The sequence below is a fragment of the Neolamprologus multifasciatus genome, chromosome 11, assembly GCF_963576455.1.
Source record: "Neolamprologus multifasciatus chromosome 11, fNeoMul1.2, whole genome shotgun sequence".
NCBI classification, from domain to species: domain Eukaryota; kingdom Metazoa; phylum Chordata; class Actinopteri; order Cichliformes; family Cichlidae; genus Neolamprologus; species Neolamprologus multifasciatus.
In genome coordinates this window covers 14,948,504-15,056,628 of record NC_140449.1, presented here as the reverse complement: position 1 = coordinate 15,056,628, position 108,125 = coordinate 14,948,504, and the positions used below count along the sequence as shown (strand labels likewise).

The 108,125-nt window shown below is 40.2% G+C and overlaps 3 protein-coding genes and 1 long non-coding RNA gene across 5 annotated transcripts; 2 read left to right on the top strand and 2 right to left on the bottom strand.

Moving 5' to 3' along the window:
* Positions 1 to 17,201: 17,201 nt before the first annotated feature.
* On the bottom strand, positions 17,202 to 23,657 carry tpbg (trophoblast glycoprotein). The gene has a single exon (XM_085177774.1). It carries the CDS (start codon positions 23,111 to 23,113, stop codon positions 21,980 to 21,982), a length of 1,134 nt encoding a protein of 377 aa, XP_085033900.1. The 5' UTR covers positions 23,114 to 23,657; the 3' UTR covers positions 17,202 to 21,979.
* Positions 23,658 to 26,257: 2,600 nt separating this feature from the next.
* On the top strand, positions 26,258 to 47,875 carry ibtk (inhibitor of Bruton agammaglobulinemia tyrosine kinase). 2 transcript variants are annotated; one of them, XM_085177570.1, is made up of 30 exons: positions 26,258 to 26,445; positions 27,039 to 27,141; positions 27,533 to 27,911; positions 28,068 to 28,164; positions 29,503 to 29,627; positions 31,047 to 31,157; positions 32,627 to 32,797; positions 32,971 to 33,088; positions 33,478 to 33,658; positions 34,747 to 34,870; positions 35,193 to 35,370; positions 35,585 to 35,738; positions 36,883 to 37,267; positions 37,459 to 37,715; positions 37,804 to 37,890; positions 37,995 to 38,077; positions 38,637 to 38,674; positions 38,805 to 38,901; positions 39,043 to 39,144; positions 39,387 to 39,504; positions 39,675 to 39,735; positions 40,337 to 40,464; positions 40,617 to 40,729; positions 40,820 to 40,965; positions 41,129 to 41,247; positions 41,519 to 41,617; positions 41,827 to 41,982; positions 42,812 to 43,012; positions 46,148 to 46,280; positions 46,722 to 47,875. In XM_085177570.1, the coding sequence occupies exons 3-30, from the start codon at positions 27,588 to 27,590 to the stop codon at positions 46,845 to 46,847; spliced, it is 4,032 nt and encodes a 1,343-aa protein (XP_085033696.1). In that variant the 5' UTR covers positions 26,258 to 26,445; positions 27,039 to 27,141; positions 27,533 to 27,587; the 3' UTR covers positions 46,848 to 47,875. The 2 variants fall into 2 exon arrangements, with proteins under 2 accessions (XP_085033696.1, XP_085033695.1); XM_085177569.1 differs by having other exon boundaries at positions 27,039 to 27,911.
* Positions 47,153 to 59,893, bottom strand: LOC146507991 (uncharacterized). Its single transcript, XR_014876876.1, has 2 exons — positions 58,532 to 59,893; positions 47,153 to 47,902 (listed from the first exon to the last, which is right to left on the bottom strand). It is a non-coding gene; the product is annotated as an uncharacterized LOC146507991 (long non-coding RNA).
* Positions 59,894 to 59,978: 85 nt separating this feature from the next.
* tent5aa (terminal nucleotidyltransferase 5Aa) lies at positions 59,979 to 64,221 on the top strand. Its single transcript, XM_085177571.1, has 2 exons — positions 59,979 to 61,148; positions 61,601 to 64,221. The coding sequence occupies exons 1-2, from the start codon at positions 60,723 to 60,725 to the stop codon at positions 62,378 to 62,380; spliced, it is 1,206 nt and encodes a 401-aa protein (XP_085033697.1). The 5' UTR covers positions 59,979 to 60,722; the 3' UTR covers positions 62,381 to 64,221.
* The last annotated feature ends 43,904 nt before the right edge of the window (positions 64,222 to 108,125 follow it).

The following is a 108,125-nucleotide window of genomic DNA, read 5'->3' as shown; positions in this document are numbered from 1 at the left end:
TGGTTGTTTCTAAAAGTGGTCAGTAAATGTCCTAAAAGTGGCACCTGAGTTTCCGAGCATTTTTATCCTGAGGTTATAGCAGTGGGCATTGACAAAACAACATACAAAACTAGAAATGAAACAGAACTAACTTACCTCTCATGAGAAATCCAACAGAAAATACAGGCCTCTTACCTGTGTCCCTAACCTAAACAGGAGAAAAAATGTTTTGAAAGAAAAAGGCTTCCCACCCCTACAGCAACCAGATCAATCAACAACGGTCTAGTTACACTATTTACAATATATACAAAAACAACCATCTTGTTCTAGCCACAGAAGCATAATCACACACAGACACACACAGCTAAACACAAACTACAGGGCTAAATGCACAGCTTGTTTCGAAGCAGGCGACAAACTCTGTCATAAGTTTCCTTATTTCCTAAATAGCCAGATAGAGGGTCATCATGGGCAAGGCCTAAAACTTGTAGTTGGTAATCTTTTGGCATCGCAGCCTTAGTGACCACATCACACTCTCTTCCAGACACCGGAGACCACTTACGTAGCAATGCACCGTGGTCAAATAGTACAACACAGGTTGGGTTACATGTGCTTGTTGCCTGGCAGCAGACAGGGACCCAGACAAAGTAGCATCAGACTGCTGAGTTTTAATGAACTGCTCTCTGTCTATCGCCAAACACAAGTCATTTGGTAGCACATAAAATTATCTAGATTTATTTATTTTTTATCCCAGGAGAAAGCTTAACAGCAGTTTTAAACTTCAAGAACGTATTGGAAATGTCCACCACATCACCAAGGTGACAGCCTGGTCACGAGTAGGGATGGGTATCGTTTAGGTTTTATCCGATACCGGTGCCAAACCGGTACTTTTGAAACGGTGCCGGTGCTTAAACGGTGCCCAAACCGGTGCTTAAAGAATGGAAAACACAAAATTGGTCCAAAAACCTCTCATGTTCAGCTGTTTTTTTTGTAAAAAGATAACAATGTTAGTCTTTTCTGCAGGTATAGGGCATATATGGTATCACTCTGGGCTGGAAGCAGTGCTTAAACAATGGAAAAAACACAAACTTTGTCCAAAAACCTCTCATGTTTAGCTGTTTTCCACTTTTTCTTCGGTCATTTTAGCCTTTTTGGCCAGGGTGAAGGGAGTATCTGCCATCAAACAAGAAGACAGCCGCATGTAGCTATGATGGTGTTTGCTAGTTCACGTTACATGCATTAATTTAATAACGCGGTTAGCTTACTCAACGTAAATTACACACGAACAACATTAAGCTACTCACGCAGAGAAGAACGGCTGCTGCTGCCGTCATCATTTCTGCTACATTGGCAGGGCTAGGTTCATCGGATTTAAAGTGTGACCTCCTTTGACAGTATCACAGTATCAGCTTAAAGCACTTGTTGCAGGCTGCTGAGTTTGCATCTTTTGCTGTGAAGTACAGCCAGACTTTTGACCGCTTTGACTTGGGCATTTTTAATCTGTAGCTCTGCTCTAAAAGAACGTACGTACCTGGACCCGCCTACTATCCTCGAAACGTAAAATGATTGGCTAGAATCTAAAGTGTATCATTCCATACCAGTTGGTGGCGGTAATGCACCTTTCAGTTGTTTGCCAACCGCCAATAGAAATGTAAGGAAGAAGAAAGTGTATCACAGCTCAGGAAAAAAAAGCACCGAAATAAAGCACCGAAATGCGCGCTGCTTTTCGGTCTGGTTACTACCGTTTATGTCAGAACCGGTGCCATGATGGCACCGGATACCGGTACCCATCCCTAGTCACGAGTAACCATGCATGCTGGTAAAACTGAAGAGACACTGAGCCCAGAGGGGGTATGAACGAAAACATCTGCAGCAGGATTTTCAGTGACTTTGGGTGTGGCAGGAAACACCTTTCCCCGAGGCAAATCATTTCCAAGAATAAGATCAATACCAGCAACTGGCAGCTGATCTTGCACCCCCACTCGCACCCGAAAGGGGGGAAATAAGAGTAAATGAATGAAGCAGCATGCCAAACATACTCATTCTTACTCCCCACACCAACAAATCTGAGCCACAGTATGACTGGTCAGAAAAAGGCACTACACCACATCACGGCACAGAATGCTTTGCACTGGTATCCCTTAAAATTGTGACTGGAACTTGGTCCCCCTCACTCCCAGTCAGTGAAAGAAAGCCTTTAGACATAAAAGGCTTGAATACCTCATCTATCTCTACTGCTGGCACTCCGGCAGACACTGGTTTATGCTAATCAACAGTAGACTGACCCTACAGCAGAGGTTTTATCCTTCAATATTTCTTTCTTTCTTAGCACCAGGCAAAAAGCAAAGAAATTACCAAGTTCCTGACAATAGAAACACCTCCAGCCACCATGAGGTTCCACTGGGAAACCTGAGGTGATCGTGCTATATCCACACCAGGTGAAACCATAGTGTCATGCTGCGTCGGAGATAAAAAAGCACCCTTGTGAGTCAGGGCAAACTCATCAGCTAGGACATCAGTGTTTGCAAAACACTCAACTTTTTGTTCATTTAAATAGACTACCACATGCATTTCTTAAAATCTTCTAAAACCACTAGTTCTTTCAGCTTTGCAAAATCCTTGACTTTGCTAGCTTGACAACATTTATGAAAAAGCAGCCCAGGTTGGTCTTTTTTTTTCTTCACAATTTTGGAATTTCTGTCCATATGCTTCAGGCACCAACTCATAACCATCCAACACTGTAGCCTTAGCCATATCATAATCTAAGCTTCAGAGTCTGCAATTAGCATCAAATCTACTTTTCTACACTTATTTAGCTGCTGTAATGTAAGATTTCTGGCAAACCCATCTAACTCAAAATCCATTGTGGCCAACCAAACAAAACAAAAAGCCAACCTGAAATATGTAGACACAAATGAGAAATACCTACGGCACTTACCCATTCAGTCTTCAAGCTGTTGCAACCTTTCTGAAACCCTGTGCTGTAACGTACGCCATAATATGCGTACGCTTATGTCTCTAGAAATACAACTACATGTTGCATCAGTGCCAGCTCCAGTTCAGTAGCATCATTTTTTCCCCTACCTATTGCCTGCTGCTTCTTCTTCTGTCATTACTTTTTACTAAATTGACTGGAGAGAATGGATGAAGCTGAACAGAGAAAGCCTGCTGCTAGCTTTGATGTTGATGGTGAAACTGCAGAACAACACAGGCACATAACGCACAAGTATAAACAGTGTTGGGGAGTAACGGAATACATGTACCGCCGTTACGTATTTAAAACACAAAATATGAGTAACTGTATTCCGTTACAGGTGCCGTTTAAAAAGGTGGTATTTAGAATACAGTTACTTTGTTGAAATAAATGGATTACACGGCGGTACTTCCCTGTTTCATATTGTGGCGGGTCAGGCCTGTTTGGGTTTTGTTTGACAGCTACGTTCTATTGTTCCAGGCGGCAGCGTTACGGTTGCCATGGTTACAGGGTGACGCTCTCTCTCTGCGTGTTTCCTGGGTGAGAGAGGCCTTTTTGTTGTTGTTGTGCTAAGCTAATAGGCAGAATGCTACAGGTATAGCTCTAAAGAATGTAGCATCATAGGCAGTGTAGTCCGTGCTGCAGGGAGAATGGACTGCCATACACGTTATGTGTCTGTGAGCGAGGGAGGGAGAAAAAGGAAAAGTACGAGCTGTCATCGAGCAAAAACGGGAGCTGGAAGCATGTACATATAATCATAATAATCACTGCAGCCAAGAAGAGTGCCTGACGAGCCCATTTGTAAGTAAGCTATTAAGACTCGACTGTACACCGTGTTCGTGTTTTCCTCCGAAACAATAAGTTCCGTTGGAGCAGCCTTTCGACGCCTCTCTCTGTCTCTCGCTAGCAAAGTTGACCCAGACAACAAAGTAAAGCTAGTTTTCGGCTACGAGCCCGACACAGAACCCACCGTATTAGCCAGAGGTCCCTTTACTACGGTTCGGAGCCACGGACCTTCAGTAACAGTAATAAATCACAGCAATTGTACATTCATGTAGTTGTAAACAGCATGATAATATATTAAGTAATCCAAAGTATTCAGAATACGTTACTCTCATTGAGTAACGTAACGGAATACGTTACAGAATACATATTGGGGCATGTATTCTGTATTCTGTAATGGAATACATTTGAAAAGTAACCTTCCCAACACTGAGTATAAATGTTGGGAATGATTTTACTGCAATTAGCAACAAGAAATGAGTCAAACCTAGCACCAAATGTCTGATTTGATTCTTACAGGTTTTCAACATAAATTTTAGGCAATAATAATACCAAACTCCACACTTCCAATCCTACAAGGACGTACTTGAGTATGTTATGTCATAGACTCAACATAGATTTAACAACCTTTAAATTAACTATAAGGAGCTGCCGTATATACTGTGTGTATAAAGGAGGTTTAGTGTAAAAAAAAAACCCTGTAAGAAAGCAGGAGCAACAGCTCCAGCGTCTGCTCAGGGAGTAGTCAGAAACAGAATGAGCAGTGTTTTGGCAGCAGTCAGAGAACAAGTGCATATTCAGCGTGGTTATGTTGGGAAAACAGAATAAAATGAGACAGTTTGCCTCTCATATGTAGCACAATTGAAACAATATCACAAAGTTTCTTTAGTTGCTGGGATCATATTATATTATTCTGGTTGTTTATTTAATTCATCACATAAGGTGATTTGAGCCATTGGTTGTTAGCATGAGATGAGTGAGGAACATGATGCCACATCTATGATGGGCGATTTGCACTGTGACCTATCTGTGCTGCTTCTGGGTGGAAGTTTGGCGGCGGCACAAGGGAATACAAAGAACAATGTAGGCTTGATGCCTGCCCTGTGTGTTCTACCCTCAGCCCGCCATAACAACAAGAAAAATTGCTTTACTTTTGTTTATATTACACTGTTAAAGAGTTTCTATACAACTTTCACAAGAGGCACTGGAATATATTCTTCCACCTGAAAAAGAAAAGGAAAAGTTTAAACACAATAAAGCACCCTACAGGTGTTTTTTTTTTTTTTAATTAATGATACTTTTCATATTCTGTTCTTATGCTTTATGGTATATTTTAAAGGTAACCATCACCCCTTAGTTTCTTCTGCTCATCTGTATAATTAGCATTAATGTTGTTCTGGTAGAGGAAAGTAAGTTGACCCAAAATCAGCTCTTCTGGAGTTTAATTCCTGGGAACATTTCAAAAGAGCAGTTTGAACTTAAGCTTAATGTGCAGCGTTTGTCTGTGAGCCATGCATCTCTGTTGTTTTCACACCACTAAATGATGCCTCTCAGGGATGTCAGCGTCTCAAGAAGGGGATGTTATTACAGCAGCCCTTTTCCTCTGATCTTCCCGTCTGTGCTTGTTATCCAATAGCTCCTTTATCACTCGAACAGCCCCATCATCATAGTTCAGAGTCGGCAGGCCTCGAGGACTGGGCTTATGTCACACGGTTGTGGAGCTTATAGGGCGCTGCATGTACATCTTCACCAGCATTCATGGTGAAAGCGCAGCTCCTACTTAAGGATGCTGACTAACTGGCCAATAGGGAGGATGATGTGATTACAGAGTGTGTGCATGCCCAGTCGATCTGTTGTCATTAACATTTTACGCTCCTCTTTGTAACGTCAGTGTAGCACAGCATTATTGCCTGCAGCCTTGGCCTCGCCGTAACCCTGCCAGCCTTGTTCAGGATCACTGCTGATAAAAGGAAACTGTTTGAAAACTCCCTTAATGGGAACAACAAGGAAGAAGCGTTTCATTTTTCCTCAACAGCTGTCAGTTTGACTTTGTACCCCTCATGCACGAGCTCGCACACTCACACAAACGCAAACATAGCCACACCTATCTGGTCTCTCTCTCTCTCACTAATTAAAGATGGAGTTTACCTGAGTCTGTGAAGGTAAATGAGCTCACAGTCTGCAGTTCTTGGCTTTCAAGTTGCTTATTAAAACACCATCATTATATAATTACATATATACACAGCACTTGTAAAATGTTATATATGCTATATGTACATTTTAAGGTTTAATGAGATACTTGTGCACTTTAAGAAGAGACCAATGCCAAAATGAACTGGTTATCTGAATAAGAATACTTTAATATTATTGCATAATAATAATAATTTATTTTTAATAAAAAGTTAAAAAAATAAGATGTACTATATAAACAATATATTTCATAAGTCATAAGGAAGAGTTGGAAAGTTTGATGGCGTTCTGTGGTGCATCATGTTGGAATTAGTATTTTGCTGAATGCTTCTGTGGCTATTCAGCATTAGCTATAGAAGCTGTCTAATACTGACAGTAACATGTAACAACAGCAATAGTAACTAACTCATGAAACATCATGATCATGGGCTGTTCTCACTTGGCCACTGGTGTTCGGGTTGCTATCATGTCTATAAGCAGTTCCTTAGTCTTTGCCACGTTAAACTGCAGATGGTTCTGCTTGCATCACACAGCAAAGTTGTCCACCACAGCCCTGTACTCTTCCTCCCACTACTGCAGAGTCATCAGAAAACTTCTGAAGGTGGCAGGTCTTTCTGCAGTAGCTGAATTGCGTGGTGTACAGGGTGAAGAGATAGGGAGAGATGATGATCTCCTGCAGGGCTCCTGTGTTTTTGACCACACTGTCTGAAACACATTGCTGTAGGTGCACACTAGAGAGTCAGCCACCTGCGTCACTGTGAGTTTTTCACCTACTAGAGCCACTCTGATGGTGTTGAAGAAGTCAAAAAACATGACTCTCACGACTCTGGGTGTAGACACGCCCACAGGTCTGAACCTGAACTAGGTGGGATCTATCAGTGGGCTAACCATAAGAAAGAGGTTGAGTCCCTCCACATCGTGGTGCGTGATGTGAGTGCCACAGCTCTGTATTCCTTAGGGCCACTGGGACATGATATCATGGGGATTCTTTTGCATATTCAGGCTTTTCATCTTTAAGGAACTGCCTGGTTCTCAAAGTTGTTGGGCACAGAACCAGAACTCCAAGGCTCATGTTGTCACGCCCTGCAGACTTGCCTGAGTGATTTCTTAACAGCTGTCTTCTAATTTAGTCAACAGTGAAGGTGGCTGGAGCGGAGAGAGTGGTGGTGTCCTGATCTAGAGTGTCAAGAGTGCAATGTATCTGGGAACCTGGGGAGCAGGTGTGAAATAGGCTTCAAACAGTAGGCTTAAATCTGAAATTCTGAGTTCGCTGTGGGAATTTTTTTGTGGAACATACATGTATTTGTGACTAACTGAATAAACCATACACAGATTACTGACCAGGCTGTATCCATGAATGCTCTACAGTGCTATTTATAAGCACAAAAATCAATATTTTCTTGGCTTTGTAAGTGACATGAAGGGCTGTACCTAGCTCCTCACTTTCCCCCCCGAATGCACTAACTTGGGAGTGACATCACTCCTGAGTTCCAGACACAAGGAAAGTGAAGAGGAGAGAAGGAACAGAAGGTAGTTGGTGATCGTAGGCTTCACCTCCACTGCTGCTGGTTGTCCTGAAACTAGTGATGGTCTTCATGCCACTCCAGCCCTCCCTTGCATTGTTCCACTGTAGTTTGTATTCCGGCTTCCTCCTCTAATTGCCCTTAGCCTCCTTGATTGATGTATTCAGTTCACTTTGAACTGTACTCACCTCCCCCTATTGCCAGCTCTAAAGGCCGTATTCTTCCTGTTAAGGAAATGATAAATGCTTATGTTGAGAGAGATTCAGATCCTACTTCAAATTTATAGCACCTTACTTTACAATTACAAATATGATTTGTAGATTTTTTGAGTTTCATAAAGGAGCAAGACGTGTCACATCATGTATTATGATTATCTGATAAATGTTACATTAACCAGTTATACTTTGGGCAAGAGGTTAACTTAGGACATAGATTGTAAATCAAAGCTCAAAATTAATTGCAACATGTTACTACATTTAGCTCCAAACTTTAGAAAAAAGGGAAAAAGTTAAGTTTAGATTTATAATATAAAATAAAATAATATATATAATACAATGCTTTAATTTCATCCTCCATCCATACATTCCCTTCTGCTTATCCGATTCAGGGTGGCAGGGGGGCCTGGGGCATATCCAACCTGTCATGAAACAAGAGGCAAGGCCCCGGACAAGTCCCAGCACCAGTCTATGAAAAATCTAATACAGAGAGACAGAAAATCAATCAAAACTCACATTCACACCTATAGCAAGTTTACATTCACCATTCAGCCTAACAAGTCAGACGACATGGAGAGAACGTACGGAGCCATGGAGAGAACACGCAAAACCAGCAGCCGGTGAATTAAAATCCAGAACCCAACTACTAATATTTAAATCTAAATTTTAAATACAAATATCAAATCTAAATTTATTTTTTTTATAAATGTTACATTTAAATAGTACACCTAAATGTCATGGTTAAAAGTAAATAATTATCTGTTATACAAATTTAAACTGCTGATCAGAGAAGCATCAAAAGAAAGCTTTATGAAAACTTTGGTGCCAAACAAAAGTGCTTTTCTACTTTCTTGGAGTACTCAAAGCACTCTATGGACTTTGATCAGCATTATGATCTAACAAGATCATAATGCTGACTGAACTCTGTAAATATGCATATTTACTAATTACTTGTTACATTTACGTGTTATTTTATTTTTAATATTTAGCATTTATTTTTAAAATACATGATTAATTTTACATTTAATTTTGATCATTTTAGACTTAATTTACGAATTAGATTTACATTTAAAAATCTAAATATTGTTGTAAATCTTGAAGAAAATGACATCATATTTGAAAAAAAATGTTTGAACTATTTTAATTGTGCTTTAATTTACAGTCGAGAACCAATAGTGTACACGAGTTGGTAGAACTTTTTGGTTGGAAACCAAACCTGTTTTGATTATGATCTGAATGATCATAATCATGGTTTACGACAGTAAATTAATGGACATTCAATGTAAAGTGATTTAGTTATTCCCTCACCTGATTTTTGCTATATGCATATCATACCTATCTCTCCTAATATACCATCATAGTGATAAAGGTCTATATTAAATCTATAGTAGATGTAAAAGAAAAAGTTAATTTGGCCTGTATGCATGTACATATAATGTATTTTATACATTCAGCTATGGTATTGCCTGATTGTGTTTTTATGTAAAGTATGATGTGATAAATGTTACTACTGTCCTTGTTAAATAAATGCCCAACTATCAACACTCAGCTCTTTTTATGACCTTGTTTTAATTTAAAGTTCATTGGACATTTCTGTTAGAAAAAGAATAAAGTGACATTATTGTGTTACTGCACTTCAGTATATCTGTTACTTGCAGATATAAAAGATTTAAGGGAGAAAACAAGTTTTTAGGAAGCCAGGAGATCTTTATCAGATGATTGTGAGTCACATTTTAAACTCAATGTGACCTGGCTAGGTTGGAGCAGAGGAATTTTTTTTACCATTAACACGAAGCTCGCCTCATTTCATTAATTTACATATTCTCCATCAAATCAAAGAGATACAGTGGGGCAAAAAAGTATTTAGTCAGCCACCGATTGTGCAAGTTCCCCCACTTAAAATGATGACAGAGGTCAGTAATTTGCACCAGAGGTACACTTCAACTGTGAGAGACAGAATGTGAAAAAAAATCCATGAATTCACATGGTAGGATTTGTAAAGAATTTATTCGTAAATCAGGGTGGAAAATAAGTATTTGGTCACCTCAAACAAGGAAAATCCCTGGCTCTCACAGACCTGTAACGTCTTCTGTAAGAAGCTTTTCTGTCCCCCACTCGTTACCTGTATGAATGGCACCTGTTTGACCTCATCATCTGTATAAAAGACACCTGTCCACAGCCTCAACCAGTCAGACTCCAAACTCCGCCATGGCCAAGACCAAAGAGCTTTCGAAGGACACCAGGAAAAGAATTGTAGACCTGCACCAGACTGGGAAGAGTGAATCTACAATAGGCAAGCAGCTTGGTGTGAAAAAATCAACTGTGGGAGCAATCATCAGAAAATGGAAGACATACAAGACCACTGATAATCTCCCTCGATCTGGGGCTCCACGCAAGATCTCATCCCGTGGGGTCAAAATGATCATGAGAACGGTGAGCAAAGATCCCAGAACCACACGGGGAGACCTGGTGAATGACCTGCAGAGAGCTGGGACCAAAGTAACAAAGGTCACCATCAGTAACACACTACAACGGCAGGGAATCAAATCCCGCAGTGCCAGACGTGTTCCGCTGCTGAAGCCAGTGCATGTCCAGGCCCGTCTGAAGTTTGCCAGAGAGCACATGGATGATACAGCAGAGGATTGGGAGAATGTCATGTGGTCAGATGAAACCAAAGTAGAACTTTTTGGTATAAACTCAACTCGTCGTGTTTGGAGGAAGAAGAATACTGAGTTGCATCCCAAGAACACCATACCTACTGTGAAGCATGGGGGTGGAAACATCATGCTATGGGGCTGTTTTTCTGCCAAGGGGACAGGACGACTGATCCGTGTTAAGGACAGAATGAATGGGGCCAAGTATCGTGAGATTTTGAGCCAAAACCTCCTTCCATCAGTGAGAACTTTGAAGATGAAACGAGGCTGGGTCTTCCAACATGACAATGATCCAAAACACACCGCCCGGGCAACAAAGGAGTGGCTCCGTAAGAAGCATTTGAAAGTCCTGGAGTGGCCTAGCCAGTCTCCAGACCTCAACCCCATAGAAAATCTGTGGCGGGAGTTGAAAGTCCGTGTTGCTCGGCGACAGCCCCAAAACATCACTGCTCTTGAGAAGATCTGCATGGAGGAATGGGCCAAAATACCAGCTACTGTGTGTGCAAACCTGGTAAAGACCTATAGTAAACGTTTGACCTCTGTTATTGCCAACAAAGGTTATGTTACAAAGTATTGAGTTGTATTTTTGTTATTGACCAAATACTTATTTTCCACCCTGATTTACGAATAAATTCTTTATAAATCCTACCATGTGAATTCATGGATTTTTTTTTCACATTCTGTCTCTCACAGTTGAAGTGTACCTCTGGTGCAAATTACTGACCTCTGTCATCATTTTAAGTGGGGGAACTTGCACAATCGGTGGCTGACTAAATACTTTTTTGCCCCACTGTATTTGTGGAGTTACAATGCCCCACAGACATCATTTCAGAACTTTGGCTGCTTTTTTGGCTGCAATCCCCATATTTCTGATTTACAACGATTCATCTCAAATAAATGAATCTTTGACAAAGTGTGTCTCTGCGGGGCGAGGAGAAAATAGAAGTTGAGGGAAAGATAAGGGTGAGGGAGACAGTATGAGGAGAAACGGTACATTTTGTCTCAGCTCCTTCATTCTGACGACTAAGAAGGCCGTGACTTCGCCGCATACCTTTATAGTTACTGAACCGACGCCTCTTTAGACTGCCCACTCAATGACGTATAAACCGGAGGACCAGTTGTCAGATCAAGTATTCTGTTCATGTTTATCCTCACATTGTTAAAGGGATTTGTGAGGGAGTGTGATGGATTAATCCTCCATGAGCTGTGCTTATTGCAAACTCCAGTGAATTTAGAAATTTTGCTGCTATGAGGGGGGCCTGGAAATTCATCTCAAAATGCAAAGTAGTGACAACAAACAAATAAGAAAGCTCATAGCTTAGCAAGTATAGTATGGAATATGTCAGCAGGTATGTGAGCGATCAGCACTTTACAAAAGCTAATTGAGTTTCTATCCTTCTCATCTCAGATTGGCTTGTGTACAGAAGGGTAACCGGAGAGATCTAGCTTGCCCAAAGCGTTGGCTTGTGAATGGTAATGGAGGCATCGTCAAGTACTATCTGATGTCTACATATGAAGCTCGTGTTACACAGCACTTTAAGAATGCTGCATGTCATCTGTCGAGCGGGGTGGGGGCTGTCTGTGGCTCTATCTGAAGCCTGTTTCATTATTCTCAAGCGCTGCTGTCAGACCTTTCTGGCGTGGAGACTCGTCTCATTTCATACAGAGAATAGAAAATGACAAGATGGTGTGCAAAGGGGCGGAACGGCACACTTGACAACTGGGGGCAGAGATTGTAACAGGAGAAATGTGAATGTAAGTATTTCCACGTGCACTGAAGCTGCTGAGAGAAAAGGCTTCACTTGATGTCTTGAATATGCACATGTATGAAATGTTAACAAGGTGTGGGGCACTAAAACTGACAAAGTGCAAGAAAAAGTCCAAGTTATAGCTGAATGCTGCTATAAAAACTGTAATTTTCAAAATGGTGTCTAAAAGTAACATGAAATATATGTTTTTTTCATGGACAGTTCCTTGGAAGCACCTTTATTTTAATATCAGCATCATAGATGATAGTACTCATGCAGCACTCATAGTGATGTGTATGGGGGTAAAGTATTCCTGAATACACTTGCTAAACTATTGGATGTCCAAACATTACTTTTGTTGGACAAGGTTAATTTTTTCTTTGTAAAAATGCATCACATTAGATATAAAAATGTTCAGTTTCATGTTCAGACACCAATTTGGTCAAAATTATACAATAACTTTTGAATTAGGTAAAAATAACCTTAGAGAACTTTATCAATTGGGTCACAAAAATAAAATATATGTGTTGTGGATATGCATTATTATGTAATTTAACTATTACAGTCCCATGCTTTGTTTATGTGTGGCCATAAGCAACAAGACTGGCACTTATTTCCTCTACATTAGGAAATAAAATAATAACTTTTAACGTAACTCGGTTGAAATCCAATTATCACTGTGTTCAAAACAGTCCAACTTAACATATAAGCTTAGGAATTCTTGCAGATATGCAGTATAATGTAAGTACAAAAGTCACCAAATTATCGAAAACACAAATGTATTCATTTTAATGCATCTTTATCCCTTTTATACATGTTATATCTTTAATATAGCCATTCCCCTGTATTTGCTGTAGTTAAAAAGTAGCAGCAGCAGTAGCATATACAATATTTGCAGCAGTGATTTTAGATGGTAGCAATGGTCAGCAACTAGTTTGAACAAATTTAACTCCAAACTCGCAATCAATTTTAAACTTACTAAATACTAAAACCGTATTACACACTGCACACTGTTTAATACGGGTGATAATCCAGCGACCATAATGCACCGGTTCTCCTCTGTGATGTTTTTGTGATGTTTTGCAATTGATCCTGTGTAAGACTCGCCTTGGGCGGCCAGAAATATCGTGTAAGATCAGCTTTCACATTATCGTAAACAGGAAGAGCATGTGTTTTTAAACCAAGCATAAAATGAGCAGAGAAGTGCAAGTTAATCCGATGTGGCTGCCATGTGTAAAGAGCCATGAAAAAGAAGATAGTTTTAGGCAGCATAAATTCTTGTTTCTTCTCTAAGTGCTGTAGCTGGAGGAGTTGACACAGCATCCACTTTAGCACCTCTTGTACCAGCAGATTAATGGCAGGAACACAGTTTTCATATTCTGTGTGGACCTTGTTATACTGATTCTTCAAGGCCTGCTGAGCACTCTAATTTGGATACGGAAAGAAACGTACATGTTTTTAAATGGGGGTTTTGCACCACATGACCTTGTAAAAGCAGTGCTGGATGGCGTGATCAAGCTCCTTATGGCTGTCTCTGCTCCCATTGCTTGCTACTGTTCCACTGAGGTCATTACTCATTGTGACACCCTCTGCTGATCTACATCATATTACAAAGCGTTTAATATTGTTCCGTGTTGAACGCGTGGCCTCGCAAAACAAGCACCAAATTAAATGCATCATCACGATAGTTTCAGTGCTTCTTTCCACAGCAAATCTTTCTCGTGTCTTGCAAAACTTTTTAAAGTTTTGCTTCGCAACTTTGGTTTGACATTCTGGTTGATTAGCAATTGATCACCTTATGTGAGAAAATGCACACACTATGCAATCAAAACCTTTTCACATTTTACCTCCTGAGGTGTTACGTGTTCAGCCCAGCATAACAAACAATTCTGAGCTTGCATTTGTTTTCCACTCCTGTTGTCTTCAGTCCCACCCCCCACTGCAAAACTGGAAACTGCACAAAGACAAGAAGAAAAAAAGATGACTTTCCATCTAACAATCCCCTATTTTTCCTGCTCTTCTCTAAATTTGATTCATTTCTTGCTCTGAGATGGTACATACTGTAGCTAATATTTCATAAGAACCACTTTACCATACAGCACAAATGTGCCTCAGAAAGGTTGTGCTGTATTTGCACATTAGGGAAATATTGCTTTAGATTAGATTGTGAATGTGTTTCGTTTTAATCTTTATTTTTCTGCCTAACTGCGTTTGTGTACGTGGTTGGAGTTTGTCCATGTAGAAACGAGAAGTCCCGGCTTAAAAGCTGATAGCATGCTGTGACTGAAACCACTGTAATGGAACTTGTAGAGATTATTGTTTCCAACTGCTGCCTAAAAAGGTAATATTGGACTTTTGACCTCCTTTCAGTCTCTGCCAGGAAATCTGATTGTAATCTGAGAAAAAAAGCATGAACTTTTACAGTTGTGTTTAGATTACATGATAAGATCTAAAGTTCTAGACTGCTTTCTCTGTAATGAGATTTGAGCCTCATCGTCAGGAACAGGAATGCACTTGAAATTCTCCACAGGAGTGAAAGTCACCAGATGGCAGAAAAGGTAAATAATCCCACACTGAACCAGAGCTCTGATGTCAAAATCTGATTTTAATTTTTATAATCACAAAATTTCACTTCAAACTCCAACTACATTTTACATTCATCATTTTAACTCCATCTATGAACACAATATCTCAAACATCACAGTACAAAAAAAAAAGCTGGCATGCATTTCTGTAAATCGCTACAATACATTTATAAAACACACATTATTTGCCAAGACTGTGCTCATACAGCTTCACCTAATGCTTTCAACAGCAACTCGGAGCTGTGAGGCCCTGATTGTGAGTCAGTGTAAACATGTTGTTTGTATAAGTGGACTGTAGAGCAACATGTTTCCATGAGCTCAGGGCTAAAGGTGTAAGGGTGTTACCTGGTCCAGATCAGGTTTCCAGACTACCAATCAGTTGGTAACACTTCCTGCGGTAATTTAAATCCCTTTATTTCTACCTCCTTGTCACTGTGGGTGAGAATCAAAGAGTAATTCATGGCAGCTAAATAAGAAAGAATTGTCAGTATTACTCTATGTAGAATTGGATTATCATTAAACTTCAGTAATGTGGCACCACCTGAGGGCAGACCTTCTGTGAAGTCATCATGAGACTCATTTTACAATCCCTTCATTTTGTTTTAAATAAAAACATCAACATGTCTTATTATGTTGTCCTATTGTCTCTTGATCATTAACAACTCTTCCTAGACACCATTCTGACACCTGATCTGAAAGGTTTGTGATTTTTTTGAGAACTCTTACTTCTCTTTTTAATAACAGGGAAACTGTGATAATAGATGGTCACGATGCACCCACATTCTGCTGAAACCTTTTGTTTGAGAGGGGCAGGAAATCAGAAGACAGTTTGAAGGGAGAGGAGCTTATTTCAAACAGTGGGTGAACTGAGAGGTTCAAGATAAACAAAGGTGTATTTGGAATGAGTGAATCATGCAAAGCTACTCTTCTTGAGCCCTGCAATAAAAATATGGAGCTTTAAATTAGCATAACAGGCCCACTTTAAGCCCTTTTAAACACATCTGCCTGCTACCAAGAAACAAATTAGTGTGAAAACACTCCAACATGTCACTTTCAAGCACTTGGTTGAGGCCATACATTAATCAGCTTCTGGTGGGGTTTCTTTAAGTGTTGGAAAGGCTGCCTTTGAGTTACTGACATTGCTAGAATCGGGCAGCTTTCAAGTCTGAGTTCACAGAAAACATATTGATGGAAAAACATGGGGCTCCTTTTGAGACCGGCCCATTGATCAGCCATGTTATTGAGCGCTGAGAAATCAACATGAGAATCAGCCACGTGCGCCTGATAGATTGTTAGGCGCACAGGTAATTTTCAGCGGAGTGAGAAAGAGTTGCACAGCTAAATAAATCTTTACACGGGAGGCGTTCGGTGCGTGGATCAGTCTGTTTTCGTAGCCGCGGTGGTAACACTGAAGTACTTTTATGTCAAGATATTCCTGCAGTAGACTCATCAGAGGTGTGAGCTTCATCAAACTGAAATGTGAAATAATACAGCCAGGCAACCAGGGTTACTCATGGGGCATCTAAACCATGTTTATCTGAAGAATTTCCACAAAAAGCACTTGAAAAAACACAGGAGCATATGATCTACCAGGGTGCAATAAAAATCAAATGTTCTTGGCCCAGTTTGTTGAATATCAAGAGCTTTCTGATGTGAATTTTTGATGTTCTATGAAAAACCTATTGAAGATCAAATCTATCATCCAAACAGACAAAGGTCACAGGAAAGGCTAGAATATTATTAACATTTTACAACCATCATGCTGTTACCCAAGCTTCTTTAAAAAAAAACAAACCCAAAAACCCAGTGACATATGACATAACCCCAGCTAATCTACACATAAAGGTCACTGCAAATATGCATTTTAGCATCTTACAAGCATCCTACTGAGTTCCACCTTTTATATTTATTTTTCTTGGAGATAGCTTCACAGCATTTGTGTCCTTTTCTCACTCATCCCTGCATTTCTGTCCCTCAAGCAGATGTGGCAGATGCTTCCGGTTGCTGGAAAAGGCCGCGGCACTGCCAGCTCAGATCCGTCTTCGTTTACGGAGGCTTGTGGTCGTCAAGCCCTGGTGTGGCTCAGCGGGAGGCTCAAGCGTGGCATCATAAATCCACATTAGAGAAGGACAAGGCATCGTAAGGAGGAAGGAAAGAGACTGGGCCGATAACAAATACTCCAGGACCAGCAATGCCCCAATGCACGCGTAAAGACCTCATAAAAGCTGCTACACAACCTTTAAGGATGAGGATCAGTGTTGGCGATTTCTGTACCTCGTGTTGCTTTGTTTAAAATTGTTATCTACAAACCATGCCCCCACACTCACAACCGCCATTTACATAGTCTGATTTTTTCTTTTTTTTACCAAGGGAAAGGTCAGCAGCTGGGGCAACGTGCCAGGTGTTTGCGGAGCAGCAGACCAGTGCAGTGTGGTGAATGTAATTACGGCACTCTGGCAATCTGATAACCTGCCAGCCTGTCTCTCAACAGTAGGAAAGTGCACTGGCATATTAAATGTGGCTTAACAAACAGGGAACAGTGTGTGTGTGTGTGTGTGTGTGTGTGTGTGTGTGTGTGTGTGTGTGTGTGTGTGTGTGTGTGTGTGTGTGTGTGTGTGTGTGTGTGTGTGTGTGTGTGTGTGTGGGCAGTATAATGGGGTAAGTGTTCTGTCGGGTTTTCAGGAGTTTTCATCTGTAGGTGTTTTATTATTCAGTTCTCAAAACACTGACAAATTTCAGACCTTCTGATATATAAAAACGAATGCATTGCAACTTCAGGTTCTCTTTGCTAGGAGGCTATACTGTGTACACCCAGGTTATGGGAATGGCTGACAGTAACAAGGGAGGTACTTTTCTTCCTCAGGTTTATGCACAAGGCTGGGTTTGCCCCCTGGGAGGTAAGTCTGTTGTCTAGAAGGATGCACTACCTTAACAGCAAAAGTCAGGGAACAAAAGTCTCCTGTGAGCACTGTGACAGGTAAGATGACTGTTACATAATCAGCTGCAGTCTTGATCTTCATTATCAGCTGTGATAGTGGCTCTGTGTCTTGCTGAATGCTAAGATGTGGCTTCAGCTGCGTGTTGGCCGAATAAAGTGGGGGTCTTCGAGAGCAGGGTACCAACATTCCCTTTTAATGCTTTAAAAAGCTTGCTAAGCAATTGGAGCTATCAGAGAAATTACATACAGATAATTTTTGCATGTTTAATTATGGGACAAAGTCTCTACTTTTGCACATTTATTTAATCCCACTTAAACTTCCACTTCCTGCTCACAGGAAAACACTTAAAAAAAACATCTGAGGCTGTTCGTTATCAGGTTTGTAAATTTATGGTTTATTAAATGTTCTCAAATGAAACTTATTTACATTAAAAGACATTTTTTGTAGTTTATGAGGTCATAATCTAGGAGGTAGGTGAGTGTTACCATTCAGTTTTCTATTTGCTAGTAACAATCCCCAACTTACTAACATTTAGGAAATTGCAAGTTAACACTCTTGGTGAACTCGAACCATCCCTTAATCACATTGGCAGGCCTAGGCTGCTGGGGGCTTTCCATGATGCACTTGTTCTTCACTCACATCGTTTCACTTTCTGTGTGTTTATACACCACTCTGCATTTAACCAATAGTTATGATTCTCTGCCTCTCTTCCACATTGTTTTTGTCCTGTCTTTCTCTCCTCACCCTGATTCTGCTGGAGGTTTCTTCCTGTTAAAGGGGAGTTTTTCCTTCCCACCGTTGCCAAGTGCTTGCTCATAGGGGGTTGTCTGATTTTTGGGTTTTTTTCTCTATTATATTTGGGTCATGTGCCATTCTAGGGAGATTTTTAAAAAAGAAAAAAAAACATACTCCATGGTTTTTATAACAAATATGACCTGGGCCTAGAACATGTGTCTCTAGGGAAGACATTTACCTGATTTGTCAACCAAAATTTGTGTAACATAACATAAATATGGACACTTGTGTAGAAAGGAACTAAAAGAAAACCACATTTTAAAGGGCGGGTCATAGTAATTAAGCATATTGAACATAATTAAACATATTAACTTACCATAAATACAATCTGTACAGTACCAAAGTATAAAAAGACATAGTTTCTTATATATGTGTTCTTTATAAAGAACACATATAGCACTCATTTATAAAAAATATATATATATATATATTAATTAAAAAAATGACCTCTCAAGCACGTACAGAGGTTTGAGTAGAAACATTTGTGGTATATATATTCATACAAGAGGCAACAAGTAGGTAATATATGTACCAGTTGAGCCTCTGGTGCCAATATCTGTAACAGTATCTGTTTACTAACAAGTACAACCATCAGTCCTGCCCCTGTCTGGAAATGAGCTTTAGCCGACGGCCCTAACAGACTGCTGAGGGAGTCCAGAGAGCTGCCCGAGACACCACCTCCTCACTGGACCTCACTTGACACCACAAGTCAGCGGCCAGCTATTTAGACATCCAGGCTGCTTGGAGACTAGAGTTAACGATCACAAAGGGTTCAGAGACGGTGTCGTCATGCTTAAAGAAAAGAAAGCCCTCCCCTCACTCATCTATTTTATTCTGCTTCCCCTTCAGCCATTCATTCTCTCCCTTTTCTCTCTCACTGTAATTACACCTGCTCTGCCAAGCGTAGCTTGAGGCGTGGCTGGGCAAAAATCACTTGTTAATATGAATCTGCAGATAGTGTGCGAGGAGGAGAGCTACTTACTGATGGTCTCTGTGGAAACATTAGGCTGTAAGCAGCCTGCACCTGTACGCCCCTCCTGGGAAGGCCAAGTGAGAAGCCTCACTTTGGGGAATAACGTGTGCGTGTAGAATGAGACCATCCGTTTTCAAAAATCAGCCGGCAACAATTTCGAATGCACAGTTGGGTAAGGGCTTGTTTAATGGGCTAAAATTTCAGCGCTAAAGCGTGCATGAGGAAGGTATAAATCAAAGGTGACATTAGAGGACACACACATTACACACAAAAGTACCCTCCCCATCTATAAAACTGGCAAAGCTGTTGTTTGAACCAATTTCTTGAGAGATGCAAGAGTTCCACATAGTACGCACAAAGCTAAAGATACCGATAGTAGATAACGCCACTGATATTGGTATCAGATTGATAATAGCATGACTGGATTCACACTTTGTTTCTATCTACCAAGTTCAATATGTGTAACCTATTCTATGAATTCTATGAAATTCATTATCTTTTCTGCAAACCTGAAAGGTGTGTTTTGTTGTGTTATTATTGTGAAAAGTAAAAAGCGCAATGATTCAGTGGTCACTGAAATGTGTTCAGAATTTGCAAACGATTCATTTCAGAAATCATGACACACTGCTCTCCCCTCCATAAGCAGCCTTAATAAGTCAAAAGTATTGGTATTGATATCATGAGCGCTGGCCCCGTATTTACTTGGTATCACATTGATACCAAAATTTGCAGTATCACACAGCACACAAAGCATCAACACTAACCGGAGCACCAGATAATACAGACAGTGTTCCATATGACTTCCTTTTCTGATATCCAACAAGTCTAATCAAACACATCCAGAGACAGTCCCAACTACAGCAGCAGCAGCTGATGACAAAAGCTCTTATTTTTCCCCCCCTACCCTGAAACACACAGATGTGCAGAAACACGCATGCCTGGCAAAACTGTGAAGGAAATCTGTGCAAGAGGCACGCTGCGTGCACTGGAAATAGCATGCTGCGGGCAACGTGAGCCCCTTCATTAAAGAAACTGAGGAATAGGGAGATGATTATCTGTAATCTCTTCTTTTTTTAAAGGCCAAGGAAGTTCACAGTTGTTCCTGCATGCAGGCACAACAAACATCATTAATTTGTACTGCTAGATGGCAACACGCATGGCATCCCTTCAAAGGAATACCACGTATTTTTAAATTATTAATCCATACTATAGTGGACAACATGAAAAAAAAGAAATAACCCCCCCAATACAACAGCAACTGACAGATGAGTAAAAACACTAATGACTTACTTCCAGGGATGCAAGTTCCCCTAAAGAAGGGTTACATGAAAAGAAAAGCCGCTTGGGCTCATTTCCATAATACCTCCGTGTGCCCCCATGAGCGCCAGCATCTCTGGTTCGGTTTTTCTTCATTTGCATGTGCCATGGAGCGACACGAACACAGATTTTTTTCCCGGGTTTTTGCAGCTGGAGCATATTGAAATGCTTACAGTAAACGCTGGTAGGAGCTGTTAGTAGTGAGATTAGTCTTCTGGCTGCAGTGCAGGCTCACAGACATTATTCTGGGAGGGGAAGGGGTCGCAGCAGAGCCAGTGGTTCTTTATCAGACACACAGCGTGAAGTAAATTGGACCGGAGATAACAGTTGGGCTACTCTCATCACCTTTAAACCCGCAGACAGAAGCTCATTTGAATTCAGGACGTGTCCTCTATTCAACATCAGAATTTGACTTCTTTCCACAGAAAGTTGCTTGTTAATGAGAACACAGCCGTACCGTACACTGTTACCCTGGAGATACTATAAGTGGCAAAAGTGCAAACGTTTCACACATTGCTGAGCTCGCTGACAGCTGGAGTGAGATTTAGTGTTTGTCATGTGGTTTTTAGCCGAGCTGTGGCCCTGCCTCGGGAATGTAAGTGTGTGTGTGTGTGTGTGTGCCCGTGAACTCCTTCATCACAGCTTTGGGATCACATTCCTCAGTCTTACAATTAAAAAGCCCTCAGTTGAGACAGATACCAGCAATCCAGAGGCATTTTATTCAGCTCAATATCATCACAGGAGAAAAAAAAAAAAAAAGAGCAATCACATCCACCTAATAAATCTGAAGAGCTAATGCAGTGTGCACTATAATCATTCAAAAGAAGGCATACTGTATTACACATGTTCACGTTTAAAAAACAAACTCAAGCAGTGTAACATTTGTCTGCAGCTGAGGCTTTACGAGAAGGATGCAACGACTGGCAGTGTTTTCACCAACTATTCTTTTAGTTACAAGTCAGTTCCCTTCATTCGTTTATCCTTTAGGGGAAAGTAAAAATAGAACATATCACTTTTTGCAACTGTCCAGAAAACCCCTTTGCCATGACTCATTGTCCATGCACTGTTACACAGAGACAATGCTGCTGACATCGCAGCTGCCAGGTGACTGGTACGGGACATGCGGCAGTGGCTGATGGGGAAGTCACTAAGGGGTGGGTAAAAAGGAGCGGCGACAGGTGCGAAATCTGAGTATTATCATGTGGTAGGGGGGAGGAAGACTTTCATGCAAATCTTAATAGTATAAAGTCATTTATTATCTCACTGCACGGTCCCAGGCTGGTGCCACGCTGTACGCCCCCTCTTCACACATCTGAATTGATGCTCAGGTTGGCCAAACGTGGGTCAGAGTTTATCTCATACCTGTAATGATACCCCTCCATGTGGTCCCTACAAGCATCCCGGATGTTGTACATCCACCGTTTGATGCCCTTTCTGTTCAGGTAGAGCACCAGCAGGAATATGACGCCGATCAGGGCCAGCACCAGTCCCAGGAACACATAAGAAGTCCCCAGCACACCCTTCATCTCCATCGAGCACTTCAGCTCGTACTTCTCCAACTGCAGAAGCGGCTGGCGTCTCAGGTCCTTGGGGTTCGTGCAGGTCAGGTTCTGGACGTCGACGACCTGAGTGGAGTTCTTCAGCCACATCAGCGTGTCCTCAATAAAGCAGTTGCAATGCCAGGGGTTCCCTGCCAGCTGGATGCGGAGGTCCGGCTTAAGGCTGAACTCTGCCATCATGGTGCTGGACAGATATTTCAGGCTGTTGTCCCTCAGGTCAAGGTCACGCAATGGGGGCACTCTGAGAGTCCCGTTGTGGATGTTGATGATGGAGCTGTTCTGCAGGCTGAGGCTGTCCAGGCTGGAAAGACCAGTGAATATATCGCTGGGAAGAATCACAAGGTCATTGTTGGACAGATCCAAGACTGTCAGCTGGACGAGGTTCCTGCTGCGCAGGAAATTTAGAAGCTCATCTGTGGTGGAGTGATTGTGCAAAGACCTACTAAGGTTCAAGTGCTGCAGTTTATTGTCACTGGGGAAAGCGCTTTCACTGAAATTCTGGAGTGTGTTGTTGCTCAAGTCCAGCCGCACAAGGTTTGGCAAGTTGTTAAATGCCATCGTATCCACATACTCCAGCTCATTCCCACTGAGATGGAGATCTGTTAATAGCTCCAGGCGGGTTGGGAAGGAGTCCCCACTAATACGGGAAATGCTGTTTCCTGACACAAATAGAATTTTGGTGTTGTTTGGTATGAAATGCGGAATCTTGTCCAAGTCCTTGTTTTGGCATTTCACAGTTTGTGAGGAGCACAAGCATTCCTCCGGGCACCCGTGACCGGACGGCACGATCGCGAGGAGGAAAAGTAAAAACATCACGCAGGACTTTCGGAGTCTCCCTCGCGTGCCTCCGCAGTCACTATCGCACAACGTGCTTAACATGCGCCTCTTGGAGTTTGGAAATCAGTGTGCGCAGAGCGTGCGTAAAGAAATCGTTTTTAAAACAATCCAAGCGTGCGACCCCTGCTTCGTTATTCGTCCGCGGTGTGGGGAACAAAGGAAAGTTTTTCTAACACCGTTTCCCACGTTTATCCTTTCGAAAAATGCCCCCAGTTCCAACTCCATACAACTACCGCCACACCATCCTTGTTTAGGATGAGTCTACATTTCAGTGAAGCAGGCAAACTTCTCCGATCCTGTTTCTTTGTCTTCCCAGTCTCAGGCTTTTCAGAACATTAGAGGTACAAGATATGTTTCCCCCTTTCCTTAGCAAAACAAGCAAATCCAGAATATTTATTTCTTCTTTTTCTTCTTCTTCGTTTTTTTTTCTTTTTACATCCAGTTACTTATTCCGGCTGCTGGTTTCCAAACAGACAAAACTCTCGTTCTCCCAGAGGTGCCATATATTACATACGTATTTCCAGCATTCCGCTCCTCCTAATCGTTGCGCGTCAAGAGGGAAAGACCAACCGCAGCAACACAGTGCAGACCATTGCAAGGAGGGAGCGTACCATTATTCAAGAAAAGAAGGGGTGAACAGAAAACTCCCACAAGTTTTCTTCGGCCTTCAGTTTTAATTCTTATGCTTATGCTTATAAGTGGTTTATTTTTTATAAACCTAACATGAAACTCTTGCAGTATTCATAAATTGGTTCACAGTATGAAAAAGGCTGAATAGTTCATCTTAAATGGGACATGGGCTTATGGATTGTTAATGTGGAAGTGTTAACATTCATTTTATTCCTGAAAATCGCAGTTACTTTCTGTATTAAATAATAAAATGTTCTATATAGTCTCAAAAAAATCAAGAACAGATTTAAAGAAGCAAGCCAGTCTGGCTGTTGGATTAAGTGTGATATATTAGAAAGAACGAGACACAGCACTGTCATTATTAGTATTATGATGTGAAGACATTATGAAGAGAGATGGAAGGGTTTTGTGCTCATGCACACGTTAGTTGTTTTCTTATATTTTAAATGTTAATATGTCACTGTTCTACCCTACAGGAGTCTAGATTTCCTTTTATGAATAACTGTAGCGTTTGGATTGAATGACTTGTCAAACATAAGTTAAAAATAAGTGTAATGAAGCTCTAATAACTCATGAATAAAACTGAAGCGGTACTTGACATTCTACAAAAAGAGGAGGTGACCCTGCATGAGGAAAGGGAGGGAAGGTAAAGGATTATCAGTCCTTATTGCATTTTTATTAATTGTAGTTTTTACTAAGCAACAGACCATGAATCAGTATTTTGCACTATTTAGTTAAAAGGAAAAAGGTGCTTTCATGTGGTCTCTTATGTTAAAGGGTCACCAGATGCCCTTGCTTACCCACTCATCTGAATTTCTCAGACTTGGGACCAGCACTGGGAATACACCAGCTTGTCTCCTCCTGAGTCTGGGTTTGTGTGTCTCCTCCTGTCTCAAACTGGGGAAAGTTTGCTTACATGATAAATCTTAAATGTTCCACTTTACATAAAATCATCCCACTGAACCATAACCACTTGTTAGTGTATAGGAGTGGCTTTGTTTTTTTTTGTTGTTTTTTTTTTTTTTTTTGGGGGGGGGGGGGGGGGGGGGGGGGGGATTGTGTGTGGTTGGAATCCTGCAGTGCAGTTCAGCACAAACCGCACATTCGATTACACATAGTCTCCATGGGGAAAAAAAAAACACATCTAGCCTAAAGGGACTGAAAAGCCAAAAAAAACTTTTTATGATTCGAGTGCTTTACTATTTCTTTTAACCATCTATGAAGATAAACAAGGAACACCGTGAAGATTTATTACATGTCAGCAAAATACTCAATTAAATAACAATAAAGAAAACACAAAAAGTGCCTGGATATTGTGTATTAATATAGTACTATATGTGTAATTTCTAAACATGCTTTTGATCCCCATTAATTACGGCATAACTGTTTGGCTGTAATTGTACCTGACTGGGGCCTTGTAGTAGAAGCATCGTCTGGGCAACTGAACAAGAGTCATAAGCTTGAACGGTGAGGGAGGGAGTGCTCATTAATATGGCATATTTAGGAGCAACCCCTAGTGTGTATCTAAGCGTAATCTTAGCTTTACCCTCCTTTGACCCTCTGCTATTCATAGTCCTGGCCAATATGCCAATCATCTGTGTAATTCCATGAAACCTGGATTCTGAATATCTAACTACATGATGCTTTTCTGGAGAACCTACAAACTTTACATCTTCTTGTTATATTAACGCTAAATGTGGTAAACTCAAAATGTTGATCATCACATAAGTTTTCATTCACTGTTGAAGAAACAAAACAATTATCAGAGATGGTTTTTAAAACCTTTTCTATCCTATTAGTTTATCCTCAAAGTTTATATTTAAGTGTGAATAGCATTAGTCATTTAAAAAATATTCAATGATGAATTCTTGCTTCTATGGAACACTTATTATTGTCTTTTCTCTTGATTAATCTGCAAGCTTGTTAAGATTTAATATTTATGGTATGTATGTTTTCATTTTTTGTTTTTATTATGTTATTATTCATTAACATATGTACAAGGCACAGTTATTATAGTTCTGTATTTTCTGATCAGTTTCTGTTTTTATTTCATTTTGACTTTTTGTTTTTAATTAAGTTTAGTTTTAGTTTGGTTCCATACTGGGTTTTCTTGTTTCAGTTTACTTTTTGAACTTTTTAAAAATTTTAACAGTCTTGTAGACACACAGAGTCATCAGCCAAACTGTAACTATGATAATAATAATAATAATAATAATAATAGTTATTATTATTTATTTTATTTTCATCAAACTAAGAAATACTAAAACTAAGGTTTTCCTCTATATTATTTTATTTTATTTTAGTTCATTTTGAGGTCACAAAATCGTTTCAGTTAGCTTTATTTTCCCCCCAGAATATTTTATTTTTATTGTAGTTAACTAAAAAAAAAATTATGCAGTTTTAGTTTTTCATTTAGTGTTAGTTAACCAGAATAATCTTGGTATAGGAAACTAAATGTCAAAATCGCATCCTATGACATCACCCACAGAGCGACAACACACTGTGAACTCAACTGACCGCCCCAGAAATCCGCCAATAGGACATCAGGATGCAGGAGCCGTGGCCAATCAGAAGTCTTGACATTGATGCAAGCTCTCTTACCTAACCTGCAGGGGCTCATACCTGTCCAAAATTCGTACCGGCGAAAAAATACATTGCGTTTTCCATTTGTAGTAATGACACAGTGGATTTACGTCGTTGATGCTACTTTCTCCATGTCCTCTTTTTTCTTTCACTAGCGGAAGGTAAGAAATACCCCGACGGTCATTTCCTTGCTAACGTTAGCTTGCGATGATGTGTCAGCTAAGCGAGCTATCAAAGTAGTATTAGGTAACTGTCTTTAATTAACTATACTGGGCTGATTTTCAAACATGTCCAAATCGGTGCGTTTATCCCGCTTTGAAATTATCTATGTTGCAGTACCCTGTTAGGCAGGATGAGCTAATATTACTGGGTGAAGTAGCTGCTGTGCACAGCCTGCTTCTGCAGCAAGTTAGATAAGCAATAAAGGAGTTACGACTGTTTCTATTAAAGAAATGGGGCCACTAGGCCTTAACATCAAGGGTGTTTTAGCTGACCATTAGCGAGACCAAATGGTGAGTGGACAATAACAGCAGTTAACATTAAGCTAAGCTAAGTTAGCCTGTTACATAATCGTGGTGATTAGTCAACATTAAACCTTGTAAACTCAGCTGACTCGAGCTACTTCAGACTGATTTTAGGGCAGACTTGTTCTGAAGTTTACACCTTTGTATTTGACTATTGCACACGTGATTACATGTAATCAAAATGAGGACCCTGTTATGTCACTAATGTGTGCTTCAACTTTCTCCTTTAGGTACACTCTACAATTATGGAGTTGTGAAAAAGAGGTGTGAAAATTTGGGGGGGAAGGTGGCCTTTCCCCTCAGGTTTGATGGTTGGGACTGCAGGAGGAGAAGGTCAGAGGGCTGGTGTTGTTGCCTTTTGTACATAATTAGAGGGAAGACTATTTTTGCAGATGTTGTACAATTTCTTTTGTATAAATTCATAAAGAAGTTTTCTATTTATTAAAGTCCTGATGCCATTGTACACTGCGAGCACCCAGCCTTGTGTGCGGTCCTTGGTCGAAATGGTGGACTGAAACGAGTCACGCAGAGCTCTGGAGTCGCTAGGGTGCGGTGGAACCTCAACACAAGCACAATTCTAGCACTCCAATCTACCTCGGCTGTTTTATTTTTGTCCTATTTTTTTTCCCGATTTTTTTTTTTTTTTGACAGTGTTTCTCTTGTTTGTTGCCACACATTACATTGTTTTTGAGTGTGTTTGCCATTATTGGTGGTGGGCTGGCAGAAGGTCTTTGCCAAGAGGAGAAGGGCTTCACTGTGAAGATTTGTCAGAGGTCAGGATGAGTCAGGCACCGCTGGACTGCACCCCCAAATGCCGCTCACAGCAGCATGCAGACCAGGTGGTTGCTGCACTAACAAGCGGCTCTGAGGGGCAGCTCCGGGCTTTCCTGACTTCACACTGCCACAATGCGGCCACTTTGCGGGATGCCTTCGGTCGTACAGCCCTGCACCTGGCAGCCTCACTGGGTAAGAAGTCCCTGCTGGAGTGGCTGCTGGAAATCAAAAGTGCTGACCTTATGCTTAAGGATAAGGAGTCCGGCTGGACCGCTCTGCACCGCAGCGCCTTCTATGGACAGATCCACTGTCTCATATCACTGGTCAAGGTGTGTGTTGATGGAGTGCCATTAAAATTTACCACTGTGTCTATTAAATTATTACGAAGAAGAAACAGTCCAATCAAAGCTTTCAGTACTGTAAAATGACAAACATTATTCTGAAGAGACTCAAACTTTGACCTACATTTAAATTTTGTATTGCAGCATGGGGGACTTCTCTCCACCCAAGACAAGGAGGGTCTTTCAGTCCTGGACTTGACCATGAAGGACCGCCCATCACATGTCTTGTTTAGAAACACTGGTAAGAAAAGCCGACCCCCTCAGACGCTGCTTTTAATGCTTTGGTTTTGTTTTGGAGATATGTCACTTCGCTTGTTCAAAAAAGAACAAAGCTTGGGCCTATACTACGATTCAATATATATGTGATATCTTTGTCTTTTCTGCCTTCCCTTATCATATCACTGGTAATAGGTAAGTGGTTATCGGATGGATCAGTCAAATGTAGCTCACATTGAAGAGGCTGTGTTGGCAGCATATGACTAACCACAAATAGGGACAGGTCCGATGGCAACCGAGCAGTCTATTTTATGATGATCAGATTGTAATAGTACAAAAATACAACCACCTGCTGAAAGCAACACAGCTGGTGCAGTCAAATAAGCAAAATGCGAGTGTGTGTGATAGGCAAAGTGCTGCAGAGTAGTTCAGTGTTGAAAAGCTCTGTAAATGTGTTTAAGTGCACTCTGAGCTTTGCTCAGTGAGACCAGAAAAGCTCACTGTGTCAGGCAACAGACTTGTCATTATCATAGCTGTATCACTGGAACACAGGTGATTCAGACATATAATTACAATTGCGTATTCTGTTAAACAGTCTGTGTTGTGTGACGTGTTTGTGTTATTCTTGCAGCTGAAGCCCCTGCGGTGTTTAAAAGGTCTGAAAACAAATAAAGAATAAATATAAAAATGGTAAACGGTCTGTATTTGTATAGCGCTTTACTAGTCCCTAAGGACCCCAAAGCACTTTACACATTCAGTCATCCATCCATTCACACATACATTCACACACTGGTGATGGCAAACTACAAAAACGAAATTTAAACCAGTAACCATGTTTAGTGTGCTCGATTTGATTCAAAATCACCAAGTCAAGAGCTAAAATTCTCCACTTTAGTATCATATTGCTATATTGAGGCTTATAAAATGTTTTAAACAGTTAAAAAAAAAAAGTCTTATTCATATTCTGCAAAGAAGGACTAAACTTTAGGTAGTCTGCAAAAGTTCCTACCTGCGCATTGTGGACCTCAGTGTGTATGTAGTAGGTTTCCAGGCTTTTCTAGGAATAGTTATGTTATTTTCCAGGGAATGGATTGGTCAGCAGGTGGTTGTTTGGTATGCGTTGATCTCCTTTGTGGAACAGAGCAGTCCAGAGCAGCCTAGGACTGCTCTCGACCGGCAGGCTGCAAACCTAGACCGCCTGTCAAGAGCAGGCTAGGTTTGCAGCATATGTGGCGTCTCACTGAACCCCAAATCCAGTTTTGCACTACAGGCCTCTGTAGTTAAATTGAACATTAGGTGGAGACAGTGTTTTGGCTTTTCTTTCTTTTTCTTTTTTTAAATAGTGTTTCTTTCTTCACCTTAGACCCAACTGAAGTTTACACGTGGGGAAACAATACAAATTTCAGCCTCGGTCATGGCAATCAGGAGAGCCGACAGCACCCTGAGCTTGTCGATGTCTTTGCCAGGACTGGAGTTTACATCAAGCAGGTAGGCTAACCACGCATTGCTGTCTTAACATCTCTCAAGGGAGTGGGGAAGTGTTTTTCTACCTCACACCCTGAAAACCCAACTCATGTGTATCCCTGTAGCACCAGGAATGCTGTAATAGCTCCGTGTTTTGACTGAGTACCAAGATATTACATTAAATTTAAAAAAAAAGAAGAAAAAAGCCTGTGCACAGGGGTGTTTCAGATAAGCCACATCACTTGGGTAAAACCAGTAAAACACTCCTATCCCCAGAGCCCTGTATTACACCACCTTCTCCTCAGGGCACATGAAAATTTGCAGAATGTTTCTTTTTCTTTCCCCTTTCAGCTGTCCAGTACCATTTAGTCCACAGCAGCTGCAATAATGCTTATGCTGGAGAGCTTCAAACTGTACCTGCGATAAATGTATTAAGTTATACATTAAAGCATATTACATAATATAATTTGGCATATTATAGTGAGTCATGGCCTCATTTCCCGGTTCATCTAGGAGGTGGCTGGATCAGTAATGTTATTTGAGTCTAATACAGCACATTGTTTCTGTATCATCAGGCGTGGTCTGCCGTCTCTTGTACAACCTTCATTTGTGACTTAGTGGAGCTGGTCTGTACATTGTTAACCCCTGCTAGCTAAACTGTGCCAAGCCAGGCTACAATTTCATGCGTTTGTCATGTCTAGGCTCTTAGTGTGATTAATATAGCTCCTGGAACCAGTTCAATTACCCCCAGTGGCCTGTGTACCCAATGGGTGTCGGAATAAGATAAGACTGCGTTTGCTATATTTTCACTTTCTGTTTATCTGTTGACTAAAAATTTATCTGTGCCTAATGTTGTGTAATTGCTGTTTACAGCTGAAAGTGTGAGGGTTGTTCTTTTTCTTTTTTTCCCTCTAACCTGCAGGAGTCATTTCATAAAGCTAGTTGAGGACAGGTGGATCTGATTTCATGACCATTTCATGACCCAGTGAGACTCAGTGTAGTCTTTGTCTTCCTAGTCCAATCCAGCAGGTGCCAGAGGTTAAATATTAATTCCACAATGACATGTTTTTAATTAAATGAGCTACACTCATGTGTACGCATGTGTGTGGATGTCCACATCAATGCGATACTTCAGGAGACATCCCTGTGCTCTATTGAAGGCTTGAGGGGAGCGATGTATTAGTAATGATGTTTGCTTTTCCACCTGTGCCCTGGCCTTTTATTGCCGTAGTGTTTTACTATCGCTACAAGAAGGGTTGGCCCAGGGACATGGAAAGAGATGCATTGCAGCCTCGGACGTGAGGTCAAAATTATAATGACAAGAGCATTAATCAGCACAACCAAGCACCTCGTAATTTTCCTGTAGTGGGATATGCAGGCTATTAAAACTGAAAGCAACAAGGGGATACCACAATTACCACAGTTTGTTTCTTCTTTCTGCAGGTGGTGCTGTGCAAGTTCCACTCTGTGTTCTTGTCTCAGAAAGGCCAGGTGTTCACCTGCGGGCATGGACAGGGAGGCAGACTTGGCCATGGAGATGAACAGACTTATCTGGTGAGATCTGGGCATCATGTCAAAATCCCCCATATATTTAAAACGAAATGAAGAATTCCTTCCTCTTTAATGAACAAATATATCAATGCATTATCATCATAATCATGTGCTTGTGCATTTTATTGCTTCAGTTACAGAAAATTTAGGTTTAAAAAAAGTGGTCTTGAAACTTGATCTGGATTTGATATTCATTTAAATCATAATTATAGACAAACACAATCTATTTTAATGTATTATAAATGAAGTTCAAAACAGCCAGGTTTTCTTTGTGCTAGCTGGCTTGGGAAAACTTTAAACCTCAGTTGTAGATAACGGGTATCATAACGGTGGTTACCAGCTTTCTCTGGTAAGCCAAGCTTTCTGCTTTGGTCTCCATGTGTGCTCACATGAAAAAGGGGTCATATGACTTTTTTTTCCTTTCCATACAAAATGATCCAATGATGGATCATTTTGTATGGATGCATCCATACAATGATGATGAGTGCCTCCTCCAGTCAGAAATGCTTTTAGAAAAAGAAAAAGAAAAAAAAAAAAAAAGAAAAAAAAAAAAAAAAAAGAAATGCTTTTAGATGATAATGATGATTATAAAATGGTGATTAAAAAAAAATATAAATAATGCAAAAATGTCAGTAAAATGTAGCATTTTTAAAAATAAAACAAGAGATTAATCCTGCAGAATTAAATATTAATCATGAGATTTAATGCACAAAGCTTAACAAAACTTAACTTCATACATCACATTGTTGTTTGATCTTGTGAGCATCTACAGTCTTGAAAATCCTCTATTTTTACTCTTCAGCCGTAAAAGGCTGATGGGTTATTTTTGTCACTCCACTTCGTCCTCGAGTTCACAATCTTGGGTGTCCACATCACCCTAGTGACGTGATTATTCCCACCAACTTTTTTTTTTCTTTCTTTTCTGTAGAAAAGCAGATTTTGTCAGTTGCCAAACTGGAGGGGCGCTCAATATCTCCTTGATTCAAACACATATTTTAAGGAGATTTTTAAAAGCTGTCAGCACAAAGGTTCACTTACTTTGTTCAGTTGACACTTTTCAGTACATGCTGAAAAATGTGTGTTCAATAAAGCCACAGGAAGTACAATAATTGTGTTCACTAGAGGATTATGGTTGTCTGTGGGACTTAGAGACGGGGATGGTAAGTGAGAGAGGTGCTTGTATCACATCTGTAACTTAAAGACATTTCTAAACCGTATATCTGTGTAGTTGGGATCTTAAGTCTGTTACGCTAAATGCACAGTCTCATTTGTTTTCTGAGCTTTTAATGGTTTAACCAATGAAATGTAGAGCTGTGGTATCAGCCTTCTGCTGATACGAATTTAACACTTCTTTTGTGTACTTCAGATGGGCTTGGAAACAGTTATTAAACCCTCTGTTTCTCTCTCTTTATCTTGTTTTATATTTTTGGCTATATTTCTTTTGTCTCATTCCTTTTTTTGCTTTTTTTCAGGTTCCTGGGATGGTAGAAGGCCTGATGTCCCATCACTGCTCCCAGGTGGCAGCAGCTAAAGACCACACAGTGGTCCTGACAGAGGAAGGCTATGTTTATACGTTTGGTCTCAACACATTCCACCAGCTGGGCCTAGTTCCTCCTCCCGCCTCTGCATTTGTACCTAAACAGGTAGGAGGTAGCAGTGGGAGCTGCTGATGTTTTGCAGTGAATCCATAAAGCTTTGGCTTACCTTTAATTAATTTGGTCATTATTAGTATATAAAATGACCTTATGAATTGATGTTATCTGTTTTTGTTTTTTTTTTTTTTTTTTTATGATGTAATGATTTGCTTTTCATAAAGGTTTTCTCCAAGATGCTCAAAGGTAGGACTGTGATTGGAGTTGCAGCAGGAAGGTTCCACACAGTGCTGTGGACCAGGGAGGCTGTCTATACAATGGGACTCAATGGAGGCCAGCTGGGTAAGTCCTCATCCTTAAAGTCAGCCAAAATATTACCACAAAATAAAAAAAATAAACACTTTTCAGATACATGATATGATTTAACAGTTTAGATCAGTCAGTTTAAGATGAAACACACAGCATGGGGTCATGTGTGACCATGCCAGAGAACAGAGGCAGTATATTTAGCACAAATTAATGAATAATGATTGTATTGCAAAAGTAGCTTTGCACAGTTTTCAGATTAGTTATAGTAGGAGAGACGTTTTATTTTTGTAAAATGCCATTAATAAGGTAAAAAAAAAAAAAGACAATAAGGAGATTTAAAAAATAAAATAAAATCATTCCATGTTTCGAAAAAACTCTTTAATAATCACTTCCTTTCTGGTATGTTTTGTCCTCTTTTCCAGGTTACTTGCTGGATCCAAATGGAGAAAAGTGCGTAACAGCCCCCCGGCAGGTGTCAGCTCTGCACCACAAGGATGTAGCCATATCTATGGCAGCAGCTAGTGATGGCGCAACGGTAGTTGTGACCGAGAAGGGGGATGTGTACCTCTTAGCTGACTACCAATGCAAGAAGATGGCTTCAAGGTGAATAAATCAGTAGGACATCGTGCCAACCTTAAGGTTTAGCGCTCTTAAACCTGCAAAAATGTATATTTGGGCCATGTGGGGGCAGCAGAAACAGAAAGTAGCTCAACATTATCATGATCCCCATTTAGATTGGTGTTGTGATCAAATAATTAATCATTTACACATTGAGCAGTAACTTATTCTGAGTCATCTGTCTGGCTATTTGGCAAGCTTGCATCTAGTATTCAGTCTCCTTTAGCTTTGGTTTTGTTCGCCGCTGTTGTTTCCACTGACTCCTGATTGCTAGATGATATACTCAGTTTGGCAGTGGAAACTGTGTTTCTGTGCTTATACTCACAAAAGCTAAACAAAAGTTGGAAAAAATGGGTTAAAATTGGCTGGCTAAAGGGTTAAATTTATCTTCGTAGCAAAGCCAAGCGTAGCTGCAGAATCGGCTGATAATTTTCTGTCGGTTCATTACTATGAGAGACTCAAAGGTTTCACATTGCCATATTTTTATTGTGTTAGACTAGACCATAATCCTATACCCGAATCAATAAATAGCTATGAATTAAGCTATGTTAAATGGCTAATCTTTTAATTTGATTAATTTGGAACAATACCATCTGGAATCAAATAACTAATGGACAGTCTTCAATTTGCTCCAACCTTCTCATATTTTTCTACTGAAAATTGCTCATACTCTGGCAAAAAACACAGAGCTTTTATCTGTCATTATGTTAGAGCCAGATGTGAAGATTTTTTTTACAAGCACAGCAATTTTCTCATTTCTTTTGTTTTCAAGCGATTGTTTTATCTATAAATATAAGTCTCTTTCACTGCAGCTCAGAAGTTGCTGCTTGTTTAACATGTAGTCTTAATGAACTGCATTTCAGGCACTGCTCTGTGTCTGACAAAAAATATTTGAGAACAGCTTTATTAGAAGTTTGATTTTATTGTATTAAATATCATCCCCCTAGATTGGAAATAGTTGTCTATTCTGTGAGTTCTGTAGTTTAGTGTCGTACATACAAATGTATGTATTTGTAAATACATTCCTGCTCTTCTTTCTTTTCCGATTATTGATTTTGATGGGTCTCTTACAGGCAGCTCAACATCAGGAAGGTCCTGGTCAGTGGGGGGAGTCTGGACCATCGAGTAGCTCCACAGATCTTGAACGAGGGAGGAGCGGAAAAGGTGGTCATTCTGGCGCTGGATACAGCTGGGAGGGTAAGTGCACTGTTATGCAGCGCTGTGCTTTTTGTTCTACTTTAGAGGTGCTTTAAAAACCACAAGACAAGCACCATTTAGTTCCTGTATCTTCAACAGAAGAGGGATGTACAACAGTAAAGCTGTAGTTCACTTGTGCTTCACTTATTTAATCCTGGTACATGGAAAGAAATACATCCTGTTATTTTTATCATCACTTTACTTTTCCTATTCTTATCTAACCTATGCTACACAGTTACACAATCCAAAATCTGCCTTACCTGTGTGACAGCCTATAGATAAAAATGGTGAGTAAGACTAGTTTTTCTCTTGTCTCTGTCAGGTGTTTTGCTGGCGTTCCACTGGCAGCTCGGTGAGACAGTGCCGGTGGGCGTATGCGCGTCAAGTCTTCGTGGCGGACATCGCTCTCAGCAAGAACAGCATGATGTTTGTGACTCAGGATGGAGAGGGCTTTAGTGGTGTGTGGGCTGGAGAATATAAGAAGTGCGGGGAAAAGAAAGGTGAGGAATTTAGGAGGGAGAAAGGTGTGTTGGCAATTTTTTTTAAATTTTTTTTTCCTCCACACTTTTTATCCGTGCTGGGATTAGACTTTGTTATATTGTGCCATATCTATAAAATACATTTCAATGAAAGTTAAGAGGAGTGCCTTGATGAATGGAAGAATGGAAATGGATTTTTACTATATGTGGTAAATGTTCTCCTTCTTTGTTACAGAGGGCAGTGTGGAGGTGTGTGGCCACTCGGATGTTGGGACACTGTATGAACGAATCCGCCTGGAGAAACTCCCCTATGTCCACAGAGCTGTCAGCATTACCATGGACTCAAAGGGCCGGAATTTTGGAGTTCTCCAGGCTGACCCAAAAACAAGGTACACATACCCTCAAGTGCAGAAAAGGCACTACAATAAGGGACGGACACTTTAGTAGAGCTGTAGATAGAGACTTTGCTCATCCCACGCTGGGAAAATACAGTTGTTACAGGAGTAAAAGGTCAGGAAGAAAAAGTGAATTAGAGATGGATTAGAAAAAATAAATGTCGTGTACAAAAACGACAAAATACTATATAAAATATTATATAAATATAAAATATTAGGCAAACCTAAAAAATTGCCTAATCCAGCAGCCCACACATGCAATAGTTTATACATCTCTGTTAGGTAACCCACTGTAGGTGAAATGGCCATGAAAAAGTTTTTTATGTGTGCCAGTGAGCACAGATTGCTTCCCAGTATGAAGGTAACAATGCAGCACCAGAAGGTACACTGTCCAGAATGATTGTAAGGTAGTTTTATCTTAAACATTTTCATGTGTTGGGATAAAATTCAATTCTTATTGCCTAGAGAGCCACTCTTGGATCGGTTATCCACGTCAAGCTTGAGAAGGAAAGCAGCCTCTGTGAACAAGGCGTAGATAATGAAATGACTAACACCTAAGGAACAACTGACATGAAGAAGTAAAGTCTTAAAATCTTAGTTCTTTATGTCTATGAAGTATGATATCTAAACTTAAGTAAAAAGAAGAGGTTTAATATTCTGATCTTTATTAATAATATTCAGTAGTGTAATAAGTTCTTCCATCCGCAGTAAAAAACATGGTTATAACTATCCACACTTTGGTAAAACCTTAAATGTTAAATACTTAAAAAGAGGTACTTTAAAGTCCCCCCCTCCCCCTTAATACTTAAAAAGGTCACTAAATGATGTGTTTAGGATTCACACTGCAGTTGCTTAGGCATGAATCAGGAGAGTGGACTGTTTCTCTGAGCAGCTTGTGCCTTGTTTTTTATTTTTAGATCTCCTCTCTGCTCATTACATTCATTGCTTTATTAGGAGTCAGCTGGGAAGATTCTTGTTTCTTTAAGGGTCAAGCTACTTGCTATTATTCTTCCCTTGTTATTCAAAAGCTATGTTATATAATTTCTGATTAAACTGGATTTGAAAGATAAAATCCAGTTGGGTTTTTGTGTGTGTGAGTGTGTTTGTAATGTATGTTCCCTGTGTATATGTACTCCAGCCTGTACGAGGTTCCCAGCATTTCTCCGTCATCCTTGTCCCAGCACTTCGGGAGCCTTCTGGATGAGGCGGACGAAATGGACAGCATCCACGATGTAACGCTTCAGGCTGGCGATCGCACTTTTCCGGCTCACAAGTACATTCTGTCCATGAGGTCCGAGTTCTTCCGGAAGCAGTTCATGTCTGAGCACTGTGGGGTTGATGAGGAGCTCGATAAGGAAGTGAGGAAGAGCGAAGATGCCGTGGGGTGCGATTTGCTCATTCTGGAAAAAATCCCACCGGACATGATGGAATACGCTCTTCACTTCATCTACACAGACTCTTGTGAGCTGCTGGTACACGGAGCGAGGCCGAGAGTGTCGGGGGTCATTATAGTCCCAAACCAGGTGAGGGGGAAAAAAAGGAAAATCATATGTGCTTGATTAAGCTGTACTGTAATGTAGCTTTTTCTTTACGCTACATCAATTTTTAACTCCACAATAATTTCATTTTCATTGACCTGGGAGGTCTGTTAGCTCTGACTCGGCTGTGTTAATTTATGAAGACTGTCTTCTGCTGTGTCCATTGCCTTGGTCAGGATTCAGAGGAGGGCAGGCTTATCAGTAGCCTGCAGGACTTGGGTCTGAGTGGTCGTTCAGCCCTCGAGGTGTACCGTTCCCTTCCACCTGTAGCCAAAGGCAACAGTGACAAGGCCAAGGGCAAAGGCTCCAAGCCTGGCAAAAAGGGGAAAGGAAGCAAAGGTGACAAGGCCGGAGCCAACGAGGGAGGTGCCAACCCAGTGAAAACCTTACAGGGTGTTGCAAAAAAACTCGGCCTGGGCAGCCTGTCAGCACGGTGAGAAGCCGAGCGCACTTTAAGCTCAAGGGCAATACAGATTTCGTGACCTTTGTTTTCATCCATTTTTTTTAAAATTTTTGCACAGACTGGATGGTGTCAAATACGAAAATGGAAAAATTAATGTTACAAACAAGAAAACAGGCAACAAACCAAAATTCTACCAGAAGAAATGGTACGTATGTGTGTCTATAATCAGCTTTAGTTACTGAATAAACTGCAAACTTGTCAGACACAACTTAACTGTTTGTATATTTTGTTCTTTCTATGTCTGTGCAGCTCTTATCTTTGTGATGTCACTCTGAAATCTGAAGATGGGAAAGAGTTTTCTTGTCATAAAAGTGTCCTCTGTGCCAGACTAGGTAAGATGAATCAGGTAGCATGCCATCGAGTCATTCAAATCAATAAAAACTGTAACTTCATTTTGTTTTGCACAACTGTGTATGGCATAACATATCATTTGCACCATTTAATTCTAAAAAGGCTAACTGCTTAAGAAAGTAACTCATTACCTTTTGTGGCACAATTGGTTTTCCTTCCTTTTGCCTGTAAGAGAGCATGCAAAGGTAGTCTGACATTCCTAGGGTACTTAATATTGGTCCATGTTCTGTCCCAACACCAGCTGTCTATATAAATAAATCCCCCAACCCAAAATTCTGCAAATGCAGTCGAGGCAGTTCCACATCCAGTTCTTCCTTAATTATTTTAGTCCTTTTTGGGGACAATATTCTCCAGAAGTACGCTTGAGAAAACCTAGTAAGATGTTTTTGACAGTTTGACCAAAATTGAAACCTGTATTTTATGTAAATGTTCGCTTCACGTGAGTAGCCAAATTTTAGTGTTGATTAGAAACACTTTTCTTTTTCCTTTTTTTTTTGAAAAATGTACTTAAATTGTTTTCTTGTTTCTGTCTTTCTGCAGAGTACTTCAACAGTATGCTCGGTAACCCCTGGATTGAGGTATGCCAAGTCCCCCATCCTTCTGTTGTGATATATATAATTTTTTTTTTTTTTTTTTAAACCAGTCACAGCTCTAAAGTCACACAGTTTCGTACTGATACTCTGATAATATTGTCCCGCAACCCTTCAGGCTACGTCTTGTTCTGCACTCGAGATGCCCACCAGCTCAGAGATCCTGCAGGTCATTCTCGAGTACATTTACACAGATGAGTCTCCCACGATTAAAGGTAACCTAACAAGTTGGGGTTTTTTTTCCTAATGAAAACACATTTTGAATTGTTTTTTATGGTCATGTGCTCTCCAAATTTAGATGAATGTGGGGGAAAACCCCACACTGATCATGCTGTTCTCTCACTTTTCCCTGCCAGAGTCTCTGAATGTAGAGTTTGTCTGCAACGTGTTGGTTGTCGCTGACCAGCTCCTCATCACACGGCTAAAGGAGATGTGCGAGGTCGTCATCACGGAGAACCGTACGTTCTCTTACTCCAATTTGTGACATAACTTCTTGCACTTGCGCTTTTCTTTTTCGTTTAGTAGCCCCCTTCATTTGAGGGTATCTAATTCTCAGCATTAGCCTTGGGGCATCTGTTTAAAGTTAAGTTCACATTGTCCTCGTGTCATCTCGATTCTGAATAATTTCATACATAGAACTCATGAAAACAATAAGCACACACAGCTGCATCGTTTCAAACCGCTGCTTTTCTGCCCTCAGTGACTCTGAAGAACGCTGCAGAACTCCTGGAGTTTGCCATCATGTACAATGCAGAACAGTTAAAACTGTCCTGCCTCCAGTTCATTGTGCTCAACATGGCCGCTCTGCTGGAATCAAAGTGAGAACTTAAAGCCAGTGTAGCATTTTGGATTCAAAGTGGTGTGTTTAAGATCATGAATATGTTTAGTAGAACGTGTGCATGTAAATATGGATCCATAGAGCAGAGCAAACCAGAGAAGTGTTTTCTAATCAATATGTTTTTGTTTTGTGTTACTTTGGTGTCCTCAGAGCTCTGGATATTCTCAGTGATGAAGTGTTGGTGGAGCTTTCTGCAGCCTACAGGAAGATGGTGAATCCCCTTCCACCATTAAAAACACCCCAGTCTGTGTCAGAATTTCTTTTTAAGGATGCTCATTGTTTAATTTTATTTCTTTTTTTTCCCCCCAGTGAAATAAAATAATTCTTTAAAGTGAACAGCAGGGGGCAGCTCTTGTAGTTGTAGAAAAATCCAGCTGTATAAAAGCCTATAGGGGAGCAATTCTTGGCTTCAAACAGTTTCCTGATGACTTTATGGGCTCAGTTGCTAGGTTAAAGTTACACTGAACACAACATAAAGTTCATTTTGTACATTATTATCAACGGGTGGGGCTTCACCTAGTCTGAAGTGATGTCACTACATCTGCCTTTTATTTCCAGTCTTTTGTCACAGAAATCATCCTGTTGTTCTGACTTTCACTGATCATAAATCTTAAAATGATCTACACAATGTAGAGATTGAGCTGTAGAGAGTTTCTCCTGCCTCTGCAGACTGTGAAAACATGTTTGTCGATTGATTCATTGATTAACTGTAGGTGATGTAATGTTTTCTAAGACAGCCATACTTAGATTTATTTGTCTATTGCATAGAGTTTTTCATAAGTTTTTCTTTCTTTTTCTCCATTTGATTTCAGATCCCAGCAATGCAGAAGCGTGTTATCACCCCATATCCTGGTGCACCAGACCTCAGTACGTATGAGGATGAGGATTTGGACTCCACATTCAGCCCTAAACCAGAAGCAGAATTGGATCACTCTTGCAGGTACAGTCAAATATGACACAGTATCACTATGTTAATTTCTAAAGGTTTATAGCTAAAATGATCTGTGATACCTTTAAAGACGTCTATTAAATGTCTTCAGTGTGTCATCCTAACAATAATCTGCTAATAATTTCACACATTGTCTTTTTCAGGGAAATCCTGTTAAAAAAAGCTAAAATGAAGGCTAAGAAGAAACCAAGGAGGCGCTCTGATAGCTCAGGGGGCTATACTCTCTCTGATATCATCCAAAGCCCTCCTGCTGCTGGTATGTGGCTGTCAGCATGTTTGTGATGTTGGATCTTGTTGTTATTGAATTTATGACAAGTTACCTAACACATGCTTTTTTTTTGCTCAGTGGTCTCCCTATGCCTGGTGAAGTCAGGTAAGGTGAACTCGACTGAGTCTCTGCAGGAGCTCCTCACATCAGACTCTGAAGGCAGCTACATGGGGGTCGGCAGTCCCAGAGACATGCAGTCACCTGTTTTCCATGAGAGAGCTGAGGTTAATTTTACATCTTTAATATGTTGCACATTGCGTGTAGTTAGAAGTGTGAAATAATTAGATGAATTGCTAGATTAAAATCAAGACTGCAAAGATGGTCTACTTAACACTGTTAAGTTAGAGTTGAAGTGTTTGTGAGTTTTATTATTTTTTTTATCTGCAGGATGAGAAAACTTTTAGCCAGAGGCTGAAGACCCCACCCAGCACCCCAACGTCTATTAAGAACTGCCTCCCAACTCCACCCAACTCTGCTCCGCAAACCATCCCAAAGGTCCTTCCCTGGTAGGGTAACTTTGATGGTCTGAAATGTATCAACATTTTTATCGTCTTATTAATTTGTTTTTCCCACGTCTCCTCGGCTGAGAAATGCAGGTTTAAGATTGACCAAAGGCTATCTTGAGAGGATGTCATTTTATCCTTATATCCACCCACTTTATGTTGAGGGGGTGGTTAACAGAAATGAAGCATTTTCAGCCCTGATAAATAAATAACCACTGAAATTTGAGCAGTATATCTTTCTTATTAAGTGTGACTCTGTTTTTTCAATTTGCAGTCCTGCTCGAGCACCTCCAGTCTTGGATCTGAGAACCATCATGGACATGGAAGCCAACTCTCTGCAGACTCTTGGAGCAACTCCTAAAAGCCCTGGAAGGTGGGCGGGTGGTCTACAGTGTTTAACTGAGAAATCCTCAATGAAAAAATGATTTATACCACTTATTCCAGTCAATAGAAGGGAGTGATGGGTTTAATTAATGACTAATATCTGTACTTTACACATGTATCTTTCAGTTCTTAATCCACTGTCTGGAAATGAGAACTGTTGCTTACTTGAGCTCTGCTTATTTTCCAACCTGTCCACAGTGTCAGCACCAGCATTAAGCACTCCCCTCTTTCCACTAAACTGTCCCAGAAACAGAGGAAGATGCTGGCCATGGCTAACAAGGAGGCCAGTGCGGAGTCCACAGCATCCAAACCAACCCCCACAGCCACTCCATCCAAAAGCAGTGGAAAGGCCTGGTGAGTGAGCCCAAATACGAATACCGCTACTGTCATGGAATACCTTTGTGTTCCTGATATATTTCAGGAAATCTCAAAAGAGAAAAAATGCATTTTGTCAGTGAGCCCACACATTCCTACTCTGGATGGGACAAGTATTTGTGAAATTGTGTAGCATGTAGAAAATATCAAGAGTGGAAGTCTCCCTTCTCCTTTTAGCTAAAATGCTAATGTTAGATTGACTGGATAAGTTTGTTTCGAGGAAAATATTCTTTTTTTTAACTGCCACAAAGCAGGTTTACAGCTAATACAAGTGCAAACAGCTACAAAAGCTCTATATTTCCTATTTGTAAAGTAGATCTGCTTTATTAATAAAAACATTTGTTTACATTGTACAACAGGTAAAAGTTGGCTTAGTGAAAATGCGTCATTGTGATCGTTTGACTGCTTGTCGATGGTTTGACAGCAGAAGGCTTATGTTACATCCAGTGTTTAGTTAAAAGGCTTGGAGAATACTTGTGGTGGCTATTTGTTGCTGTGTTTGGATTAGGTAACACTAACTATACTAGCAATATGACATTTACACATGATCAATTTGCATTCTGTTTCTGAAACAGGTTATAATATGTGCCACAGTCATTTGCCTTGTGATCTACCCTACACTATGATTTTAGTTTTTAGTTTTGAAACCTGAATCTGTGGTTAAATTACTCAAAAAGGTACAAGATGAAGAAAGTTGTGAGCCACTATGTAATGTCTTAAACGCACCAGCAGCTAAAGAAAGGGTAGCCACCTTTTGCTTTTAATTGTGAACTTCTTCTTCCCTTCTCTGATTTCTTTCCACCTGCAGGGCAACAGCTGTCCAGTCCCCACCCTCCTCGTGTTCATTTCGGGCTCTGCTGGAGGAGGAAGAGAACCATTTGATCCGAGCAGGGCAAACCGGAACGCAAAGGGGCCAGAGCACCCTGGGATCCCCCGTCGTTGCTGCACCTGCTGCCAGAAGGGTCACATTCAAGTGTGCTGAAGGCAGCGAGTCAGAGAGACCCGCGGGGTAAGCAGAAGTCGAAGTGTAGCGCACAGGAGTAAGGGGTTCTTCCACACACTGGAGGTAGAGCCAAAATAGCCTCTCTTTTTAAGGAGATAGAAATAGTCTTGAATTGAGACTCAAATCTGTGCCAAATATTTTGAGATGGCCAAAGAGTACCTCATCTGTTACATAAAACATATTATAGGTTGCTGCTGCAGTAAGATTAAGTGTTTCTGACTTGTGCTGCTGATTTCCACTTGGAGGCACTATTGAGGTGTCATCATGTATCAGCTGTTGTGTTTTTGTTTCCAGCAGTCTGCAGCCCTGTAGATAACCCATTGTCTTAGCAATAATCTCCCATTATTTTTACTTCTAATTTCTGCAGCCTGAATATCAAACTTGGCCCCCAAAACAGGAAGAGAGTATATACGTAACACAAGCAGGCACTGTTTCGCAGCTAAGACATATAAAAGAGGAAGTGATAGTGATTGTTTAGACTTATTGTTCAGGAAACACAAAAATAAAAGCTGTGAGTTGTAACTAACCGTAACGCTAACTGGTGCCAGGGCACTGATAAGATGTGCTCTAGTTGGATAGGCTGACAGCCTGAGAAACGCATTAAGCTCTTTGTTGTGTGAGGTGAATGGCTCTGAATGACCCAGTGCTGCTGGGTTGACCTGCCCTTGACTGAGTCACCCTGACCTTTACAATGTTCCTCAACAGCTGGATAAACACGGCATGCACAGAAGATATTCCTAGCTGTAGTAAGTGGTGTGCTCTTCTTTCTGACGTTGGGTAGCGCGGAAGCAATGCAATCCTCTATGTTTGGCCACCTTTGCAGCTTTTAATTCCTTTCAGGTCCGCAAAGTCAAGTTAATCTTGTCTATCTGTATGTAAGCACATCTCTTATCTGATTTCATCTTCCTCTGCTGTATGTTTGACCATGCTTCATGCTGTTAAAAGCCGACTGCTAGATATTAAACAGCTGTGAAAGTAAGTCAAGTGAAGCCAGTGATGTTAATCAGAATTGATAAGGGCAGCCCTCGTGTCACAACAGATCACACAGAAACGGGAGCAGGTTTCAGGGTCGCCCGGGTATTTGGATGAGCAGACACGCACGAGTTCAAGGCTCAGGAAGCAGCCGTGCACGCTCTTGTGTCTGCCTTCTGGGACACAGTTTCCACATCCCAAATCAGATTTAATAGAGATGCCTTTATAATCTGCGCTGTGATTGAATGTCAGACATTTTTTCCTCTGCTTATGTCTTGTGGAAATATTTCCAGCGTTGTCTCTCGTCCAGATGAACGATCACACAAACAGAGGCCCCTCTTTCCATACGACATTAGCGTGCGCCATAATGGAGTGTTTTTGGCAGGATTTGTAACAACCCACTATATAAACGACCTACAAACTAAAAACAAAATCACTTAAAGCACACACAAATCATTCTAAAGGTAGCTCATTTGTATGAGACAGGTCATATTTTACCCACTGTGTTGAATAGATGTATTCTTTAACAAACATTATATATTTATACCCTCTTCTCTAAGTTGTTGTACAAGTATTTTAGGAGGATTTAGAAATGTGAATATATTATATATAGATGGTGTTTCAAGGGAAAAACACCATCTATAAGCAACAGGAAACTGGTTTAAGTCAGCTTTCAGTCAACCTTTGTGCACACTTTGAATCCTCTGACAGCTTTTTTTTTTCTGCTGTTGCAGTAACTCGCCTCATGTTTACAAATGGTAACCGGTGTGACTTTTCTTATACTGTTGGAGCAAGGTCTGCATTTTATTTTTAGGCTAATCCATTTGGACACTGATGTGTGAGCCGTCACGTTTTGGAGTCTGTTTTTCTACTATTTTTAGAGTCAAAAAGGATGCTGAATGTGAAAGTCTCTAAACAATGTGTTTGCGAACACAAATCCCAAAAAATGTTGCTGTGTATGTCCTCGGTGTGTAAATGGATGTAGCCTGTGACTGTTCTTACCTTCATTCCTTTGACAAGGGAAGATTAACAGAGACTGAACAGTGTGCTGCATGCTATCAGAAACCCCACTGAGCTGCTGAATGTAATGAAACATGTAGCTATTAACTTGGTCTATCAGAATAACATTGGGGGGGGACTGAATGAGTGGGAGAGTGCAGTGAGAACTGCAAACTCTGACACAGCTTTACTCTATAAATGCATTACACAAGGCAGCATTAGAATATGCTGGTATTTTTAAATTTCAGCAGTAAGTCAGACTCCAGTGGTTTGTGCCCCTCATCATCAATTCTGCTCAAATCTTTATGAACAGAATTTCTAGTTTCAGCAAAGAGGTGGAACTAGGAATTTGAAATTTAATTTGCAAAACGTCTTTTGCGGATGATGTGGTCTGCAGTAATGAAGACGCTTTACCAAGTCTGTTTTGGTAAAGTGAGGGCCAAACATCAGAGCCAAGTTATCATCTCACTGGTGAGTCTACATTCTTACCCTCACCTATGGCCTCTAAGTGTGGGTAGTGACAGAACTGGATTGCAGATACAAGTGAAGGAACAAACAAGTTCCTCTGAGTGGTTTCTAGGCTGTCCCTCAGAGATGAGGAGCTCAGTCATTTTGGTGTGGCTCAGAGTAGAGCAGACACTCCTCTACATTAAAATGAACAAGCTGAGGTGGTTGAGGGATATAACTCCTGAATCCCTTTTAGATCAGGTGTTCCAGGCACATCCTACTTGGAGAGGACTCTGGGGCAGACCCAGGAAACCCCAGAGAGATTATGTCTATTGTCTGGCTGGCTTGTGAATGTCGCTATGTCCTCTGTCTCTTCCCATCCATCCCTGTGCCCCTGACCCAGACCCAAATAAATACCATGATATTTGACACAGCACACCTAGGAAGAGTGCTGTGTCAAATGCAGCAGAGATCAGAAAGGGTTGTAGCTTGAGTTTTTATAGTAGCATGTGCAGCAATCATGTTAAAGTCTTCAGCAAAGCATTTTAACTTCAGTACTGTTGTGCAGTAGTGGCAGAGGCTTGTTAAAGCCAGGTGGACAGGTGGCCATTCACACACCGGAGCTTGTCAGTAGTGGTTGACTCAACCTTTGTCCACTGACTCAGACTCTTGTTGCAGCACTTGATACCAACGTGTGTGTGTGTCAACCATCTATCCCCTCAGGCCGTGGGTGCTGGGTGCAGTGGGCAGCCCTCCCCTCTCCTCCCTGGTGACCTTTGCTTCCATCGTGGAGGAAGAGAAGCAGCAGGAAGCCGCGCTGATCCGCAGCCGAGAGAAGCCGCTGGCGCTCATCCAGGTAACACATCGTGTCTGTGTGTCACAAGCACGCACACACACCCTTGGCATCACTGATTGCATAGCTTCTGTGTACAGCGTCGGTATGGAAAACATGGCAGTGGTCCATCAGAAGACGCTTCTTGTGTCTCCTGTCTTGCCTTATCTGACTGACTTTTACCTAATCAGCATTGCACTCTGTACAGTGCTGGTTAGAAATGAGGTGTCTCCAGTTTTGTCTCTTTGACAGCACACTCTTCTCCTCTTCCAGCTGGTTGCCAGACTTCTGTCAGAGCCTTCACAAAAACACTTTTTTCCACTGAGGTTTTCTGGTTGCTATTAAGTAAAACACTTATTACCATTAAGCTTTCAGCGTCAGCATTTTGTTCTTTTCCCTCTCAATAGAAGTTTGTTTTTTGTTTTTTTTCACAGTTTTTTTCCTTGTTATTTTCTGTCTTTATAGATTGAAGAGCGGGCCATCCAGGATCTTCTGTTCCACTATAAAGCCCATGACAACCCAGATGAGCTGATAGTGGTGGAGAGGTCTTCCAGAGGTCCCATAGCAGTCCCGACCTGGAACAAACACTGATGTTTAACGCCAGTGACGTTCACCACAACCGCTACATACCATCAATGTGAGAACATCTCATCCCATAGTCACTCTATACTTCAGGCAGTTTCCCCAAGATCCATCAGTCCATACTAAGACGTACTTGGGACTCATCATCCTAGTTTAAGATGAGTGTGATGCGAAGCTCGCTTCTCTCTGCAGTTTTAGGTTTAATTTGTTTTATTGCTGCTCAGCATTTTGTTTGTGTGTGAAAGAATGAGTGTTTTCCCACAATTGAATACAGTACTGAGGAGAGGTTTTGGGACTGGGATGAGTTGTGCATGTTTTTTTTCTTTTGATGTACTCTTTACTCAGCAAAAGCAATGGCATAAAAAGTAAACAACTCTTACAAATGAATATTATTAGTGATGTGACGTTGAAGTTGTCAAAGAAGTGAAAATGTGAGACGTTCCAGGCCACACAAAATGTGTCCAGGCTACATCACAGGGGCTCTCTGGAGCTTAAGAGACGTTAAAGAGTGCCAAAGATCATCTGTGGTAGAGCATCAGGAGCAAGTCGTATGTGAGCTGTTTAGCAAGGCAGTACATTTAGTTTCTTTTATGGACCCCCCTGCATTATATCAACATTGTGTGCTTCAGTTGATCTGCAGTGACATGGTAATTTTGCAGTAAACAGTAACATTTACTTTAAATTCAAACACGCTCACATTTGTCATAGGTAAAAAGCATTATTTGATGCAGTTACAGCAAATGCTAAAGCCAGACTATACTCAGTAGGGTTGATTGTGTTTAACCGCTCAGTAATGTGTTCTAGAAATGCTCCTGTGCCTTTCTATTACATGATAAACAAAGTAAAGCAGCTAAAAAGAATTTTTTTTTCTCCTTATTGTTTTACTCTCCAGCTCTTTTCCTGGAGCCAGTGTAAGCTTCGTAGGTAATGTTCTCATTTTCAGATGCCATTTTTGCCAGTGCGTTTGTATGTTTGAGGCCTAAAGATGTGACGGGAAAATGGCATGCAATAATAAAACATCTCACCTGTGCAATGAACCTGGCTCCTCTCTGTGTTTCATAGATCTAAGTGGACAGAATAGAATTTTAGAATTTCTAAATAAAGTCTTATCAGAGAGACTCAGTCATTCGCTGGATAATGTGGATCTCAAAGCATCTAATAAAAAATAACATTTAAGCTCTCCATCTCTCTGCACGTCATCTGCCCTGCATGAGCAAATGACCATTATTAAGTCTCAACCTGTGATTAACTGTGATGACCCCGATCTGAGCAGAGAGCACGGTGATTGAGGGATTTTATTGGCTGTAATTACAGGTAGAGCATCACATTGGAAGTCAGGAAGAGCCAGCTCACGGCGAAAATGTTAATTACAGATTAAGATCTATTAGCTGATGCAGAGATGACACGTGAATCAATGCCTCAGAGGGAGAAAAGTTCCTTTTTGACATCACACCAACGTAACCTGGAAACTAATGAGAGATTTTTTTTTTTCTTTTCAAAAGGACTGCTCATGCTGTGCATTTGTGCGCTGAATAAAAATTAAGTGGTTTAGCGTGTAGTGTAGTGCCACACGACGTCTCCTAAATATGACTGTAGAACACAAGCCCAGATAAAGTATTAAGGAGTATTAACCAATAAGCTACAACTTTAAAACCTAATAATATGTAGAGCCCCCTCAGGGCATGGATACAGGACAGGAAGCAGATCTTGTGGGTTGTGTGGGTTGGCTTCTGAAGGATCTCGGTTTTCTTAGGAAATAGAGACCACTTATCCCCTTCTGCCTGTTGTTGATGTGGACACACTTGCGTTCCTCCATTACATCAAGATCCTGCCCCGGGATAGACATGGATTGTCTCTGATTCTTTCCAAACCACTTCACAAACTGATCCACTAGTGCCTCCACCCCACTAACACATTCAACCAACCACTGCAGAACTGTCAGTACTGTAGGTAAGTGGCATGACCCTGTAAATCTGAGCTGTACACTGTGAACAGGAATGCAGACAGAGCACCAGTCTTATATACTACACTCTGTCTGTCAGGTGGTCATTAATGTATGAGCTGGTAAACATGTTTACTGAGATTTCCTATAGCTTCTTTTTCAGCAGCTGAATCATGTTAAAGGAGGTGATCTTCACTGTGCAGCTGCTACCACCCAAATGGGAGCAGGCTCTCTGCAGCATGTGGATGATTACATTCATTCTTTGTACACGAACAGCAGAGGGTCACACAGACTAGAAGTTGTTTTTCTTCAGTTGGGATGCTGCGTAAGTTTAACAGAAGTAACGTATTACCTAAAATCATTCAAACTGGTCAAACATCTCACTACTAATTAGGTTAACGAGTAGAAGAGTTGTGTTAAAAAAAAAAAAGGAACATCCTAGAGTCGTTCAGAAGGAAAGGTGAATAGCTGTGTGGCAAAAAGTTCAACAACTAAAAAATGATTTTCACTACACAACAGCAGGAAAAATAGGGATCATTCAATTATGTTTTCGATAGCTGGTATCTTCTGCTATCTCACCCAGGATCTCAGACAGCTGGCTAGCACAGGTCCTCAGAACCTTGGGGCTGATGCCATCATCAACACTTCAGTGCAAATGCAGCCACTTAAGCAATACTTTTGGCTCTTACCATTTAGATTAGCGAGAAACGCAGCCTTTACCAGAAACATTATAGGAGAGAAACGAGACAATGAAATCTATGGGAGGATTGTTTTAGCCATTAGCTACTCTTTAACTGCTTAACCTTTACTTTTAGATAAATAGCCATTAGCAACCTTTAAGCTTAACAATTTTATCATTACATGTCATTATAGCCTTTTACTTCGTCTATATCCATTTAGCTATGTTGATGCTTTTCGCTCAGTTTCAGTGACTGACAATGTAGATTAGATTTTTTTTAATTAAGTAATGTTTACGTTCCCTCTGACAGCTGCATTAGTACCTCCTGGGCTATATTTATCCTGGTTAGGAATCAGTGCTGTAGTATTTGGCAAGGAGAAGTGTGACCGAGCTGTTCGGCATGTTTGAGGAAGGAGCGCTCATCCTCTCAAGTGGTGCTCACTCCTGGCCTTCCAGCCGGGCAGATGGGAAAATCATAGGGCTGTCCTCAGGATGGTGAAGATCACTTCAGGATTAATTTGTTTATGGAGAAAAATGGACATGCTTGACGTCTCATGGAACACATCCTACATTCCCAACTGCTTTGCCTGGAGAGTTCCAGGTTAAAGCAAAATCAAGGTCAAACCCCATTCATCCAGCCAGATTTAATCACTCATCGAGTTGCTCTTCATGGTCATGGTTATAATTATGATGCTTTAGCAGTGCTCCAACTTCTTCTTTTTTCTTTTTAAATACTGCATATACAGTATGCCAGGAAATACCAGAATAGTAATTTGTTTTCATTTCTTTAATCCTGAGGTGAATTGTTTACTATTTGGGTCATTCAGTGAAAATTCACCTCACCCCCACAGAATTATTGATTTTCTTCTTCTTCTTTTTTCCTTCAGCAAATTTAATGAAGTCCATCAAAGTACATCGCAGACAGAAATTTGGCAAATTTGGCATTTTCCAGATATCCTTATTTTTTCAGTATTTTAAATGCCTCCGAACTTATTAAGTACAGGAGATACATACGTGAAGTTTTCTGGGCTGAAAAAAATATTTGTTATATTTAAAAACTGCAGTCAGATTATTTTTAAACTCAGTCCAAGTGTCACAATCTGAAGTTATTTGAAGAAATAGTTTTTTTGTTTCTCCTATAACCAGATTTGAGCACCAGTATAATGGGAGTATAATAGTGTCTTTCACTAAGAATAACAAAATCGTGTGTGATGTGATGTAGCATCTTTAGTGGCCGGTACACTTTCCAGGGGCATAAGCGACCAGTCAAATCAAGTTATAGTATCTGATAGGTCTATTTTTATACCTACTCTTTGATACCTGGCTTGTCTTATAGCTCCTTCTGTGTTAAAATTATTTTTGAATAGTTAGAAACGTGAACCCTCAGTGCTTGTTTGTTCTATTCTGATAGTGTTGTTGGTCTGAAAGTTTGCGATTCTGTTATCAAAATGTGAAAAATAATGACCTGCTGTCTCAGGATCTAGTGCTTTTCTTTTCTACAGCACCAGGAAAATGATTGTGCCTGGATGTTCTCAATGGATGTATTCAATCTCAACATGTAGAACTATTACAAGGTGCGTTTTTAACAGAACTTAAATGTATCACTGTCTATGTAGGTTCTCATTCATCCAGGTCCTGACTCAGTCCTGACACTGCCCTCATCTGACTAGCTCTTGATGCGATCAGTGTTGGGGTCATTGAGAGAAACGTAATGCATTAGACGCGTTACACAGAACACTGCAGGGCGTTACTTAATTACTCCCAGGAGAAATTCATTCATTACATTACTTTCGTGTTTCTTCATAAAATGACCATTTAACAGCATGAACCTATAGGCTAATGTCCCACACACTGCCGCTGACTGCTCATTGGTTAGTTACCCGTTGAAGTTCAGGGTCTGGCTGCTGGGTTGGGGTCAGCAGTCACTCAGCTGTAACATCACTCTGGGTTCTTGGCTAGCTTAACGTTAACATGCAGTCAGTGCAGATGCTTGCAAAGAGCCGGAGTTGTGATAGCAGTATAATGCAGTTGTTTTTGCCCTGGATGCGGTTTGCACTTTACCATCACAGTCTCATCCTTTGCACAATAAAAATAAAAGTAATGTCCACATCCACGCTGTAGACTGTACTACTTTTCTCCTCTGTCACATGAACTGAAATAAGTGGGATCAAAAGGCAAGCAGACTATCAAAGGGCTCAAAAATGATGGAAAAAAGTGATATTAAAATGATAATTGTAACTTTGACAGTTTTCACAGTATGAAGGTAAAACTTTATATGATGTGCTGAAGTTAATACAAAAAGTTAGTACAGAAGGGTCGACTGATTCTAAGCAACTCAAGTAAGAACGTTTCTCCAATACAACTCACACTATAAATTTAAGGTTAACGACACACAAATAAGCACTTTAACTAAAGGTTGTTATTTTTTTCAGTCCAACAAGCGTTTAATACATATTCAAGTTCTTCTTCTTCTTGTTTCAGTTTCACTTTATCGTCTGACTCCATCACACCCTATTCCTAGCTTCCTCTTCATCCTCTGCAAGTTCTCCTTCACTACATCTACGTCCAACCTCCTATCTCCAGCTTATCCACTATGCCTCCTCTGCAGATGTCCAGACCATCTCAGCTATGTCACACTAACTTTGTCTCCAAACCCTTCAGCCTGAGCCGTCCTCATGTACTCTTACCTCTCCATTCTGGTAACACCCAATGAAAAATAATAGCATTTTCTGCTCTGCCCCCTCTGGCACCACCTTTTGTCTTTGTGTCACGGCCACTGTCTCTAAACCATTAATCACAGCTGGTCTCTCTCTTCTTCATTTTTCTTGTGCACTGTCTGCCACTTTGGATAGTTGACCCCAGGTATTTAAACTCATCTACCTTTGCTATCTTTGCCCATTGTAACGTCAGGTTTTACATTAAACAAACATTTTATGGATTTGAAGTGAGACAAAAATACAAATTACGCCTGCAATGTGTCCACGTCGTCCAGTGAAGCGTTATATAGAAACACAGTGGGGGTGTCTTGATTAAATATTTTTCAGCAAAATTGACTAATTTGTTCACGAGTCTCCCCGCTGCTTGGTTTCTTTTCAGAGCCTCTGTCAGGAATAAAAGTTCAACAACCTTTTTCAATCCTATTTGCCAGACAAGAAGCCAGTTAGCCCAGGATTACCTGACCTAACCACGGCCGTCATAGAGCTGGCAGCTTTACAAAGACCATTAGAGCCTCTGCAAGTGTTTTACTCCCAGAGTGTGGCTGGAACGTGGCACCCTACCTGCCGTCTTGGATCTCATTCAGGAGATGCCCTCTCAGCTTCACGTTGTTTTCCAAGAAACGTGATGCATTAATTATGGCCTTTCTTAATAGATCTTTTAAAATATGTTAGGCATCCTGGCTCTGTTAAATAAAGATCAAGAAGGTTTTACTACTATATGAATGACTGTGTGGCAAAAGGGGATCTTTAAGAATACACTGTCTATTGGCTTTGTCAGAGAATACATAAATATAAAAAACTATTATGTGATTCTCTGATGGAAGTTTCTGCTTTGGGTTCAGGAACACTTCTTCTTTAGTGAAATTAGATTTAGAAATGCAAGACACCAAGAAAATGAAGAAAATATAGAGACAGGAATCAAAAATGCCACTATGTTTTCTGGCCCATGATTATATAAGAGACTGAAAGTGGAAATTTGTCCTATGACCTGACAACTTTGGATTTCCTCTTTGAAATCATGGACAGCATATCCTGACCAGCTGGCTTGAGGTCTGGCTTCTAGCACTCATGGCTATTTCTTTATATTTACTGTATAGCTCCAAGAGTCCACCTTTCTGTCAGTCTCAGCAAAAAAAAAAGAAATAAACATTTTGCCCAAAATTGATGATGTCAGTGGATAAAAAATAGACAGTATAAGGCCTCGTAGAGTTAGCTGGGTTTGCGTTCTACCTTTAGATTCAAATGACAGCTGAGACGTGTTGTTAGTATAAATGGGCACACCCGTAAAGGATGCAGGGTGCAATTATGTGTGAAGTCACATAGCCACAGATTAGAAAACCACATTTAAAAGCCTTCAAATTCAAGGTGTGGCTGTTTGATGTGGATGCGTTCCAGCATAGTTTGAGCTTCCAGGTGCAGGGGAGTGCTGTCATACCATTAGCGTTGGTCAAGTGAATGCAAGTATACGAGACACAAGCACATTCAGTACTAAAATCACAGCATATCTGTAGCATCTATTAGGTGGTGAATTACTTTAGCAGCAGCATTCAGATCCTTTGCTGTTCCTGGTCTTGCACAAAGACCCTGTAATGGAGAAGATTAGATGAGATGGGCCTCACTTATCTCCCAATGAAATAAGACCTGTTTTGTAACTTTTAGCCGACCTTGAGTAATCTGAAGCCAAACACACCACAGTTTGTGTCTCTTTTGGATCAAAAGAAGCTGAAATAATGGGATCCTCTGTGCAAAGGTGACTGCTCCTTCCCACTCCACAGACCCCACATAACCCCGCACTACTTTTCCTTGAAGGCAGAGCGATTCTGCAGCTTTTTGCCACTGGGGGTCAGAAGCAGCTCGACTGAAAGCGGCTGGAAATCCCATTTCTCTCTCTGCGCCTCTGATCCAAAACCAAAACTAACTCTACTGTCAGCAGAATATATCTCTCCGACAGCTGGGACAAACTAATGCGACCCTCCTGGAAATCCAGTTATCTCTGAAAAGAGAGGACGAGGGTAAAGGATGATAGGGGAGACAGAGAGCTGAGAACCATGAGTAGATCTTTGTTTCCTAGTTATGCATGTATTTTCTTAGGCAACATTGCCTTAGAAACTGGTCACCCATATGTGAGACCTTAGTCATGCTGCAGAGCTTCTCAGGGCAAGTGTTTCTGATCGAATCTGACATCCAGTTATTCCATCTGCTTTTCTTCTCTAAGTTACAGCGGCAGCAGGAACCCCCCCAAAAAATTTGAAAATGAATTGTCATTTATGTGCAGTGTTGGGAAGGTTACTTTTAAAATGTATTCCATTACAGAATACAGAATACGTGCCCCAAAATGTATTATGTAACGTATTCCGTTACGTTACTCAATGAGAGTAACGTATTCTGAATACTTTGGATTACTTAATATATTATCATGCTGTTTACAACTACATGAATGTACTATTGCTGTGATTTATTACTGTTACTGAAGGTCCGCGGCTCCGAACCGTAGTAAAGGGACCTCTGGCTAATACGGTGGGTTCTGTGTCGGTCTTGTAGCCGAAAACTAGCTTTACTTTGTTGTCTGGGTCAACTTTGCTAGCGAGAGACAGAGAGAGGCATTGAAAGGCTGCTCCAACGGAACTTATTGTTTTTGGAGGAAAACACGAACACGACAAGGTGTGCAGTCGAGTCTTAATAGCTTACTTACAACTGGGCTCGTCAGGCACTCTTCTTGGCTGCAGTGGTTATTATTATATTTACATGCTTCCAGCTCCCGTTTTTGCTGATGACAGCTCGTACTTTTCCTTTTTCTCCCTCCCTCGCTCACAGACACATAACGTGTATGGCAGTCCATTCTCCCTGCAGCACGGACTACACTGCCTATGATGCTACATTCTTTAGAGCTATACCTGTAGCATTCTGCCTATTAGCTTAGCACAACAACAACAAAAAGGCCTCTCTCACCCAGGAAACACGCAGAGAGAGAGCGTCACCCTGTAACCATGGCAACCGTAACGCTGCCACCTGGAACAACAGAACATAGCTGTCAAACAAAACCCAAACAGGCCTGACCCGCGAAAATACGAAACAGGGAAGTACCGCCGTGTAATCCATTTATTTCAACAAAGTAACTGTATTCTAAATACCACCTTTTTAAATGGTACCTGTAACGGAATACTGTTACTCATACTTTGTATTTTAAATACGTAACGGCGGTACATGTATTCCGTTACTCCCCAACACTGTTTATGTGACAGTGCTTGTACTGTAAATCCTTTGCTTCTGGTTTCTTTGCTGGCAATGAGAAAGAAATATTTATCTTAGAGGAACTGTTTCAGTCACCATCTCTCCTGGCTAAAACAGTTTACCAGCAAAAGCACCAAAAATAATGCACACATAAGATGGTCCTACTGGTAGAGCCATGTACACAGATTGATGTTGTAAAATCAACTGTTCCATTGGTAAAATGTTTGCAGTGGCTAATGTTACATAAGTGCTTAAGCTAATGTAGTGCACAACCATTATATGTCATTACACCTCGCTACTCAGCATCCTTCCTCAACAAAACATAACATTTACATTTAAAATTAACTTTACGCCACAGCAGGGATTTAGAATGACTTTTTAATAAAGGGGTTTCTATTTAAACTTGCTAGGCTAGCGTTAGTTGATACTATAGAGCTCCATCCACTTGTCCAGAAATGGTCACTGCCTGGTCCAGAAAACCAGCATGGTGGTGAGAGGCCAACTTGATGGCATCCAAAATGCTGACTTTGAAGAGTCTAAATGAGACTTCCCAAAGCAGTGGGTGATGTCGTATTGGCTACATCCTACAGTCAATGTTCAGTCTGTGCTCTTAATGAGCTGCATCTCCACCGTCTACTCTGGAGTCAATTCCACCTTCTTTGAATGCAAAGGGTCTACGTCAGGATGTCAGATGTGATACATTCATCTCAAAACCTCACAATGTCATCAAGACTTTCAACAGAGGAAACACAACAATCATAATGACAAACATAGGAAAATTGCAACTGGCCCAAACTGGAAAAATAAAAACAAACAAACAAAAAATGCTAACGCAGTTGTTTGCAGTATATAAGAATATTAGCATAATAATTGTTTTTTGTAACTATAAAGGTTGGGTGTATTACTAAATTTCTAAAAGTAAAACATGCAACAAGGTTAGCTAAAAACACTATAGTGAAACTATGCACTGCTAGCGACATTAGCACAATAGCTGAAGTGTTACTATATAGTGTTACCTAGAGTTTCAGCTTGACAAATAAAAATATATGGTGTGGAAATCTTTTGTGTCTCCATCTATTGTGATGTAAATTTGTCATTTGACTTTGTTCTTGATAAAAAAATAAATAAATGTCTTTAAAAATGCTAACCCTAAATTAGCCATTTAGTAACAGTAGCTCAGCCTTTATTTTGAATACAAACCTAGCTAATGCTAACTTATAGAATGTTTAGCCTTATGATAAGAAACAACAATAAAACGAGAGGTAGGAGAGGTTTTGGCTTCAGCTAACAGTAAACAAAGCCAACAAGGTGCTTACAAATCTATCTATCTAATAATAATAATGGATTGCATTTATACAGCGCTTTTCGGGCCCTCAAAGCACTTTACAATTCCACTATTCATTCACTCACTGGTGGAGGCAAGCTACAGTTGTAGCCCCAGCTGCCCTGGGGCAGACTGACAGAAGCGAGGCTGCCATATTGCGCCATCGGCCCCTCTGGCCAACAGGCGGCAGATGAAGTGTCTTGCCCAAGGACACCGAGACTTGGGCAAGACACCGCGACCGAGACTGTCCGAGCCGGGCTCGAACCGGCAACCTTCCAGTTACAAGACGAACTGCCAACTCTTTGAGATCGCCCTATCTATCTATCGATGCCAGAGTTCAGCAGACAATGGCCAGACTGCTTTGAGGTGATGGCAATGCAACCAAGGTATGTAGAAGAGCATCTTTGATCCTTGAGAAAGGTGGGCTACAGTAGCAGAAAACCACACTTTGTGCCACTTCTGTCAGCTGAGAACAGGAAATTGAGTCTAAATTTTTCACAGTTTCACCAGAAGTTCGACAATAGAAGACTGGAATGATGTTGCCTGGTATGATGAGTCTTGATTTCTTCTGTGACATTTGGATGGTAGGGTCAGAGTTTGATGTAAACAATATGAAAGCATGGCTCCATCCTACCCTGTATTAATAATTCAGGCTGCTGGCTGTGTTGTAATGGTGTGGGGGATATTTTCTTGGTACATTTTGGGCCCCTTAGTACCACCTAAGCATCATTTAAAAACTCCAGCCTACTTGAGCATTGTTTCTCATCTATTTAGGACCACAATGTACCCATCTTGCGCTTCCAGTGGGGTAAATACCCACACTCCATATTACAAAACTCAAATAATCTCATTTGGTTTTTTGAACATGACAATGGGTTGACTGTACTCAGATCTGCTCCTCAGTCACCAGATCTCAATTCAGCAGAGCACAGTTAAGATGGGCAGCTGAAAACTGCAGCCACAGTGTGATGCTGTATTGTCAAAAAGCACTGATGTTTTACTTTTATCTGATATCTGATCAGATAATAAGTCCAATTCATTTTGAAACTGCACTTAAAATAAAAAGAATGAAAGAATGGCATTTATCTGTAATCCAGTGTCTGATAATGATTTGTCCTTTCAAGTGAAGAACCTGCAATAATGATTAGTTTGTCTGTATCTGTTATGTATGTCTAGAAATATTTTTTAAAGGCTTTATGTCACTAGAAGGAAAAGTAAAAAGAACGTTTAAAGGTCCATCTGCCACACGGTCCTGATCTGAAGGGAAAAGCTCAAAGGGAGCAGCGACATTTCACTTCATGGTAGATAAAACCAGCTCATGCAGTCTGATAAATGATACTGGAAAACAAAATGACTCCCTCTCTTTTTTTCTTTTCTTTTTTTCTTTTTTTTTTTTTCTTTATTGGGCTGAACTGTCCAGAAATGTTTTCATAGACCCCAGAGGAAAACTTTGTGTGATTGTAAAAGATTGCTTTATGAGGCATTGAAGCCATCTCATCCACATACATTAGATCCTGCAGAGCAGGAAAACAAGGCTCTGTTTTGGAAATGATTTTTAAAAACTAAATAACCACCAAGTCATCTGACAGGAAAAGGCATTAACATCACCAGTAGGAAAGGGTATGTATTATTTTTGAATTTGTGCCTCCATTTGAATTTCTGACAACATAATCTCATTCCTGTCTTTCAATACGCTCAAAAGAATAAATCATCCATTTCGCAATGAGTAATGAGGTGCCAGGTTGTGTTTATACAAAACATTTCATTTGCAGTTGTTGGTGTTGTAATGGATGTGTATACCTGCTGCTGGCTTTGATTTAGCTTTGCAGAGGGGAGCGGCAGCACCATGCAGGGGCCCAGTCCAATGCTTTGCAAACCGTGTCTCCACACCTGGGAAACACATCGGCAGAGCTGCTTTCAGTCCATTGTAACTGACTAACGGTTCCATGTACATTTCCAGATGTGGGATTCAGTTTCAGTTCAACCTGTCTGACACATGCCAAAACAAAGTAAAGAGAAAACAAAACACACAATTACAGGCAACAGATGAAGTGAAGGTCAAGCTTTTTAAAACACCCTTTAGATTATACTCTAAAAATAATATTTTTCTTCCAAATTTGAAAATCTTTCTTTAATTAAGGCTGATTTTACAGGGGTGCAAGTTAACTGTAAGCGCCATTATAGCTGACTGCGTGTGTCTGCATCCTATCATGATGAGGGAGTTACGCACAGCTCCTGTGTGGGACTCTGAGTTAAGACAGTGCAGTAGAGTATATGGGATAATCAGGGTTTACAGATCTGGGTGGCTCCAGTGACGCAGGGCTTTACCCGTGCCTAATAGAGTGTCCGTGACGACAGCCTCCTTCACCTCCACATGGCATCCCCTGGGCATCACTGATCCCTTCGGGCTCATGCAACCCCTGACCTTCTCACATGCTGATTTAATAGAGTCTGAGAGGTTCCTAAGAAGCCATACAGAAAAATAATGACATTAATCAAAGAGATGAAATGCCACAATGCAAACCCTTAACTGCAACCAATGACATGATGGACATGCTAAAGTGTGTTTTAGAGAGTATCCTTATTGGTCACTGAGCATATCAGCAGCTGAAGGTGTATGTGAGGTCAGAGGTAACAGGTTTTTAATGTCACAGGCAAATGTTTACCCACTTTTTTTCTTTTAAAATGAAAAGTCGCATTTCTTTGATGACTTTTAACAATGACTGTAGATAGTGACACTGTAAAGGTAGCCTTAGACTCAGTGTAGCTCAGCTGATTGATTTACTTAAAGGCCTAAACCAGCCAGCCCATAGATGGCGACATGACGACGTGTAGCGAGTTGCGGATCAGCTCAGTCTGAACAGATCAGAATACTTTTATATTTATTTATTTGCTTATTTTTTTAACAATTTAATTCTATTTTTTTCCTCTTTTTTTATTTATAATTTTATTTGACAAAATCATGACCTGGATCATGACCACGGGAATGATCTCATGAGTAACTGAATCATTGTTCCCGTATTCAGTGTGGTTCGGAGCCTCAGTTATCTCATGAAGTAATTTGAAGTTTAATATATATCTTCTCATTAAAATTCATTTAAAATTTTTACTATAAGACTATGGAGCAGCTTGATAAAGCAGATCCTTATAGTATTGTCAAACTGACCAGCGTTAGCAGCAAGAAGCAGATGGGGGGCGGGGTGAAGTGCAGCTTGACAGCTTCAGACTACAGACCAGAGTCTTGCAGAAGGATGCTGGGTGTCAAGTGGGCAAGTATCGGTTAACTTATAGAAAAAAGCACGGGGGGGAATATGTTGATCTAAAAAGACTCGAGGAGAGGAAGCTGGATTTCCTGAGCGCACACAGCTGCATTAACGGGATTACTATTTGGCAGCAGGAGGAGATATTAAAAAATATGTAGGAGCCGTGCGTAAAAATCCACAAGATTCCTCCGAGGGGGTTGAACGTCAGTGGGAGGACTGTGCCAAAAGCGCGACTTGAGCAGCAGCTTATTCATGCAAATTCATAAAGTCATAGGCGTGCCTTTTGGGCGATGGAGTCACAGTCGGAAAAGCAAACACCCTCCTGGTTCATCAGCGACCTTCAAAGACTGTGATGCGCAGCGCTCGGACGCATTGACAGCAGCACCGAGGCAAATGTTTTAAAGGCGTAGAAGAGACAGAAGAGAAAGTTAGGGCTCGCTCTTCCGCACGCTTTTGTTAGCGGGCTCAGATTCTCCCTTAGCTCAGTCACCAGCTCGACTGCTGCGCCACTTCTCCGCTTGGATCTCCAACCAGAGTGCGCAAACTGTAACGCACAGCCACCAGCCCCGCTGCTCTTTAATATATATATATCTATTTTATTGTTATTTTTTCTGTTTACAGTCACTTTGGACTATTTCAAATACTGGCACTCCTCATGCGGAAGACCCTACTGTTTTGAGAAAACGATTGAATTTTGTTTTATTGAAATTCCGGAGGACTTCAACACCATGTCAGAGGACGATAGCAGCTCCACTACCAGCTGTGTGTCCGACACAGACAGCAGCAACGTCAGCGTCCTCAGCTGGGAGCAAGTGCAGCGGCTGGATGCCATCCTGACGGAGACCATCCCGATACACGGCCGGGGAAACTTCCCCACTCTGGAGATGCAGCCGCGGCAGATAGTTAAAGTGGTGCGCAGTCGGATGGAGGAAAAACAGATCCATGTCCGGGACGTTCGATTAAACGGCTCTGCGGCCAGCCACATTCTGCACGAGGACAGCGGACTGGGCTATAAAGATCTTGACCTCATATTTTGCGCAAATATGAAAGGCGAGAGTGATTTTCAGACTGTGAAGGACATAGTTTTGGACTGTCTCCTGGATTTTTTACCCGACTGTGTGAATAAGGAGAAAATAACCCCTTTAACGTTAAAGGTAGGCTACACACGCCCTGGCAGATTTTTATTTCTGCTTCAGATTTGTTAGATTAGTTTTATATATGTGATAAGATTGAATTGTATTTGTGCCAACAGGGATTAGCGACCATTACGCATAGCTTAATGTGCAACTAGACCACTTTAGTGATAGTTAAAAAATTTGTTTGCTGTAGTTAAGAGGATCGAGTTAAACCAATTTGGAAGGGATCCCGAGCTCAGCCATATAAGTACATTCCATAGCCTTTAATATTGAGGTCAGTAGCATTAATAGCTCAACAACATACAGTAATTACTTGTATAAATATAGGCATTAAATTCAAATCCTTACTGTACAATGCAAAGTTAGGCAGAATTCTACTGAATTAGTAATTGCAGCTTCAGTTCTATTCACTTTGTTTGTGCTTCTTTTTCTCTCACTCTTTTTCACCCTCTGTACACTCACTCATTTAGGAAGCCTATGTGCAAAAGATGGTGAAGGTGTGCAATGACTCAGACCGCTGGAGTCTCATCTCCCTCTCCAATAACCGGGGGAAGAATGTGGAGCTGAAGTTTGTGGACTCTCTCCGGCGGCAGTTCGAGTTCAGCGTGGACTCATTTCAGATCAAGCTTGACTCTCTGCTGCTGTTCTATGATTGCTCAGAGAACCCCATGGCTGAGACCTTCCACCCCACCATCATGGGCGAGAGCGTGTATGGTGACTTCAGTGAGGCTCTGGACCACCTACGTCACAAGATAATCTGCACGCGGAACCCGGAGGAGATCCGTGGAGGAGGTCTCCTGAAGTACTGTCACCTGCTGGTGAGGGGGTTCCGGGCTGCGTCAGAGTCAGAGATGAAGTCCCTGCAGCGCTACATGTGCTCGCGCTTCTTCATTGACTTCCCTGATATTGGCGAGCAGCAGCGCAAGCTGGAGTCCTACCTTCAAAACCACTTTGTGGGCCTGGAGGACCGCAAGTACGACTACCTGATGACCCTCCACGGAGTGGTCAACGAGAGCACCGTGTGTCTGATGGGACACGAGAGGCGGCAGACCTTAGGGCTCATAGCCATGCTGGCTGTACGTGTCCTGGCTGAGCAGAATGTCATCCCCAATGTGGCTAATGTTACATGTTACTACCAACCTGCTCCTTATGTGGCAGATGGCAACTTCAGTAACTACTACATAGCGCAGGTGCAGCCAGTGTTTGCTTGCCAGCAGCCTGCCTACTCCACCTGGCTGCCGTGTAACTGAGTATCCCTAAATAAGAGAAGAAGGAGGGATCCTGATGTCTTTAAACAGGAGCGAGTGGCACAGTCGTACCCTTAACCCTGCACAGTGCTTGACAGCTGACTGAAAAAAAGGCATCCTTTTGTTCTGTGTTTTGCATCAAAGCTTCTGCTTTTGTTCATACTTTGAGTATGAATGGTAAATCCAGAACAGTTGGCAAAATTCAGATGTGATTATCTCACATTTACCGAAACACCGACAGTCTCCTGATCCTGCCCAGGCCAACCAGGTTCGGAAAAGACTCATTTGGATAGCTTGGGAGCAATATCTGAGTTTTAAGGCCTTGAATGCCAGCTGCAGATGTGTCACTGACACTGTGCAGAAGACTGATTCAATCTTTAATTGAAACTCATTAGCCAGCATGTTGCAGCAGCAGCAGCAGCAGCCCAAACAGCTGCATCAGAGTCTTTAAGCGAGACACTCACACGCACTTTGAGGTGAAATCAGAGGTGCACAGTGCTCCTTTACATCATCTGAACCGAGGTGAGAGCCTATTAAACTAGAGTGGACAACAAACATCACCTCACATTTGGATATAATTCTTGTTGTTTACAGACCAAAGATTTTTTTTTTTCTAACTCGAATACCCCACCGACTTTTAAGGGAGAAATAGAAACAAAATATGAAGCTATTGTAATGTCTGTTTGTATATGTGAACATTTATGTGTTTATAAAGTGCCTATTGCCTCACAGCAGGCAGAGAAAAGAACGAGCAGGCCACATGACCCCCTACGCTGTTTATAGACAGTAGCACCCCCAGAGGCTTGTGAATGTATATGTGAAATCCTGCACAGTCAGTGTTTGTGTACACGCGTGTGTTCGGGTGAAAAAGAGCACCGTTTGTGTGGATTTTGCAGTAAAGTAGCAGCCAAACGTACGAACGAAAAGTTCCTGCAAGGTTCACATTTCCTCTTGTGTATATTCAGTAAACGTCCCAGATTACCAGCATGTCATGACAGAGCCCGATTAAATATCAGCGACTTATCGAGTCACAAACAATGTTTCCTGTATATTTTGTGTAGTGGTGCTTCACTTTTTCTCATCTGAGAAGAAAAAGAAAAAAACAAGGAGGGGTGGGGGTGACAATAAGTAGATGATAGATGCAGAGAGAGCTCGATCGTAGAATGTGTTCCTCAGTTTTGGAGGAGGCTTGCAGAGACACCTCAGATGATGAGAAACTGTTTGCTGTAGCACCCTGGCAGGGAATTCCTCAGCTGCTGCTGAAGAGCTTGAACTTAGCTGGGAATGCAGATACTCTGTTCAGGAAATGTAGTGCCAAACACTTAGGCGTCTCCTCCCTCCTGCCCCTTTGTTGATACCCCTAAAGTTTAATGAGGCCATTGATTGAAGCAGATGGTGATAGAGAAAGAGAGACAGAAGAGAGTGAGACGCCAGTAGGGAACAAACCCTACTGATGATCTGGAGAGATGGGTGCAGCTGGTGATGGGGTTTATCTATCTGGGGCTACTGTGTTTTACTGTACAAACTGTCTTTGTTAAGGTCAGATTACAGTTACAACTTGTCGGACAGCTTGAAACCAAACCATCCTGTTATCAGCGCCTGCTTTAATTATCTGCTCATTGAAACAAAGAATGGAAAGCGAAGAATCCCGCATGCATGTTTCCACCTCAGCATCAGAAGACTAAGTTGCACCTTATGTTTCCGTTGTGAGGGTTGATGGTTATTAATGTTTTTCTTTTTTGATTTTTTAAGGTTTCATTCCTCACCTGTTTTGAAGAATTGTGTATAAATATATGATTACATGCTTTCTAACTATACTGTAGCTTTTTTCCCCCCCAGCTGCATTAAGACAAAAAAAATCTGAAAACATCTGCGACTAGCATTGTGTCAGTACTGCAACAAAAAGAGAAATTCTTTCAATGGAAAAGCATTTCGCTCTCATCCCCTAGTCTGGTGACCCATAACTTCTTTGCTCAGTTGTTTCTTCTAAATAGCTGTCCATGCTGATGGTATCCTTTGGATTGTGCAGGCAATGTATTGTAATTTTATACTCAGTGAAGTCCTAACAGCGGACTAGCTAGTGGCTCCAGTCTGCTTGTCAGCTAGTGATCGTGCCTATCAGTTAGAGATTGTGGGTTGCTGCAGCGTCTTGTATGTGTTGTCCAAAGCTCAGTTTCATGCAGTCTTTTACAAATCGCAAAAGAAAAGAAAAAGATCTTTGTCATGTATGTATATTTTTTATGATTGTTATTTTTATAAATGTATCAGACACTGCAGGTGTTGCAGTGCTTTTCAATCTGTGATCGAGCTTCAGAGGAAATGTTCTCAGTAGCTTTTTTTTGGTTTCTTTTTTTTTTTTTTTGCTATATTATGTTATTTGTCCAATGGGTCAAAAGGTTAAAGATGTTTTCCTCAATAAAATATCTGAAAACCAGATTTGTTATGTCTTCTGTTATGCATCTGTTTGACTGTAAATCAAGTTTACTGCACTGGTTTGCTCCAGAAACAAACCTCCTGCCAAACGCAAGAAATTACTCATTTATCGATTAACCTCAGATTTCTTTTTTTAGAGTCGTAATGTCTCTTTTTTTCTTTCTTTCTTAACTGGTGTGAGCCATTCAGTGGTTTTCACATAGGCTCCCCGCTTACTTGCTGGGAAAGTCAAATCCCTGTCACGGCCTGCTGGGCCCAACAGGCCCAGCCAGAAACCCATCCAGAACTGGCTCGTTGCTGCCAGAAAGAGCTGTTGAATGTGAAGGGATTTGCGTCCACCCAATAAAAACAGACTTTAGCGCTTTTGCAGAATGAATATCTTTGCCTGCTCATCGAATTCTCTCTGTTAACAAAAACCCCCCACCCCTCCAGCCCCTCCATACGCCGACAGAAATGCAGTGACGATCAGCGCTGAGGCCCGCTGTGACCAGAGTCCAAATGTTTCATGGCTGTCAGGCTGAAAGAAAACTTGCCACAACAGAGCTGATTGTCACACAGGTCACATGACAGACTGTCCTAGATACAGAAGGATATAGAGATGTAAACACATAATTAGTAAGAGATTCACTGTGCCACATGGTCCTATATATAGTCGATAAGATAAGGACATTATAGCTTGAACTTAAGCGCATTTGCAGCTGATTAAATCTGAGCAATAGAGGAATGATTGACAGGGCAGCAGAGCACCTACAGACAAGAGAAATATTTGCTGTGTATGCCTATGCGTTCTACTGGATTTATCATTGTAAATTCAGTACTAGTGCATATTTTGAAGTGCATGTGCACTTTATCTGATTAGTCAGATTTGTTCATTTCGATCCAACAAAAGTTGAGAATGATCCTAAAAAATAAATGCTGCAAAATCGTCCTATGAAATAAAGTGGTCGGTATGAAAGGCTGTATTAGGAGTAGGTGAGTCTGAAAATATTTTTAATACACAAAATATTTGCATGTATTGCATGAACATTGCACATCTGGTGTATAAATGTCTTTATTGTAGGGTCTTTACCTTACAATAAATGTATCTTGAGGTAACTGTTGGGATTTATATAAAAATTTTATATAAATAAAATGAACAGAGGATTAAATATCTATGCTGGTGTCACTTATAGTCATAATTACACAAAGTGTTATCACACGTTTTCACCATCTATCTTTCAGCCCATTTTGGGGGATTTTAAAGTAACTTCTACTTTATTTTGCTTTATTCCTGTCATGGTCCTGGGTCATTTTGACCCAGTGTTCTCAGTTTTCCTGTGGTTTTGTATTTTGTTCCTTATGTTCATTGGATTGTTTGGTTTGGTATTTGGATTCCCCCTGTGTCCATGCTTTTATTGTGGTGTTTGTTCTGGTACCGTGTTCCCATCCTTTGTGTTCTGTGTTCTCCTCATCCCCTTGTATTCATCCTTGTTCTCTGCCTCTCTCTCTCTGCCTCTCTCTCTGTGCTCATCTCTGTGTACTGTTGTGTTTAAGGTCCACATCTTGGTGTCAGTATTTTCAGTTTCGTGTCCTCCCCGCACAGTCATGAGTAATTGTCCTCAGCTGTGTTCCCCGTGTGTTCCCACTTCCCTCATTACCTTCTGTGTATTTATGTCAGAGTGTCCCTTTGTTCTGTGTTGCGTCGTCCCTCTAGGTTGTGTGCAGTTCCCGTGTCTTCCCAGCGCCTCAGCTTTAGTTTCTCCCAGTATAGTTTTGTATGATTTCTTATGTTCCTGTTAATAAAGACCTGCCTTTGAGTTCATTCCCGTGTGTCTAGAGCCGTGCATTTGGGTCCTCTCTTGCCTTCACACAGCCGCTGCATGACAATTCCTGCTAACAGAACTTTTTAATTTCCTTTAACCAGCACACTTTGTGCGCCTCTGCTTAGCATCAAAGGCTAAAGGTTCCGTTTAGCAAAAGAGAATATGCCATTTAGTAACTACAGGTTAAAAATAAACTGCATATAGCAACCATCAACCTCTCTACATGTGAATTAGCATTTTGAAACCTCAAGCATTTTGCCTTTTAGCATTTTGTTGTTTTTGTTTTGCAGCCAGAACTAGACATATTTGAACAAGATGGCAGACTGGTCATTTATCGGTGTTAGCAAACATTCTTAGCAAGGTACACCCATAGACCGTATAGCTACGATAAAGGTGTGTGACATAGATATACATACATAGTTTTTGTACAAGCTAATAGTGTCAATTAACTGCACGGCAAACCATATTATTTGTCAGATAACAGCTATAGCGCAGTTCAGAGGTCCAAGAGACCTAAGCTAGTTTCATTATGACACTTCAGTGTTTAGGGATGGGATCTATGGAGATCGACTTGTTTCTGGAGAGTAGAAGTGGCCATTCAAGGAACTTTCCTTTTTTTGGCACAGTTTCCTCTTATTTCTTAGAATTTAGTGGAAACCCAAACAAAACTAAAAGGAGAGATGTCATAATCAGATTGCTAGAAACACAAGCCTAGATGCAGTTTAATGTTTCTCTATTCTATAAGTGCTGGCTACATGAGTTACCTTTTTAACATTTTTGGCTGGTTGGTAGTGTTTTGTTTACTAATATTTGTGCCTTTATTGATTTAGGGGCCAGTGTGCACCACACATCTTTGATACAGTATCTAATACAGTACTCATCAGGGCTGCTCCTTGGCAAGTATCAAATGTCAAAGTCGTGTAACATCACCTTTATCATGTTGTCCTTCAACCAGCAACCAGCAGGAATATTTATTTGCTTATTGTCAACGCCTGCCTTCTGGTGCTGTTAGTCTAAGTCTTAATTTCAAGCATCACTCTACTTAATCCTCTCTTAAGAACCCATCTCATTTGTGGTTGGCTCTAAAGAAGTCAGATTGATGTAATGGCGCCAAAGGACCTAAATCTCAGGTCCCTAATTTGAGATGCAGCATGAAGAGAAGTAGCCCTCTTAATTTAAGGGAAGCTTTGATTTAGAGTTTAAAGAAAGAGTTCTGAAAGACTCCTACCACGGTAGGTAGCTGGCAGAGGGAGATAGATGAAACAGAGGGAATCCACACAGTGGATCCAGTGTCGTTATAATTATCTGTTTACCTTTAAATAACGTCTAAGACACTTGTCATTCATCTTGTAGTTCTTCGTCCCTTCTGGTAGTCTGTACTCATCTGTTCTTTAATGGCTTTTCCACCGCAAAGATTGGAGAGTGGCTGGCTTCATGTGATTTTTCTCCTTTTTTCCTTCCCTGTTTCTGTGAAGAATTTTTTCCAGATGAAGGTTTTTATGGAATAAGTGGGAACTGTTTGGACCACAGCATTACCAAACCTAGTTTGGTCCCGACTCCAGTCCACTGGTGAGGAGCTACAACTGTGGCCAGACTAATATGCTGTTTCAATTTCTCTAAAATCCCAGTTATAGGAACATTTCAGTATCGTGTGTGTGTTTTTTTTTCCAGTAGTGCGGGATACTACTGAGCAGACAGCATGAAAGCCCAGACCCCCCCTAACATACACACACACATACACACAAGTCTTGTAAACAGATTCCACACGGGTCAGTCTGTACAAACAATAAGGAAACATCCATCAGTCATGTTAGCAGCCATAAGTGAGATAAGAGTGAAGGTCAGCTGCAGGCCGACCTGACTTTGGCAATGCTTTACATCAGCACGTCCCACTCAGTGTGCTCAGGCTGTGCTAATGTGTAGAATTTGTATTTACAGCAAGGTTTCGGCCATCATACCAGACTGTCTCGTGATGTGACCCCGTTTCCGTAGCCCTTCATGATATACAACCTCATCCAGTTTAAAATGGGCTGGAAAAAACCCTCCACGATTTCCTTTACTCAATCAAGAGACTTTGAAAAAATAAAGATTTATAAGGTTTGAAATGTTAGTCAAAGTGATCAAAGGTATCACGAGTAAAATACACCATTCACCCATGATTGAGTTCAGTGACTGGGACAGTACAGTCAGCGCTCTGAAAGATTCAGTGACCAGTATAAAGAGTCAAGATATTCAGGACACTGAAAAGAACTGCTTTACACATCACTTTCCCCATCACTGTAGGAAACTTTCCCAAGTCACCCTTATAATAATCATGTCAAACTAAATTACTGGCTATCATTACCTTCATATGGGCCTTGTTCCATGCTTTAAGTGATGCATATCTGTCTCCTGCTTCACCCTGTGGCAAATTTCTGTCACTCTGTGGAATGTGCAAAACATAATAGGAAAAAGGTTAAATTTAAACATGCACTCATTAATGGGTTTTCATCAGCAAAAGGTTAAATGACTATTTTACACAAGAATGTGCATTTGTAGTATCGACCTCACATATTCTGATTTGAAATCCACTCTGTGCAGCCTTTCCAGCATCAGACGCAAAGACTTAGCATTAACCTAGCTAGTTGGCGAATCAACTTTGTGACACTCAAAGAAGTTAGGTTTAAAGGCTGAAAAGGTGGTTAGCACTGTTGCCGCACAGCAAGAAGATCCTTGGATTGAATCCATCATCCAGCTAGTTCTTTTTTATGTTGGTTTTCCATGTTATCTCGGTGTCTGTGTGGGTTCTTCCAGGTATTCCAGCTTTCTCCCACAGTCTAAAGACATAAAATTAGTGGGGTTAGGTTAATTGGTGATTCTAAATTGCCCATGAGTGTGAATGTGAGGGCAAACTGTCATGGTGTGTCTCTCTGTGTGTAGCCCTGGGAGATCCTATCTGCAACCGTGAATTTAGACTCTACGTTAAAAGATGATTATTTAAACTATGAAACACTTCTATTTGACCCATAAGTCTTTTATCATTGAGTCCACTGGCAAGTAGAGAGCAATGATAGAGAGAGTAACTTATCACTGACTTGTGTGTTGATACTGAAACAATATGAATGCATGTAATACAGATGAATACAAATCAATGTCCCAGCAAAATAAATTAAGTTGGAAATGAAGTGGAAAAAAAGCCACATTAATAGATACATAAAGATTGGAGATACAATTTGAAGTCAGCTGGAGGGAAATTTTTTCATTTAATCTCACATCAATTAAATGAAGTATTTCTGAGCTGCATTCTTGCTTTCAAACCCAATGATGCTGACATGTCTGCTTTATTGCCATCAATTATAATTTTGTCACACTTCTGTATCCATTTTAAATTACCTTACCTTACTAAGTGTATGCCTACGAGTAGAAAGTGTTTTGGACCCAGATCCATTTGTTTCGACAGCACATAGATTACTGACTAATTTATGTCTCCATTCATTGAGGCTTTTTTTTTATTATCACTTATTTCACTGGAATTTTTTAATTTGAATTTAATTAACATTGTATTCTAGGTAAAACAGTAAGGCTGTGTAGTCCCCTTTTACATCAGAGAGTATGTTTTATAGAGACTACACAGTTAAAGTTAATTAAGATTTATCATACAATGCATAACTCAATCAATTGATTTGCCCTGTCTCTGTTTATTGTTTCGATGTGATTTTCCATGAGCAGTAACAAGATGAAGCTCAAAATTCCTGGGAACTGAAATGGCATCGCCTCGTTTTCCCTGCTCTAAGCACATTAGATGGTGTCGTACACAGACTGGAAGGTTGGCTAAGGTATTAGCGATAATGGCCTAGAAAGGAAGAAAGAGATATCGCATATTAGTAGTTTTGCACCAAGATGTGTGTCAGACAAAAGTTACTGCAGGGCAACTCGGCTGCAGTGTTACAATTTACTTTTCAGCAAACACTTAAGGGAAACAGAAAAGAAACCAGACACAGAAACAGATCTGCAGACAAAGAGGTCAACAGCAGCTGTCAGTCAGAGCAATGAAGAGATGATAGCTTTTCAAGCTCATATTTGAAAACTTCTGTAAACGTACACCTCAGCTGAAAGCATCAGCGGGGCAGGAATTACGAAGCTCAAACTACTAAATTGCGCTGAGGTGAGGTTATAGGTCAGGATAAGGGTGACAGAGTAAGAATATGCTGGAAAAAGGAAAAAGGTTGGGGGGGGGGGGGGGGGAAGAGATGCAAAGAGAAGTGGATCATAATGGAGAACTGTGTGTGTGTGTAGACAGAGTGAAGGTGAGCTAGCGCAGAGTGGGAAGGTGATCCTCTCGTCTCAGAGATTAGGGTCACTGAGGTCGGCAGGTTTATCTTACATAAGTCTCAGGACAGACGAGCCTTCTTACGCACAAAGAGGGAGAGAGAGAATAGTTTTCCTATCTTATTAAACTGTGCTGGGTAAATATAATTTTGTGCATGTTTCAAAAGCAGTTTCATACCAACACACCTAAACAGGTAATGAGATTCAATCATTTTACTGAACTTGCAATCAATATTTTAAGCATTTTCTGAAAGAAAGAGTGATGGTAAATAATATAAAGTTTTATTTGATAAGGTGATAACGACACAATTTAAGCTAATATAACATTAATCTGCACAGCACTGTGCTCAAGTCTCAAGCCATCCTTCTTTCCTACATATTTTTGCAAGAAAAATGGGAAATAGGTGCAGCTATGTATTGGTATGTACAAACATGCATGGCAAATATAAGGCAAAAACACATTAAAAAAAATTAATGTGAATATTTGACCACCTTTACTGTGCAGGAGTCTTCGGGAATAGTTCTCCAGACTCTTCTTTGGTTATTGGCTGCCTTTGGTTCCATTCTCTGTCAGGATGATCAAAACACTGCTTCAGTAATGTTGAAGTCCGGGCTCTGGGAGGCCAATCCATGACTGATAGTGCTCCAGTATGAGTTTTTCTATTCATGTATTCTTTTGCCAAACTGGAGATGGATCAACTAAAGGGCCAGATGCTTAAGTCTTCCCTGGATTTTTTCCTATTTCTTAAGCATAAGACTTTTTGATACCATTTATCTGCTGTAGATAGTTTTTTTTAGTTAGTTCTTTTTACTTGAATGATTCATATCTCAGTGTTTAGTGAAAAAAGAAAAGAAAAAACCCCAAAAACAAATACAAAGACTGGACTGATGGATGGACTGGACTGGATGAAGGAAAAAGCAGCCAATGGAGAACTGTTCATCAACTTTAAAAGATTATTACCAGAAAGTCTGACTCCTTGGAAGAATAATATAAAGAAATGTTGGTGGCTTAATACTTGAACTTGTACTTTTGATTAGTAATTTCCTGTTTCAGTTCAGTTCATTCCAATAGTTATACTCAGTGTTTGCTCAAACAGAAGCAGAAATCGTCACACTATATGAATAATTTAGATTTTGCTGAGATTCAACTGCTTGTGATAATTCATTTGTTGAATGTGTGAGTCAGAGCAGAAAAAGACACACAACCCATATTAGCACAATGTAAAATGTTTATGCATGGACTGGTGTGCATTGGTGTGCATGTTTGAACACAAACGGATAGCTTTATCAGATCTAAGTGTGATAAAGAGTGCGAAACCTCATAAGATTATCATATTTTCAGTCTCACGTGCCAGTCTGATAACAGATAGAACCCCATAGAGAGATCTCACATTGTGATTGCAGTTTAAGAAGATGCCTGGTAAGCAGCCAAATGACTTTTGCTTTTTACAGAAAATGAGAGCTGTGGATGTTTTTCATTACATGAAAGCAGTCTCAAATCGTGTCCAAGGTCAACAAAAGGCTCAAGGGGTCTAACATGGTCATGGCAAAAGGCTATTTATTGGTCATGCTCTGTCTGTTTGCACGGTAACAACTTCCTGTAAGGATTAAACTGATTTGCTCATAAGCCAACCAAACTAGGTGAAGAGTCAAGAGATGACTGGGTCACCAAGGACCTTTCAATCTGTCTTCCAACTATTGCCAAGATATTTCAGCACTTATGATGGTGCAAGTGGAGAAGTAAGTGTGGCTACAAAGCATTGTGGCAATCCATCAAGCACTCACTGACGTCTCAATTTCACCAAAGCACTCCCATCCACAGAGCCAGGAAGGAGGCATGGCTTAAACCTGGATTCAAAGCCTGCTGCCTGAACTGAAGTGGCTTTTTGCTGTCATGCTCTGGCATGAGATAGCAAAGTCGTGATTTTCAATAATTATTTTAAGACATTTTTTTCCCATTTTCTGGCATCCTTCTTTCATGGTTCCTGTGGACACTTAGCTGTCGTGTACCATATTGCACATTGCTGTGTGGCTCTTTGACCCTCCTTTGTAACCGTCTTTCGCTTGAAACAGATCAGATCTTTGGCTCTGATGCAGCCCGCCACTGCTTTGAGTTTACCAGCTGCGTCATATGAAATTGCATTCTTAAGACCGCTAATAGCAGCTTAAAAAGTGTATATTTATATACTTGGCTGAAAATTCCCAAATATAATATATGATGTTCTTTGAATAATTTGAAAAAATATTGTAGGGTTTTTCACCAGTACCACCAGTTTCCTGTCTGAAATAAAAAAAAATGTTATCATCATTTCTGTAGGTCTCAAAATAGCTTTATATTTACGACAGGAGAAAAAAATACCACTGACTGGGGTCTGGGCAATTTGGAGAGCATTTAAGCCCACAACATATTACAAACATAACCTTTCCTGGGTAAACCACAATATTCTTCTCTCAGAGACAAATGAAACCATTTTAGGCTGGCTCATCAGTTGCTGAGGTAACAGGACCCAGATGGTAGAGCTGATATAAAAGCCAGGTAATTTCATACAACAGCACTGTGAAAGGACTTGATGCGTCTCGTTTGAAACAGTGCAGACTCTCCACCCTTGCGTAAAACCAAACCGAGATACGGCATCCGTGTTTCTCCCCAGCGAGATCATTCTTGTAAACGTCTATCATTTCCTTAAAAAGAAATTTCATTACTTTGCAATTTAATCCAATTGGTGGGAGAGAGTGTTGTGGGGGAAGGGGAAATGCTGAGAACTCCTTGGCAAGAGAGAGACTGTTGATTTTCTTTTGAAAGCTGCACAGTGCGACAAGATGAGGTTGACTGATCTGATTATTACCGCTGAATGCAATTGTCACGCACAGGCTCAGACAAACACTTAGAAACATTACAGACTACGTGGAGGTTTGTGTAAGCAGCAGGAAGACATTTCTTCTGATTCCTTATGAAATACTGCAGTTTAAAAAATTAGTCAAACCCATGGACACTGATGTTTTCAGAATATTTGGACAATTAACAACTGATCTAGGAAACTTTGCAAAGGCGGCATACTCAAAGAGAAAACACATAAAACTGACATTTTAAAGGCATTTCCATTTCTTGAATCAGAATCAGAAGTTCCAGATAAGATTCCAATAATTAGAACCTTCTTAGTTCAACACAGGTGGACCCTGTGCTATTTAAACCTCTTCATTGTCTGCTTTTTTCTTTGCTGTTTAAGTGTGTGTTGTCTTCATGCCAGGATCCTAAAAGCTCAAGGCTTCTGATAAAATTTTGCAGTGAGTGTGGCAAAGGATTTAACAAGATCCCTAATTAAATAAAATAAATAATTGCACTATGAGGTGAATTTCCTGAATTTTGCTAATCACTGAACCACCTTGCCATCCTTGGACCTGACCTCAAAAAACGCTTTACTCATGAGTATATAGGCTCAGTCCCTCATTTCAGGTCATACTGTGTAAAACTTTTAAAAGTTTGGTTATTTTTTGGTATCCAGAGAACGCTCATTTGCCTACAACTAGCATCCAAAAATTAGAGGCATAAACAAATGTTGGCTATATTTTTTGGTGTTCTAATGTTAGTATATGTTAACTCACTATCATGGCTTTACTGGATCAGAGTCATTCTTACTATTACTGACTTGCCTCAGACGAAGTGTATCATGCGTGTGTATTAAAATGGAGAGGATTAACATATTTTATTTCCTTGATGCTAAAAACAAAGCTTTGGAAATTTGACAGCAACCTACTAAAGATGGGATAAACGAATACCAACAATATTACCTTTGGTACACTTGCATAAGTTTATATGTAGTTTAGTTTAATTACCCTTGACATGCACAAACGGAGAAAAAGAAGAAGTTTTCTCCCTTGAGTCTGGGTCACTCACGGTCGTGTGTGAGACTGAGGCAGCATTGAGGCCCGCAGGCTGTAGGCTCGCTCTGCGGAGCTGCCTGCTTGGTTCGCAAGGGTCAGTGTGAGGATGTGCTCTGTTTGCACTGCAAAGTCACCCTGCTGCCAAAGTTAGTGCTTTAGAGCCATCACCAGAAAAAGAACTGCATATTTGGAAATCTGAGATTCCTCCCCCCCCATCAGCTCCACAACCTTACTCTTTCAGTCAACATGTTTGCATGAAAGTGTGGCGATCTATTAAGCTTGTGTTTAAATTAGAATGAAAGGTAGCATGAGATACTAAATACATGTTTAGTTCAGATAGTAAAAGCAGTCTCGCCTTTGCCATGTTTTCATGACATTCTGGGTATAAACAAGTATGAACATATGCAAACTGTATGACAAGCAGGAGCGTATGGGTGTTTTTGACACAGTCAAGCTTCCTCATCCATTCCCCAGGAAAGTACAGTAATTCATTGTCTGACAGCTGTTTTCTTTTCTGTGAGCCTGCCTTGCTTGGATCCTTGGGTGTAATTCCACACACAGGGCCAGCTGGAGATTTTCCTGAAAAAAAAAAGAAAAAGAAAATGCCGACTGAGCCCTGAGCTGACAGATTTGCCAGCAAAAAGCACCAAAACAGCATCACTGGTCCAGAAATTAACAGACTCCGTCTCCTACGGTTCGATTTATTCACCTATTTCATGTCCAAAACACATAAAACCAAACTCCAATGGAATCATAATTGAATTTGACTTTTAATTCAATTATGTGTGAGTGGACTTTCTTGGACATCTTCATGAACACCTGTTTCATCTTTCAGTTCAAGCTCCGTACAGTATCCTGTATACAACAACCAATGTAAGCATTAAAATGCAATTCTAAATAGGGCCTTAGTTTGGCATATTTGCTAACTTTTAGTAATTATTAACACAAAAACTGTATGAATGTACTAAATTAAATAAATGCAAAAATATTAGACTTTTAATCCTATTAAAAAAAAGTCTGGGAATCACCAAAAACTGGAAAATGAAGAAATGGATGTACCAGTGCTACATTTAAATTCTTGGAGTCCCCTTTCATAGATTTGCATGATTCACCGTGTTCAAAATATTCCTCATTTATTTTACTGGGCCTTGGTGCAGTTATAACAAGTTATTTGGTCTCATTTTGTCTTGTGTGTGTGTCTTTTGTCCTGCTCCCTGCCCTCAGTCCCAGCAGGTCTCGGCAGATGGCTTCCCCTTACTTAGCTGGGTTCTGCCGGAAGTTTCTTCCTGTTAAAAGAGAGTTTGTCTTTCCCTTCTTCGTGGAGGTTGTTTGATTGTTGGGGTTTTCTTTTAAATTATTGTAGGGTCTATACCTTATTATATAAAGCGTCTTGAGGTGACTGTTGTTGTGATTTGGTGCTATAGATTAAACAGAATTGAATTGAAGTTTATTCTTACTCCCTCTTTCAATCTACTTCTTGTTTTATTTTGAAGATCCTCATGTGCCTTTCAGTATTTTGACTTCCTTCCTTTGTTCTTTTCCCTACCCTCTTATCTGATTGACTTTATTAGTTCCTCTTTACGTGTCTCTGTTCCTTCTGTCTTTTTCAGGTTGCTGTGCCGTTACAAAGTCTCCCTAGTTTCCAAAGTTTCTGCTGTTGGCTGCTGATATTTTGGATTTCTCTCCTGCTTCTGTTAGTTACTGACACAATGTTCTGTGATTAAGGAGGCGAGCTTGGGATCACTGTAATATCTGATTAGTTGTAACACTTCGAGCAGAATTGCAATGACATTTACTGGTATCTTCAGAGAATCATATCTAGCCTTACACAGTTTAATGCAATAAGACTGTCAAACGCTGTGCATTAATAACACAGTTTGACAGTATTATTACTGTTATAAATGTAACATCCATATGTTCTTATCGTGTTGTCAAACAAACAAACCCAGCTTGCAATTTGAACTTTATTAAACACAGAGCATTTTCATTTCACACATGAACATCTGATAGCTTATGACTGGTTGAAAGCGATGGCACAATGAAGCAGTCCAGGTCAGAACAGGCTAAGGGATGAGCTCCAGCCTGCTCCGATCTGAGTGCCAGGTCTCTCGATGAGTCATGAGCAGAAGCCATTTTACAACCATTTTCCCTTTCATTTCCTGTCTGGATGACCCAAACCTCTCTGGAGGGTAGCTTGTAACATATCCCCAGCTAGGTTTGGACACCATCTCTTGCGTTAATTTGTAGACAGGATGTTTAACCAGGCCGCTTGGAGGGGTCATCGGAGGGGAACCCTAGGGTGATTTTCCTCTGATGCTGCAACATAAGTGTTTTCGCCTCTTTGTTGAAGGTGGTGAAAGCTACTCACCACTACAGCATGATATTTATCACCAACTTTGTATAAAAAACCTAATAAAACAGAGTTAGGTGATTTTCACGGTTCTCCTTTTTTTCATTTCTGCAGCTGAAGGATTACATGATCCTCTGTGGGTCGAACAAATTTTTGGCCTCTCAGCCTCGTGAAACACTGATCCGATCTACTGGGACGACAAAAAAACCCATTAAAAACGCATGTTTATCTCAGCGTCTGGAAAAGTCATACTATGTCAAACAAGGGCTTAAGTAGATGGCTTCATTGTCTCTGACCTGATAACTTCTTAATCTTGCAGATCTGTTAACAAGGGTCCTCCCCTCTCTTTAAATCCAATTTGTCAGTTCACGTTGTAGACAACAACACTCTCTACTTTGTCAATATTAGATCTTGCCGGCCATTTGCTTTGCTTCCATCTGTCTTTGTGTGATTTTACCAACATACTCTTAATTTTAATGTTATGCGTCTTGTATCCTAATGACAGGCATGTTTGTAGATGTAAACTTTCAACTGCAAGGACTGCTTCCCTCTGTGCATGTGCAAAGTCAAGGAATTACAACTGAAACGCTTACGAGTGGAGCAATGACGAAAACTTTGAAAGATAAGGATTTCCAGGGGCTTGGTTTTAATGTTTTATTGGCACACAGTACCAATTTTCAACATACCTCTCTCCTCAAGCCCTCATTAAAGCTAAAATTACACCAGTTAACGGCTTATAACCGCTGTATTGCAGCAGCCTGTTGGTGAAAGTGCAGCTCGTCAAAGCAGCCCCTGTTACTCTGGACAAGCCTCTGTGCAACAGTGATGGAGCAACACTCAGATCCAAAACCGCTGAGCCACAGCTATACTTACCTGAAGATTACAGTAATTATCAGGTTTCCCATCGTCATACCTGTACCAGCACAATCCTTACTGCGCTGTGCACACCAGCCCCAGCACAGGTAAGTATAGCCCCCAAGTATTCAACTTAAATGACAGATGCTTCCAGATCATGAATGAGTGTGGAAATAGCTGACCACAGGGTAGGACCACTTGGACAACTTCCAGGAAACTAGATTACACTTTAAGTGTACACGGGCTCAGTGAATGAACAGTGACGCTCACTGGAGATGAGTGAATGGCTCTGAGACAAGTGGTGTTAACAGATATCTGCTAGGGGTGCTAGGGGAAGGACACAGCTAAGATTTTTTAATTTTTGGATGTAGACTTGGCATGCTATATGTGGGCTATCCTCCACCAGCACAGCCTCTGCAAATTACTTTTTGCAGAAACGTGTTCAGTCGTTTTGAATAAATGAAGTGTGGGGTTTACTGTCTCTGTTCTGTGATAAACTGGCACTAGCCAATGAAGAATTAATAACACAACTCAGGTCATAGACCAGTTTGTTAAAGATACACTAAATCCCAAGTTTTCCCCCTATTGTGGCCAGTAATATGTATTTGTGTGTGTGTGTATCTCCTTTAGATAAAAGGAGCTGTGTAAATCAAGACCATCTCTCCTGTAGACCTTCTACTCCCTTCACTCCATGTTGAACGTCTTCAGTTTTATGGTTCTACTTTATCTCTCTACAGGTGCTTTTGGATACATTTTTTTTAAACTTTTTGACAGAGCCAGACTTGTTATTTCCCCCCACCTCCAGTCTATATCCCGAGCTACTAACTGCCTCCTGAGTACAACTCCATACTTGGCAGATAAATTTGAGAACTTTTGAGGGGATTTTTTTGCATCCTACTTGAATATATTCCCTATCTATTTCTTTAATTCCCATAAACAGGATGACAGGCCTTTGAGCGGATCTGTAATTATATAAATTTGCACACATTTTGAACATTATTTAAATTCTGTCTTATTTTTTCAGTTTAAATGTATTAAAAACTATGTTCAGACTATGTTTTATTTCATTTTTCACTCAGTGCTTTAAGTGGGTTGTTTAGCCAAAGAACAGGCCTTCTCCCCAGTGCTTCATGAGGTCATTGTATCGGAGTTACAGTCTCGGTCCGGGTCATGGGCCGGTCCTGTTCACGCTGAGGCCCTCGTGTGACTGTTGCCTGTTGTTCTGGGATCCAGCCGTGCTGGTCCGAGAAATGCTGTCAAATGTTGACAACTCCAGAGAAAAATCTGGAGAGGAAAGAAAAAAGGGGGGTGGGGGGAGTGCGAGAGAGAGAGAAAGATTATAGATGACACAACATGAAGAGAAAAAAAAGAGCTTCGATACAGCCAAACACTTGTCCTTTTCAGGCTGGACATGCCAAGTGCTAAACAAGCGTTATATATCAGTTTCTGGGGTTCACATTTATTCTGATGTTATGAGTTGCTGCTTCATAAATCAGTGCATTATTATGCGTATGAAGAGGGTTGCAGTGGACGGGCATCTGCTGGCTAATTCAAGCAGATGTGGAACAAGAACCGTAACTCTGAAAATGACTGTAGAGTGCTCTCAAATGCTAACAGCATTTGACTTCCAAAAGAAGCAGATTGTGCTGACCCTAGCTGAATAAAAAAAAAGGGTGATGGCAAAAGATAATATTTGGCCTTGTGAGGCATAATGCTGTACCTTTTCTTTGGAACTGCCTTTTGTAATTTTGGCTGAACCATGTCTAAAGTTCAGCAGCTCTCCTCATATATATTTTGAAACGACTCTGCTGGACACCGGTACATCTCTAACCGCGATGGAGTGAGAACAGGCGTCAACTGACTGCCTGCAAGTGCAGTGATAAGACCCGCAGTGACCAAAGCGACATAAACCTGACACAGGATGGGTTGCTACACTGTATTCATCTTCCCTAACATGAGTAACCACACATACACTTCACCTCCTATGATATAGTGCCATAATTGTAGATAGCCCCACCACAGAGCTTTTGTCTGAAGCTTCCTGGCTGCAGACGTTCCTCAGCTGAAACAATAAAGGGATCGATGCCTTGCTTTTCTTCTTCTCTTCATGCCAGTATTTCTACTGACCTGTTTTAGTTTAACCTTCCCAGCATCCTCCTCCTCCCCTCTCCGTTGTGTGACTTCTTTGTGTGCTCAGTTTCCTACATGTGAGGAATCTAATTCTGCTTCTTATTAGGCATGACCGCAATGACCCCGCGCTGCGATCGAGCCAGCGTGTCCTTTCCGACAACAGGAAACACCGTCACCTACAATTAGCCAACCAATACACAGTGTCTGGCTCCAATCACAGATCCTCAGGCTAAGGGATCGAATTTTGTTAAACATGGAAGCAAATTCACAAATCGGCCCGTGGAGACGAAACGTAAAACACAAATTTTGTCTTGGTTCGCAACACTGTTTACCTCAGATAGATCTGACAGCCAACAGGACGCCTTGAAACCGAGGAATAACATCGCTGTTTAAGCTGATCTGGACAGCTCACTTGTTCTGTTCACTTTCAGGGGCTGTTTGAGTCCTTAATGCAAATCCTGTCACCAAAAAATAAATGCTTTGAAATATAACTTTATTCATCAGAGTGCTCCAGCACTGCAGGGAATTTGGGATTCATGGGAAAGCAGTCACTATATCCTCTGTAGAGTGACAGAGAAATTTAGAATTCATTATATGATTTATACACTTTGTTTCACAGGCCTCACTTTCTGATTAGTAGCTGCTTTTTTCTCTTTTTATGTTGTTGTTGTGTCTACATCTGTCTCAACTTACATCAAGTATTCAGTCATGCTTCCCAGAACATTCTCCAGAGAAGTGGTACCTTTTCATCTGTGAGCATTTATTCTAAATGCTGTCTAAGCGTGTTGTGTTACAGGCCGCTGAGGCAACTGTCAGGACATAAGATATGTTTGTGCTCCTCCTTCTTGTATTAAGGTGGTTCAAAAGGGCCTCTTTAGAAACTGTGTTGCCTTAGTTTAATGATGATAAAAGAACAAACTAACAAAAAACTGCATTGCATTTGAGAATTAGTGCCAGTTTTGCTTTGTGTCAGCTATATGTGTGTAAGCAGCAACTGTGACCATTTTTATGTGAACTAATATACAGAAATGTTGGGTTTGACATTTTGGTCATTAAATTATTCACGTTCAATAAAACTGTTTTACAAAAAAGCTGTGGATACTTTTTGGATACTTATGGATTATGGATTATGGATAGAATTATGGATACTTACCAAGATAGCCATGGCTGGCTAGCTTGGTAAGTATCCATAATTCTCTAGAATATGGATGGCAATTGTGGAAGTCAAAATATCACCTAATCTAAAATGCAGCACAGTGATGCAGTGAGTAGTGATTAAACCTCACAGTAAGAAGGTCCTGGAGTGAAATCCGCCTGTTGGTTGTAGCATGTCTATATAAGATTTATATTTATTGTCTTTTGGTTATAGAAAATGATGAAACAGCACTCCCCCATTATTCATAGTAGCTTCAAATTACGCAAGAGGTTACATTACATCCGTTTGGCATAGGCCCGAAACAGTGAGCCGTTGTGTCTGGTGAAAATGCATTTGCAAATGTTGGCAAGGGTAAGTTATAATAAAAAGCCGTGGGGATATCAGTTTATTATTTATGACATCTGCTGGAGTAAATATATGGGAAATCTTTAGCAAATGGATTGTAGAAGTGCTAATGGCTCCCATGAATAGTTCATAAACAATACACAGCATATTGTTTGAATAAATGATCACCATTAATGCAGCTGCCCTGGTTGGAGTGGGATCATGGGATCTGTGGGAGTTGAAGAATGTTAAACGTGCCTCTGTGTCAGGCCTGCTCATGAATCGCTTTGGTGGCACGTCTGGACATGCATATGATACCTGAATGAATGTTTTAGGATATATCTCCAAAAGTTGATTCTGTTCATCTGGACGTAGCGTTTTCTGGGAAAAATGTTTCGTCACTCACTCGTTTTAGGATATATCTAGCGCAAACATGTCTATATGTGCATCAATCTTTTTAGACCCACTTATGTAGCAGTACAGACTCATGTAAAACATTTATCACACTTAGCATCTTTTCTGTCACATTTATACATGTCAAGTGAAAATCTTTCAGATCTGCAAATATAGCATGAACGTGTACAGGCACGTGAAAAAGTAAAGTTTTGATGGTTGAGCTGCCTGCCATCACAGCTTTCACATATTATTCCTCATGTTACATTTACATATTGGGGAACAGAGAATACCAGCTCTTTCTTTGGATGCTGACCATGCAAAAAATATGCGCGTGTGGTGGCTGCAGTTTTCCAACATGCCATGTGGGAAGGCTATTTCTTCGTGACATCTCTCAGTAGCTATGTCTAAACTAAACACATTCTCCGGGATGAGTAATCTCAGTTCTTCCATAGCGTAATCAAAATTAACCTTCGTGCTGCTTTGCTGAGATGACGGATTGGGTGAGGGAGGAAGAACCTTTGCACACATCAATCGAGCTGCCTGTAGACAGCAGTAAAACACAGCAATATGAATGCTAACTTACTGAGTTCAGAGATTTGCTGGGAGAAGCACATTTCCAAGTGACTGCTGCCAGAAAGCAAGACGTATGAGGAAGGTTGTTCAAGCCAGTGGTGCTTGACTAACCCAACTTGAGAAGAACTCTGTAGGAAAAGCTTTAATACGCATTATTTTAATGTATTATGGCACACTGGGTCTTCTGAAACGTCCCTTCAGATGCAAAATGATTTTTTCTCCAGAGCATAAAACATGAATCTCTCTGAAAGCAGCAGCTGATTTTGTTTGAGTAATGCCTCGATTATACTCTGTTGCAGACACAGACACGAACAGCTGGAGACCTGACAGTTGAGCAGCCATTCCTGTTATATTACTTTGAAGATCTGCTTGAAATCCCCCACCCAGGGTGCATGCGCAGTTGGTGCACTGTAATGTAAATTGTCCACAGACGAGTTCACGAAGTCACAAAAACCAGGCGGGCACGCGGACTTAAGTACAGACCCTCGTGCACACCATCCGATGACGAAATTTATGTCGCTAAAACCCGAGCAGACCCTAGCTGACTTGTAGACGTGGAAAATATAATTGATGTTTAAGAATGAGTCAGCTGCAGCTTGCAGTGGTCTGCTTTGGAAGTCCCTGAAAATGTAATTTAAAGATGTTTTCAAGTTCAGGGAACAGACTCTTCCAAAGGTTGTAGCTGTCCTGAAGAGGATAATGATAGAGGTATAAGTTGTTAAAGAAAGGGCACAGTTGGAGAGTTTAAAAAAAGGCAGTATTTACACTTGAGCTCAGTGAGTGAGTGGAGGGGCTGAAGCGCAGCTGTCATTCTCAAAGTTAAGAGAAAGAGAGCAGGTAGAAATAGATGTGAAAGAGGCTCCTTTCTATCACAAAGAGACAAGGCAGAGAGTTAATACCACATGAGAAGAAAAGAACTAATTATTGAAATGAAAAGCCAGGCCGATCATGCAGAGGTCACTTTGTCTCTCTTTTGACTCTCATTTTCTTTTCCCTGATGGTTTCTTTGTGCTTTCATAGCCACCTGTCCCGTGTGTGCCATTTGCATTGTCGCCAGAAAAGGTCACTGCGTTTACTGTCACATGGTCTTACATAACAGTTCCCGCCTTAAATTTTCCTGCTCACAATAACAAATTCAGACCAGAGTAACATTGTTTGATTATTTATTTATTTATTTTTTAAATTGAATTATACAAGTCTAGTGCTGTTTCATTTCTCATATAATAAAGCACGACACAATGGCATGTTTGCCAAAAACGAAAACTTTCAGATTTCAGGTGTTGCTATTAAGATACTTGCACTTGTTTGCTGAGTGAATATAATGCATTCCAAACTGCAAAAAAAAGGTCAGGGTTAGCGTTATGTTCCCTTTTCGAGCAATTTGCAGAAAGCCCTATTTAAGCTTTTCACAAGAAGAGAAATTATTTGCTGTTAGACAATAGCTGGCATACAACAGTGAAAAAGAGCAGACCTGCTAAGCAATAGCTGTCACAGTGGAGAAACATATATCCTGGAAAATTGTTCATAGATGGCAGCCTGAGCAGTCCTTCCACACAACAATGCCTCTTAAAGAACAGCTGAAATAAGTCGGCATAAAATAGTAAAACAATATCAAAATAACTTTATTATATTTAATATAATCTTTTAAGACAATGATGTTTATATGTTACATATATGTACCACATGGAAAGTACAGGAAGACTTCTGCATTACCAACTCTAAGAAAACCAAATGTGCATGAAGCATAATGACACGTGGACGTGTGTTTGCAGTTATTCTAGCTTCATTTATTGGTTTCATTAGTTTTTGCAGATGACCTGGTGAGATTGCTTTAAATTTTTGCACTAGTGATACTTTTTTAGTCCAAGAAAATATCAACAGTCTGTTAAAAGATTATCTTAATGTATTATCCTAAAAAAAAAGACTATTGATGTGGTGACCACCTGACTTTTTATCTGTCACAGCATAGCATAGCTTTAAAATACAAAATATGAGTAACTGTATTCCGTTACAGTTATTTAAAAAGGTGATAATCAGAATACAGTTATTTTGTTGAAATAAATGGATTACACAAGTCTTTTCCTGTTTATGTTAGGCTTCTAATATTGCTAATTTACGACATTGCTGGAAACCCAAATAAAACACAAAATAAGCGGCTCTAATGTAAGCGTCCTGTTAATGTTGTGGCATCAGTTACATAATGGACCCGAAGCCAGGACAACAGAGCCAGCAGTGCATGGGCAGGAATGCATTTCTTACTTGGAAACCTTGGAAATCAAATTAAAAGAAGAAAGGGATGGGCGAAATCTGACCGTTCAATGCAAACTCTGTTTGCCAGCAACTAAGCTGCTCTCAGCATCAAAAGACTCCACCTCCAACCTAAAGAAACGTCCGGAAGTAAGTTGTTTTTAAAAACTAACGTTAGTTAATTCCATTGCTGCATGATTGGGTTAACTGATCATACAGCAGTGGAATTGTGTATTAAATTAGGTACAGAGAACAGAGTAGGATCTAGATGGAGAATGAATGTCTCCCTTTTATTGGATAAGTCCTTTCAGACCTTACTTGAGAAAGACCTCAAATATTTCTTCCAAATTAACATTGAAAGCACCAAACACATAGGTACAGTGTGGGAAGCTTCTAAGGCATACATTTGGGGGAAGCTAATAGCATATGCTTCTAAAAAGAAGAAAGAAAGTTTAAATAAAATCCAAATATTTGAAAAAGAAATCAAATATAAAGAAAACCTGCTTTCAGGGGTTTACACAGAGCAACTATATAGGGATATATGTGGATTAAAATTTCAATTGACTGACACATATTCTATGCTTCGCCTGAATAATACATTTTATGAAGGTGGTGAAAAGACAGGTAAAGTATTAGCAAGACAGGTTAAAAAACAGTATTTCTCAAACTTCATTCCAGCTATTAACATGAAAATAATTTGGTCACATCAATTAGAGAAATAAATAGGATATTCATGAATTACTACAAAAGTTTATATACATCTACTGTTTCAGGAAATCAATCAGGTGAAGACCTTTTTCTGTCTAAACTGGACCTGCCCAAACTGCAACAGGATCAAATGGAATGGCTCGAGGGTCCCATTACTGAGGCAGAAATCAGAAAGGCAATAACTTTGATGAAAACGGGGAAATCACCAGGTAACGACAGCCTACCAGCTGACAATTATAAAACATTTATTAATATTCTTGCTCCGGTCCTACAAAAAGTGTATAAAGAAGCTTTCAAAAATGGGCAGATCCCAGCTACATTTAATGAGGCACTGATATCACTAATACCAAAAAAAGATAAAGATAATACAGATCCATCAAAATACAGACCAATAAGACTATTGAATTTGGACTGCAAAATACTTACAAAAGTTCTAGCCTTAAGGTTACAGCAGGTTTTGGGTGTTATCATACATCCAAATCAGACTGGATTTATGAAAACACGGTCTTCTTCAGATAACATTCGAAAGCTACTCCATTTGATGTGGCTGAGCCAGTCTAAAGATACTCCAATAGCAGCTTTCTCCTTAGATGCGGAGAAGGCTTTTGACAAAGTTGAATGGAGCTTTCTTTTTTCAAACTTGTTGCGCTTCGGGTTTGGTCCACACTTTTTAAACTGGGTTAAAGTCCTATACAAAGAACCAAAGGCTGCGGTAATATCAAATGGTATGGTTTCACCTTTTTTTAGTTTGTCGCGTGGAGCTCGTCAGGATTGTTCTTTAAGCCCCCTTTTGTTCTTAATTTTTATAGAAACATTGGCAGTGAGTATTAGATCAAACAAGGAGATTAAAGGCGTCATAGGTGGGCAGCTGGAACACAAACTCCTCCTCTATGATATTCTTGCCATTATAACAGACCCACTTTTATCAGTGCCGCATTTAATGGACACCATAAATGCGTTCTCCGAGGTGTCAGGTTATACTATTAACTGGGGAAAGTCTGAAGTAATGCCACTATCACCACTATGTTATCCATACATGGTAGAAAAATTCTATTTTAAATGGGTACCTAGAGGGATGAAGTATTTTGGGATTAGGCTAAGCCAAGATATGGAGGACCTACCCCAACTTAATTTTGACCCAGTCCTTCTAAAAATAAAAACAAATATAGAAAAATGGGGCAAATTAAAAATCTCATTGTGGGGCAAAGTAAATATTGTAAAAATGATCATAGCTCCCCAATTTAATTATGTAGTAATGATGTTACCAATTGCGATACCGCCCGGTTTCTTTAAACAGTATGAAGACTTAATTGAGCAGTTTCTGTGGGATGGGAAAATGGCAAGAATCAAGCTAAGTAAATTATATGCTCCTAGAGAGAAGGGTGGTTTAAGTTTACCCGATCCAAGATTATATTCAGTCTCATTCGAGATGGCAAAATTGGTTAATTACTGGGGAAAATATCAAGCCGGACAGGAATGGCTAAGTATAGAGTCTGAGATTTATACTCCTTTTGATCCAAAAGGTATGTTGTCTCAAAGCTGCACTTCAATGAACCCAATTTTGTTTCATTCTAGCCAGGTTTGGCTCAGTATACATAGAATTCTTAAAATATCACCTCATGTGCAGTTTTACTGATCTCTTTGGAACAATCCAGCTATTCGTATAGGGAAAAAAATGTGTTTTGGAAACTGTGGCAGTCTCATGGCATAAATGTTATTAGCGACTTATTTAAAGATTGGGAAATTATGTCCTATAGAGACCTTGTTCAAACATACAAATTGGAAGGGAAGGAGATATTTGCAAATTAGACATTGTGCAACGTTGAAGTTCAGAAGGGGACATGAAAATCTTAATTTTATAATAATCAAAATTTTATAAATATGCCTCAGGAGCACCACACAGCATCATGTTTTTATAGGTTGGTAAACGATAACAGAAGTGGGGAATGTTCGAATATTAAAACTTTGTGGCAGAAAGATTTAAATGCACCAATTCCAAACAAAAAATGGATGGGCATTTTGGCGGAAAATGTTAAGGAGGCGTGGAGCAAATGCATACAATATAAAATTCTGCATAGATATTATCATACTCCAACAAGATTACATCGTATGAAGCTTATGCCCGACTATCTCTGTTGGAAATGTAAAATTGAGGCAGGGACTTTCCTACATTGTTTTTGGGAATGTTCCCTTATCCTCCTGAGACCCAGGGGAAAAAAAAGTATTTTGATTTTGATTTTTTTTAATATAAATCAAGTATTGGCTTGGTAAAAAACACATTGCAAAAAGAATTTTGTTTTTAACAGATTTTATTTAAATTTTACAACATGTGCACTCCAGTGCACAAGGGGAGTTCATTGATCACGAATGTGAAACTAACAAAATTCAAGAGCTGATTAAGGAAATTAAATGCTGCACTGAAATCTTTGTAACCAGGATTTTAAAACATATTTACATAAAAACATCACAAAACAGTAGATCATGGGTCAACTTAGAAATCACTGACATTTCACTGGCTGTAGGCCATTCGTCTAGGAACAACTGATTGCACTGTTTTTTATTTATTTATTTCACAAACGTCCATTCATTTATGATATCTAAGAAAGCACTTTGATTTTTTGGATACACAGAGGAACATTTGGCACTTCACACATCTCACATATGTTTTACTGTTGCACCCAAGCATTCTGCACCTGAAAGGCCTTGGACTGTTAACCATTTCAGGCAAGTGGAGTGCACCATATTTTCTTACACTCTCATCTGGTTGGGGCTTCCTTTTCTTGATTTCTGGAGAGAACTCTTCATCACTGGTGTTATTCAGGTCTTGTTCCCATGTTTGTCCCTTGTTTATCAGTTCTTCGGCCAAGAGGAGCTTGAACTCCAGGTACTGTGTATTCTTTTCAGCTTGTTGCATGGCCTCGCTGTCTTGTCGATATTGAAGCCATGAGTTGGTGATGGCCAGATCAATGAAATGAAGTATGGTGCGAACAGTCCACTTCTTGGTCCGGCTAGATATTCTGTAGAAGCTGAGCATGCGATCACATAGGTCAACCCCTCCCATGTTGATATTATATTCTGCAACCACTGCAGGTCTTGGGACTTGGATTTGTCTCTGTTCTTTCTTTGACCATCTGGAACAGGTATCCTGGGGCTCAATTCCATGAGCAGTTGATGCCATGACAACAGGCTTGTTGTCCATCCACTTGGTGACTGCTATTTCATCAGGTCTCCGTACAATCATTTCTGACGAACCTCTTGGTTTTGAGCTCAGGATGTTGTCAGCAGTGAAGTGGCACTCTTTTGGGATTCGATTCTTTTGAATTGTTCCTGTACCTAGAAGGCCCCTTTCTTTAAGAGCATCCAGAAGACTGATGGTGGTAAAATACCGGTCAAAGTACACTAGTGATCCTCTAGGAAGTGTCTCTGTTAAACGCAGGACTGCATTTCCACTTATTCCCATCTATTGGACTTGAGTGAAGGTGTTCTTTCCCATGTAGGTTTCAAAATCAAGCACTAAACCACCTGGACTTGCAAGAACAAACACTTTTAATCCTGTTGGATTTGGCTTCCCAGGTACAAACTGACGAACTGGACAACGGCCAGTGAATGGAACGATCTGTTCATCAATACAGACCTTTGTTGGCCTGGGCAGATTGAGGCAACCTTGGAGGACCCTTTTTAGAACTGGTCTGACTTTCCACAGGGGATCCTTTTTCTTTTCGCTTTCTGGCACACTGAGATCGTCAACCACTTTCAGCGAGGACCTGATCTTGTAGAAACGATCACGTGTCATGGAATCAGCTATAATTGCGACTCTTGTTTTGGCAGCCCAGTACATTCTAATTCTCGGATATCCAAGGCATGCCATGTACACAGAGATTCCTAAAAAGGTATTGAGCTCCTCTGGTGTTGTGTTTAAACTACACCCTGAATCCCGTACCATACGCTGGTTGGTGAAGAAGGACAAGTCCTGAATTAGTTTTTTATCAATGTACTGCTGTGGGCTCCAATCATTACGTGTCATTAGTGTGCCATCATTTCGAATTCTGCATTCTTCCAACACAGGCATGAACCTAAGATAAAGAAAAATTACTTAGCAAAACAAAAGTCAGAAAAATTATTTATACTCAAATATCCGATATAGTTCACTTAAAACACTTTTACACTATCTTTACAAGTTAAATTAATTTACTGTAAAACATTTCTGTATGTTACTGGTACTTTTGTACTCAAAATCAAAAATTCCAGATTCTCCTACATGTTGGTTTTGGACCAGATAGGACGACGGCAGATTTCAGCTGGCCCTGTGTCTTTCTCCATTACATCTGGCCCTGCATCTTGGTCATCTTCGTCTGGTCCCTCATCTGGGTTCTCACCCTCTCCTGTCTGGCTCACATGACTCTCATCTTCTGAAAGATCTATGTCTGAATCTCCCTCAATGATTCTGTTAAGAATTCTCTCTGCCTCTGTCAAAGAGCTGTCTACTAGAAAAATGTGAAATAAAAATAAGTACAAAGTCCTGACGTGCACTAGAGTACACATTAATAAATTAGTCATTTGCTCTGTGAAATTAAATAAGCTTAGTTCTGAAAACTTCCTAAAATTACTTACTAGATGTTTATTTTTAAAAATTTATCAAAATATGAGTTGCAAAAACACTTTAAATGTAAATATCATGCTTACCTTTCCTTCTTCCATAAAACGTGCTTGTAGGGATGCCAGCCATTTTGAAAAGGAGGGAAAAGGATAGTTGGCAAGGCCACACCCCCACACATGTGACATCATTTTAAAGGTACACTTGTCCTCTCTAAGAAACAACAGGACTTAGCAGAGTGGCATGTAGAGTATGAGAGATACAAGCAAAAACTAAATGTGTACTACAGTGCACAAAAATGAACTGCTGGGTCTCAGGAGGATAAGGCTCCTTTTTGGAAGGAAGTCGTCACACTCTTAAAAGGTTGGTCAGGATTAGAAGTGCCCATAATTTCTGAATTGTGCTTGTTAGGAGACCGTTCTCATATTCCAAGAATTCATAATAATATTTTTACGGTTGTTATGGTTGGACTGGTAATTGCATCGAGGATTATCTTTAGGCACTGGAAGACTATATTACGTCCTGAACTGAAAGACTGGATCAGAGCAATGGCAGAGACTGCTTCCTATGAGTCTGTAACGTGAGGGTTCACTAGATGGTTTGGAATCTCTCTGAATAATTAGAAACAGCAAGATGGAGACGGATAACTTTTTAGCAGCCTCTTTACTCTCAGCACACCGCAACAACAACCCACACTTCCTGTGTGCCGCCCTCATGAATACTTCACTGACCACTCAGAAACAAGGAAATCTTATACTCAGATCAAAACAGGAAAACAACCAGGTAGATATAACACATACTAATTACTGGTTTGAACATGCATGTCTAAACATTCAAACGTGTAAACATGTAAATATCAAAACTTAAAACTTATTTAAATTTACTTCTACACTTTACAAGTCCATGCTGAATAAATTTAAAAATGATACAAAAGTCAAAGATGAACATTGGGACTACTTTTGGAGCTATTTGAAGCAAACAGGAAATCATGACCATATTATTGTAATTTGAAGGACTATTAACTGTGACCATCGGTCCAAATGTTACTTAACCGTCAATTTTATTTGCCTATTTCTGCGTTTCTTCTGTTGGAACCCATTGTTACTTACTCTTTTCTTTCTTTTAGACTTGTAAGGGCAGGGGTGCACACCAGCAGTTTTTTTTCTTCTTGTGGGCATTTATTTTTTTGTTTGTTTGCTTGTTTTTGTTTTGTTTTTTTGTTCTCCCTCTTATACAGGTTTAAATATATGTTGCAAAATCAATAAAAAACTTAAATGCCAAAATAAATAAATAAATAAATAAACTAACGTTAGCTTACTGCAACTACCTTGTTTTAGTTGTGGTAGCTACCTGGGTTATGTGCCACTTCAGTATCTTTGATGTACTATTGCTGTGTGATTTATTACTATTAATGAAGGCTACTCACCACTGAGCCAACATTGTTAGCTGGCATCAGCTGAGGTTAGTTTATAGACTAGGTTGACCATATTTTTTCTTACAAAAAAGAGGACATTTAGCTCAGTCATGAAGAGCTTTAATAATACAATAATAATTAAAAAAAAGAATGCTTGAACATTGCTAGCATAACGGACAGGTTTTCGACGGAGCTCCCACACAAATGCAAAGCAGAGGATGAAGCATCGCCAAATACTAGAAAATATGATGAAGCATATCTTGCCTTTGGCTTCACCTGCACAACTGCCAAGGTAGGTCTCCCCGACAGAATTACTTTACCCTGCATCGGGAGCATGCGCTAGCCTGTCCAAATCACGGCCAAACAGTATCCCACATTCTTGATTTTTTAGTTCACAAACACTTCTTATAATGACTAACTACTCCTAAGATTTTGGAGATGTTAGCTCTACAGTAAAGTTACAGTGGGATACAAATCATCAGGCTGATCCTGCCAGGATTGCCTCTGTCCAAATCACGGACAAACAATATCGCAAAGTTATTTATGTTTTAAAACCCCTTTTGCACAGGGAGGCTTTTTTTAAATGTATTGATAGCAATCTTGAATATTATTACACAGGAAAAAAACAACTACACAAAATAATTACACCATGACGCCTCTGCCTTTCTAAGTGGAGAGACAGTAACTGTGTGTGTATGTAAGCGTGTAAAACCTGAAGATAGTCAGATTAACAGTAACAGTATTTTGTCTCTATCTGCCATTGTAGAAATTCATCTAATGTAAACAATAACATGGCGCACAGCGTGAAAAAAGGCACATACCTTTGACGTTGCGTGACGAACTCCGTATTTCTCGTCCACACGTAAACGCAAAAACTGAGTTTTTGAAAATCTCCAACCTGGCAGGAGTTTTTAAAAAAAATCTCAGTTTTTGGTGATTTGAAACGCCGTTTACGTGTGGACGAAAAATGTCATATAGGCTTTTACAAGTCAACGAGCGCAAAAAACAAACAAACTTAGAAGCCTCTGGAATTAAATAATGGTACAGAAATAATGCCTCATCTGCGTAAGAAATATTACCTGTACTGGGCCAGTAAGAGGGAAATTTCTTTTGCAGTTCATCTGAAATGATGCACTTGCGCTTTGGGATCTTTTAAACATCATTAGGCGCATTGCTGTGTGCCGTCTGCCCCGTCTGTGAGCAATAGTGATGGGTTGTTCGCGAACGAAATGGCTCTTAGAGCCGACTCTTTGACGTGAACGACGCGAGCCGGGTCCTTATCGCGAGCGGTCACGTGTTTTTTTTTTTTTTTTTTTCTCTCAGCCTCTCTCTCGCACTTTTTTTCTGCTTCACTCAGCACGCGAGCCTTGTGCTTTACGCTGGGCAGAGGGGGGAGGGGCGGTAGTTACACTCAGTAGCACAGGAACAGAGCCAGAGGGAGAGAAAGAGAGCCAGGGACAACAACGTCACATTATAGTAATCATCCACAACTATTTTCAGTTGCAGATGATAAAGGATTCAGAAAGTTTATTCATGCGGGCCCATATGACAGAGAATGTGCATCTTATTTTTTTTCATGTTTTAATTTATATTTAATTGTGTTGTGGTTTGTAGTGTTTTGTGTTGTTTCACTTTAAATTTGTAAAAGGAAATAAATAAAAGTATATTTACGGTGGCCCCTAGAGACAAAGCACATACAAACTTCAAATCACGTACGAACTCTGAAGCACGTACAAACTCCAAAACACGTAAAAACATGTACAAACTCCAAAACACGTAAAAACACGTACAAACTCCGAAGCACGTAAAAACTCAGAAGCACATAACTCAAAACACGTACAAAAGACCACAGAAGTGCTCCAGGATGCTAGAGCGCAGTGTTGAGCTTTTGTTACCTAGTGGCCAGTGTTGCCAACTCCTCAGTAAGGAAAATCGCTATTGGCTGTCCTAAAAGTCGCTAGAAGTCGCCAAATGACATCATCACCTAATTTGCATAATTTGTCATGCTAATGTAATTGTAACCTACGTTGTTGGAGAGAGAAATAACATCGTGGAAGAGACATAAAGTGAGTAATAAACGTCCTAAATGCAGTTAGAATTTATATTTAGAACTACAAATTAAATTTCTTTTAGCAATTATTTTTTTTTGATGTCACAATTCCAACCCTGCTCCTTTATCCGGGCCTGGACCGGCAAAAGTGACCCGAAATAGGCACTCTGGTGGAGTTACTTTATGTGTGTGAGAGTGTGTGTTTATAAGTAGTTTTAAACCTTGTGATCCACAAAACAGCATAACAGTAAAGGAAGAACTGACTGCGTTACAGTCAGTGCGGGAGCAGCGGCTTCGCTCATGCGCGATTCATTTGCCGTTTGGACGCACAGGTGTGAACGTCTCCTGCCCTGATAGCAGCTGGGGGAGGACTATCCTCCGCTTGTGAGCGCTTTGGCACGGGTGAGGCGCCCACGGCAGCACTGCTGCTTGTTGAGAGTATCGCTTTTCACTTTTTGACGTGAAAAGCGATACGCGTTTTCACGTCAAAAAGTCGTCATAAATAAGTCTCCAGTAACACCAGAAAAAGTCGCCAGATTTGTCGCTAGTCGCTTTTTAGAAAAAAAGTCGCTAAGGGGTCTGAAAACTCGCTAAATATAGCGACAAAGTCGTTAAGTTGGCAACACTGCTAGTGGCTACACAAGCCAGCAGGTACCAACGACCGGATTTGGTGTGTGGTAATAACAGGTAAATGAACATTTTTTTAAAATTATTTGAATATATATGAGTGCTTGTGTATAAATACCCAAACAATACACACATGCTTTCAATTGTGTAACTTAAGTGATCTAGTAGCTCTGCTTTAGAAGTTCAGTTCATGCTAGAAATGTGTTTTGGAGTTTGTACGTGTTTTGTCTCTAGGGGCCACCGCATATATTTATATATAAACATATATAAATAAAACCACTTTTTTTTTTTACGTTAGTAATTCCTTTTGTGCATAATTTTATATTATTGTTAATAATAAATTAATTAAAGCAACAAAACAACCCGAAGAGCCGGTTCAGAACCGAAAGAGCCGTCTCTTTTCAGTGAGCCGAACCGAAAGAGCCGGATCTCTAAAAAGAACCGGAAATCCCATCACTACACCCTATCATAGACTGCAGACTGTGAGACTTGATGGATAGCATTAACAACCTGCTAGCTGGAAATAATCATGTGCAGTTTTGAAAGCAGTCTATGAACTAACCTCAGCTAACACCAGCTAACAATCTAAGCTCAGTGGCGAGTAGCCTTCAGTAATAGTAATAAATCACACAGCAATAGTACATTCATGTAGTTGTAAAAAGCATGACAATATATTAAGTAATTCAAAGTATTCAGAATACGTTACTGTCACTGAGTACCTTAACTGAATATATTTTGGGGCATGTATTCTCTAATCTGTAGTGGAATACATTTTAAAAGTAATTTTCCCAAAACTGAACATTATCAACATGTAAGGAGATCAGGAGAGAAGTCAAACATAAGTAAATTAGGGCAGCATTTCACCCAATGTTGTTGGAGAGCTTGTCAAATTTGATGGATGTATGAACACAGCAAAGTACCATCACATTTTGATGCACCATGTATTACAATCTGGAAAGTCTCTGATTGGCAACAGCTTCACCATGACAGTAATCCCAAACATAGTGTCAGTGCAGTGAATGGATACCTGGATGGAAAAACTCATAATGGAACAGAGTTGTGGATTGGCCTCCCTAAATAAATATTATTGAACCAGTGTGATACAATCTTGACTGTCACGGCCAGCGGAGGCAGACCGTGTGGAGAGTGTGTGTGGTGGACCCAGGCGCGAACACAGGTGAGGAGACGGGAGTGAACTTAAACTGAAAGCGAGCCTTTATTTGGGCTGAAGCAGAGGGGAGTAGACAAAACATAACAGGGACAGAGACTGCAACTAACCAAAAACCTAAACTGGAAAAACACTAACATGACTGAAAGGGATAACTATGATCACTGTGAACAGAATGCTGTGCAGATGCATGGAAACCGTGAACCAAATGGCGTGATGAAACAGACATGAACATGACCTGCACAGAACCTCTTCGTGCGGGTGCATGAAAAACAACATAAACCAAATGGCAAACATGAACTGCACAGAATCCTGAAAAACACTTAACTTGACCAGAGGGGAGGTACACAGACGATGCAACAACAAACAAAGGAAGACTGAGGACTTAAATACACACGAGGTGATCAGGAGAAGTGGAGACACATGAGAACACAGCTGACTAGAATGAAACATAATGACAATACAGGGGAGAGTAACACTAACTACAATGAACAAAGAACACCAGACTCTTCCAAAATAAAACAGGAAACACGGAGACATAGACATGGAGATAAAACATGACATGAACTTAACATAACCACATAGACATGAAACATGACAGGTAGGCGCACGAACCAGGGAGACTGAGTACAGGGGGAGATGACAGAAACAACTAAGAAATAAAGGACTAAACAGCAACCTAGAAATTAATTAGATCAAAAAATGAATACAAAAATACATAAAACTCAAACACTGAGTCACACAACCCAGTATTGTGACATTGACAGAGAAGGTATCAAAAAAGAGCCAACATACAAAGAGCTCAGGCTCTGTTGAAGAAAAAGGTGGTCATACTTGCATTAGAATTGTTTTAGCCCATTTATATCACTGCGCCTATTTTAAATTTTTCTAGCAAAATACAGTATTGTATTTGTTACAAAACTACAGCCATACCTGCTGCTGTAACATGCTGAACACCAGAGTAGCAGTCATCGTCAGCAACAGAATGTGCGTCACAATATCTATTATTGTTAAGGTGGAGGGTAAAATCTTGGTAGGGATTTCACTATTTTTTTTTTAAACCATGCTTTCCCAGAAGCTCACTGATGAGGTGATGCTTAGAGTGTGGGCGCATTAGCGGCTCAGCAGAGTGGCTCCCTGGGCTCTGAGGACCCAGCATTAAGAGTCCAGCTGTGGACAGACAAATCTGCCTCTACTGTGCTGTTGTAAGGCCAAAGTTTAAAATGTGTTGCTAAATCCTTAGCAACAAACCTGGGAGTCATACACCATGGTCGATAAACCTTGACAATTTAAAACCAGTTGCTCAGTAGATGTGAATAATTTATAACTAATTTCGTCCAGTGTCTGCTTTAGTATAAAGCATGAATCCAGAAATCTTTGGCTCAATGATGCATAACATTTGGTTGATTTATTTGAGTTTGCTTTGTATGGTCTCGTAGGAGGCGTAGTAATGATTTTAAAAAAACCTCTTTGAAATAGCATATTAAATACTAACAAATTAAAACAATCACAAAAACAGGAGCTCAGACTTCAGGGGTCGTTCCATTTCACATGAAGATATGAAACATCCAGATTTTTTTTACTGCTCGTAAAGACAGCAGGATTCAAAATACATTAGCTCTGGATGAGCTTGCTCCTAGAGCAGGAGCTAGACTTTACACTTAATTGGATATAGGTATTTTATATTATACAGTGCACAAATGTCCAGGTGTGGACCATGCTGTCCCCATATGAGGCTACACACAGAGCTGTTCTTCAACCATCACATAAACATGGAAACCCCTCTGGGCCAAGTGCCAATCAATAAGATGAGAGAGTTTCCCAGGATTCCTCACACTCTCCAAACTGTGTGTGCAAATGTTTAGCCTGGATCACATTTAAGGAGCAAAATGTGAATCACGACTCACTGGTAAAGTTTAGTTGCCTACGTATGATTGGAAACAATTTATCCACTTCAAGGGTGTGAGTCAGCAGTCCCCGAGGAGAAAGAAGTAGCAAATTAAACTTAGTTGCTAATTATGATTGATGTTAAGGACCAAAAGACACACCCCGACCCTGGACATATTGAGGAAGGTGGGTGGAAGCACACAACTATCTAAAAGAAAACTACCAGGATCTGGGTATGAGGAATGCTGAGGAAAACAGCATTCAGACACCAGAATGACTTTCATTTGTGAAATCTGTTTTTTGATGTGTAGTAATTTTCCTTCAAAATTCTTACATTGTTAGGACTTGTAGACTCCCAAAACTGCAACCATAAAAAAGGCTGTAGTATGACAGAAAGCCAGATCAGTATATGAATTACAGTGTTTCTCACGTGGCGACGCTTTTGCCAGTGCATTCTTTTCATGTCAGCAGAAAAACGTATAAACTTAGAAAGTTCACCGAGTGCAGAATCCACAGAATTTCTCTGTATGGATTTCATAAGACCAGAAACGACCTCAATAAACCCCAAACGTCCTTCAAAAAAGCTCAGGTCTTTAAAACATTTATATTGGTAAGGAAAACTTTCAATGTTTTTAATGATTCAGCAGACTGAAAATTAAAAGAGATGATACTGAAGATGACATTTTGGAGGTATCAGGTGTAGCACTTGTATAATTTACCATTAGCAGTTTCTATTACTGCTTGTCAGAGCCAGACTTCAAAGGGCACAATCTAAAACCAGCAGCCCTGGACGTGCCTGAAAGATGATCTTAAAGTATGCTTCTAGAGTTTTCTTTTCAGAGGATTTTTTTTTCCTTCCTGATTTTTTTGTGTGCATATTTTTCACATTTATGCATTGAAGATGATCACATAAAATCTATTATTAGACACAGATATAAGTAGATGTAAGTAAATACAAAATATAGTTTTTATTTATTTATTGGCCCTGTGTGAAAAAGTGACTGTCCCATAAACCTAATAACTGGTTGTCTTATCCTTGGCAGCAAGAACTTCAATCAATTGCAGCCTTTCATATTGCAGTGGAGGAATTTTGGCCCACTCTTCTTTGCAGAATTGTTTTAATTCAGTCACATTGGAGGGCTTTTGAGCAGGAATGGCTTATTTATGGTCATGCCAAAGAATGTCAATCAAATTTAAATCCAGACTTTGACTAGGCCCCTCCAAAACCTTTGTTGCGTGGACTTGCTGGTGTATTTCTAGTCATTATCCTGCTGCATAACACAAGCACACTTGAGCTTCAGGGCACAAACTGATGGCCGGACCTTCTCCTTTAGGATTTTCTGGTAGAGAGCAAAATTCATGGATCCATCATTTATGGCAAGCTTGGTCCTAAAGCACCAAAGCAACCCAAGATAATCACACTACCACCACTATGTCTGACTGTTGGTATGGTGAACTTTTACAGCATTTCAGTTTTCACTTAAAACTAACTTTAATTAACCTTAAAACTAAGGTTAATTAGTTTTAAGGTTCATTCGAAGGCATAACATACATTTTCATTGCTATGCAGATGAGCTGAATTAGCATCTGCAAAAGTTCCACAATCCTAAATGAAATAAATAAATCATGTAACACAGCAGAAAGTAAACATTCTCTAGCCTAATAATCAACACATAAACAAACTGTGGTGGCAGTGGCTTAAAAAGTGTGTGTGTTTCTGTTTTATCGCCTTGTATTTAGGCATCACTGCAACACATTGTAAAGACTAGTGGTGATGTGTGTTTAACTCACTTGGTATGTCACACATGGAGCAGGGATGGCCAGACTTATGGGCTGCATCACGACTGGCCAGAACGGAGCAGACACTTCACATAACAGTAAACACATCAAGACCCAAGGTCAGCTACTTGACGTCAGCCTCCGCTTCACTTCTCTGCTGCTTGGAAACACAAACGCATGAACACACTTGTGCGAATGCGCACACACACACATTTTATGCATGGAGATCACTCTTAGACTTGTACATGTATACACACTCCATGCTGTAAAGATGCTCTCCAGTCGCCTTTACGTCCTATCTCTCACATAAACACATTATTTGCTGTCCTTTATTCATAGGTTGGATGCCATTGTACATGGCTGATGTGAGCAAGCAGTTGCCATAGAAATAAGTGGAGAAGTTTGATAGATTAAACCAGAGTGACAGTGACTTACTGTGAAACCCCAGCTATTTAGAGGGAAATGATTCCAGTCACAGGAAATGGCTTTTTGCATGGAAATGAAGTGATCAGTATTAGGGGAATGCCATACATTAGTTTAAGATTTATTACAGAAATGATGGAGAGACTGCACAGTGAGGGGGTCGAACATAGATGTAAACTCCATGAGAGGATAGAGCACTTATCACAAATTACAGTAATGTTTGTTGACCATTTTCTTCTGTATTTTTTAAAAAAAAAAGATCAGCAGTTTTAAAAAAAAATATTACATAAAGGCAATAATTAGAGAGAGAAAGAACAGAGCACAAATGGAAAATGTCATGCTCGCGACATTACAAATAGAGTTTGTAGGTTCCTACCTCTAAAATATTAATGCAAGTATGAATGCCAAATTGTTTTTAATCACAAAATAACAGAGTAATTAAAGGAAGTGTCTTCAAAGTGAGCTATGAACTGCAAATTTAAAAAAAAAACATCTTAATGTTGTCAAGAGGTAAACACTGTTTGCAAATGGCTGTTTAAAAAAGCCCAAAACAATGCTAATGCTAACTCAGCTAGTTCAGTGTGTGGTGCGATTTACAAGATAGCTCTGTACAGCCTGCAGAACCAGCAATGTTCAGCAAGCATTAAGCATTTTGAAGCTTGATTTATGCTTCCCATGAAAATGAATGCAAATCAAGTAGTCTTTGTCATAAACTGACGAGCACTTCTCCAGAAATCAACATGCTGTTAAAACACTGCTGTTGAGAAACAACACGTTAAGTTGTAACACAGTCTGTCAGTATCAGTATTTTGCCAGTGTTCCCATCTGCTTAATATTTTTGGCCTCGATAGGTACAAAATTAATGTGCTGTTTTTAAAATACTGTTAAAGTTTTGAACAATCTTTCGTTGCATCCTCAAAAGGGAAGGACAAAAAAGGGACATTGAAAAGATCCAAATATCATTGCAAATTCAGTAATTATGTCTAAATTCTGAACTTGCGTTTTTAAAAAAAAAATCAAAAATAATCACTAAATGGTACGCTGATGGTCAACTGTGTGTTGGCATTTTGCTGGCTTTTTTTCCTGGCTTCAAATAGGCTAAACTTTATTATTGCACTAGCTCTTTTCCAGTCTTATTGACTTAGGCTATGTTCACACATATGGAACGCCAGGACTGCCATAATGAATTAATTAAATACACCATTAAATAATTAATTAAATGTGTCAATAATTAATTAAAATTGGAATTAATTAATTAATTAAATAGTTATGATACATGTAATTAATTAATTATTGACACATTTAATTAATTATTTATGTATTTCACATTTTAATTAATTATTGACACATTTAATTAATTATTTAATGATATATTTATTTATTTCATTTTGGCAGTCCTGGCGCCTGGCTCTCATCTTGAATTAATTTTATCTGTCAACCTCACCCATCAAACGCAGGGGGCGGGGTTAACGCTGCCCATGCAGCTTCTCTAACATTTGATTGGTTGCCGTGCAAAGTAAGTCAAAACAGGTCGATCCTAGATAATCGATTGCTTGTGTAGACTTGGGGCAGCCAGGTATCCCAGAATGCATTTCAAATCACAGGCAGCAATGGTGGTGGTGTAGTTTTAAAATACCCCGTTTTTCTGTCACCATCTACACTTTTAACAGTGTTTTAGCCGCAAATGTTGCGCGGTAATCTTCACATGTCTGGTCAGGTTGTCAACATAGAACATGTTTGCAAAAGTGCTCAGATGTTTTTAGAGATTTCAGTAGCTCTGCTAACAGTCAGCATGCAGAGTGCACCGAGGGGGTTACGTTAACCGGTTTGTTTACATATTCCACTCTCCGTGTTCCACATGTTGCATTCGCAGATTCTCATTTTCACCGAATGATCGTCTTTTTCCACCTGGTCTTGTGTCTCTGTGCTTCTGTAACATAAAGAACGAGCTGACATTTTTCTCACGAAACCAGCGATCAGCTCAACAGGCCCTCAGTTTACCTGCATGCATCCTCCTCCTCCCCTGTCAGCTGTTTAACACCTGCTGCTAATTCAAGAAACATGCCCACGTTACCTGGTGATAGTCACAGTTTAACTGGGCAGCCGGTGCTCGATATTACGCAATGTCAGCACATTTTTCTGCACAAGATAAGTAAATATAGTTTTTCCCGAGTGCAGAGCTGCTGGAGCTTGTTTCCCAACAGAGCACTGTATAGGCGAACCCACTTCATCAGCGGCTGATGTCCAATCACCAGCACACAGCTTTGAAACCTCACCTGAGTTTTAGCTCTCAGTGTTAAACGCTGGACTTAATTCACTCAGGTTTTGTCTGTCGGGTCACGTTTACTTCGCTGTTTTATTTACAACTGAGCAAATCGGTTTGGCTAAGGTTAAAGTTACGTTTCAGAACTGCACAGTTTTACAGACGTTTAATGGTTCACTGGCACATGTGTTAGACTGAACTATTCGCTTTTCTTTATCTGGTGTGTTTTGGATTTAACAGTGAATTTTGAGATTAATATAAAAGTCATTTTAAAAGTTTTAAACTGACTTTTGAAATGTTTTTATACAAAGAGGTTTGTTTCCAACTACATGTTCATAATGCAGATTGCAACCTGGACAGAAATATTATATCATCTGTTTTTTTAATAGGTATTCTAAGCACCAGCGATCTGTTAGAATTTTTAGAGTTTACTTAACTAAAAATGAATGAGGTTAACATATAATTTGTGTGATTTTTTTTTCTCTCTCTCTCTCTTTTTATTCATTTATTTTTTTTTTGGCTTTTTTGGTCATGTTATGTTTAACTGTCAAAGGAAACTAATACTGCTCATGAATGAGACTAAAGGCAGGAAGGTGTCCTTTAAAACGAAACATGTTAGTAGGACCTCCCTATTTATATCATAGTTTATGAAATAGCACGTGTATTTCAGTAATAGCCTACTGATTTCAGTGTAGTGGTGAACAGTCACACAGCTCACGTGGGTGTTATCTGTGATACTCCTTAACTATAATTTATCCAAGTTAACTTCAGTTAACTCTGAGCGGCTGGATCGACGGAAGTCAGACAACAATTTTACATGTATGATCTTAAAACAGGACACAGCCATTATCCGTCCTGGCCTCATATCAAATGTGAACGCAGACTGAGTCTATGTTTGACGTTTGCTTTATATCTAATCTTCCTCTCAAACATTTAAACAGCAGCGAGTCTGCAGCTGGAACACAAACTCAAATTGTCGGAACAGGTTTGCTCGTTTCTTGCGTTCATTTGGTAATTTATTAAATGTATAACTGTTATTCTAATCTGCTGCTGAGTCTCTTACGCTGATGAAAATGCAGAAAACACAGATCACGAACACCTGTTTAACCAATCGCTTTCATTCCACTTTGATCTGCGACAAACTGACGGTTCATCTCTGTTACAGTGTTGCGTTAGACTGCTATATTTTTGTGTTCTTTATGCTGTAGATTTTCACGTCTCTGGAATAGTTGGCAGTATTAAGGATGCTTTTCTGTAAAATCATATTGATATGACCCGTGAATTATTCGTAGATGACAGTTAGATTAGTCAGCTGGGAAACTCTGTGTTAACTCGGAGAGCTGAAGATATCGTGGATATGCTGATCTTGCTCCGTGGTGTACAGGTCCGTTTACCCTCGTGATTAATATTCACAATAAAAATATTAGCCGAACATCATGAAGTCTGTATGTGTGTCATAGTGTCAAACAACCTTTGTACAGTTAAAGCCAGCAGTTACTACATGACGGAAACACCAACGTTATCTCTTTTATGCGTTTATACACAGGTCACGCTGATTACTGAACAAAAACCCAAAGATCAGCTGTTAATCGAATTTATTTGTGCTCTCTCCTCCTTAAACATGTTTTTAATGTTAGTTATAATTCAGAATTGGCGAGGGAAACACGTAGGACACATAAGAACATCAGGAAATAAAACCCCGATAAATATAACCTCAGTAAAAGAAGTCCGTGTCAGCGGGGATTATTACAGCTCTGTACCGGGGCCTGCGCTTTGTCGTAATAACAGCTCGATTTCTTGCGAGGCGAGCGGGTCTATCCCCCGCTTTGCCGTGAGACATCGAAGCACTTTTGCAAAGAGGCTGTATCTTGACAAACTGACCAGACACATGAAGATTAAACCACTACATTCTCGGCTAAAAAAAAATTAAAACTGTATTTGGTGACACACAAACAGGGTTTTTCAAAGTTCAGTTCTGTTAGTTTCCACATGCTGGTTGTTGTGTGCTAAAAACAATGGCCACCAGGCCAAAGCAATGGTTTTGAGTCGATCAGGGTTAACCCCAACCCCTGAGTTTGATGGGTGAGGTTGACAGATAAAATTAATTCAAGATGAGAGCCAGGCGCCAGGACTGCCAAAATGAAATAAATAAATATATCATTAAATAATTAATTAAATGTGTCAATAATTAATTAAAATGTGAAATACATAAATAATTAATTAAATGTGTCAATAATTAATTAATTACATGTGTCATAACTATTTATTGAATTAATTATTTCCCATTTTAATTAATTATTGCCACATTTAATTAATTATTTAATGGTGTATTTAATTAATTCATTATGGCAGTCCTGGCGTTCCATACACACGTACCCGGGTATTTTTGAAAACGCAGATTTTTCTATGTGTTTGCACCTTTAGTCCACACGTAAACGGCGTTTTCAGTCACTGAAAACGGAGATTTTTAAAACCTCCGGCCAGGGTGGATATTTTTGAAAACTCTGTTTTTGCATTTACGTGTGGACAAGAAAAACGCAGAAAACGCAGCGTCAAAGGTGTGCACATTTTTTGACGTCACACTGTGCGCCACGTTATTGTTTCGGTGAAATGAATTTCTACAATACTGTTACTGTTAACTGTACTTTCTGCAGTGTTTAAATGCTTACATATACACACACAGTTACTGTCCCTCCACACATACAACTCGGTTCTGCTTCTATGCCCCATCCTTGTTTACTATTTCCCACCGAGGCTTCTAGACTTCTGATTGGCCAACATTTCTACACGGTTAGGAATATATCGCCACCTGTTGCTTTGGCATGTCCCTAGCAGCGTTTTTCTTCATTTCTGCGTTTACGTGTGGACGGGATTATTTTTTAAAACGAAAACGGAAAATCTGCATTTTCAAAAATACCCGTGTACGTGTGGATGTAGCCTAAAGCACCTAAAGCAATCATGCTTCCATGCAGCACTGTTAATATCAAAGTGGTGTATGGCACTCTTCTTCTCACACACACTCATGCCTCTGCTTTGTCTGCAGCTGCTGTGTTGCTTTCAGCCTGTATTCTGTGTTTAACTTCTTCACATTTTTCCCACAGTACAATATTCTTTCTTTGTAAAATCAGCTGCTCTACTGCCACTACACTTACCTTTAAGTGTGATTCACCAAATGCTGCCCTACCCCTTTAATGCAAATGTGCAAAGGAAGCCCTAGGTTAACAGTTATAGCCAGTTTCATGTGACAGTTTACCCTGATTGCCTGTAGTGCCCTGGGTATGCTTCATGGCACCGAAAATCTCAAATAATAAACACAGACACAAAACTCAGAGGAACTCAAAAACCACGGGACAAAATCCATATATATGTATATGTTCATGACTTAGATCCAAACCTAACAAGCTGAACGAGCTTGACTGCACAGATCTGGCTTTGGCTCTACAAGCCATTTTAAATTTTATATCCTTCTTTGCAACAATATGTGTCTCAGCACATCTTCGTATTGACACAGTGAAAACTGGAAAAAACACACGCTCATCTGTATTAATGAATAGAGTTCATCGAGATAAGACACGTTCATTTTTTTAAATTGTAAAAATGTGAATTTTGTCACTCTGGTCATTAAAATATGTTTTTTTTGCACCAAACTGACCCATAAAAATCCTTTTATTTACAGATTTGTGTACAGTATATATATATATATATTGATTTATACATGAGATACCATTTCATACACCACCATTATGAAGCAAAGCTCTTAAAAGAAACTGTTCAGTGAGTACAAACACATCATATCCAGTCAAGGAGAACAATATATTAAAATGACAGAAACAGTCATAATATATAATCTACTCACCAGGTTGGATAACAGATACACACTCTATCTTTCATAATGTATGGATGTTTGTATTTACTTGTTTTTTTGTAGGACTCTCGAAATGACACCAAACAACTAAGAGATATATACTGTGTAAATTAACACTTAGCATTGTAATCACTGTCAGACTTTGCCAGATGTTATGTAAGTAATCATACCATTAAGTGTTTTCTCTGCCATAGTGGGCGATTGCCTCTTCCTGAAGCCTGTTGTTTGTTGGTTTTACCATTTGGCTGGTATGGAGTGGAAAAAATGCAAAGTGGTAAAAATATGCAAAAATAGTATTTGTAGTGGCTACATATTAAAGTCCAGAGCAGTAATTGGTGGAAACAGTTCAAAGTCATTGTGCTGACAAACTTTCCCTTGTTTCTTTGCTGGCTCGCCAAGAGACATGGGAACCAGATGATGAGAGGCTGCGCTGCTGCCATTTAATCCCAGAATTCATCTGTGTGCCATCCATGTCCACTGATTCACCCCGGCTCTGTTTTCAAAAGCACACGTTCAGGCAGTAAATCATGTCGCTGGTGTTGTCAAGATACTCAAGCATTTCTTTCAGTTGGGATTTACCTTACTGTATCGTGTATCGTGTCTCCTAATCAGTCTGCTTTTTTTGCTCTTGCAATCCACCACATGCATTCAACGCCAAGCCTTTGCTCAGCGAGATTGCGATCCCCATGGCTCACTGGTGTTACTTTTATGTCCCTGCTGAGAGTATTGATGAGCTCTGGCAGCATCCAGCCCACAAAGGCACAAACATTTCTTTCACTGGCTTATATGAAATAAAACTGTTATAAACAAGACCCCAGCCTCTCTACCATTCCCTCATCCAAAAGCAAAACAAGATGCTGAGGCTGCGGAAACACTTCCCAGATGTGTGTCTTGAAGTGTAAGAGACTGGCTGGAATGGCATGACTCTGCTGCTCTGCTACACTACAGAGGACAAGCATTAAGGAAACCTGTATGTAATCCTCGCTGGCTTCTTATGACTCTGTTTTAAATGTCTCATAAACGAGACAAGATAATTGCATGCTTATCATGGCATCTGTTGGACTCGGTTGCTGTAAGTAATGTGCAGTCATCCACAATGTTGCCCTAACACATGCTAAATGACCTAGCCGTGACAAATAATTTCCATGTGCACCCTTTTTTATATTCCAATATTTGTGTGCAAATATATTTTGAAGGCAATAAACCATGTATTATTTTGCAGCCTGCTTTGATTTTTTTCCAAGGCTGTAAACAAAGACAGTAGCAGAGAAAATGTTATTTTGCTTTTTCTAAATCTCAACACAGAGTCTGTGAACCTAGCCAGAGCCCTGAGTCCATTCCCTGCAAGTAAAAAGCGTGTGGTTTTTCTCAGGTGGGGAAAATAAGATGACGTGACGTTACGTTACGTAGCACCGTTTGTAGGTAGGGAATGTTTAGGGTGTCTTGGTCTTGCAGGGTTTTGCTGTATAATGGCCTCTTGCTGCTGTGTTGCTGGTTGTGCAGGAAGAAACCAAATCCCGTGAGACAAATTAATACTTAGGCATGGAGGGATCTGTGGACAGCTGCTGAAAGCCGCTTTGACTGTTAGGCCTGCCAAAGAAAACAACACAACACAATGCAGAGTCCCATAAGCACCAAGGGGAGAGAGTCAGATGTTGTTGTCGAGAGCTTTTATTAGCTATGATCATCTGACCGTCACATTATGTTCTAACAGTGCCATATGGCTGAAGAAAATGAAAGCAACCATGTAAATTTTCCATCTGAAGCTGTGGTCATAGGACTTTGATTCCAAATGTTTGCTTTTGATTAAAAGGGATCTGTTATGCTCATTTTCAACTCCATTTATCTGTAGCAGGTCTGCATGATTCAGAATTTAATATAATCTTATTTACTGGGCTTTTGTACAGCCTGATAGCTCACCCTCAATCTGAGGAGGCCTAAAATAGTTTTTTGCACCAGCAATGAATTCCCAAATTTTGAAAACTTGGCATATCTCAGTGTGGTGTGCAGTGTGTCCTCAAAAAGTTTTAGGAAACTGGTGTGAAGTGTCAAGCCTAAAAAACTATATCCTGTAGAAGAACGGTGTCTGGAAGTCTGAGAGATGCATTTGGCCCTTCATTTGATCCATTAACTGTTCACTGAAATGCCACTAGAAATGGTCTCAGTGGAAGGGTGGCTGTCAAGAAGCCATGCTTAAGGAAGGGAAACAAGGAGAAAAGGCTGAGCTATGACAAATTACACAAGAAATGAACTGAAAATCAGTGGCAATAGGTCTGATGAATGGTGAATCCAAATTTAAAATGGTACAAATTGTCATCAGTAAGGAGGGAGATCAGTAGAGAGACACAATAGTGATTTTAGCCATCTGTAAAACACAGTGGAGATGTCATGGTTTGGGGGCTGTATTTTAGCCAGGGGTGTTGAAGATGTTATCAAAATTGATGAAATTATGGAAAAAAAATATCTGATTGGCATTTTTCAGCATGACAATGATTCAAAGCACACTGCTAATAC

What these genes read in the sequence shown, in the direction of transcription:
- tpbg (XM_085177774.1), bottom strand. Translation starts at nt 23,113, where the DNA reads ATGTTAAGCACGTTGTGCGATAGTGACTGCGGAGGCACGCGAGGGAGA.
- ibtk (XM_085177570.1), top strand. Translation starts at nt 27,588, where the DNA reads ATGAGTCAGGCACCGCTGGACTGCACCCCCAAATGCCGCTCACAGCAG. An exon ending in CTGGGCAGCCTGTCAGCACG is followed by an intron (nt 37,716 to 37,803) that starts GTGAGAAGCCGA and finishes ATTTTTGCACAG; the next exon opens with ACTGGATGGTGTCAAATACG. An exon ending in TGTCCTCTGTGCCAGACTAG is followed by an intron (nt 38,078 to 38,636) that starts GTAAGATGAATC and finishes GTCTTTCTGCAG; the next exon opens with AGTACTTCAACAGTATGCTC.
- tent5aa (XM_085177571.1), top strand. Translation starts at nt 60,723, where the DNA reads ATGTCAGAGGACGATAGCAGCTCCACTACCAGCTGTGTGTCCGACACA. An exon ending in TAACCCCTTTAACGTTAAAG is followed by an intron (nt 61,149 to 61,600) that starts GTAGGCTACACA and finishes TCACTCATTTAG; the next exon opens with GAAGCCTATGTGCAAAAGAT.